Source organism: Lissotriton vulgaris, chromosome 1_1, assembly GCF_964263255.1.
Source record: "Lissotriton vulgaris chromosome 1_1, aLisVul1.2, whole genome shotgun sequence".
Lineage (NCBI taxonomy): Eukaryota > Metazoa > Chordata > Amphibia > Caudata > Salamandridae > Lissotriton > Lissotriton vulgaris.
This window is the reverse complement of record NC_141685.1, coordinates 645,683,094-645,827,272: the sequence shown is the minus strand read 5'-3', so window position 1 is coordinate 645,827,272 and position 144,179 is coordinate 645,683,094. Positions and strand designations below refer to the sequence as shown.

The 144,179-nt window shown below is 43.3% G+C and overlaps 2 pseudogenes; both read left to right on the top strand.

The window, feature by feature from the left end:
• The first annotated feature begins 11,495 nt into the window (after positions 1-11,495).
• LOC147747602 (18S ribosomal RNA) lies at positions 11,496-12,565 on the top strand (annotated as a pseudogene).
• A 3,169-nt stretch (positions 12,566-15,734) lies between these two features.
• On the top strand, positions 15,735-15,878 carry LOC147747601 (5.8S ribosomal RNA; annotated as a pseudogene).
• The last annotated feature ends 128,301 nt before the right edge of the window (positions 15,879-144,179 follow it).

Sequence of the window (144,179 nt, the reverse complement as noted above, 5' to 3'; positions counted from 1 at the left end):
GGTATAGCTACTCCTTCAGACTCTCTGCTTTTAATATGCATTGCTGAGGGAAATGTCCTTATTTTGTGAGAGGCTTCCAACTCTTCATTCTATACTTGAAAGTTCCTTTTTAATATTACTTAAAAACACAATTTTGCTTTATGCTAGTTAATATTTCTAAGGGAGAATAAGCAATGCTGTTAAACACTGGCTAAAGACAAACCCACGATAATGCTTACAAATCAAGCTGTTTGATTCCTTTACATTTCCCCTCTCACATTTATTTTTGTTTTTGTCAAGTGCATATATATATATATAGGAAACTAAAAATATGATTTATCATGACGTTTCTACACCACATGCAAATGAGAGCGCATACATATCATGTCGCCACATTTATGATGTTTGGTTGTCTCTAGCTGATGAAAACAATAAAGCAGTAACAGCATAGCCACCAATAAACACAATGGGGCATATTATCAAGGACAGGCGATACATTATCGCCGCTTTTATCGGCAGGAAACTGGCCTTGATAATATGCTCTATGAATTCCAGTCGAAGCCCATGTTAGATGTGATAATATGCCCCATTATGTTAGTGGACATTTCATCAAATGCAGACATTTTTCAAAAGTCCATGGAGGATTAAAGAATTCAGAAGGTTTTCATGCATGGTAGCATCAATTAATTCCAATGCTCTATATGGTTATAATTTGGTGCACTCTTATAGAGCTCATGCTTGGCGCCACAACACATCCATTAGTTTGAAAAATTCAACTCAAGTCCTTGTTAGTTAAAAAACTATTTTCGCTTTTTATTCGTGTTGCTTCCATTAATATAACAATTCTCAGATATTCTAACGTGTTTCGTAATAGGTTAATCAGGAGACTCTAAATTTTGAATAACACTGCTCAATTTCTTATTACATTGAAATCCTTGTGTTGAGTAGAAAAGACAGTAAGGAAACTTAGAAAAAGTAAAAAGGTACAAAAAACCCAGTGGGAAGCAACAATATAAGCCCATACACCAACACATGTCTTTATTATAGTCAATGGTCCGTTTCATTCGAAATAAGACAGGATTGGGTGTTTTTGTCTCCAATGGGCTAGTAACAAAATTAATTAACATTCTAATCTATCGTGATTAATCAGTACCCTCTTGGGATGATTCCAAGCAACTCATATCAACTGATAGTATCTATACCAAGATTCATTTGATTCTTTAGAGCAATCAATAATGTTCACATTATAATTGCATCCTGCTATGAGGCTCTTATAATGTCTTATATAACATATACTCCACTGTGATACGGTGCAATTCATTTTTAACATTTATCAATGGTTTTATTAACTATTCATAATGCTTCATCAATTTAATAAAAACACTATTGCATCGCTCAATTAACTCATTGTTATTATGCATCAGTTTATTAACCAAAGGGATGAGATTTAATCCCCATGAATTTCCAACATTTATTATTCCTGATACCTGGGAGGGACGAGACAGGAACAGTAAATAAGAAAAAAAAGATCAAAGAAACAGTGTTTCGCAAAATTGTATGCATCAACGCTGAATGGATGAGCAGTGTACCTGGCATCCATGGGCACCACATCATGAAAGGGGGAAAATGCTTCCAACTCCATATGTTGAGAGTCCAAAATCACTGCTGCCGGGTGCACCATCAGGCAGGCCCAGTGAGGTGGTGTGATCCTCAGTTGCAGGCTGATGATCCGGCATGTTATGTTATATGCACTTATACCGCGCCAGATACTCCAGGAAGTGTCCCGGCGCAAACCTGAAATGGATCCAAGTCACAGACAGAAAAAAGAACTTGGAACAGAAAAGTTTTCAACTTTTTTTTAAAGATCGGAGGGTTTAATGCCCCTCAAAGCCATGCCTGAGCCGTCAGCCTGGAAAAAGAGCACCCACCATGCCTTTGGCACTTGAATCGTGGAGTCTGCGCCAAAATTTGAGAGGACAAACGCAGCTGTCCTGCTGGAGCATAGAATGCCAACCTATTCTGTAGATAGATGGGACCCAGCCCATAGAGGGCTTTTTGAGCAATGGATAACATTTTTTATTTTTCCGAGCCTTCCTGGGGGACCGCACACAGGCTGTTCATCTTGTTGACTTCTCTGCCTCCCCTTGTAAGGTGCAGTGCGGTGTCCCTCAAGGTTCCTCCCTCTCCCCTCTTTTGTTTAATTTATATATCTTTCCCCTTATTTTTGCACTACAAAAGATGGAGGTCACGGTCTTCAATTATGCCGATGACCTCCAGCTCATCTTTAATCTTTCTCACTCCCCAAGTTCTATCCACAATTTCCAATCTGTGATTATTTTTGTTAGTGATTGGATGAACCGGAATTACCTCAAAGTTAATCTGGATAAAACAGAGCTAGTTCTCACCAGCGGCAGGTGCAGTCCCTGGACCCCCACATTCTGGCCCCCCTCCCTTGGTTCCCCTCCATTACCTTGCTTCTCAGTTAAAACATTAGGGATAACACTGAATCAACACCTCACGCTTCATTCCCAGATTAGCACAGTGGTCTCTTCTTGTTTCTTTACCCTTCGCACTATTCGAAAGATCCCCCGGTTTTTCTCTCTTTCTGCCCTGAAACCTATTTTTATGAATGGTGTTATCGCGTTTGGACTACGGTAACACCTTGTATAATGGCATCCATGCCTATGCCCTCCGGCGCCTCCAATTGGTTCAAAACCAAGCCGCCCGTCTCGTTTACGGCCTTTCCAAGTCTCATCATGCCACCCCACTACTCAAGGCCTTGCACTGGCTTCCCATCAGAGAATGGGCCCTTTTTAAGATGGCCTGCACCACCATTCATGCCCTTGCTGGGACTGCCCCAGCTTTTATTATCTCTAAAATCAAAACCTACTGTCCTGGTATGGAACTGCGCTCCTACTCTCAGTCCATTCTTTTTGTACCGCGGTTCAGGAAGAACAAACTGGGGGGCATGACATTTTCTGTTCTCGCCCCCACCTTCTGGAACTCCCTCCCTCTCACTATTAGGTCGGTTACCTCCTACTCTGAATTCCGTAAGGCACTCAAAACCTTCCTTTTCATGCAAGCCTTCTCGCCCTAGTATCTGAACCTCTATCTCCTGGGTCATGCATCCTTCGGCGCCAAGAAACCGCTTGGTAGTCGTGCGCTTAACAAGTACTTGAAAATTCGAATTCAAATTCCTTACCCGGCAGCCAATGCGGAAATCGCAGATGAGAGTGCACACTGCACCTGCTGGAAAGACCTAGCAGGAGTCGAGCTGCTGAATTTTTTTCCCCTGTAAATTATCCAACAGGTAACCCGGAATGCCAGCGTACAATGAATTAGCATAGTCAAGGCGCAGGAGAATTAAAGCATGAACCACCGTCTACTTCGTGGCCTTGGGCAGAAAAGAAAGAAACTTTCTCAAAGAGTTGAAGATGCCAAAGCAAGAGCCTGCCAACTTCTTGACCTGCGAGGAGAAGAACAAGTTCTCACTAAACCAGAACCCGAGGTTCTTGACAGAATCATCCTTAGAGCTGAGAAGAGGGGAACCTGGGGGCCTTAGCTTCTCTCTGAAGTCATCAGGGAATGCGCCATACAAGAGGATCTCCAATTTCTCCTCACTGCATTTGAGCTGTGCCTGAGCGAGCCACTGAAAGACTGAGGATAGGCAGTGTTGGGCAGGGAGAACAAATTCCTCGTCCCGACTACAGGAAAAAAGCAGTTGGGTGTTGGCAGCATAGGCCATCACCTTAGCCCCTAATGCTTCCGCAAGATTGACCAGCGGAGTAACATAGAGGTTAAAGAGAGGGGGCTAAGGGATGATCCCTGAGGTACACCAGTGGCCACCACTTGCGGAGCGGAAGCACACGGAGGAAGCCAAACCTGCTGAGAATGGCCCTCCAAGAAAAACCTAATCCTGCCCCACACAGATCCCGAGACTCCGATCTCCAGGAGGCGAATCAGCAGCAAGGCATGAGACACAGTATCAAAGGCCTCCGAGGTCCAGCATACCCAGGGCTGCCCTCCCGCCGACCTCAAGGCACTCTCGGATTGCCTCAGAAAACTCCGGTAAAGCACTCGCTGTGCTGTAAGCCGCTTGAAACCCTGTTTGCGCAGGATGGAGCAGACCCGAGGCCTCAACATACTCGGTGAGTTGGTTGGTAACCACCTTTTCACATACCTTGGCTAGACTGGGGAGCAGCAAAATAGGGCGGTAATTACCCTGAGTAAATGGGTCCAGGAATGTTTTTTTGAGGAGGGGGAGAAATTTAGCCTCCTTCCAAGGCGTTGGAACAAGGGCCTCCCGCAAGGACATGTTAATGATCCGATTGATCTCCGGATTGATACAATCTGCGATGGTGGCTGAGAGTCTGGCTGCACAGGGATTTGTCGGAGAACCTGATTTCAGAGCCTTCAAAATTTTAAGAGAGGTAGAAAAATCTACAGGCGAGAAAAAAGAGAACTTATTTGAAGGATCAGCTGAGGACAAGACAGAGATGCCAGGCACAGGTGTTAAAGCGCTGGTGGCAAACGTGGCTTGAATAGCGCAGATTTTGTCCTGAAAGAACCTGGCCAGGGTATTACACTAGTCCTCCGAAACAGGAGCAGAACGCACCAAGGCCAATGGGGACGTAAAGCTTTTCACAATTGAGGAGATTTCTTTAGAGTTTTTATTAGCCTGGTCAATGCACAATGTAAAGTACTGGCTTTTAGCCGCTGCAACAGCGGCGTAATAGCTTTTTTGTTTGACTCTCAGTATATGCTTCGCCAGAGAGCAGTAACCGCTGGAACGCCAGGCCCTCTCCAGAACTTTACACTCCGATTTCAGTGTTTTCAGCTCCGGTAGGAAACAAGGTTTGGATGGAGATTCCCTGGCTCGTTTAGGTAGCGAGGTGACGATAGTGAGGACACTGAGTCTGTAATCCAGTTTGTGAATTTGGCCACACTCCCTAGCAGATCTTGCTGACGGGGGTGCCTGGAGGCAGCCAAAGACTCTTAAATTGCAGATGATAGATTTTACTGAACATCGGAGGACGAGTGGAGCGACAGGGCTGAAGTGGCCAAGTGATCTCCCAAGAAAAGCAAAAGAGGAAGTGGGCCGACCAGGAAATCGGGGAAGGTTCATCCACTACCACAGAGAAATTGGAACAGATAAGGTCTAAAATATGACCATCCTGAGGAGTGGTATGGGAAACCCATTGGGAAAGGTGAGTAAGATGGAGGGAATCAAGGGAGTCCGCCGACTCTTTCATATAGTGTTGATCAAGATGTAGATTCACATCACCTAGAACCAAAAAGTGGGAACAACGCAGAGAGCTTTCAGCTATGGTGTCCCCACAGGATTTAATAAAAGCACTAGCTGGGCGATAGATAAGAGATCCAGCCATTGTAAAATGATCCGAGAAGTGAATATTAAAATTCAGAACCTCACACCTGTCCCATAAACTAAACCTTCGCTATGAAATAGCCAATTTTCCATTGATAAGGTAGCTACTCCACCTCCTCTACCAAACCGGCGATCCGCCCTACAAAATTTAAAGCCAGCAGGGGTGGCGAGCGCGACAATGGGGTTGGATCCGGCATCAAGCCAGGACTCTGTAAGGAACAACATAACCAGAGCATTTTCCGCAATCAATTGAAAGACCGCGGAGTGGTGTTACCTCACCAATCTGGCATTAATCAGGGCAGCTTTAACGCGCATCCCACTCGGGGAATTGGACTGAGAGTTAAGCGACAAGAGCTCTCGACTAGGAGCAAAACCACAAACAGCGCTGGGAGAAACCGCTCTAAAAGTTAGAAGGTTGCAGCCATGGGGGGGGCAAGGAGGAGGCCAAAGCAATTTAAGAAACTCGCCAGAAAGCTGGTAGTGAGCACTATCAGCGGGGGTGAATCGTGCAGCATAACTGGCCCTGGCCGCTGACTTGCCACTGACGTGCCAGACAGGCTTGCCTTAGGCATGATATGCTATGATGCCAAGGATGCCAAGGACATACGTGTCCATGCGGAGCACTGGTTCCCCCTAGGAGGCATGGAGCCACTGGTTATGACGGTGAGCTGTGAAGCCCAATAGTATACTTTTATGTTTGGAAGGGCAATTCCCCCATCATACCAACCCTTCACCTATTTATGCATGGCTATACGGGCGGGCTTTCTATCCCAGGGGAACTTACTTCGGTGTCAATCGCTTTAAAATACGCAGGAGGTACCGCAAATGGGGTATTGTGTAGGACATACAGGAAACTAGGGAGTGCCATCATTTTATAGAGGGCAGCTCTCCTCAACAATGTCAGTGGTAGCGAAAGCCAATGTTTAACATCATCCCCTTTGGTTTTGCTTTGTTCGCTCTAAGTTACCAGGGTATGCCCAGACGTGGGTCCCGTGCTCATTTCGCCACTGGATTCAAGCTAGCCTGGCTGATGAAACTGGTCCCAGGATGCTTGTTTTTGGTCCAGGGAAGACATGGCTTGGCAGTTCAGGCTGGACTGTTCCCATGAGGCACAGGCTCAGACTGGTTTGCATATGGCCATATCTGAACTGGGGTGGCGGAGTGAGCTAAAGAATGATGATGGATTAAACCCAGATCAGTTGACTGGGGATGAGTGCTTGCAATGTTCAACACTCCGTCCATCATCCCATTTGGTTTTGCATCATTTTAAAGAGTGCAGCACTCCCCAACAATGTCAGTGATAGCGAACGCCAATGTTTAACATCACGGCCGAATCGATTTAGGGGCTCCATGTGGTTTTTCTCAATAAACTGCGTAGGTTGGGGTGTAATATATAGGCCTATGTATTTAAACAGCTCAGCAGCAATCTTCCTTTGACAGTCCCGTGGGAGCAGCAGAGGGGGGCCACAAAGCACATATAGGAGTGATTTTGCCCAAATAATAGTAAAACTTGAGACTCTGCCATATGCAGCACAAATGTCCAAAAGGCAGTTGATGGAGCGTGCAGGGGATGCCATGTATCATCGCACATAAATAAAACAGAACACAACATTCCCTTCATGTGACTTAGTGTTCAGATTCACATATAGCGAGATACGACCTTACCAGTCCATCGTCCATAGCCCATGGATGACCGCGTCCTGCCTTATCCATGCCGCCAGCAGCTCAAACACTAGTGCGAACAGAAGCAGTTATAAAGGGCAGCAATGCCTTGTCCCTCTTCCCAAGAGGAAGTCGCGGAAATGCGTCCATTTACCATCACCTTCTCCAAGGGCCTTGTGTACAGCAGCTGCACCCATGTACAAAACCTGGGGCCAAAACCCAGTTGTCTACGGACAGCTAAAAAGAAAGGCCATTTGACTAAGGCGAATGCCATGCGTGCATCTAAGGAGAGAAAGACAGCGTCCTCCTCAATGGTAGGAATGCATGCCATGACGCTGCACAATTGCCTCAGGTTGAGAGCTGTGTTGCGGCCCGGCATGAAACCTGATTTGTGCCGGGTGGATCAGCGTTGTAAGGTATAGTTGCAGCCTGACAGCTAGTGTTTTAGCCAGCATTTTGGCTTCCGCATTCATTACCTAAATTGGCTGGTATGATGTACAATCCTGCGGTGGCTTACCAGGCTTGTGTATTGTCACTATCGTCGCTAGACGTTGATCCCTGGGCAATTCTCTTTCCAAGCTGTCTTCATACATGGCAAGAAGGTGTGACACAAGTTTAGTTTCTACTTATTCATAAAATTCAATAGGGATACCTTTAGGTCCCAGGGCCTTTCCAGTGTGAAGTGCACCTATTGCTAATGGCAGTTCATCTGAAGTCAGATCTGCCTCTAGTGCCTGAGTTGCTTTAGGGGTCAGTGTAGGCATCTGAATGTCTTTGAGGAAGGCTCGATTGTTGGCTACTGTGGCTGTGGCTGTAGGCATATACATCATCTCGCAGTGAAGCGCTAATGCATCAGCTATCTGTTGTGGGTCTGTGGCAATATTTCCATCATCTAATCTTAGTTGTGCCACCCATCGGCTAGCCTTTTCTTATCTATCTAACCAAGCTAGGACTTTGCCCGTCTTATCTCCAACTTCATAAATAGTATTCTGTGTCTTAGTGAGTCTAGTCTCTGCCTCCTCCCATGCATAGGCCCTGTATTCCTGTTGGGCCAAGTTTACCTTATGGCCTGTGGCCTCAGTGATTTCCAATGGATGTTCACTTTCTCGCTTACCCCCTGCTCCAGGATCTCTAATTGTTGTTTATGGTCATGTTTATGGCTGGTGATTAATGAAATTGTGTGGCCCCATAATACTGTTTTATATGCCTCCCACAAAGTTGTCGGGATATAACTGACTGTTGGTTTTCAGCACAGTATTGCCCTGTGGCAGTGAGTAGGCCTTTTCCAATCTTGGGTTTTTTAAGGTACCCAGGGTAGATTGGAAAGATGCGCCAGCACCCCAGGATATGAGATGTGTATTTAATTAGAACAGGGGAGTGGTCTGACATACACCTGGGCAAGTGTGATACCTCTAATAATGTCTCCAGACTGTTGCAAGTGTAAAAACATAGTCTATTCTTGAGAGAAACCTAGCTCACCAAACATATACCATACCTAAAGCATTCGTGAATTCTGCTAATTTAAGGTTGATGCCACTTGTGTCCCTGGGGGGGGGGTTTCGATCCATGGTGGCATCAACTGAGGTGTTAAAGTCGCACCTTATGAATAATTCACCTTGTGGGAGTGTCAAAAATATTTTACCCAGGGCCTGGAAAGCCGTCTGAAGCAGTGCCGGTGGGATATACAGAGACTAGCTTGTATGATCATCCCTCCCATTAGCACGATACCGCTGCAAAACGTCCTTGATCATCTGCCCAACACCCAGTAATAATAAGTGGGTAGCGTTTGCTGACCAGGACCGACACCCCTCGAGAGCCAGAAGTGAATTTGGAGTGTGCCACCCTTTTAAAACCCCATCTATTTAAGGCCTTACAAGCCATTCCAACAACACTGGTGATGATGTGTACCTAAAATAAATAAAACAGAACACAACATTCCCTTCATATGACTTAGTGTTCAGATTCACAAGCTGCCCTGGAAGTTCGAATGAGGGCTCATTTGAAGCTTGAATCCCAGTCAAGGTCCCAGTAAGCCGGAAACATTCCCTCAAATGCATGGATTACAGTAAAGTAAAGTAAAGTAAAGTAACTGAGCTTATAAAACGCCTGGTTACACTAGCCAGTGTGTCCCCGCGCCGTACCATTGAGGATCCCATCAAGGCCTGTTCCTGTGAGGTGCCCACTCCTGGGCCCCCCATGGTGAAGCCAGGCATCCTTAGCGATTAGGGCCGGTGTGGAGATTAAGCAAGCTATTGCCCAGAGTTGCAGAGTGGGACACATGATTAGAGTAGGCACTGTGGCGAGAATTATTGGGTTCGCGAACATTGAGCCCAAGACCCTGCCGCGATGGGAATTGAACCCTGGTCCCGAGTCAGATCTCTGCATCAGGGTCTGCCGCTCTAACCAGTGAGTCACACTTCTCCACTGGGTACTGCTCCATCAGGCTCAGGTTGATGACCTCAGGACCTGGTTTCTGACTGATGTCTTGCAAAGTGCCTGAGTTGGGGACCAGCAGTTCTGAGTGTGCCCCCTCTGCTTGTTTTAGATAGGAAGCTCTGACCAGGCTCTGGGTCAGAGCCTCAACATGCCCTTGTGATGATAATGGTTCGGCTGACTTGGAAGTTCAGCTTATTTCACTCTCCAAGCCCAGCATGGGCTTGGTGTGAATCATAAGAAAGAAAGGTATCCTTCCTCTGGATTATTAGAATCAAGATATGAGGGGCCTCATGATCCTCTTGACTTTCTCCCTAGGTGGTGGGAGGGTCTGGGCTGGTAGGATCTTGGGGTGACAGGGGCCTGCGTCTCTGGTAGTCTCCCAGCTCTCTCTGATGGACTTTTCCTCTAAACCATGCTTCCTGAAGAGCAGGCAAGGATGAAAACCCAGCAATGTAATCTGATTGATTGAGTTCAGAAGCTCTGACTGGGCCCTGGGTCAGAGATCCAGCTGTCCCAGAGGTTAAAGCCCCTGGACTCCATTCTTCTGTCTGCTGTGTTGAAAAGTGCCCGGGACAGGGCCCCACAGGCATGGGGAGGTTGCCTTTGCTTGTATGGGTTCAAAAGCACTCACCAGGCCCAGGGTCAGAGTTTTTTTAGTCCCTTGCCTGATATCCAGGTCAGGGTTTGTGAACCCAGGCCTCATAATTCCTCTCCTGCCTAATTTCTAAAAAATAAGATTGGTGCAACCAGATGGCTGTCCCTCGAGTCCAGACACCTGGGAATACACCATGCATTCCTATACGGTATCCAGATATCCTGGCTTTCCTGAAAGTTCCCAAGTGGACTCATTTGACTCTTAAATCTCAGCAAGGGCTCCAGAAGGTCAGATGAGTTTCCTTCAGCACAACCTGTGCCTCTCCTTGTGTGCTAAATCACATAAATGGGGCATAGCCTTGCTCAGGATTAGTAGGTATAGAGCACTTGGGACCCCCTTGTGCCCTCACATAGGTGCTGCCTGGGTATCCAGCTCCTTTCCAATCCAGTCTGGAGTGTTTTTTCACTGAGCCATGTTGCCCAGTAAGCAGACAGAGATATGAAGCTGACATCCCAGTACAGGGCGGCCGGCTTGGGGCAGCTTATCCAGCCATGTACTGTGATTGTGACAGTCGGACTGATCTGGGAGTCCTGATGACATTTAATTTGACTCTCTAAACCCAACCAGTGCTCCATGAGGTCAGATGTGTTTGATCCAATGGGCCCCTTTCACTTGGTGTGCATGAAATTAAGCTAGCTTTTCTCTGGATTATTAGGGACGAAGTATGAGAGACCCTCCCAGTCTTTCTCCCCAGGTGCTGTGAGTCACAGGAACCTAAGTATGTGGCTGCCTTGTCCAATGTCTCTTTCCTCTGAGCCTTGCTTCCCAGAGAGCAGGCAGGAATGCAAAACTGGCATCCTTGTGCAGGGTGGCTGACTCGGGCTCGATTAGCCAGTACTGACTTCGGATGGATGGGGCACAGTTAGGGGTGGACTGCTTGGTCCGCTTCAGCTGTTTTATCAAGCAAAGAGTTTCAGTCTTTTCTAAACTGTCCATCCAGAGGGTCTGCCTTTTGTGAAGTGCATACAGCAAAGTAAAGGTCAAGCAGCTTGGCAGCTTATAACGTGGTCTGACCAGAGTGGATGGGGTCTGGTGATTCTATTCCTAGATGCTGCCTCGTGGTTCAGACTCCATACACCTTCCATTGCCCTTTTCCTGATAGTGCATTTCTGCAGAAGTTTGAAATTACCATCTGTGGGGTGGCCCTTCCTTCCCACTCTGAGACACAGCACCCCTTTGTCTTGCTCAGGTTGCTCCGTGGCCACCTCTCCCTTCTGTTGTCACAAAGCTGGTGAGATCTACCTGTGCCTGGGGGAATTGACCTACCCCCAGCTGCCAGCTAGCTAGCAGGGGCTACAAAAGAAGGCTCCCGAGGGGTGTGAGTCTCGGTCTAGGATGGGCACACGGCTCCCCCTCCCAAACAGGAGTTGTGGCTACATGGTTGATCCTGCCAGTAACATATGCTTGTCTCAAAGATTAAGCCATGCATTCAAGTACAAACTGCTGATAAAATGAAACTGCAAAAGGCTTGTTAAATGAGTTATGGTTCCTTTGATCGCTTGATCTGTTTCCGGAATAACTGTGGTAATTCTAGAGCTAATACATGCTGATGCGTGCTTACCTCCCAGGATGCAAGCATTATCAGACTGGGACCGATCTGGACTCACCTGTCTGCTTTGTTGACTCTAGATAATCTTGGGCTGATCGCACGTCCCCATGACGGTGACAATACATATGAATGCCTGCCATATCAACTTTAAATGGTACTTTCTGTGCCTAACATGGTGACCTTGGGTAATGGCGAATCAGGGTTTGATTCTGGAGAGGGAGCCACAGAAACGGCTACCACATCCAAGTAAGGCAGTGGGCATCAAAATTACCCACTCTTGCTACAGGGAGGTAGTGTTGAAAAATAACAATAAAGAGCTCTTTAATGGCCCTTTAATTCGAATGAGAACACTTTAAATCCTTTAACAAGGATCTATTGGAGGGTAAGTCTGATGCAAACAGCTGCAATAGTTCCAACTCCAATGGTATAAAATAAAGTTGTTTTAATTAAAAAAGCTCATAGTTGGATCTTTGGATTGAGTTAGCGGTTCATTGTGGGACAAGCTTTCGCTTGTCTGACCCCTTCATGTTTTTAACTGACTGTCCAGGAGATATGAAGCATTCTTTTTGATAAAATAAGAGTGTTCAAAGCAGGCCAGCCACCTAACAGGGAATAGGAGCCTGGTTCTATTTAGTTGTTTTTTGTAACTGGGGGAATGGTTAGGAGGGATGAGCAGGGGCATTCATACTGTGCCAAAATTCTTTGACTGGTGCAAGACGAACCACAGCAAAAACATTTGTCAAGAATGTGTTCATTAATCAAGAATGAAAGGCGGAGTTTAGAAGATGATCAGATGCTATTGTAATTCCAACCATAAACGGTGTCCACTAGTGATTCAGCAGGTTTATTCCAGTGCTCTACTGAGTAGCTTTCCAGGACACCAAGGTCTTTGGTTCTGACTGGGTATGGATGCAAAGCTGAAACAGAAAGATGTAAGGGAACCACCAAGTGTGGAGCCTCAAGCTTAATTTGACTCAACATGGGAAACCTCATACAGCTCTGACACAGAAAATATTGACAGATTCTTTAGTTGATGGTGCATAACCGTTCCAATATAAAAAGAAACTTCTCTATGTTAACTTGTAGGTGGCCCCCAAGGGTTGGTGGTCAGCCACACGAGATTGAACAATAACAGGGTGATGTCCTTAGATGTCAGAGGCTGCATGTGTGCTATACTGGATGGGTCAGCATGTGTCTACCCTTTGCCAACTGGTATGGGTATGAGTAATAAAGGGGTGGGCCCTTAGAACTCGAGGACCTGGGTCCATATGACAGTACAAAGAAGAAGGGGTCCGAGTTACAATATGACTAATGTATTAAAACAATTCTGTATCATACCATACAGACATTCACCACAAATACATTTGCCACAAATTTGTACAAATTATTAAAGAAGGAATAATAATCAAGATGAAAATTGCATTTATTTGTGCAATATTGGTATTTGCGTACGTTATTCAACCTGTTGTATATCAAATATTCAGAAGACAATACTTAAATGTAATTATAAAGTCATTACATTCAGAGTGCTCTCAGTGAGAAGGGGAGGGGAAGTGCGATGGTTGTGAAGGACCTGGTAAAGGTGGTGTGACTTTTTAAGGACATCACGTTAAAATCAAAACACGCCTTTACAATCGAAATGAACAAGAGTTTCCAAAGTTACATCACACATAGGTCAAATCAATCTATTCTTTATTGTCCTGTGGGGTGTTCAGATGGCGTAGTCTACATTTCGACCCCCATGTACGCTAGAAGGGCTATTATTGCCTCATGTTGGGGTCTTCATCAGGACAGTGATATGGAGAGCCTACAAGAATAATGCGGAGGCTAGGGTTAAATTGAAATGGTGATCAATCATTGTGGTGATTGAACTGATTAAGAAAAAGAATTACATACATCAATGGACGGTCGTCATCTGTGCCGTCTGAGGGTGGGCCTGGGCGTGCTCCTGTATATCCTGTTAATACATAATAGGTGGGAAATGGGTCTCAAGGGGCTGTGTGACTGTGAGGCCAGAATGGATCTAAAATTAATAATTAATGTAGAGAGTGGAGAACTTACTTGTACTCTGTTCCTTACTGACGAATGGACATCATTGTGTCGATTGTCGTGTCAGGGTTCAGTCCTGGTATTCAAAATCACTCAGCGCGCCGTTCTGGGAAGGTTAACAAATGCCGCCATTAGATATACAGAGGGACTGAGGCTGTTGGAACAGTCCGTCAAAAGTGATCTCTGCGGGAAGATTTTTGCAATACATTCATGTCGGTGGAGTGGGGCGCTTAACGCGTTGTGCTAGAAACGTCCTAGCGTACATGGGGGTCGAAACGTAGACTACGCCATCTGAACACACCATAGGACACAAAGGAATAGATTGATTTTACCTATGTGTGATGTAACTTTGGAACCTCTTGTTCATTTCGATTGTAAAGGCGTGTTTTGATTTTAACGTGATGTCCTTAAAAAGTCACACAACCTTTACCCGGTCCATCACAACCATCGCACTTCCCCTCCCCTTCTCACTGAGAGCACTCTGAATGTAATGATTTTATAATTACATTTAAGTACTGTCTTCTGAATATTTGATATACAACAGGTTGAATAACGTACGCAAATACCAATATTGCACAAATAAATGCAATTTTCATCTTGATTATTATTCCTTCTTTAAAAATTCATACACATTTGTGGCAAATGTATTTGTGGTGAATGTCTGTATGGTATGATACAGAATTGTTTTAATACATTAGTCATTTTGTAACTCGGACCCCTTCTTCTTTGTACTGTCAACAGGTATGGGTAATCTGCTGAACCCCATTAAGTGTTGTGGTTCATAAACCTGCGTTGATTAAGTCTTTGCTCTTTGTACAAACTCCCCATCACTATTACTAATTAGAAGGTTTAGTGAGATCCTTGGACAGGTTTGGCATTTGCTCTGGTGAAGCACTGAGAAGACGATCAAACTTGACTACCTTGAGGTGGTAATAGACATAACAAGGTTTCCATTGGAGAACCTGTGGAAAGCTCATTAACTGTGGAGGAGCCCAAATGACTGACAGTGAAAGCCTGTACCCTCAGACATCTCCCGGATGGAACCGGTAGGACAGGGTGCACCATCCTCTTGTGCATCCTGGCCAGTGGAGGGATCCGTTGTTGCTACGTGATTAGGTGAGTACCATGCACAAGGCAGACTCAACCACATGTGGGAGACTTAGGCTGGTGATGCCCCGGGCCTTCATGGGGGCTTGAGTTGAGAGATAGTCCTATCAAGAGGGAACCCATGCTTACACATCATTCACCTGGGAGGAACTGAACTGCAGTGCCTTCAAGGGCTAGGACCCCCCTGATGGACCTGCATCCTGACCCTCTCAAGCCTGATCCTGGCCTGTCTGGGTTTCAAGTGACTGAGGATGGGCCTGTCTGCAGTAGGAAGGGCAGCTGAGATGAGAAGGAGCCATGGCCAGGTGGGAACCCCGCTCCTCTCTGTTGATTTGATGTGCCCTCATAAAGCCAGTATGAACTACTTCAAGGGGTGGGAGGAGATGCTTCCCCTGGCTGATCCATCTTCCACATCTGTACTGGAAGCCTGGGTGTGGAGAACCTGGCTCTTTTCCCCTAGATACCTCATACCAGGGCAACGGTGACCCCCAGCCCGCTGGCATGGCTTAGGCTGCTGCCTAAGTTGGAGACTTTCTATGTGCAGCGATCGAGCCCTAGCTCCCACCAGCCCTGGTCGGTGGCAGATGGCTGATGTGCAGGTGGGGCAACCTACTGGACTGCTTCCATGTGGACAGCATAGGGTTTAAAGACTTGTGTGGCCCTGTCCAGGAAAGTCAATGGTCGAGCTTCTTGCCTCTGCTGCTGTGGGAGCCTCTTGCTTGCTTGTCTGCTGTGGCAATAGGGTGAGGCTCATGCACAGAGCACTTGGAAACACATTTCTAAATTATGGAGGCTAACTTCTTCAGGGGAAGCATGAGCTGTCTCACTGCCTGGGCAGTGGATGGCTGATGCCGACTAACTGCTGCCTCTCCTGCACCTGCAGGTAGGCGATTATTGTGAAAGTTGCCTGTGACTCTTGATGGTGGATCACTTGGCTCACATGTTGAGGAAGAATGCAGATAGCATTAGGTGAACAAGAGCACATCTATCATCAACACTATGAACGTACCTTGCACCCCTGAGTTACTTTCATGGTTGCACCTGTCTGAGTGTATTGAATGTCAAATGCCCTGTGGTTCTCCCAGCATGCAGTTGGGCAGTAGATGGGTGTTTCTGCTCTCTTCATCCTCCCAATGTCAGACTCCTGATTGCCCTGCAGGTTCCCTACTTGCCATCAGTGCTGGTTTCCATGCCGCCCTCATTGGTTTTTGACTCTGATTTAGGGAAAGATATGCTGTGTTGAGCCCTCTGTGCAAAAGAGGGTGCCCCCCCTCCTTTTGGCACCCATTGAATTGGTCTAGCTTCATCACTCTTCTGCATACTACTACAACCTCTGGTCAGACTTGGTGAGACACTGAATTTAAGCATATTACTAAACAGGGGGAAATAAACTTACAAGGAATCCCTCAGTAAAAGCAAGTGAAGAGGAAAGAGCCATGCACCGAATCCCCAGCCAGCGGAAGGTTAAGGAAATGCGGCGTACAATAGGCCAACTCCAGCGTGTGACTCAGGGGGTTGGTGCTTTTGTTAGCAGCTCACCCTGCAGATGGTGTAAGGCTGGTAGTAGCTTGCGGCATGCCAGGATCAGGTCTTCTTGGTGTCAGGTTGCTTGGGAATGCATCTGAATGTGGGTGGTAAACTTTATCTAAGACTAAATATGGGTGTGAGACTGATAGCCAACAAGTACCAAAAGCAAATGTTGAAAAGGACTTTGAGGAGAGAGTTCAGCAGGGTGTGAAATGGGTGGGTTTAGGGCAGTCTGCCTGGAGGATTCAACACAGTGGGAAAGTTGGTCGCTCGGGAGGGACCTTTGTCCATGTGGACCAGGCCCTTGCAGGGTGCCTATTATATGTGGTGGTGTACCATGATGAGTTCCATGTTGGTTTGGAAGGTTTCTGGGCAGCAGGGGATCTCTTCTCTAGTGGAGAGTGTTACTATTCTTCTGCGTGGGGTCAGGGGAAATTGATGCCTCAGCACCCTCAACTGGCAACTGCTCAGCTCCCGGCGTTACTGTCAACTGGGACATACTGTGCACAGTGTCCCCTGATTGCGTTGCACCACTGCATGCGGGAGCCCATTCTGGAGCCAGGGGTCTGCGAATATGTTGATTACCCAACTGACCTGCCTTTGAACACAGATCAAGAGATAACACAGAGGACCAATCAAAAACCTGTGGTACAATGAAGATGAGGGCCAGAGTGCAACGGAAATGGTGGAAACCTGCCAATGTCCTCATGGCAGGCACACCAATGGTTTGTATTGCCCACTTTGTCAGGGAGGTGGAGCAGGAGCGAGTGTGAATGGACCTAAAAGGTGGTGAAATATTCCTGGGTAGGGCGAAGCCAGAGGAAACTCTGGTGGTGGTCCTTAGCTGTCCTGACATGCAAATCAGTCATCCAACTTGGGTATTGGGGCGAAAGAATGACCAAACCATTTGGTAGCTGATTCCCTCTGAAATTACCCTTAGGATAGCTGAAGCTAGAAACCTCAGTGTCAATCACTGCTGCTGCAGAGAGCCCGATAATGCCCAAGCTTTTGTAAAATATATGCTCTGCCTATTTATACCCCAAGAAGGGCATGGGCATTTTGTATTGTTATGCTGGGCCGCAGGGAGTACTGCAGCCCCCAGCAAAATTTTGAAAAACACAGTAAGGGGCACAAGCATAAAGCCTGCATGTTGTGATTCCCAAAGAGCTAATTATACTGATTCGCTATTTGAGAATCGCTAAATGCTATGCATGTAGGAATCGCCCAAAAATTTGTGATTCCTTAACATTACCTAATAGTGATTCGGTAAATAGAGAATCGCTATTAGGAAATGTGACTCCATTCATTTCTATGGGCCTATAGGCCCATAGAAATGAGTAGTATTGTATTCGCTAATTGAGATTACAAATTGGTAATCACAAATAGCGAATGCAAAGCCAAGACTGCCTGAGGGCCTTATGCCCCCCAGCAGAGCCCCGAGAAAAATGCAAGTGTGCACATGTAAAGCATGCACATGCGCTAAGGGCATGAGTGCACTACATAGCACTTTGAAAAATGCATTTTTGTGCATTTTTCAAAGTATGCACATATTACCATCAACTTGAAGTTGATGATAATTAGCGTTTCTAAATGCACAGTTCACAATTAGGAAAGGCTTTGCGCATCTGAATTAGGGAATCGCAAATTGTGATTCCCTATTTGCATTCACAATACAAAACTGCAAATAAGTAAAGTTGTAAAAAATAAATCCTTCCATATCCCCAATGCGGCTACTAAAGTAGACCTACATAGACAACCCAGTCTTTCCCAAAGTATAACTGGCCACAACATGTCTCTCAATGATACAATGGGCACCATCTTTGAAATAATATTTTCAATCTGTTCTGGAGTCTATGCTGCTCTGATAATTTACCATTGTGTTGTATGGATGTTCCACTTCCACCTTGCCAGTCATGACACCCTAGTGTGCCCTAGAAACAGCTGGCAAAGCTTTCCCAAGATTGCACGATGAACCGTTTGCCAAAATGCCATCATATTTTAAGTAGTTCAAAGTAAATTTGCTTGCAGCAGTGTACTATTTATATGTTTTTATACATTTAGGGGCATATTTACTGTAACTGTGGTGCAGGGCAGCCAAAAAGTTACCTTGCAGCGTTGCCCTGCAATAAGGGAAACAGCAAGAATGCACCATATTTATCCAATATGGTGCTTCGCTGTCCTTCCCCCCTGCACTTGCACCTTTTAGTAGCCTAGCGTCAATTCAGGGACCCTTTCACCATGATGCAAGGGTGTCTGTGTTACAGGCAGGATTATTTTTGTACAGAAAGGACTACCTTCATGCACAAAAAAATGAATGAGGCATTTTCCTTTTTCTATGTGTGCTGCAGAATGCAGTCTGGATTCTGCATTCTAAAGCGCACATAGAAAGAGGAATAAATGAGGAGAAATAAACAAATGTCTCCTGATTACACCACATCTGGGGAGACGTACGATTTTGACAAATTTCCCAGGTATCTAAGTCCTTGTAAATTTATGACTGCATCAAAAACCATGGGAGTTGCATGGGCACACCTACCACAACGCCCATGGAATGCCTCCCTTGCGCAGAATAAGGCAACACAGGGATTTACGCTGTGTTGCATTACTTCATATTTGTGAAGCCATTCAAAGCCACACAAATTGGATTTGCGTGGCTTAATAAATATGATTGAGAGGTTTGTGTTGTGCATATACTACGTTGTGTGATGCAAGCATGATGCAAAGCCCTGATATATATTCCCCTTAATCAGTGAATATGCCTAAGGAGCCTAAATTATGGAAAAGAAGAATCTAAATTTGACAAATAATAAATAGAGGCTTACGTTAAAAGTAGCCGATACCACTGGAACTTTTGGTAATTTCTTTAAAAAGCTCAAAAATTAAACGGTGTATAATTATATAACTTAGGAACCTGAAAAGAAAACAACAATGGAGGCACTGTAAAGGGTGACTTGAAAAAGCAAGCCTGAATGAGGTGGCTAGGAAGTACTTGCCTGCAGCAATTGTGCCAGTATACAGACTAATTTATGCTTGCGCCAGGAAATAAATGACTGCCCTTGAGCATGATATGCACGTTGTTTAAAAAATGAAATTCATTAAGCAGAATGCAACATTGCCTCCTTTTAATTTTGAGCCAGGAACCAGATAATATTTTTAATTCCTACTTGGCATTTACCTCAATGGAGCATTGTTACAGCAGGAAATTGGTGGTGACAGAGGAACGAGGAGAGTTTATTTAAGCTTCTCAAACTTTTTGGCGAAATAGTTTACATATTACAGTATGCAATGTGTTTTATATTTTCGAGCATTTTGAAGTTCTGCAACAGTTTAACTTTCGTTATTTTTTACTGCATATGATGGCAAGATATGCAAGAACAAGGTGCTTCTGATTAAATTGATTTGTGGTCAGCAGGTCACAGTAATAGCAGTCAGGTGCACGGTAGATTTTTTTAAAGGATTTCTTACTGAATAAAGTATGAATAAAAAGTTTGCTACATGGAAATCTTTGCAACAGACATTTTCCACAAAAATAACGTATATCTATGTTTCCACTTTTTTTTACCACTACCAGAACAAAGACGTTAAACAACCAAAGTCAAAATTCCTTGTGTATATCGAGGATTAAAGGAAACATAAGCTTAAAAAACGATAGTATAGATGAAGACCTGTTGTTTTTTTTTCTTTTTTATTAAATATGCATATAATAATTGCTAATAAAATTGTCAACTTTTTAGTGCAAAGATGCAGGTATATGTCTGTTGGATTTTCTCTTGCATTCTCATATGCAATGCACTCGTGATGACCCACTTGTCCAACCCATGTGGTAAAAATGAGTTTTTACTAAATGTCAGTGAGATATACAGCTCGAATGGGCAAAGGACACAATTCATACATTTAGAACGCGGGTACAAAAAAGGCTTCATACCAAGAATTTACCATCCATTTGACTTTCTCGAATGATAAAGGCACTGAGGAACAGATTTGCAAATACATTAAATAACAAGCATTAGGAATGCATTAGGGCTCGGTTTGTTTGAGTTTGAGATAATGGCATTATATATGGTAATGTGCACTGACAGCTGCTGATGATTGTGCCAATTGAAAGAGTGGCTGGTGTACTGTCAGCTGTTGGTGTGTGTGTGTGTGTTTAGTGAAAGTTGCACTGACATTGTTTTTTGTGTGCGTGGGCGTTTAGCGGCACGGATGCATGGTGGATTTTTTTTGGTGAAAGCGTACATTGATGGCTGTTGGTGTTTGTGCATGGTGAAAGCATTCATTGACGGCTGGGGGTGTGGTGTTGTGTGTGTTGTTTTCTGTGTACTGGTGAGTGTGTGGTGGTGAGTCTGTGGGGGTGAGCCTGGGGAGAAAGTGTGGTGGTGAGTGTGTTGTGGTGAATAGTGATGAGTGAGTGGTGTTGAGAGAGTGAGGTGTGTGGTTTGTGTGTGTGCTATGTGTGTGTGGTGTATGTGTGTGTGGTGTGTGTATGTGGTGTATGTGTGTGTAGTATTTTCTGCACACTAACACACTGCCCCTACACATTCACACACTACTCACCCACACACTCCCAATGTCACCCTGCATAGTAACACACTGTTTATACTGCACACTCGTTTTGCACACTCACACAATGTGCACCCTGCACCCTTACACACTGTCTCTGCAGTCACTCTGCACTCACTGTCACTCTACACGCATTCTGCACTCATTCACTCTGAATCTGCACCCTGCACTCTGAATTCTGCACTCACTGCACTCTGTATCTGCACTCTGAATCTGCACTCTGCATTCTCAATCTGCACTCTGCATTCTCAATATGCACTCTGCACTCTCAATCTGCATTCTGCACTCTCAATCTGCACTCTGAATCTGCACTCGGATTCTGCACTCGGAAACTGCATTCTGAATCTGCACTCGGAAACTGCATTCTGAATCTGCACTCTGAATCTGCACTCTGAATCTGCACTCTGAAACTGCACTCTAAATCTGCACTCTGCACTCTGCACTCTGAATCTGCACTCTGCATTCTCAATCTGCACTCTGCACTCTCAATCTGCACTCTGCACACGCACTCTGCACTCTGAATCTGCACTCTGCATTCTCAATCTGCACTCTGCACTCTGAATCTGCACTCTGAATCTGCACTCTGCATTCTCAATCTGCACTCTGCACTCGCAGTCTGCACTCTGAATCTGCACTCTGAATCTGCACTCTGCACTATGAATCTGCACTCTGAATCTGCACTCTGCACTTGCACACTGCATTCTCAATCTGCACTCCGCACTCTGAATCTGCACTCTGAATCTGCACTCTGAATCTGCATTCCGCATTCTCAATCTGCACTCTGCACTCTCAATCTGCACTCTGCACTCGCACTCTGCACTCTGAATCTGCACTCTGCATTCTCAATCTGCACTCTGCACTCTGAATCTTCACTCTGAATCTGCACTCTGAATCTGCACTCTACATTCTCAATCTGCACTCTGCACTCTCAATCTGCACTCTGCACTCACACTCTGCACTCACACTCTGCACTCTGAATCTGCACTCGGAATCTGCACTCTGCACTCTGAATCTGCACTCACAATCTGCACTCACAATCTGTACTCTGCATTCTCAATCTGTACTCTGCATTCTCAATCTGCACTCTGCACTCTCAATCTGCATTTTGCACTCTGAATCTGCACTCTGAATCTGCACTCTGAATCTGCACTCGGATTCTGCACTCGGAAACTGCATTCTGAATCTGCACTCAGAAACTGCATTCTGAATCTGCACTCTGAATCTGCACTCTGAATCTGCACTCTGAAACTGCACTCTAAATCTGCACTCTGCACTCTGAATCTGCACTCTGCATTCTCAATCTGCACTCTGCACTCTGAATCTGCACTCTGAATCTGCACTCTGCATTCTCAATCTGCACTCTGCACTCGTACTCTGCACTATGAATCTGCACTCTGAATCTGCACTCAGCACTCTGAATCTGCACTCGCACTCTGCATCCTCAATCTGCACTTTGCACTCTGAATCTGCACTCTAAACCTGCACTCTGAATCTGCACTCTGAACCTGCACTCTGCATTCTCAATCTGCACTCTGCATTCTCAATCTGCACTCTGCATTCTCAATCTGCACTCTGCATTCTCAATCTGCATTCTGCACTCTGAATCTGCAATCTGCACTCTGCACTCTCAATCTGCACTCTGCACTCGCACTCTGCACTCTGAATCTGCACTCTGCATTCTCAATCTGCACTCTGCACTCTGAATCTTCACTCTGAATCTGCACTCTGAATCTGCACTCTACATTCTCAATCTGCACTCTGCACTCTCAATCTGCACTCTGCACTCACACTCTGCACTCACACTCTGCACTCTGAATCTGCACTCGGAATCTGCACTCTGCACTCTGAATCTGCACTCACAATCTGCACTCACAATCTGCACTCTGCATTCTCAATCTGTACTCTGCATTCTCAATCTGCACTCTGCACTCTCAATCTGCATTTTGCACTCTGAATCTGCACTCTGAATCTGCACTCTGAATCTGCACTCGGATTCTGCACTCGGAAACTGCATTCTGAATCTGCACTCAGAAACTGCATTCTGAATCTGCACTCTGAATCTGCACTCTGAATCTGCACTCTGAAACTGCACTCTAAATCTGCACTCTGCACTCTGAATCTGCACTCTGCATTCTCAATCTGCACTCTGCACTCTGAATCTGCACTCTGAATCTGCACTCTGCATTCTCAATCTGCACTCTGCACTCGTACTCTGCACTATGAATCTGCACTCTGAATCTGCACTCAGCACTCTGAATCTGCACTCGCACTCTGCATCCTCAATCTGCACTTTGCACTCTGAATCTGCACTCTAAACCTGCACTCTGAATCTGCACTCTGAACCTGCACTCTGCATTCTCAATCTGCACTCTGCATTCTCAATCTGCACTCTGCATTCTCAATCTGCACTCCGCATTCTCAATCTGCATTCTGCACTCTGAATCTGCATTCTGCACTCTGAATCTGCACTCTGATTCTGCACTCTGAATCTTCACTCTGATTCTGCACTCTGATTCTGCACTCTGATTCTGCACTCTGAATCTGCACTCTACATTCTCAAACTGCACTCTGCATTCTCAATCTGCAGTCTGCATTCTGAATCTGCACTCTGCATTCTCAATCTGCACTCTGCACTCTCAATCTGCACTCTGCACTCGCACTCTGAATCTCCACTCTGAATCTGCACTCTGAATCTGCACTCTGATTCTGCACTCTGAATCTGCACTCTGATTCTGCACTCTGAATCTGCACTCTGCACTCTTAATCTGCACTCTGCACTCTGAATGTGCACTCTGATTCTGCACTCTCAATCTGCACTCTGCACTCTGAATCTGCACTCTGCATTCTCAATCTGCACTCTGCTTTCTCAATCTGCACTCTGCATTCTCAATCTGCACTCTCAATCTGCACTCTGCACTCGCACTCTGCACTCTGAATCTGCACTCTGCACCCTCAATCTGCTCTCTGCTTTCTCAATATGCACTCTGCACTTGCACTCTGCACTCGCACTCTGCACTCACACTCTGCACTCTCAATCTGCACTCTGCATTGTCAATCTGCAGTCTGCACTCTGAATCTGCACTCTGAATCTGCACTCTGCATTCTCAATCTGCACTCTGCACTCTCAATCTGGACTCTGCACTCGCACTCTGAATCTGGACTCTGAATCTGCACTCTGCACTCTGCACTCTGAATCTGCACTCACAATCTGCACTCTGCATTATCAATCTGTACTCTGCATTCTCAATCTGCACTCTGCACTCTGAATCTGCACTCTGAATCTGCACTCTGAATCTGCACTCTGAATCTGCTCTGTTGCTGCTGCTGCCTTGGCAGAGTACCTGCTGTGAGTGTGTAAGGGAAGCTTGCACCACTGCTGCTTGTGATCTCCTTGTCGTGAGTGTGATAAGCTTGCACTGCTGCTGCCAGTGATCTCCTTCTTGTGAGTGTGAGAAGCTTGCACCGCTGCTGCCTGTGATGTCCTTCTTGCAAATGTGAGAAGCTTGCACCGCTGCTGCCTGTGATGTCCTTCTTGTGAGTGTGAGAAGCTTGCACCGCTGTTGCCTGTGAGTATGAGTAGATTGCATTGCGCATCTCTTTGCTGTGCCTGTTCTTAGTAAGGGACTCTGGCTCTGTTGCTGCTGCTGCCTTGGCACAGTACCTGCTGTGAGTGTGTAAGGGAAGCTTGCACCACTGCTGCTTGTGATCTCCTTCTTGTGAGTGTGATAAGCTTGCACCACTGATGCCTGTGATGTCCTTCTTGCGAGTGTGAGAAGCTTGCACGGCTGCTGCCTGTGATGTCCTTCTTGCGAGTGTGAGAAGCTTGCACCAATGCTGCCTGTGATGTCCTTCTTGCGAGTGTGAGAAGCTTGCACTGCTGCTGCCTGTGATGTCCTTCTTGTGAGTGTGAGAAGCTTGCACCACTGTTGCCTGTGATGTCCTTCTTGCCAGTGTGAGAAGCTTGCACCACTGCTGCCTGTGATGTCCTTCTTGCCAGTGTGAGAAGCTTGCACCACTGCTGCCTGTTATGTCCATCTTGTGAGTGTGAGAAGCTTGCACCGCTGCTCCCTGTGATGTCTTTCTTGTGAGTGATGTCCTTCTTGTGAGTGTGAGAAGCTTGCACCGCTGCTCCCTGTGATGTCTTTCTTGTGAGTGATGTCATTCTTGTGAGTGTGAGAAGCTTGCGCCGCTGCTGCCTGTGATGTCCTCCTTGTGAGTGTGATAAGCTTGCACCGCTGCTGCCTGTGATGTCCTTCTTGCGAGTGTAAAAAGCTTGCACCACTGCTGCCTGTGATGTCCTTCTTGTGAGTGTGAGAAGCTTGCACCACTGCTCCCTGTGATGTCCTTCTTGTGAGTGATCTCCTTCTTGTGAGTGTTGGAAGCTTGCACCGCTGCTGCCTATGATGTCCTTCTTGTGAGTGTGAGAAGCTTGCACCGCTGCTGCCTGTGAGCATGAGAAGATTGCATTGCGCATCTCTGTGCTGTGCCTGTTCTTTGTAGGGGACTCTTGCTCTGTTGCTGCTGCTGCCTTGGCACAGTACCTGCTGTGAGTGTGTAAGGGAAGCTTGCACCACTGCGGCTTGTGATCTCCTTCTTGTGAGTGTGCAAAGCTTGCACCGCTGCTGCCAGTGATCTCCTTCTTGTGAGTGTGAGAAGCTTGCACCGCTGCTGCCTGTGATGTCCTTCTTGTGAGTGTGAGAAGCTTGCACCGCTGCTCCCTGTGATGTCCTTCTTGTGAGTGATGTCCTTCTTGTGGGTGTGAGAAGCTTGCACCGCTGCTGCCTGTGATGTCCTTCTTGTGAGTGTGAGAAGCTTGCACCGCTGCTCCCTGTGATGTCCTTCTTGTGAGTGATGTCCTTCTTGTGAGTGTGAGAAGCTTGCACCGCTGCTCCCTGTGATGTCCTTCTTGTGAGTGATGTCCTTCTTGTGAGTGTGAGAAGCTTGCACCGCTGCTCCCTGTGATGTCCTTCTTGCGAGTGTGAGAAGCTTGCACCACTGCTGCCTGTGATGTCCTTCTTGTGAGTGTGAGAAGCTTGCACCGCTGCTCCCTGTGATGTCCTTCTTGTGAGTGATGACCTTCTTGTGAGTGTGAGACGCTTGCACCGCTGCTGCCAGTGATCTCCTTCTTGTGAGTGTGAGACGCTTGCACTGCTGCTGCCTGTGATGTCCTTCTTGTGAGTGTGAGAAGCTTGCACCGCTGCTGCCTGTGAGTATGAGAAGATTGCATTGCGTATCTCTATGCTGTGCCTGTTCTTTGTAAGGGACTCTTGCTCTGTTGCTGCTGAGAAAAGCTTTCACCGCTGCTTCCGCTTCTCACACTCACAAGAAGGACATCACAGGCAGCAGCGGTGCAAGCTTCTCACACATAGCCTCTTGCTCTGTTGCTGCTGCTGCCTTGGCACAGTACCTGCTGTGAGTGTTTGAGGAAAGCTTGCACCACTGCTGCTTGTGATCTCCTTCTCCCTCATACTCACAAAAAGGACATCACAAGCAGCAGTGGTGCAAGCTTCCCTCACACACTCACAACAGGTACTGTGCCAAGGCAGCAGCAGCAACAGAGCATATCTATGTATATCAAAACCATGCTTTTAATATGAATTCCAGCGGTGGGGGCTGAAAGAATCAGCAGGCTTGCTTGAATCTCGTCCTGCATATAGCGCTACGCGCTGGAAGCCTGCAATTGAATTTTAAAAGCCCCGTTTTTTCTTTTGCTTTGATTTAAATTTGCGCTCGTTACACCTTGTTTTTAAAACTAAGAATAAATTGTTTAGATACTATCAGCTGCCCTACCTGTGCCCTTAGACCCGGATCGCACTGCTGCACTGTAAAATAGTACTGCATTCACCGCCATTCGGGCGGCCCGGTCCCCGCGCTTTGTTTTCCTGGGACGCCATCTTGGGTGGGTCACAAGCGCTCCTCAGCCATTCGCTGAAGCCGACACTTGGACTGGCTAGAGCCCTACATAATCAGCAGGGTATGGCGTGCAGGGTGTACGTGCAGCGTGGACGCCGTAGTGACGCCGGAGTCACGCCAGAGTCCAGCCCGTCTGCGCCCGTCCGCGCTTAGGACGCGCTGGATGGCTGGACCCTGGACTCCGACGAAACCTTTTCACCTCTCCATAGCTACTCTTACCAGCAAATGCTATGCCTGAAACCTTGAAGATTAGGATGTTCGCATTCCTACGAGCCTGACGAACTTCTCCTCCCCTTACGATGTGGCTGTCATCCCACGCGTTGGCTTTCCAATTCCGTCCCTTACCACCTTTCCTCTGGCCACCCCGCCGTCATCAGTTCTAGGACAGTGGGAGTAGAAGGCATCTTCATTAATGCCCGCTCCCTTGTCAAAAACAAGATAATGTTTAAGGAGATGGTATTGGATAGAATGCCTGCCCTAGTGTTTGTCACTGAAACATGGGCCAAAGACTCATCTGGTCCTGATCTAATCGATGCGGTCCCTGAAGGGTACTGCCTGGTTAGACTTGACAGACAGGGTCGAGTGGGAGGGGGTATAGCGATCCTTCATAAAGACCACCTGCAATGCCACACTGTTCCTATACCCGACTTCCCGGATTGCTTTCAAGCTCTTTATTTCACCATAAAGGAAGCGCAATGTCCCTTCTTTAATGGAATTCTAGTATATCGACCTCCTGGCCCGAGGACCGATTTTACGCAAAACTTCCTCCAGTCCCTGGAACCTTACTTCGGTCGAGAAAATTTCTCCATCCTGGGCGATTTTAATTATCATTTAGAATGGCATGATTTATCCGATACATCATGTCTCACTGAGGCTCTGGCGTCTTGTGGACTCACGCAGCGAGTTAGCGGGGCCACTCATCGTGCAGGCCATACATTAGATGGCATTTTCTCTAATGACCTTCGTTTGACCACCAAGGATCCGGTGTATCTATCTTGGTCTGATCACCTTGCGGTTCCATTTTTCTTGGAATACCATATGGTGGATGTTTGCAAAAAAGGGAATCACGTAATGGAAACTGCTAGAAATTTTAGGAATATCAGCAGTGATTCCTTCGCGCCCTGGGCTGCAAGCCTTTCCATTACAGGCTTGGACAGCGTACAGACCGCAGTTGGCCATTTCGAACAGGTTACTACCGAGGCCCTGAATGAATTGGCCCCAGTACAGACCCGCCGCCGAGCCAGAAAGAGACCACCTGCCCCATGGTTCTCTGATTCCCTTAGACTCCTCAGGCAAGAAGTGAGGAGGAAGGAGAGGCTCTGGCATTCTACCTGGGACCTTAAGAACAAGGAAGCCCATAAACTCCTTGTCAGGAAATACAAAGCTGAGATTGTACAGGCCAAACAAGACTACTATGTAGCCCTGACAACCTCGCCGAAGGAGCTCTTTAAAATCGTTGACTCTTTAGTCAACCTGCAAGCCCCTGATCCTGTTATTCCATCGCAAGACCTATGTGATAAGATTGCCTCCTTTTTCCACACCAAAATACAGGATATCCACTTGGCTCTTGAGGAACAAAGAGCTTGTATCAGCGTGCCCACTGCTCGGGTTGAGATGAATATGACCACTATAGACATCTCCCCATCGTGCACCCTGGACTTCTTTCCCCCGCTGGCCTTGCAAGATCTGGAGATCTTGCTCAATAAGACCAAGTCTGGTTCTCCCCTGGATACCTGCCCCTGAAAATCATCAAGCAGTGTAGGGAGACCCTCCTACCACCGCTGCTAGAAATAATGAATCTAGCCATCAGAGACGGTATCTTCCCTCTGGAGTGGAAGAAGGCAGTAGTGAAACCTTTGTTAAAGAAGGCCTCCCTCGACCCGGAGGTCCTAAAAAACTTCCGTCCTATCTCGCTGCTTCCTGCTCCAGCGAAGATGCTTGAGGCACATCTTAACAAGCATCTCGCTGTCTTTGTGGAAAGCTCAGGCTGCTTGGACTCCTCCCAGCATGGATTCAGGAGAGAACACAGCACCGAGTCAGCCCTCACCATCGTGCTCGATAAGATCCGCACGACAGTGGATGGGGGCCAGACCACCCTCCTGGTCCTGCTAGATCTAACTGCGGCTTTCGATACCCTCTCCCCCTCAGTACTTACATCGCGCCTGAGGGATGTGGGGGTGAAGGACGCAGCCATAGATCTATTGACTTCCTTCCTTGATGGGAGGGAACAAAGAGTCAAGCTGGGGGAGTTCCTATCTCCATCCCGACCAGTGCTATGTGGGGTCCCTCAAGGGTCGGCGCTTAGCCCGACCCTATTCAACATCTATGTGACCCCACTGGCCAGACTTATAAGAACTTTCGGGATGGAGGTAGTCTATTATGCAGATGACACCCAAATACTCGTCTCTCTCTCCCATTCAGATCTGCAAACCGCCTCCAGGTTTAGATCTTGCATGGAGGCGGTTGGTCATTGGATGATTCAGAACTCTCTTAAACTGAATGGGGAGAAGACTGAGGTGATGGTGTTTGGAGGGAAAGAAAACATCTGGTCAGCCAATTGGTGGCCTGACTCGCTAGGAATGTGCCCTTCCCCCACAACATCTGCTAAGAATCTTGGGGTGATGATAGACCCTGCCCTTGACATGAGCAGTCAGGTGAGTAGAACCATCTCCACCTGCTGGGGCTTAATTCACACCCTGCGAAGGATTAGGAAATACCTCTCCTTGCAGTCCAGAAAGCAAATAGCTGTCGCACTCATTGGTTCACGCTTGGACTACTGTAATGCGCTGTATGCGGGGCTAAACAGGAGCCTCCTGCAGCGCTTACAGGTAGTTCAAAATGCCACAGCCAGATTTGTTCTGGATATTCCCAGACGTTCCTCGGCCACGGCGGCCAGGAAAACGTTGTATTGGCTACCTGTAGAATATCGAATACGGTTCAAAGTCTTATGCATGACATACAGAGCCATCGCAAAAATAGCGACACGGGAGTTGGTTCCATCATCTCCCACTACACTCCTGGAAGGAACTTGCGTTCCTCCGGGAAATCGCTTCTGACAGTCCCGAAGAGCTAAGTGGGGTGGCAGGGCCTTCTCCACCCTAGCCCCCAAATGGTGGAATGATCTTCCTCTGGACCTTAGAGCCCTACCTTCCCTACAGAAATTCCGCAGTGCTCTCAAAACTCGCCTCTTTCGGCAAGCCTATATGTAAGGATGTTTGCTTCAATTTCTGACCGTATTGTTAGGCGCCTTGATACCTGCGGGTTAGTGTTTTGCGCGTTATAAATTTTTATTAATCAATCAATCAATCAATCAGGCTGGGAGAGGCGATGTCAGAGGCTTCTGTGAGCTCCCAGCCTGTCGTTTCCAGTGGTGGGGGCTGCAGTGAGGAGTAGGCGGGGAGAGCCGATGACACAGGCCTCTGCGAGCCGGCATCTGACGAAACGCCAACACTTAAACATGAAAGAATGCAGACGAACGCGCGCCCGCAAAACTCACTGCTGAATGGTGAACGCGCCCCGGCCATCTGGATTCACTTACCGAGGCACCCTACCAGCTCCTAATTGATATTTATGGACTTCCGCGCTCGTAACCGCACACAAAATGCAGGAAATGCCCAACTTGAAATATATATGGCCTATTGCGTTAAGGGTATTACAAACACGGCACCGCGAGGACCAATCACCATGCAGATTGTAAAATAAAGCACTGAAAATGCTCGCGCACTGAGGAATTTTTCCTGCACGATCCAGGATCCCCTTAACAATACGGCTCGCAGCTCCTCCCCACTTCTGACGAAGTGGTGACATTGCCGAGCCCTAAAAAACGAAACTCTTATGCTTACACCTACGTTCGGAAGAAGAATTTGTGAATAGTTTTAAAATTATATGATTCATGAACGTTTCTACGATTACATCTTGAAAGCTTCTATGTTCGCAGCTTTCCATTATTTACTCCTGAAAAATATGTATACATAGTCATTTATATTCATTCAAACCACTTCCCCTTCATAATTTTACTTGGTGCCATTCTGCTTACCCAATTTTTTTTTAGTTGGTTCAAATGCGCAATTCCACTTTTTTTCTATCTCCATATTATATTAATTTTCCCCATGGAGACACGTACAATTTTATTGGTGTTGTCTGCTCATTATAACCATGGGAAACAATATATTCCTACCCGCAGCCCCACAGGCCTGGGGCATTTAACTAGTTGGCATGATCGGACTGGGACAGAAAATAGATCCGGCATTAAACTAAAAGTGATACCTATTAGTGAATTGAATAGATAAAAAGTTGCCCATGTTTCCAAATTGGGGCAGTTTTGAACTTGTAAAGACAGGATGTATAAGAGTTTTGTAAGGTATAGTAGACTGCATGGAGTTGGGCTTGCTGCATGCAAAATTTGTTTTAGTTTCAGAGATATCACCTGTAAAAACCGTCCCATCAGATCACTAAACTGACCCACAAACAGCCAAAATCGAGCCCACACACTGTTCTTTCATGGGAATAGGTTGTGGAAAAGTTTGTGACTATATACAGACATAGGTCCAGATTAAGTTTGGCAGCCCGATATCCCATCCTATTTATTACAACTGCATTAAATCTTATTGCAATTGTAATAAGGTGAATGGAATACCCGTCACATTCCAAGAAAATCTAAAAAAGGTCTACAGTCACTTGTGTGTGTTTTTAAACGTAATGGCATTCTCAGTATGGAAGTGCTATAGTTTGTATTTGTAACAATATTTGCTACTACTTATTACAACATACATGGATATGGCTTTATACTCTTAGGATCCCAGTTACAAGTATGCCAGATTTAGGTGTGGGAATTGGTAGATGAGAAATCATTTCTCACAATTGCATTGGTGAACTAGAGTGAAAATGAACGTGTGAACCTTTTTACTAGCTAAATACAGGTATGGGGCAGGCCCATTATGACTGGAAAAATTAGCCGTTTTCCTTTCTTGTTTACCACATGCTTTAATCAGGTGATCAGTGGGAGGAGGGTCAATGTGGATCTAAGGTACCAGGCAGGCGGCAAAGAGGTCAATTGAATCTGGAGCAAGGGAGGAGAGAGAGCTCTTAATTCCCCAATGCCTTAGGAATGTTGGCAGGTGGCTAGTGGCCTCCTCTTTTGCCTGCAGCTCTTGCCTGATTCTCCTGTGATTTTAACAGCCAGATATTCTGGGAGTGGGAACACAGACTCAATTGTAATCAAGTTGAGAGGTGTCTCCCTATGAAACATAAGACAGTGTGATTCACAATCTGGGCCCAGTTATGCATTTGCCCTGCCCTGTGAGACGATCTGCATGTTTTATATCGCCATATGAACTAAGTCTGGTAGTTGTCACTGAATGAATCTTTGGAGTTTGGTATCTGTGTCTTCATGTTTCAATTTCAGAAAAAGTTCCACGCTGCTAGTTGTCAAGTCATGGTAGTTACTCTTCTGGATAGACACTAATTTGTCCAGAAATTACTCTTCCATCATTTTTGTATGTTTAAACACTGGTCTGAGCATTAATATCCATCTACAAGTATTTAGACATTCAGACCATTTCTTAGCAGTTATAGGTGTTGAAATAGTTTATGAAGAAAGTAAACGAAAAGCGGTTGCAGACAAACGTCCAATAATTATATGGGGCAGTTTCATATATCGTATTCACCAATATCAGCGACCAGTCAGGAGCTGGCAGAAGCTGCGCTATTGACAGTATATCCACAGTGTTGGTAGACATTGCTTGTAGAAAAACACTCATAGGAAAAGCAGAATCACAGAACTTGCTGCTCAAGGGACAGTGCAGTATTTTAATAAATCATCACCTGACTAGGCAGAGAAATTATTGTAAAAGTGTAAGGAGTGATGGAGAGCATGAGCAGGCAGCTGCAAACAACAACCACCATTTTGGTATTCTAAGCAATTTTGTATATTTTCATTCCTTAGATAGTCATAATTGAAGCATGAGCTGGAGGGGCAAGAGTATAGGGTTAATGAGCATGAAATGTGATTATACAAAAGATTACTCATATCTACATTTAATCTATGACTGTAATGTAGCGTTAGAACAGATTGAACTAGGAGACAGGAATGTATGAGATCCAAAATAGCAGTTGCTGTATAAGTTCCATCACCCACCTGCTACATGTTATCTCTACATGACATGGGATATGTCTTCAACCTCTTCTTTCAATAGTGTGTTGCGTGCTTATCTAGGTTCCTGATCGATACTGTGACCTTATGCCCCTATTCGGCTATAAAGCCCTTTATTCCCTATATTGGCATAACCGTTCAAGTGCGATTTTCTGTAAAGTCATCTCTGGCCTCACACGAACAGAGCCACATTCCAGCATGACTCTCTGCTACTTCCTTTGCGACCAATTAGTGCAATGACAGAGCAGCAGTCACTATCTGATATTCCTAGATAACACTCCGAGTTCTTCAACAAGATAAAAACTTAGCAAACCTGGAAATCCCCGCTTGCTATGTTTTGATTAGTAATGGAACTCTAATGAGCAACTGATAACTGTCACTTCCTAGTGACATCTTTAATTGACGTCTTATGTCCAGCAAACTTGTGTCAAACCCGGCACCGGTCAGGTATAAATATTACCAACGTTGCCTTAAGCAATGAGCGAACCTGTTGCTGATGCCAGCTGCCTGCATGACCCCGTGTTGGTAACAACTAGCACTCTGTCGCTGCAGCCTGCTATCCTGTGGTGGTGAAGCTACTGATTACCATTATCGCCGCTACAGCGCGAACTGTGGTTCAGTACGCTTGAGGAGCCGTGCAGCCGTCCTCTGCGAAGACATCCAGCCCAGCTGCCCGCGGACGCTGTCACCCCTCCTTCCTCGACGCGCTGAGAGAAGCCGCTGCATTTCTCGTGCAGAGAAATCCAGTCCCGGCGCTTCCGGTTTACCCTCGCAGGTGACTGGGATATCGAGAGAGACCCCTGAAGGAGATACCAATCCTCCATCATTCTATTCAGAGGTATGGTGTTGACTAAACCCTTAGACGAGAATTCTTGAAACCAACCTTGGCAAAACCAACTTAACTTAAGCTACTTACTTACTCCCCTTCTCACGTGTTAGGCTTAGGTCAGGCACACTGGGGTAGGCTTAGTTAGAAGCACCAGTTGAGTATGTTAGCCTAATGTATATATGACTGTATATATGTTTTATTACTTCTAAACCATTGTATGGCTAAGAAACCATATCAATGCTTTTACAGTTCTATTTCGCAATACTTATCTTACTGTACGTACTTTTTATAATAACAGTTATTGCAATTGTGGCAATACATTTCTCTTGTACGAGAAGAAAGACTGTTCAATAAATGTTAACCCTTTATTGATAAACGCCCGTCTCTCTATTCTCTACATATTGTGAAAGTAAACTGCACTAGACTGACTGAGTGAAATCTATGTCTATTGTTTCACACGACCCTAGAGATCGACTCTTGATCTGAGGAGCAAAGTTGTCATGTTGCACGGTTGTTGGAAAACTGAATCCCTTCTTGTCTGTGCCAAGGAAGCTGATCACTTCCTATGCAGAGAAGAAAGTTTCCAGTGACCTCTGAGCTAGTTGGTAACACAACCCAATTAAGTTTAGCATAGTCAGTGGAGGCCTGGAATATAGCCAGTTCCACGTCGATACTACTGTTTATGTTATTCCAATGCGCAGGGCCTAGTGGGAAACTAGGAACTACACTACATGGCGCCCAACGTTTGGTAAGGCGATAAACTAACGTAAGACTTGTAGAGTAACTCAGTCGTGCATATTTCACACCCCTTTCTCCCGTAAATACTCCAATAGACGTCTGGAGTGGGTGAAAGGTTAAAATCCGCCCGACCTTAGTAGGAAGAGATTCCTATGTAAAGCTCTGGTTTATTCAACGTTGAAGGATACAGTGTTCCAAAATATTGTGCACCTAATCTTTGTCTCCTTGGAGACCTACTCTGCAAAAACTGCATTCATACAATGTCAGTAGAAAACAACGGCACCTCTGGGGCCGCAGTAGATGCGACTCAGCAAGGTCCCGAATACACAGACCCGGATGCTATTATCATCCCGGTCCAGTTAAGAAGATCTATAACTTTAAAACTTATAGATAACGGACTGCCACCTCAAGGTGGTACAGTAATTTTCGTGATAGAGGCTCACGAGTATCGGCAGACAGAGGTATTCTATTCATGGATAAACTTTCCAGCGGTAAACGCTATAACACAAGAGTTTCACTATTACAAAATAGAGGAACCTCCGGATGAGTACGCCCCTTTCGAGGAGGTTGAAATTCCACTTAAATTTCAAGAGCACCTGCTCTGGTTTAATGGCGCCCTAAAACATAATGATAACATAACCAGGCTCGGTCCACTAGGTAGACCAGGAGCCACGTGGCCGGTTCTAGCCAGCTACACACCACATCCTGACATTATAAGAATGTCTAGAGAAGAGCTGCTAGCACAGCTAAACACATTAATAAAAATACATAGGCAATTAGTCCATAATGTAATACGGACTGCAACAGTCCAGCCAGCTGTTAATTCACACCAGCTGACCCCTCATCAGGGGAATACAAATAAAATTACACCACAGAACATACAGTCATGTCTTGGTAAAACACCCGTAAAACGGGAACAAATTCCTTTCTGGTTAGCCCAGAAAATCACTCAAATAGAGGCAGTATTTCCTGATACTACCCCTATTGAGAAACACAGAATCTTGACCATTTGCCTTCCTATGGGAATCGCACCACACGTGGAGGACTGTGACACTTGGGGTACAGTCTTTGCTTCCATTTACACAAAAACACACGGTGTTCCGTCTATGGCGGTAATACCAGACGTGCTAAAACAGATTCAAAATGAATTCGGTCCAGAGCCCGCTTTAAATCTAGGTATGAAATTACTGAAAGACTTCAAGCAGGTCACGGCTATATTATTAGCCAACGTAAAGGGAGAAGCAGCATCTGTGGCGATCCGCCAGAAGTTGAAGGAAACAGATATAAAAGATCCTGTTGAACTTGCAAAAATCATAGAGAAATGCTATGAAGAATTAGGTAGAGACAGCTTGGGTGGAAAACCAGTTAAGCCCCAACTGCTCGAAAATCCTGAAAAATTATTTATTAAAAATAATTTAAACACTCCTAAAAAGAGCTGGGATGGAAATAAACAATCCACTCCCAAGGAAAAAGTTTTCCAGTCCAGAGGAAGGTCTCCTCGACGGAGGGAAAGAACTCCGACTCGAGAACGCCAGTCTCCCCAACGGGAGCCCTCTGAGAAAAGATATAACCTTAGAAATAGGGATAATATAAAAAAACCTGATAGATATCAACGTATTGATACACGTCCCTCTCGATCTCTTCCACAGAATTCGGAAAGAAGAGGACGGTCAGACCCAGGAGAGCACACCAAGTCCAAAGACAAGGAACCTGCTCAAAATAAGAAATCTCAATTTCAGAAAAAGAAGGTAGCCAGTATTAGAGTAATCAACCATGCCGAGAATACTGAGGACACAGTTGAAAAACGGGGAGTGGGCATTGACAATGTTGGACAGTGCAGCAGAAATCAGTATAGCGCGCAAGATCTTGATGAGTCATCTGGAGACAGTGGACACGAATGAGTACATTCAGGTTGAAACTGCCGACACCAGACTTAGCGAGCCCCATAAAATATACGAAATAACATTGCGTATGGAGGGTGATAAGACTAGGAAAATTAAGGGTCTATTTTGGGATAAGCTCTCGAAAGGCTATGATATTCTGTTAGCTGAAAAAGATTGGCCCCCGGAGTTTGTCAGGGAGTGCCCTCGTGGCGAAGAAGTGATTATGCCTGCCTTCTCGAATCACATACCGATTCACAAAAAATATACATATGCGCGGAAATGGGCAGTAGCCCAGGCACCTGCATTATATAAAAATCATGTAGGATGGGATGAGGATTCACCGCCTCACAAAATCCAACTAAAAAATGAACCAACTGCCCAACGGCAGTATCCCATAAAGCAAGAAGCTAAAAAACAGGTCAGGGAGATCTTAGATCAACTTGAATACCAGGGGGTGATTGAAACATGCACCTCTCAAATGAACAATCCTTTGTTTCCTGTCTCCAAGCCAGACAATTCATATCGTCTAGTTTTGGACTACAGACATCTTAACACATGTTGCAAAACCTTTGCAGTACAAAACTCGCATAGTGCAGCCCTAATGAATAACATAGTTAGGAAAAAATATAAAACGACATTAGACATATCTAATGGTTTCTTTTGTCAAAACATTGCACCAGAAAGCAGATACTTGACCGCTTTCTCTGCATTTGGGTCGCAGAAAAAATTCTGTCGACTCCCACAGGGGTTCAAGAACAGCCCAGGACTATTCTCAGCTAGGGTAACAGAGTTACTACAAATCTATGATGATGAAGCATTATCTTACGTAGATGATATTTATCTCACAGACGACGACTTGGATACTCACTTGAAAAGAGTGAACACCATTATACTTGGGTTCGCAGTAGAGGGTTACAAATTCAACTTTAAAAAGTCCCGAATTGCCCATCTGACAGTACTATTTTTAGGGTACGAATTATCAAGTGAAGGGAAAAGCCTAGCGGACAACTTCTTAGAGAAGTGCGCTGTACTCCAAGCTCCAAAAACGCTGCAAAATTTACAATCAATACTAGGTTTTCTGAATTTCGGAAGAACTTACATTATAAATTACGCAGAGAGGGTTAAACCTCTCTACGAACTAATAAAACCTGATTTAAAACAAATCAATTGGACTCAAAAACACACAGAAATTTTGAGATCACTGCAAACAGACATGTTAGCAAAAACAAAATTAGATACACGTGACAACACACGTGATCTTGTAATCCGAGTCATCCCAGGAAGATGCGGATTCACGTACCTAAGCTCTAATGAGGGAGAAAAGGTACCAATTTCAATTAAATCTCACTTGTACACACAAGCAGAAAAAACATTCAGTCACACAGAAAGAACTGTGAACGCAGTGCAAATCGCATTAGCAAATGAAAGAGAACTAGCACACGGCAAACGGATTAATATCCTTATAGCGGAATCCGCCTTCGAGGCGCTATTCAGCCCAGTAAACCGGCCTACAGTGTCACTAGATCCGAAATGGATACGGTACATAGATTCTCTTGGAGCGGAAGACGTGAAATACTATTTCGCCCCGCAATACAAAGAACTGAATGATTTGGAATATGAAGAAGAATATCCTCTGCCAATCGAAACACTGCCTCTCCCACAATACGCCTGTATAATCTATACAGATAGCTTTGTACAGCATTTTAATGTAGAGAGCAAATCCTACAATGCAGCATGTGCGATTATTAAAGGTCGTTGGCTGTGCGGTAAATTCAGACCGAAAGTAACAAAAACTGAATCAGTAAAGTACTGTTCGGTTCAAAGAACTGAAATCAGATCTTTAAAGATGGCGCTCGAAAATGCAGAACGTGAATTCCCGACACTTATAGTGTGCGATTCTCATTTTTGCGTCAACTCTTACAACAATAAGCTGCAGACTTGGATCGAAAACGACTACAAAGATGACACAGGTGCCACAATAAAGCATAAATTGCTTTGGGAACAAGTAGCTCTTTTACACAAAGAACTACAAAAGACTCACGTGATTCACGCACAGAGTCTTCAACGTGATGGCGTTCACGTTGCAGGGAATTCATTGGCTAATACAGCCAAAGCGGAAGCAACTAAACCGGCTTCCGTAGCCACAAAAAAGCGTACAGATAAGTACATAGACGGGGAAACCATGCTGGCAGTAATAACGACCGTAAAAGGCGACTGTGCAGCACTACCCGTAAACTATCCACTCAATTATGCATACATAATCGATGCAAACTCCGTTCCTTTTGCTCGAATCCCTGGAGTGGGGGACAGAGTAATTCCAAACAGGAGCAGGAGGGGCTTCCTCCTACTGGAAGCACACATGGGGTTGGGTCTGAAACACCAAACAATAAAAGCCTCTCTGAAAGAATTGCAATCAGAGTACTGGTGGCCAGGAATGAGTATAGATATTCAATGTTTTGCTCAAAATTGTGAAGACTGCAACAGAGATCGCAGTAATGAACAGGCCAGTGTAGTTTCAGGATCCCTTCTAGACAGCATAAGGCGGTCTATCTGCGCAATCAAAGAAGAGAAGCGCGTCCCAGTGTACAACGTTTAAGACGAAATACACTTAAATAATGAGGCCTCCAGCGCTCGGCTGACGCTAGAACAGTTATAAAAGATTAGCGAGTCCATATCGGCACATACGCAATTACCACGTTCCATTCTGACCAGGGTCCTGCTTTCAGCTCTCGAGCTTATAGGGAGGCCATGGCCAGCATGGGAATTGGGTTGCGGTATTCTTGTCCGTCGCAATAGTGTGGTAGAAAGAAAAAACCGGGACATAAAGCAATCTATAACAGCGAAGGTATTAGGTTCAGGCGCTAGGTGGGTCAAACATTTAATAAGTGTCCAGACTAGTCTTAACAACATGCCAAGAAATTCTCTAAAAGGTTTCAGCCCATACGAACTATTGTTCGGAATTAGAATGAACGTTCAGGACCTCGATAGTCAGATGTCAGTGGTACAAGAAGAAAAAACGCAGTTTGAAGTAAAAGACCGTTTGGCTGTTTTACAGGAACTGAATGAAACAAGAAAATCATTAAGCAACATAAAGTTAAAGCAACAGCCAAGTACCACTGACGAGGCACCACCCGCAACAGCCCCAGCAAGGCCTGTCTGGATTCCAAAGATTGGGGATCTAGTCAGAGAAAAGATCGCGGTTAAGAAGGAATTTGGGCCTTCTTACAGAAAAGCAGTACCTGTCTTAGCAGTCACCGGAACAAGATCAGTTGTGCTACCGCCCCTTGCTGGTAAAAAGGAGAACAGAATCGTGTCCATCGATCTGGTAAAACCACAAGCATGTGGCCTATAATCAACAGTAGGCCCAGTGGACTCCCAAGAAACAACAGAATACCCAAACTTGCAACAATCCAAGAGGTTCAAACTGAAAGACTCATCACATTCGATCAGCCTGCAGTGCACAATGAAGGACTATGCAATAATGCCATGGAACTCGTGCCTCTTGAAACACAGATTGAAACAGTTCGTCAGGAAACAACACCAGTCTACAATGATGTGGCATCAGAAAGTGCTACCGAGAGAAAGATTGAAAGAACAATCCCATCAATTGACAGAACTGCCTCTGGTTATTTCATCAACTTCGACAACTTCTCTGAAGATTTTAACGACCCCGAAGTGATGCCAGAAACAAAAAAGTATTCTAAAGAAAATTCAACAGGACTCCTTCAACAAATCAAAGAATTATATCTGGATTCACCGTTGATTGAGCATTGGATTATCTCAGGGGTATTCATACTCCTACTATGCCTAATTTTAGTTTTAATTTTAGGGAAGTTCATTACAATTGAATGGACACAGCAAGTCAGAACATCAACCTAGTCCTGAAACCATACAGATCATCCCACGTGAAGAAAAGAGAACTGTCAACAGTAAATGTCACAGCAATTCCAATACCTGGTGGGGTAGTATGGGAGAAAACAGACTATGAGATCTATGGTCCAGTCGAAATCCTGAAGTATCCTCATCATCTAAAGGTTTCCTTAAGTGACTTTGTGACACCAAGTACATTCTCTGATGATTGGGACTTTAACAGTATTAATGACATGATGTCTGATTTAGTAATGTCAGCTAGATTCACAGATCATGATTATTTACAAGGTTCATCTAGTTATGAGCAGTTATTCTGTTACACCCACTATGGGGATCATTACTTGCATAAATCTGCACAGCCTAGAAATGTTTTTATGTATAATCAATGGGAACATTGGTCTACACCACCTAAAAGCAGTTCTAAAGCATTTTTTGAGAAATTCAAATATTGTTCAGGGTTTAACACCAGTAATGCAGAAACGTTTTATTATAAACTATTAGATAAAACAGGAATGAAAACAATGCTGACAAATTCAAAATTGATATATTCAGAAGCATTTTATGATAAAATGATGACATTTGGTTTTGATTATTGGAAAAATAATATTGAAACGAAAACAATTTGGGGTACAAAAGATTGGCAGGTGCAAGGCATAGAAGCACTGTTTAGAACCTGCATGATACCAGAACAAATGTTATTTTTAAATGACACGGTACACCAAACATCTTGTCTTGGCCTAGCTAAGATCAAAGAAATGAAAACACCGTCTATACCAAAGCCAATACCTGAAAATACAACAGCTGATATTGAGTTAGACGTGTCACACATTTTACATTTCAACAGAACACATCCTGATTGGAATAAGTGGTTAATCTGGCCTACAGACACAAATAACTGTCAAGATAGGTTCCTGAATAAAACACATGGTTTAAAAATGACCAGATTAGACCCTAGATACTCCCAGAGACAACATCCAGGGATTATAACCACATACAGTGTAGGGAAACTCTGCCTAGAATGGCTAACTACATCCACACTGGCTGAAATTAAGCAACACTTGTCTTTATTAAAAGATGGTGCTGATTTGCGCGATTTCATTCTTGGACCACGCAAACAGCGTCAAAAGCGTTTCATAGCGACCAGTATCTATGCTGCTTACAACGAGGCTTGGAAAGTAAAGCAAATTGAAACTGCTGAAAAAATACGAGAAATTGATCGTATTAATTTGGAGAAATCACTTTCTGTGGTAGACAATGGGTTAATGACTCTGTCTTCCAGAATATATTCTTTGGACAATATTGTATCCTCTGCCTTTGATGTGATAGACAGAGATTTGCTAATGTTACAACATGGCCAGTCTCAATTACGCTCTATTATAGAACTAGGCTGGACGCTGCAAAATCTTCGTTCAGGCTATGTGCCTTGGCGTTTGATAAACACAACGTCATTATTTTCCATTTTTAACCTTACTGATAAACAGATCAGTTTGGCACAGAAAGGAGCAGACTATACAATCTTGAGCATCGAGAAACTCGAGAGATTACCATTGACAATGTCAGAGAGCCCTGTCATTGAATGGATAATACACGGAATTATCACAATTCCGATAACAACTTTCCGATTTCATAAATGCCTTGAGTACATACCTGCTGGCCAGTATGAACAATTGGGTAAGGGATATATTAAATCCGAATGGAAATTACCATACACTCATTCTTGCTATAGTGACAGCGACAAAAATGTATTTCTTAGTGGTGACAACTGTAAACACTCACTAAGCGGTATACTTTTGTGTCAGGGTATTAATTTACACGGAGCATGTGATGGAAATTCAAACAACCTCTCATGCCACCAGCTAGTCACACCTGCAACTCAGATAGAGCCCTTCTTTATGCAACTTTCGAACGGGAGTTACATTCTTAGAACGGATCAGAGGTGCTGTGGCCTCGCGCCCGGACTAAGTTATCTAGTACAAGTAACGTCCATGGTCAAATGCTGTATGCAAGCATTGTTCCCGAGCGGGCCTCCAGACATAGTGACTCCCCTCTGGCCTCGTCTGAATCTCTATTCTATACGAATTGATACATTAAGCAAAATGAAATCTGTGCTTTTACAGACAACAGTGCCTATAACGTCATCTAAAGAGACGTATGATCTTCTAGTCGCAAGGACGGCTACTGAGGTTCATGACCTTTTATCAACAAATTGCCCCGTGCATTTCGTAGAAATGTTTAGCCAACTCCTTAACATGTCTAGTGCAACAAGCATCCCAGGCATATTTAAGACAGTCTTTACGGGACTGCTAACACCCTTCCAGGCAATTTTGGGAATCTTTCCTAATTTTGTGCACTCCATCTTTGGTGGTATTCCACTATTTTTGGGACTCATCGCAGGGATTCTATTTTTGACCATCCTGCTACGTTATGGCAAGCCTCGGCTCAGACATAGCTCCCATGGGAATGGAAGAGACAATCCTAGCAATGTGCTACAGGGACAGGATAACTAACGTCCTCGGATTGGCCAGGCTGAGAGATCTAAACATGACCTGGTTCCTTTCATTCAGACCGATATGGCAAAATTGCATTTTACCTGTGCTACGGTGTATGCTTTGCGGCGAGGAATGCGTGTTGGACATCTGTCTTTCACTTCCATCAGCAGTACCAATGGACGTCGATACTTTGCTAAGTCCAATAACGGCTCACGCATTGTGTTGTCCCCAGCGGCTACCAATCCTGATGACGGCATTCGTGGAGACTCCTGTACTACAGCCAAGTGGTAACAGTGGAGCGAGTGACAAAAGCAACATCATCCAGGTACAACGTTCTGTGACCATTGCTGGTCCTGCCTTCGATGACAGCAATCATTCTCACACCTGCCAAGTTACAGCGCTATCTAATTTGGTTGAACTATCACCTGATTTTGTAGACCAATTCTTTGCGAGCCTGTCTGATACGATGTTCTCACCCATAGAGAAACAATAACTTTTGAAAAGCTTTCCGACACACAGCGTTCCCATGAACTCTGAATTCGGCCTTCAGTTTTGATCAACAAAAAACTGCCAGGAGCTTTGGAAATCTATTTTCTTTGAATTGGACAATTTTTTTAATATTGACCCCTTTTTTGGCACGAACAATTCTTTGCTTAACGTAAAAACTATTCTTAGAGAACAGAAGCTTCACACTTCTATTTCTAAACACATCTAGAGACATAACAACATAACACCAGCCTCTAGCACACATGTTATTACAATGCATTTTTATGTGATGATTTATCTCGCATTTCTTCTGTCAGAGATACTTCATGTGTAATTCTTTTTGCATAATCGTTCATTGATTTTATATGCAATAACCTTTTGAATGATTACTATGCTCTAAAAAACGTACAGTACCTAAATTCCATGTATTGCAAGTACGCCTATTTCGAATGCATTTATGTATTTTGGGGTGGGCAATGTTACACATACATCTAATTGCTTAGTTTTAGTAATTTTGATGGACATGTATACGTGGAGTGGGTGTTGCGTGCTTATCTAGGTTCCTGATCGATAATGTGACCTTATGCCCCTATTCGGCTATAAAGCCCTTTATTCCCTATATTGGCATAACCGTTCAAGTGCGATTTTCTGTAAAGTCATCTCTGGCCTCACACGAACAGAGCCACATTCCAGCATGACTCTCTGCTACTTCCTTTGCGACCAATTAGTGCAATGACAGAGCAGCAGTCACTATCTGATATTCCTAGATAACACTCCGAGTTCTTCAACAAGATAAAAACTAAGCAAACCTCGAAATCCCCGCTTGCTATGTTTTGATTAGTAATGGAACTCTAATGAGCAACTGATAACTGTCACTTCCTAGTGACATCTTTAATTGACGTCTTATGTCCAGCAAACTTGCGTCAAACCCGGCACCTGTCAGGTATAAATATTACCAACGTTGCCTTAAGCAATGAGCGAACCTGTTGCTGATGCCAGCTGCCTGCATGACCCCGTGTTGGTAACAACTAGCACTCTGTCGCTGCAGCCTGCTATCCTGTGGTGGTGAAGCTACTGATTACCATTATCGCCGCTACAGCGCGAACTGTGGTTCAGTACGCTTGAGGAGCCGTGCAGCCGTCCTCTGCGAAGACATCCAGCCCAGCTGCCCGCGGACGCTGTCACCCCTCCTTCCTCGACGCGCTGAGAGAAGCCGCTGCATTTCTCGTGCAGAGAAATCCAGTCCCGCCGCTTCCGGTTTACCCTCGCAGGTGACTGGGATATCGAGAGAGACCCCTGAAGGAGATACCAATCCTCCATCATTCTATTCAGAGGTATGGTGTTGACTAAACCCTTAGACGAGAATTCTTGAAACCAACCTTGGCAAAACCAACTTAACTTAAGCTACTTACTTACTCCCCTTCTCACGTGTTAGGCTTAGGTCAGGCACACTGGGGTAGGCTTAGTTAGAAGCACCAGTTGAGTATGTTAGCCTAATGTATATATGACTGTATATATGTTTTATTACTTCTAAACCATTGTATGGCTAAGAAACCATATCAATGCTTTTACAGTTCTATTTCGCAATACTTATCTTACTGTACGTACTTTTTATAATAACAGTTATTGCAATTGTGGCAATACATTTCTCTTGTACGAGAAGAAAGACTGTTCAATAAATGTTAACCCTTTATTGATAAACGCCCGTCTCTCTATTCTCTACATATTGTGAAAGTAAACTGCACTAGACTGACTGAGTGAAATCTATGTCTATTGTTTCACACGACCCTAGAGATCGACTCTTGATCTGAGGAGCAAAGTTGTCATGTTGCACGGTTGTTGGAAAACTGAATCCCTTCTTGTCTGTGCCAAGGAAGCTGATCACTTCCTATGCAGAGAAGAAAGTTTCCAGTGACCTCTGAGCTAGTTGGTAACACAACCCAATTAAGTTTAGCATAGTCAGTGGAGGCCTGGAATATAGCCAGTTCCACGTCGATACTACTGTTTATGTTATTCCAATGCGCAGGGCCTAGTGGGAAACTAGGAACTACACTACAAGTGACTTGGTCGTTATTCCTCCAGGACCATTTTGTGCTGCTTTTCAGTCCATTTAGTTGCAGAGGCAGTGTGTTTTCAGGTCCATCCACAGCATTTCTTGATCTTGTCAAGTTTCTACTCACGTTTCCGCAGGAACGCAATGCAAAGACGAGAGGTCACAACCTTCCCATGTCACGTATCGTACTCAACTGAGTCAAAGTAACAACAGTAAACCAGGGTAAGAAGAGAAAATAGGGAAGGAAGAAAGTGTCCCACGACGTTCCCCACTCTAGGACAGGACCAGACAGCCAGGAGAATTCTCTGTCAAACAAAGACAGAAAGTCTAAGTATGTAAAGAATATGTTGAATCTCAAAAGGTAATGAAGGAAAATATATGTGACTCTAAGGTACCTGAATAGTTCCCTTCTTCTACTTAATATTGACAGTTTGTTCGGGTGGGGTGTAATTCTTTGTCTGCAGAATGTAAAAGGAAGGGCCTAAATAAGGAGTGCAATAAAACCCATCTTTGAACTAATAGTAATGACCCACAATGACAGGACTCCTTACTCAAAAAGTAATACCCTAATATCTATCTAAACTAGTGTATATGTAAATGAGATATAGAGCTTTACTAACTTCTACCTTAACGTCAGGTTGAACTAACAGGAATTCCTTTTAACAGGAAAAACCAAATATCCATGGACAAGGGTTCCAATCAGATAAGTATTAAAGTTTACATAACATTATTTGCATGTTCAGCGCAAACAGAGCTATTAACTTAAAGTAGTGAGTAAGAAAACAAGTTACTTACCTGTAACTACAGTTATCCAGTATCGGTATCTTTCATAGATTCACATGCCTGAATCATTCCCCGTCGTCGAGGCAGGAGTCCCACGGTAAATAAAATAGCAGTGCCTAAGGTAAATAACAGTAGCAGGCCATAAGGAAAAAGGCCTGAGGCCCGAATCCTAGTAGCCTATCTACATCATTATGCTAAAAGAACCAAACTTTTGGTACAACTAATCAGCTACCAGCACCCTCTAGAACCTTCTCTGCAGAGCCAGTTCTCCTCAGATTTTCGTCAGCACAAGTGGGAAATAAGTATCCCTAAATAGAGAACTGACTCTCCGGGGAGGAGGGTGGGTGCATGTGAATCTATGAAAGATACCAATACTGGATAACTGTAGTTACAGGTAAGTAACTTGTTTTCTTATCCAGTATTGGGGTATCTTTCATAGATTCACATGCCTGAATTAGAGTAGCAAGTAGTATGCCAATAATAAAGGCGGTTGCGGATGGTGGGAGACTTGTACTGATAAACTCCCAGTTGCATCACTTAATAATTAACAAATGCATTAAAATACGTTTTTCCACATTCATAACATGATAGAAATATTCGTAAAGAAAACATGCCCATTTATGTACAGTCATTAATATCGAAACCTGTACACCTTATATGAAAATAAATACCTATTGTAAATATATATATATATATATATATATATATATATATATATATATATATATATATATATATATATATATGAATATTAAGAAAATGGTACCTGAACTGTTCTCAAAGAAAAAGGTGGCGGAGGACAGCCTGCCTCACCTCCGCATCCTCCTGACCTGTTGATTGAAGGCAGTAATGCCTCGTGAAAGTGTGGACATTCTTCAATGTCGCAGCACGGCAGATATTCCCTAGAGTTACTCCAGCAAATAATGCTGTAGATGCTGCCACAGATCTTGTGCAATGAGCTTTAACCTTTCTCAGATATGGTCTGTTAGCTTTGTTGTGACAGAAATGGATCATAGAAGCTATCCATCTGGCAATTGTGGCTTTTGTGACAGCTGCTCCCAGTGTGGCTTGACCGTAAGCCACCAATAGTTTCTGAAGGATTTTGTTCTATGCAAATAGAATTTTAAACATCTTTTGATTTCCAGAGAATGTAAACTTCTTTCTGCTGGTGTAGACGGGTTTGGAAAGGAAATTTGTAACTTTACTGGCTCATTGAGAAGAAATTGGGACGGTACTTTCGGTATGAATGTAGGGTTAGTTCTGAGAGTGACATAATCCTTAGAGAAATGCAGAAATGGGTCCTTTATAGTGAAGGCTTGAATTTCACTTACTCTCCTAGCGGATGTTATAGCCAAAAGCAGAGCAACCTTCCAAATTAGAAACTTGAGGTTGGTTTTGTCAATGGGTTCGAACGGGTGTTTCATCAACTGTGTGAGGATCGTGTTAAGTTCCCACTCTGGTGGAGGAGGTCTCACCAGAGGGAAAGATCTGAAAAGACCTCTCATGAACTGTTTGATTAGAGATGATGAACATAGTGATGGAATCTTAGTGACTTTCCTGAATCTGGAGAGAGCTGCTAGATGCACTTTAACTGATGAGAAAGTGAGTCCAGACCTAGCCAGATGCAGTAGATATGGAAGAATCTGTTCTGCGGGAGATTCTATCAGATGCACCTTGTTAGTTTCACAATATTAAAAGAACAAATTTCCTTTTCCAAAGTTTTTTTCGAGGATGGAAAAATCCTAGCAAGTTGCTAAACTGTATAGCGACCTACCCTTCAGTGTGAAGAAAGTCTTTGCGCAGGTTACCAAATTTACAAGACTCTTTGTAACAATTATTCAACAGGGGCACATTATCACGCATGAGCTTAAAATTTAAATTATTTATTAAAGGTCTTGTTAAAATATCAGTACAGTACTGGAATCATATTATGCGTCATTTAAAAACAATTAATCACAATTATAAAAACATATTTAGTGAAAAAACATTCAAATTAAAATTTTATTGCTAAAAAACCCCAAATTCTGTTTTCTTTCGTCACACTACAGTTAATAGTAAATAAAAAAATTGTCGATGTGGCGTTTCGGTGATCTATACAATCTTGCACCTTCTTCAGGACATTGTTCATTACAAGCACATCTAAAAGATATACAATGACAATCAGTTTAATCAATGAACCAGTTTATGTTTATGCTCCTAACACTGATGTTTCTATGCTTATACATTATTTATTCATTTCATATATAAATCTCTATCTATTACCCTAATATTTGGTAACCCCACAAGAAATTCTCACAGCTCCTATATTTCTGCGACAGTTCTAAAAAGAACCTTTATTAATGTTAATGTTAAAAATGACCTATCGGGCATTTAAAAAAAAAAATTCCACATACCTATTGGGTCTCCGCAGGCCCCCCCATAGTCTGTGCAATTAAAAACTCGGCAGATCTCAAATAAATCAAGCAGTATATAGGGAGAAAGAGAAATACTTAACTCTACCCTATTTCTTTGTTAATGTTACAGCTTGACCTTGTTTCTAATTTGTCTTACCTAGGGAATATTTCCTTCCTGGCAAGTTATTTAGATGTCCAAGTGCGTTATCTTCCTGTCTTTGGTTGCTACAGAAAAAATATAGGATACCAATGGGTGTGGTTTTACTTTGCTTCTCTTTCCTCCCCCATTTTCTCCATGCATTCCCTGATGTGTACCATTTTAGTGAGTTACCTTAAGAGAAGGTCTTGAAAACTTCTTCTCTGTTATTTATGAAGAAGCGGTCTACTTTCCTAATAGGGGAAAAGGTTGTCTTATTATCACATTTTCTCCCTGTTTGTGTTATTCAGTTCCTTTTTTTAATTCCCTCTTATTCTTACCGCTGATTGTTTTTTCAAGGGTGTAGGGAGGACGTCTTTCTATTACCCCTTGTGAATCTACAACAGATTAGGGACATAAGGGTCACTACATTATTATGTGTTCTTATCCTGCTCTATATAACCAAATGAGGGTGTTCTTATGTGGTAAAATCGATTACCAATACATAATTTATAATCAATAATCAATAAGAATAACTCAGAGAAATAAGAGGCAAAATCCGGGATATTGAGGTTAACTCAAAAGGGTTTTATTCCTGTAAAAGGAATTGGGTTATTGGCTCGAGCCAAGGTGGCATAACCATTCCATCACCACGCAGGTTCAGGAAGGGACAGACAGACAACATATTGTTTACAGAAGTACATATATATAGTCAATGCATTACAATGTATAAGCATGTAGTAGGCGTAACAACTGGAAAAGAAGAGATAAAACATGGAAACGTCATGGAAAAAGGCATTACAATAGGCGTGTACTAGAAACGTCACCTATCATGAGGTCATAAGTAGGTGGATCCATAAGAGAATCCTGCAATGTCAGCAGAAATATATGGCAGAGATGCGCGCGCAGCAGCTTGACGTGAGTCTGACGTATAACTGGAGGTCGAAGGGGACTTGACATTTAGCAATACAGGGGTAGACATAAGTCGTGTAAGTGTAGACATAAGTCTAGGATGTCAGATCAACCTAATCCCAAATCATATCTGATATCATATGTTTAAGGAACTGTAATATCTGGAAGGGAAAAGGTCTCTCGGGCGGAGACTACACTATACTGGTTGTAAGTGCGTGTACATGTGTCTACGTGTCGGTCTGCTAGGTGAGGGGGCATGAGCCTACCATGGCAACGGAGTCTATGAATTACTTGCACGGAGACAGAAGGACCGGGCCCTCTGCTCCTGCAGCTGGGAGGATGTTTACTTGAGCTACGAGACAGGAATGTGTTTTCGAGGAGTGGAGCAGATAATTCGAAGGTTGAATGCAGTCTTGGCAGGCAGAGGCTAGGCTATGCGCCGGAGCCGCGCAAGGAGTAAGGTGGGGGTCACTGGTACAGAGGTAGCCTGGGCTGAGGCCCTCGGAGTCAGGAAACAGGAAAGAACTCGGAAAAGGCTCAATGGCATAATCTGGGCCTACTTCGCCAGAGCTGAAAAACGTGTAAAGTGTACCACAAAAAGACGGTGGCACGGTATATATAGGAACCGAATATTCAATCCGTTCATGGCGGATCTGATAGAGGACATGTTAAAGATGGACGCAAATGTATTTGCGTCTTCGTAGCTGGCACAGGAGGGAAATTACATGCACTGTAAGCTAGTACATGGAGACGGTGGGGTACTCGCTGGGGAACACTACTCGATCAAAAATTATATTTCCTCATTCCCTCCTTGTTCCCCACGGACCCTTCATGATACATCGATTCTCATTAATTGATCAACTTGTTCACTTAACATCATTTGCTCTTCTTTTACGCGCTTCGAATGGGAACTTGGATGCGGGACACATGAAGTGGCACACATGCCGCAAATCGCCGGACCACATTGGAGACACAGGCAACAACTGAATACTACGAGAAAGCCAATACCTAGGAGGGATAGGATCTTCCACCCCCAGGCTGACAACGTTGTCCAGAACCAACCGGACCAAGTCCAGGTGCCTGGAGTCTGATGAATTAAACTTGCAATTTTATGGAGACGTGTAATAGCTTTATACACGGTTGGCGCGTTATTAGGAATGAAAATACAGCAGCTTGACCCGATGACCTTACAAGCTCCACCCCTATCTGCCAAGATGACGTCAATAACAAGACGATTTTGAAGAACAACAACCCGCATAGCGGACTGTTCCTCCGTTAAGTTACCTAGAGCTGAAGTGGTCTCAAGTACCACTGCTTCGAGGGTTCTGGTTAATCTACGAATTAGTTTACTATTTGAAACAGTACCTAAGTAGGGGAAGAAACCTTTATTGAAATCTGTATATTGTTCCCATGTAGTTTCAGTATAATCGACAAGCGGGAGATCTCTCTGGTATCTGTGTTTAACCAGATTGGTGTTCCTATGGTAGTCAGGAGGGGCTAGGAAAACAGGTGGCAGAAGGAATGCAATGTAACAGGTACCATCCCAATCTAGAGGCAAACGGACATATGCAGTATGACCACAAACAAAATAGGAATGACGTATGGCCCTAAACGTGGATCTACCATGATCAGTGAAATCGACTACAGTGGTACATTTGCTATGACCTAAGTGTACGGAACCATTCTTGCGAACACAGAGTTCACCAGTAACGGGCATTACTTCCATAGCAGGTAGAACAGGAGCAGCTTCGGATTCAACAGACAAAATCATAAATGTAACTGTGTAATTACCTAATCCATATACTTCCTTTTCTAGATCAGTTCCAGTATCTACGGGGAGTCCCTCCTTGTCAGGGTAGCACACCTTAAGCAGGACTAAGTTCAGGTTTCCCCAAACCCAGTTACCTTCGTAAATAGCAGCAGTAGAAACTAGGGAATTGAGCATTTTAAACCATGCACCACACGTGCCATTGTGAGTGAACGGGTATGGGAAAAGGGGCAAAACACCCTTGTTTTCTTGGTAAGGAGGGAGACGACCACATACCCAACAATTAGTAGCATTGGTAGTCTGATGGGAGTGATGTAACATACTAATAAAAGTGTTATTGCGCAGCGCAAGTCTGTAAGACAATTCGTGAGGCGGTAATTCACTAAAAGAATGTTCAGCAGTAGCATTATAGGCAGATTGTGCACGCTTGAATATAGGATAGTATATGTGTAGCAGAACACTAGCAGTAATAACAAGCAAACTTAAAAAAAACATAACAAGTAGTGTCACTATACAGCGACTACGAAGTGATTTGCAATATGCATTTTTCTTATGTTGTCTTTGTCTATCTCTCTCTCTATCTCGATCTAGGGGATACATGTCAGAAACTAATTTAACCGATTCACCTAGGGGAGGACTTAAACAATTAAACTGTCTGACTTGCTAGATCGCAATTTTAGTCTGTAATTTTCTGAAGCAGTTTTCTCAACCAAAGGGAGTTTCGTGTCAGTTTGTGGAGGAGGGCAGGGCTTAGAGTCCAAGTCCGAAGGAAGTCCGAAGTATTTCTTAATATGGCTGGAATGCAGCCATCCTTTCCTGCCCTCTATTTTCACAGCTGTCCTCGTCGTGAGCAGAACCAACTTCGGGGATTGCCAGCGGGGCTCCAGTGGACTCTTCCGATCAAAATTCCTGACGAAAACGTAGTTACCAGGAACCACCTCATGGGGCTTCGTCTCGGTGTTGTCGGGAAAGGCTGCAGCTACCTGTGAACGACAAGATTGTAGTGCAGACATCAAGGAGGCAAGGTAATCTGTCAGCATAAGACAATCAACATCAGTTATTTTACGTGGAATAGGCGTCCCCCACATATTCGGTGGCCTACCAAAGACCACTTCGTACGGGGATAGCCCAGAACGGGAATGGACCACCATCCTCATATAGAAGAGGGCGACCGGCAAGGCAACTATCCAATCTATACCTTTGTCTCTACAAATCTTGGAAAGTCGGATTTTCAATGTCTGATTATGACGCTCCACGAGACCTGCTGCCTCGGGATGCCGAACACAATGGAACTTCCACTGGTAACCTAACAGAAGTGTAATGTTTTCCACAAGTGCGGATGAGAACGGCTGGCCATTATCTGAGTACACGATACGGGGCAAACCATACCGTGGGAAGTATTCACGAACCAGTTGCTTGGCAGTGGTCGGAGCAGTATAATCGGGAACAGGGTATGCCTCTATCCATCGGGAAAGAGCGCACACGACTACGAGGACATACTTAAATCCTCGACATCGTTCCATCTGGATATAATCCATCTGGAGGACTTCAAAAGGGTGGTCGGGAGGCTGGAATCCACCTTGCTCTACGGGGATGCTTTTACCTGGATTGAACTGACCACAAATCATGCAAGTACGCACTTTCTGTTTGGCTGCTGCCCGTAAGTTTTTATTGGACCATATGTGTTGAATACTGTCTAGCATTGCCTTCTCTCCTAGGTGTGCTGGGCTATGTATTGTGTTAATAATGACTTGTACCATAGAATCGGGGAGAAACCATGTAGATTTTCCCTCCGTCATCCATCCCTGATCTGTTTGGACCCCTCCTAGTTTAATCCATTCCTTAATTTCCTCTGGTGTTGCATGTGACTGTATGTCGATCACATCATGTGCGGGATCCCTAACTGTCATAGAATGTGATGGTACCACTATCTGTGTCTGGTCAGTTACATGAGTTCGGTTCTGAGCGGTTTGCTTTGCAGTTCGATCTGCCAGGTCGTTACCCTGGGAAATGGTGTCAGTAACCTTGGTATGTGCCTTACATTTCATGATAGAAATTGCAGTGGGTAGATGTATCGCGTCTAATAAAGCTTGAATGAGGGGACCGTGTTGAATGTTGGCACCGTGAGAAGTCAAGTAACCTCTCTCCCGCCAAAGGACTCCAAAGTCGTGAACGACTCCGAATGCATAACGTGAATCAGTATATATGTTGACTCTCTTATTTTTGGCTTGAATACATGCTTGTGTCAGAGCAATGAGCTCTGCTGCTTGAGCTGACAAAATGTCAATACAACTGGTTTCAATGACTTCCGTGTCTGTCGTGACAGCGTAGGCTGCCACTAATTCACCTGTCCTTGTTCTCATACATGATCCATCCACATACAGTGTCAGGTCTGGATCCGGTAACGGAACATCTGTCAAGTCTTGTCTGGGCTTTGTTGTGATAGTGATAACTTCAATGCAATCATGTGCCAATGGATCTACTCCACTTACTGGCAATAACGTGGCAGGATTCAATGTGCTGCAGCGTCTGATTTCAATATGAGGTTGAAACAATGTCAGTTCGTAACCTGTCAATCTTGCTATAGTCAGGTGTTGGGTCTGAGTGCGATTTAAAAGAACCTCTACAGAATGTGGAACCTGTACTGTCAATGGGTGTCCTAACACAATAGAATCACTCTGTCTGATTGCTAAAGCTGTTGCTGCAACTGATTTCAAACATGCTGGAAGGGCTTGGGCTACTGGATCTAATGTGCTAGAAAAATAAGCACACGGCTTGTGTGAACCTGCTTGTTCTTGAGTGAGGACTGACAAGGCAGTACCCTCACGTTCTGTGACAAAAAGTGTAAAAGGCTTACTGTAACATGGTGTTGCTAAAACAGGTGCTTGACATAAGGCTTTCTTCAAGTCTTCAAAAGCTTGTATATGTTCCTGAGTCCAAGGGAGGACAGGCGAAGTCGCTGCCTCCTGTGTCGTTAACTGAATGAGTGGCTTTGCTAGAAATGCATATTGGGGAATCCATTGTCTGCAGTATGAAGTGAGGCCTATGAAAGCCCGCACTTCCTTTTGTGTTCTGGGTGGTGCCATGTTTACGATTAACTGAATGCGATCGGGTGTGAGCTGTCTCCCCACTTTGGACAGCAAGTGACCCAGGTACACAACTTGCTGAACACAGAATTGTAGCTTCGAAGGAGACACCTTGTGTCCTTTGTCGGCCAGGAAGTTCAAAACAGTCAGAGAAGCAGTTTCACATTCGGGTTCGCTTCGAGCGGTGATCAGCAGATCATCGACATACTGAAGCAGAGCAGTGTGTACCGGCATGTGGATGCTATCGAGTTGTTTTTTCAGTGCTTGACTATAGATGCTGGGGCTTTCTGTGAACCCTTGAGGTGCACGTGCAAATTTGAAAGATCGTCCATTTAAACTGAATCCGAACAAATATTGGCTTTCCGGGTCAATAGGAACACTGAAGAAGGCGTTCTTGAGGTCAATTACTGTGAAGAACGTCGCTTCTGAGTCAATAGCAGTTAGTAATGAAGAGATATCTGGGACCACAGGGTATTGTGGTACAATGCATTTATTCAATTCCCGTAAATCAATAACTAATCGATACACAGGTGGAGCATTTGGGTCAGTACGTTTAAGAACAGGGATGATAGGAGAATTACACACATTGGAGTCGGTTTCCACAACCACTCCTTGTGCAATCAGCTCATCAATGATTCTCAGTAAAGCCACTACAGCATCTGGGGGTAACTTGTATTGTCGGATTCGTGGTAATACCACTCCTGCCTTGAGTGTGACTCGATACGGGGTAATGTGCATGCAACCTACATCAGTGGGGCCCTGCGCCCACAAGTGCGCAGGGACGTTCTGTAGCCGGGGATCCATATCTCTCAATACATAATGGCCTTTGAAATCTCGCAAGAATAATCGTACCCCCTCAGGAGAACAACAAATAATCGCTCCTAGAGCTTTCAGTGTTTTAATGCCTAACAGGTTTTCTGGACATGATTTCGTAAGCAATAAATCTGTAGTCCGTGTCAGAGGACCTACTGCAAGAGGGAGGGGTTGCGATACTTCGTTAATAATGGGTTTTCCTGAAAATCCGAGGGACACGTTCTGGGAGCCTGAGAGGGGTGCCCCTGGTACTTCGTTGTGGCTTATTGTGGTTCTGCTTGCCCCTGTATCAATGAGGAACTTTCTGTCTTTCCCTAATACTTGACTATGTACATAGGGACCATTCTGATCTACAGGAACTTCAATAAGAGGCAAGCGGAATTCCCTCTCTAGGCTGTTTCATGTGTATCGCTGGTAATCGGGGTAATCGTTCTGTGCATACTGATACATTTGCTGTGTCGTGTTTTGTGTTGCGGTAATGGGCTGCTGCTGGGGTATCGCTACAGTCTGTGTGGAGGCTGGCATGGGTGCAATATGTTGTATATTCTGCGGTACTTGTTGTGTAGTCTTGTCTTGTCTAGGAGGACGTGGCCTCTCTTTAGTCTTACCCGTGGCGATATTGTGTTTCAAAACTGCACAATCGTTTATATAATGACCTGGCTGTTTACAATAATTACATACACCCTTTACAGGAACTGTTGGATTCCCGGGATGGGTCGTACCCTTTTTCTGCCCGTCCGCAGGAACCGACTGAGCAACTAACATTTTCATTTTTGTATCTTTCATACGTCTTTGTTCATGTTCTTGTTCTTCTCTAAGTCTATTCTGGTGGTACTGTAACATTTGTAACATTTGTGCAGGAGTGTTAGCTTGCCAAGTGCTTTCTACTTTTAATACTCTATTCTTAACTTGGGGTAAGGAATTCTCGACTAGTTTTGTTACAAAAAGATGTGGATATGACTCGCTACTTGCTTTCAAACCGCTATTAATACCAAAACATTTCTCAAATCGTGTATAAAAATCACTAGTATCTTCATCGGGTTTCTGTTTACATGCTGAAATTGCACCCCAATCCTCCTTCTTCGTACTCAATAAGCGTGGCAACACTTGTACTAATAAACCTGGTAACGCTTTAACTTTATCTCCAAGCCCTAGGCCTGGAACTCGGGTATCTTCTTCATTTTGTAATGCAGCCCAATCAATCTTTGCATTTCCCACCTCCCACTCTTTTTCTTTGAGTTTCTCGTATATGCCTGGAGGTAGTAGTACTTTCAATATTTTCATAAGGTCAGGATAAGTATAATCGCCCATTAATAACATGTCTTTTATTTCACGGTGAAAACCTGCAGGGTCTTTATCATGACTGGGTACTAGTTTCTTCATCTCTAATAGTTCAATTTTAGTTATAGGTGTATACACAAACACGCGTCTAAGCGTGTTGTCTGCGTTCTGTACGGGATGCACTTCTCGCAACGGATTCTGTCTATCCATGTAATACATGGTCCTTCGTTCCATAACGGGTGCTGAGTTGATCTGTGGACATAAGAACGCACTATACTTGTGACGGTGTTCTAGAATTACTTTAATCAGGTCAGTACTTAGACCTTTCCATCTGTTCGTGACCAGTTCAATTAGTATATCAGGCAAAGGGCCTGGGTCAGAATGCTGGCTTTTATACAACAAGAGCAGATGTTGTATCATGTACATACCAGCTAAACGCTGTTCACTCGGTGTCAAGTTCAAGAACGTATGTGCTAGCGCATCATCACCATATTTCTCAGAGCTGTCAGCCCATTGCACGGCTGACCTGGCTAATTCTTGTTCATCCATGGAATCGAGTACATGGTACCCCATGCGCTCTTGAAGTACTCTGTCAGTAGCTTGGAATAAGTGTTCGGGTGTTCTAGGATTACACATGGCTTCCTGATATATTCTTTTACTTTCCGGGCGCACTGGGCGCATAGAATTATTAAATGGTCTTCCCTTACCTACGTAAGCCACCATTTCTCTTACTGGCAATTGAGTCTGTTCTGGTGTCTCGGCTTCCTCCTCCGCCTCTTCCTCTGTGGATTCCTGTTTGTCTGAATCTATTTCCGGTACGGGCTGCCTTTTCTCATGCATCTTAACTATTGACTTTCTGATTCTTCGGTACATATTATCTATACAGGCATCTTTGTCATGTTGTCCATCCGCTATATGCTGACCCCATTTGTGGAGTGCTTTTACATCCTCCGGGTTCATACCCGGCCTATCCACTTCTCTAATAAAGCAGTTTATAAGAAACCGCAATAACTTGCCTTTAGTATCCACTTTCTGATAGGCCATGGCCTCTTTAATACTTTCAGGCCCTACCCCTGTCTGAACAAACGTATATATTCGATCTAAGTGGTCTGTCATTCCAGGTAACGTCATCAGGAAGTTCGTGACTCGCCGTAAACGTACTGATGCGAGTAACATTCTCTCGTCACTCTTTTTACCAGGTACTGGATCATATCTACAGTCTATAAGGCGATCTCCATAAATTGTAATGTCTGTTCTAGGTGTACGCTGCTGCGCTATTTCTCTAAAGCTCAGACGTTGGGCTTGTGGCGGAGTCTGGAAACCTGTCCCTCCGGACGCGCCTCCTGAGGCACCGGCTCCGAAAGGATTAGTCGAGTTCGTGTCAAGGGAAGTAGGAGGAGGTGGAAGAGGGGGGGTAGCCTGTCGGGGAGGAAGAGCATAATTATCCTGACCGCCCTGACCGTCAGGTGCAGGCACTGGTGGCGGTGGCAATGCGGTATTAACATATGTGGGAGCCACATCGTCTAAATAGGAAGAAAGGAAAATGTCCTTTGCTGTCCTTTGGTGTGTTTTGGTCGGGAGCAATGGGGGTGGTAGGTCCTTCGGTACTTCTGGGGAGGCCTTAGGCAGGCCTTTTGACAAGATAGGGTACATGCCATTCATAAGTGTATTACGCTGCCTGTCTACTTGTTCTAATTTTACTCTGATACCTTCCTCAACTAACACGTTTTCTTGGGCCTTGTCAGGCTCCTCCTTACTCTTTTCTTCTAGTCTGTGAGCTTTTTCTGTGCGCCTATGCGACTCTTTACGCCATAACTCGATGGCATCTTTCTGTGACTGTCTGGCTTTCTTTTTCCATAATGCTTCTTCTACTCTCATGATGCAATCTGCATCCCATGTCCCTGCAGCGGGCCATCTCTGATTCTCCGTCAAGTCTTTAGTGTAGTCTACCCATAAGTCGAGAAATAAAACAGCATCTAGGCCGTGTTTATGGTACATAAAGTACCCTGGAGTGTCCCTAGGTGGAATGGGAACAGCCTCTTCTAGAACCCCTTTACGGGTTTTTATTTGTCTTAGTTTGGAAAACAACGGCATTCTGAAATCTGGCTACTTGGTTCTTACTTCAGATATGAACATGGACACATAAGACACGTTTAAGCACAATAATGAAGATCGAACATTCACTCATACCACGACATTTGAATGACACATCAAAACATTTCAAAGACAACCCACATTAATTACAATGACAAACCTACCAACCTAGTGCAACAGAATGTACCGCTAAACGGCACAGATACACCTTTTACGGGTGCAAACTAGATATACTGCTATACAGTATAGATACACTGCTGAACAGTGCAGAACAGGCTCGTGTACCCGAACCCGTCTTGACCGGCACAAACTAATGCGCACGTCAGGATGCGTCCCTAGCAACGGTACTCACCAGGAAGCACGGAAACAGAAGGCCTCGGAAACCCTGGACTGGACTGGGCTCGGACTGGATTCGGACTCGACGCAGATACTTCGGAATCTGGTGGGCCTCGGTATACCACGGATCTTGCTCTCTCAGCTAGGCTCAGGTCGGGATCCTCCGCACTCCTCACCGCCTCGTCTGGGTGTCGATCGCAGCCTCAGTCACCTCCGTTGGCCTGAGGGAGATACAGGAAATCCTGCGGGTACGCGTAATTGTCCGTCCGGCTGTGGAAGGGGGCTAGGCCTGCAACGCACCTCCGGCGCGTGGGGTGGGGGAGGGGTCCCCATTCGGGCGCCAAAACTGTGGTAAAATCGATTACCAATACATAATTTATAATCAATAATCAATAAGAATAACTCAGAGAAATAAGAGGCAAAATCCGGGATATTGAGGTTAACTCAAAAGGGTTTTATTCCTGTAAAAGGAATTGGGTTATTGGCTCGAGCCAAGGTGGCATAACCATTCCATCACCACGCAGGTTCAGGAAGGGACAGACAGACAACATATTGTTTACAGAAGTACATATATATAGTCAATGCATTACAATGTATAAGCATGTATTAGGCGTAACAACTGGAAAAGAAGAGATAAAACATGGAAACGTCATGGAAAAAGGCATTACAATAGGCGTGTACTAGAAACGTCACCTATCATGAGGTCATAAGTAGGTGGATCCATAAGAGAATCCTGCAATGTCAGCAGAAATATATGGCAGAGATGCGCGCGCAGCAGCTTGACGTGAGTCTGACGTATAACTGGAGGTCGAAGGGGACTTGACATTTAGCAATACAGGGGTAGACATAAGTCGTGTAAGTGTAGACATAAGTCTAGGATGTCAGATCAACCTAATCCCAAATCATATCTGATATCATATGTTTAAGGAACTGTAATATCTGGAAGGGAAAAGGTCTCTCGGGCGGAGACTACACTATACTGGTTGTAAGTGCGTGTACATGTGTCTACGTGTCGGTCTGCTAGGTGAGGGGGCATGAGCCTACCATGGCAACGGAGTCTATGAATTACTTGCACGGAGACAGAAGGACCGGGCCCTCTGCTCCTGCAGCTGGGAGGATGTTTACTTGAGCTACGAGACAGGAATGTGTTTTCGAGGAGTGGAGCAGATAATTCGAAGGTTGAATGCAGTCTTGGCAGGCAGAGGCTAGGCTATGCGCCGGAGCCGCGCAAGGAGTAAGGTGGGGGTCACTGGTACAGAGGTAGCCTGGGCTGAGGCCCTCGGAGTCAGGAAACAGGAAAGAACTCGGAAAAGGCTCAATGGCATAATCTGGGCCTACTTCGCCAGAGCTGAAAAACGTGTAAAGTGTACCACAAAAAGACGGTGGCACGGTATATATAGGAACCGAATATTCAATCCGTTCATGGCGGATCTGATAGAGGACATGTTAAAGATGGACGCAAATGTATTTGCGTCTTCGTAGCTGGCACAGGAGGGAAATTACATGCACTGTAAGCTAGTACATGGAGACGGTGGGGTACTCGCTGGGGAACACTACTCGATCAAAAATTATATTTCCTCACTTACCTTGGCTATATCCCAAAAGATTGTATTTGTCCTTATTGGTCCTTCTCTCTGGGTTCCTCTTTTTTATGCTTTGGCAGAACCACTGGTTTGGAATTTTTAAATTGTTCCAAACTGTAGGAGAGTAAATGCAGTCTATTAGTGTTTGGGTCCCAGAGTTAAAGTTTCCCTCCCTGGTAGCCTCCTGCCCAGAGTACTTACTTGTAAAATGGGTGATTCCAGCTCGACGTCCTCCCCTCTCAGCTTCCTTTCTGCAAGTGAGTGTAGAGAGGATGTCGCTGTCTTTTTATAGCAAGCCTAAATGGTAATTAAGCCCCCACCTGGCTGTCATTAGATTGAATGGTGAGAAAGACTCAATCTTTTGCGGTAAATGGGGCTGCCATCTTTTAATGGGTTCATACTAGATTCAGTCTAATCCTTATTATGTCCACCTTCTTCCTTACTTTATTGCAATTTATTCTTTATGGTTTTAGTTTCTTATTTTTAAGTTATACTACCAAAACTAATCAGCCTTGATGTAAACTGGCTGTTACAGGTCTCAACTTTATTATTACTACGATCGCACTTTGTTTCATAGGCGCCATTTTTGCGGTATGCATCCCCTTGTTAGTTTCACACCAACAGCAAAATCTCTTCCATTTAAGACGATAAGTCTTAATTGTGCTTTGAGTTCTTGATTTGGTTAAAATGTCGGGACAGTCCTGAGGGAAATCAAGGTCCTTGAATTCTAGGAAGTCAGGAGCCATGCGTGTAAATTAAGAGATTGAGAGTCTGGGTGAAGCATCTGTCCCTTGTTCCTTGACAGCAGTTTGGGTGTTGTAAGGAAATGGATCGGTTGGTCCTGGGATAGCAAGAGAAGTTCCTGGAACCAGTATTGTTGTGGCCACTTGGGAGGAATTAGGATGAGACGGTAGCCCTCCCACTTCATCTTGAGTAACACTTTTGGTATCAAAGGGATTGGGGGAAATGTGTTGGCACAGATCCCAGACCATCGCGTGGACAGGGCATTCCCTCTGGACCCCTGTTGAGGATATCTGCTGGGGTAATATTGGCATTTTTTGTTCTGCTTTGTTGCAAACAAATCCAATATCGGTTTGCCCCAGGCTTGAAACACTCTGTTCAGCTGGAGTTGGTCTAATTCCCACTCGTGGCAGTCTGATAAGGATCTGCTGAGCGTGTCCACCAGGGTATTGTGGAGGTCTCTGACATGTTCCGCCTTGAGGGTTAGGTTGCTGATCCTGTCCCTCCTTGTTTGTTCATGTAAAACATGCTGATGTTATTGTTGGGTCGAACAAGTACCGATGATCCTGTAATCCTTGGAAGGAAAGCTTGCAACAATAGGAAGATTGCTCACAAATCCAGGCTGTTGATGTGTCGTTGTCTGTACTTCTAAGACCACTTGCCTTGTATTTGCAAATCCTGGAGATGACCTCCCCATCCCTCCATGGATGCATCTGTTGTCAGAATAAAGTCTGGGGGATCTTGCATGAATGTGAGACCATGGGCCAGATTGGTCAACTGTGACAACCAGTGGAGAGCGTCCACCATGTGTGGTGTGACCTTTATGATGTAGTTGAAGCAACCTGTCGCTTGCTGCCATTAAAGATGCAGTTCCCCCTGTAACGGTCTCATTCTGAGACGTACCAAAGGAATGAGATTTATGGCTGAAGCGCACATTCCCAGGAGTGAAGCGAACAGAAAGTGACTTTCTTTTTGAGACCCGAGTGCTAGCTTTTGGAGGCTAAGTTGTCTTTCTTGAAATAAGAATGCCTTGCATTGGACTGTGTCCAGACATGCCCCAAGAAAAGACAGGATTTGCTTCGGACGTAACTGGGATTTTCTTTTGTTCACAGTTAACCCCAGGGAGGCAAAGAGATTGCAACATGTTGAAATTGCAGTCTTTACAATGTGCTGCGAAGGACCTTTGATTAACCAATCATCCAAGTACGGGAAGACCTGGATTCCCCAAAACACAACGTTGCCGCTACCAGGGCCAGGCACTTTGTGAAGATCCTTGGAGCCGATTTTAGTCCAAACGGGAGCACTTTGAACTGATAATGGGTGCCAGCCACAGTGAAGCGGAGATACTTGCGATGTTTTGGATGGATTGGGATGTGGAAGTAAGCGTCTTCCATGTCTAAACAAGCTATAAAATCTCCCTCGTTCAGGCATCTGACAATCTCTGACAAGTGACCATGCAAAAACCTTGTTTTTCAAGGAATTTGTTGAGATTGCGAAGGTCCAGGATTGGTCGCCATTCCCCTGATTTCTTTAGATTAGGAAAAAACGGGAATAGAAACCTGTCCGTTTTTGATGTACTGGGACCTTTTTATAGGTTTCTTGAGGAGTATTGTATAAGCTTCTTTGAACAATAAGTGAAGACGGGGGGAGGAGGTTCCCTGGATGGAGTGGTTGGTGGCTTGTTGACAAGTTCTAGGGTGTGTCCATTTCTCACCAGGTCTAGCACCCATTGGTCGGAGGTAATTTCTTGCCACTGTTCCAGATGAGATGACATTTTCACGTACACGGGGAGAGAAGGAAATGTGATTGGCACCCTGCTGAACTCACTGTTTTCTGTTAGAGTCTCGTTCTTGATTGTTGGAGCGTTTTCGGCCTCCTTGGCGAGAGAAACCAGCCGTATTGGATTGGCGGTATGATGAGTGGTCATTTTGTCGAAATTGAGGCTGATATTGTCTGTTTTGTTGTGTATTGTAACCTCCTCTAGAGGAATAGCCACGTCCCATAGCGTCTCTCAATGTCCCACCCTTGTACTGCAGGGAACCTAAAGATCTTGCCCTAATAGTGTCAGTCTTGATTGCTTGGAGGGCTTTGTCAATATGTTTGCCAAAGAAAGATTCTCCGGCGTAGGCAATATCTAATATTTTTGTTTGGTCTGGTCAGAAGGTGGTAGCTTTTAACCAACCCTGGCGCCTGAGAACTGCAGCCCCAGCTAATTGTCTGAAATTGTCTAGAGCTCAATTGATCATCTCTGCTGCTGCGCGCTCTCCCTCCAGGAGAATTTTCCGAGCTTCCTGTCGTTTCTCCTCTGGAATGAGGTCAATCAAACCAGCCATATTCGACCACATTTGGCGATCATAACACCCTATGATCGCTAGTGAGTTTGCTGCCCTGATGGAAGCAGCAGCTATGGTTGAAAACTTTTTACATATGAGATCAAGGCGACAGACCTCTTTTTCCGGCGGTGGAGTGATGGGCGTTGCTGGATTTCTGGACCTTTTTTTGGGAGGCCTGTGAAATGACAGAATCTGGCCTAGTGTGTCCGATGAGGCAGGATGGGCTGTTGGCTGGAGCCCGATATATTTTATCTACCTGTGGAAGCACAGCAGGCACAGATGCAGGGTTCTTCATAATCTTGATGCCCTCACTCCATATATAGTCTATGATAGGAATGGCTCTGGTAATTTTCCTAGTCTTCGTTTTGAAATCATGTAGGAAACATTCAGTTTGTTCCACAGTTACTGGAAGTTAAAACCTAGCAGCAGCGCTCTGCATATGGTTATGAAATCCACCTATATCTTTTGGTGGAGAGTCTGATGGTTGTGGAGTTGGTGGAGAAGGCATAGGGATAATATAAGAATCCCATTGGTCCACATGGGGATTTTCTGGCAGCTTACTGTCTTCCACTTCCTCATCTAAAGAAGTGTCTGGAGTTTGAAGAGGCTGAGGTGTCGGGTGCTCCTGAGGAGGCTCTGTAACTGGAGACATTGGCGTCGGAACCTAAGGGGGAGGAACAGGATCTGGAACCACCACAGACTGAGGTGGTGTAATGACCTGCTGCGGGGGAAAGCACTGCCTATAATAAGCTAACATGGCTTGCAAATCCTGAATAAGGTTAGGAGGCAGATGGCTAGGAACGGCAAGCCGAGATTGCCTCTGGTATTCCGTGTAATGAGGAACCACAATGTCTTCTTGGTAGTAGTGCTCATGGTAGTTATCCTCATCTTCTTCTTCATCCTGACATTTAATATTAGGTTCAGAAGGATGACGAGCTGCCCCAAAAGCTCCTTCATCATCATCGTCGTCATAGTCATAATAATCCTCCTCTTGGACATATGTCTCTAGGAGGTGAGATGGAGTCAAAGGAGAGACATATGAACAGTCATGTATTTGGTACGATTTAAGCTGAAATCTTTGATGAAATAGGTGTTGAAAAAGTTGCTGCCGCTAAAACCTTAGCTGGAGTAGGTTCCATCACTGTAACTGGTGCAGTCGTCGACGGGATCATTGTAAATTGAGCTAATGTCGATGGACTCTTTATTTTAATCCTCGGCGGCGGGATCATCGTCGACGGGCTTGATGTCGACGGGGTAATGGGCGACGGGCTTGACGTCGATGGAACCATCGTTGACGGACTCAATGCCGACGGACTCGACATCAACGGGCTTAGTTTTTTTGCCGATGGGACAGTTGTAGACGGCGTAGTAGGAACCTGTGGCTTTGTCAACGAAACTTTCATCAACGGTGAAGGCTTCGACAGCGGTACTTTCGTCGATGAGTGTTTTGATGACTTTGTCGACGAGGCCTTCGTCAATGAGTCATCGACGGCGGTCTTCTTAGACACAATAGAAATCCTAGTCGACAGAATAGGTGCAGTGATAGAAGTAGTCAAAATAGTTGCCGTCGACGAAGGAGCTGAAGACGTGACAGAAATCGTTGACGATAAAGGAAAAGCTGAGGGAATAGAACAGCTGTTACTCACAGTTTTAGAAGATTCCCTTTTAGAGTCCTTCAGAGCTGTAGCCAGAGGAGACCTCTGAGAAGGTCCAGAAGGAGAGTGGGAGGATTTAAGATGTTTTTTCCCCTCACTTGACGAACTGTCCTGAGATCTTGCTCTCTTGCTGGAAGTTAAGGCTCTATCATCATCTTCAGCTGAAGAAAATTTAAGCTACAACAGAACTCTTGCCTCCCTATCCCTTAGAGTTTTTGAAGGGAAGGTTCGGCAGATCTTACAATATTTTGCCTCATGTTTAGGGTAGAAGCAGTAAATGCAGGCCTTATGTTGATCATCAACATAGACTCTCTTTTTGTCGCACGTTCTACAAGGTTTGAACAAGGCCTTCTTGTTAGACATCTTGAAGGATAAACTGAGTTGGCACTCAGGGAGACTCCCTTCCGCACGACGTGCAGTGAAAATCTGAGGAAAACTGGCTCTGCACAGAAGGTTCTAGAGGGTGCTGGTAGCTGAGTGGTTGTACCAAAAGTTTGGTTCTTTTAGCATAATGATGCAGATAGGCTACTAGGATTTGGGCCTCAGGCCTTTTTCCTTAGGGCATAGTATGTTATATATGTTATATATTGATTTGTAACGCTCACTGTTAGTCAAGACTGTCCTGGCGCGGAGGAGAGACCTAGTGTCAGCTGAGAACAGTGGAGCTAGAATGCTTGCTGAAATAGATGAGTTTTGAGAAGTTTTTTGAAACTAGTCAGGTTCGGCGTGTGCCTCAGAGCGTCCGGTAAGTTGTTCCACAAGGAGGCAGCTCTAACCGCCAGAGATTGGCCACCTAGACGAAACCTCTTGAACCTAGGAATCACCATATGTTTGAGGGTCGCCGATCGCAACTGACGTGTTGGCTGGTAGAATGCAAATCTGTCCCTTAAGTAGGATGGGCAAGGGCCATGTAAAGCTTTGTGGAACAGTCCCAGGGCCTTGATGCGCACTCTTTGGGCGACAGGGAGCCAGTGGAGCTCGCAGAGCTGCTTGCGCACGCTTAGCTTCCTGGGGATATCAAAGAGGAGCCTCACTGTCGTGTTCTGGACCACTTGCAATTTGCGAATCAAAAAGTCTGGGGCACCGATATAAAGGGCATTAGAGTAGTCCAGGTGTGAGAGTATAAGTGCCCGGGCTACTGCTTCTTTTGCAACTTGGGGGAGGAGAGGGAAAAACTTCCTGAGGGTGGTTAGGGTGCCAAAACATGTACCCGCCAGCCTCGTGATTTGTAAGTATGGGCGAAATTTGTGAATTTGCGTTCCGCGTATACGCGCGAATTGAATTCGCATTCTGCAAAATCTGCGAATTCCTGCAAATTTGCGGATTTTTGTTTTTTACGTGTTTGCGGTTTTTTTGTGTATTCGCGTGGTTTTTTGCGCGTTCGCTGAGCTTTTTGCATGCTCGCGGGCCGTTTGCATGGCGAAGTTACCCATGCGGTTGTGTATGGCCAAAGCACCCTCTGGTTCACCACTGCCACACTCTGGTTCACCCCTGCCACCCTCTGGTTCACCACTGCCACCCTCTGGTTCACCCCTGCCACCCTCTGGTTCACCCCTGCCACCCTCTGGTTCACCACTGCCACCCTCTGGTTCAGCACTGCCACTCTCTGGTTCACCCCTGCCACCTTCTGGTTCAGCACTGTCACCCTCTGGTTCACCACTGCCACCCTCTGGTTCACGACTGCCACCCTCTGGTTCATCACAGCACCTCTGGTTCACCACTTCCACCCTCTGGTTAACCACTGTCACCTTCTGGTTCAGCACTGCCACCCTCTGGTTCACCACTGCCACCCTCTGGTTCACCCCTGCCACCCTCTGGTTCACCACTGCCACCCTCTGGTTCATCACAGCACCCTCTGGGTCACCCCTACCACCCTCTGGTACAGCACTGTCACCCTCTGGTTCACCACTGCCACCCTCTGGTTCACCACTGCCACCCTCTGGTTCATCACAGCACCTCTGGTTCACCCCTGTCACCCTCTGGTACAGCACTGTCACCCTCTGGTTCACCACTGCCACCCTCTGGCTCACGACTGCCACCCTCTGGTTCACAACTGCCACCCTCTGGTTCATCACAGCACCTCTGGTTCACCACTGCCACCCTCTGGTTAACCACTGTCACCCTCTGATTCAGCACTGCCACTCTCTGGTTCACCACTGCAACTCTCTGGTTCACCACTGCCACCCTCTGGTTCACCCAAGCCACCCTCTGGTTCACCACTGCCACCCTCTGTTTCACCCTTGCCACCATCTGGTTCATCACTGCCACCCTCTGGTTCACCACTGCCACCCTCTGGGTCATCACAGCACCCTTTGGTTCACCCCTGCCACCCTCTGGTACAGCACTGCCACCCTCTGGTACAGCACTGTCACCCTCTAGTTCACCACTGCCACCCTCTGGCTCACGACTGCAAATGGTTCACCAGTGAGCTCAAAGATCTTAAACTTGACCTTAGGCGGTCGGAACGTCACTGGAGATGAAACTATTGCCCCACTCTCTGCGCTAAGTACAAACTGCTCCTTAACAACTACAAAAGAGCGATCCTCGCGGCCAAAACAAAATATTTCACCAAGCGAGTTGCTCTCTCGGCCAATAAAACTCAAGAAATCTTCTCCCTGGTTCATAACCTAGCCACCTCTGAGCGCACTAGCACTAACCTTGTTCCATCCCAGACCCTCTGTTTCTCCCTCAATGATTACTTCATAGATAAGATCACTAACATAAAAGCCAATATCCCTACGGTGTCCCATTCTGGTCTTTCCTGCTCCCCTCCTTTGCCCTCTTCTTTCCTGGATCACTTTCCACCCATGTCTATGGACCAATTCCTGAAACTACTTATTAAAGTTAAGTCTGGTTCCCCGGCGGACTGTGCTCCTGCACGAATCCTCAAAACTCTATTCACCAGCTGCCCCGCCCCTCCTCTTGCCCTTCTCAACGCTTCTTTGGCTCTGGGTTCTGTTCCCTCATCTTTTAAATCTGCTATAGTTTTTCCCATTCTTAAAAAAACTGGCCTGGACCCTTCTCTCCCTTCCAACTTCAGGCCCATCTCTCTTCTTCCCTATTTGGGTAAGATCCTTGAAAGTCATGTTACATATTGCCTGTCCACCTATATCGAGGAGAACCACCTCCTAGCCTCCCATCAGGTGGGATTTCGTCCAGGCCACTCCACAGAGACAGTGGTTATCGCGGTCCTGGGCGAACTCAAGGGGAAAGCTGACATCAACCTCCCCCAAGCCTTGGTCCTCCTCGATTTGTCCGCTGCGTTTGACACGGTGGACCACTCCATCCTCCTCGACCGTGTCAGCGCAGCGGGCATCCGGGGTGCTGCACTCTCCTGGCTAGCGTCCTTTCTTCAGGGCAGGTCCCAAGTGGTTCATCTCTCAGGTTTCTCTGCTCCCTCTCGCTCGGTCACCTGTGGGGTCTCCCAAGGTTCCTCCCTGTCTCCTCTCCTTTTCAATCTTTACGTCTACCCCCTCATCATTTCTCTTCTCGAGCTGGGGGTCTCTGTGTACAATTATCCGGATGACCTCCAGCTCGTCTTTGATCTTTCCTCCCCCTCTGTTTCTCTCCCAAAGCTCTGTTCCACCCTAGTTTTTATATCTGATTGGATGAGCATCAACCATTTGAAGCTCAATCCAGACAAGACGGAGCTTATCCTCATGGGTGGTTCCTCTAACCCTTGGTCCACGGTTCACTGGCCCCCTTCCTTTGGTCCCCCCCTTCACCGGCTTCCTCAGTCCGAACCCTGGGCATCAAGGTCAGTCACGACCTGTCTATGCATGCCCAAATCAGCTCTGTTGTATCCTCCTGCTTTTTGTCCCTCCGCCTCATCCGGAAGATCTCCCGGTATTTTTCTACGGACGCTCTCAAAACCATAGTCATGGCTCTCATCACCTCCCGCCTTGACTATGAGAATGGCTTGTACATGGGCATACCCGCTTGTGAAACCCGCCGTCTCCAGGCCATTCGAAATCAGGCAGCCCACCTCATTCTTCGTCTCCCTAAATCTGCACACATTACCCCTGCACTTAAGTCCCTTCATTGGCTTCCTGTGCACCTTACATCCTTCTTCAAACAGGCCTGCTTGGCTTTTCGGGCTCATACTCACTCAGCCCCTCTCTTTATTGGAACTCTTATCACTCCTCACGTCCCCAACTGCACTCTCCGTTCCTCCTCTCTCTCCCTCCTGCACATCCCCTGTTCCCGTAAATCCAGAACAGGGGGCACCCGATTTTCGGTTTTGGCCCCCGGTTCTGGAATAGTCTTCCTCTTTCTATTCACTCTATTCCCATTTTCTCTCACTTTCGAAAAGCTCTTAAAACTTTCCTGTTCTCCCAGGCATTTCCTGGTTAGCCTCCCCGGTCTCCCTCTGTGAGTCTGGTCAAGACCCCAGTGCCAGGAAGCCGCTTGGCCGCAGCACGCTTTATCAAGTTCTTTTTCCATTCCATTCCATTCCATTCCATACCTCTGGTTAACCACTGCCTCCCTCTGGTTAACCACTGTCACCCTCTGGTTCAGCACTGCCACCCTCTGGTTCACCACTGCGACTCTCGGGTTCACCACTGCAACCCTCTGGTTCACCCATGCCACCCTCTGGTTCCCCACTGCTACACTCTGGTTCATCCCTGCCACCATCTGGTTCATCACTGCCACCCTCTGGTTCAACCCTGCCACTCTCTGGTTCAGCACTACTACCCTCTGGTTCAGCACTGTCACCCTCTGGTTCACCCCTGCCTCCCTCTGGTTCATCACTGCCACCCTCTGGTTCACCACTCCCACCCTCTACCGAGACCTTTTGTGACGCAGCTGCAGCACAAAAGATGCGCCATGGTGCTGGGTATTAACAACGTGACGCATCTGAGAGATGCGTCACGTTGTAAAGCCCTGCGCCATCAGGAGGCGTTCCGGCGCAGGGGAGGGCGTTCCGGCGCAGGAACGCCTCCTAAAAGTGGCTGAGTGAAATCTACAAGAATTCACTCAGTCACTTTTCGGCCAATGCTGCGTCAAAACCCTGCGCCTGCTTGAAGCAGGCGCAAGGCTTGATGCAGCATTGGGGAGATAGGGCCCCCCAGAGCATTGCTGGAGCTGCATAGCAAGCTCGACGCAGCTCCAGCGATGCGCTGCTTTTACGGCACAGATGCGTGATGCCGTATGTAGTGGGCTATGCCGGTATTTATTTAACTTAAGAGTCAAGAAACAGGAGGTGCAATAGGGATTTCCAGGGATAGTCCGAGTTCTTCTCCGATGTTGGGGTCCGATTCTGTTCTTGGGGTCTTCTGGCCGGGTCCGACGTAGGGGAGGCACCTCGGAGGGCAATAAGAGACAACAAGGTACCGTTAGTCCGGAGGGAACTCTGTGAGTTTTTTTTCACCGACACCGGAGCAGTGAGGATAGGAAAAAGAGGTCTGTGTGGAAAGGAAGGCGCCGGGAAAAGGGACGAAGGACGGGTATATAGCAAGAGTGACAAATGCGTATGTGAAGGGAGGGCTTCGACACAGTGAGGGTGCTTTACAAATATAATACAGTGCAAGAACTAGTGTGCTAATACTGTGTGGTTCGTGCCTAAGAGAGGGAGGGAACTTTACACTGTACTTACAACGAGCACCTAGCGCATTCTCAGGGGTTTTATTAGTACTCACACGGTCCACCGTTGCGGCCGCTCTTCAGCCACCTCCTCAGGGAGTCCACCAATCTTCCGACCACACGTCTTCTTCGGTATTCGCCTCGTCTTCGTCTTCTCCTCCAGTCCAAGTGTCCTGCCACGATGCTCCAACGGCGTTCTGGGCTTCACGTCCGCTTTTCACTGGTTCTGTCGTGCCAACGGGGTGGGACTTCCGGGGTCGGATGAAGTGCTTCCTGTCGGTGGCTTCCTCTGATTGGATCCTGCAATACAGAGATGGGCGGGAGTCTCCTCGTCATGGTTGCTTTTCCGATACGGTGTTTGTGTACAGGAGAATGACCGAAGGGGCTTGCAGTTATATCCGATAGCGGTAGGTTTCTGGGAGGGCTCAGTCCGGGCGGGGAAGATAGCGGGGCCGCATCACATACAAAGATTGTCTTACTCAGATATTGGCTAACCACTAGGCATGCACAATCACCTGGCTATCTTACATAAAATCCTGGCTAATATTGGTTGCATCCTGTTAAACCTGGCACCATTGGCATGGGTCGCCCTTCCATTTTTGCTGTTGCCTCGTGTGTTTTTGCTGGTGTTAGATGCTTTGGGCACTGTGCCACTGCTGTCCAGTGACACAGTGCGAGTGCTCCCTCTGTAAATTGATGTATTGAATAATGGTTCCATGATTGGATGTTTGGTTTACTTGTCATACCCTAGTACAGTGCACCGAGTGTGCCCAGGGCGTGTACATCCAAATGCTGCTAGTGGGCTTGCAGCACTAATTGTGCCACCCACCGAAGTGGCCTTGTAAAACGTGTCTAAGGTCAGCCATTGCAGAGCCTGCGTGCACTCTGGTACTGTCATGCTGACTGGGCAAGTGTACCCACTTGCCAGTCCCTAAACCTTCCGTTGTCTTCATATCAGTCACCCCTGTGATAGGCCAAAGGGCAGAGTGCATTGTAAGTATAAGGTAGGACAAGCCCTGATATGTGTGGCATGTCCTAATAGTGAATTACAGACATTTACGTTTTTCACTATTGCAAGGCTACCTGTTCTCCGTAGACCAGAATGGGCTGTTAGATTATTTCTTGTTTATAATTCTAACAGACTCAGAGAACATGGTAGAAATTCGAGTTAAGTATGCCTGGACTCAGAATAATAAAATACATTATTTAGTGAAGTTTATTTTAATATTCTGTGTTTGCAAATACCACTTTTAGAAAGTAGGTTTTTGCTTGCCTAACCATTTCAGCCTGCCTCTGCAAAGTTGTGTTTTCCCTCGTCTGGTTTTGTGAGTGACAAGGCTGGGACAGCCCGGTGGTGAATAGAGAGATCTGGATGTAGATGGGAGAGAGGAGTTTCACCTGGGACCTGAATAGGGCTGGCCTTCCCTCTACGATGCCGGCTTCACCCCATGTGGTGCATCTGATGTCTCTCCCCTGCATACTGAAAGAAGAGAAGGAAGACTGTCAACAAAGTGCTCCAGGACTGTACTTGCCTTCCAAAATGCTGGCTTCACCTCCTGTGGGGCGTCATATGGGCCTGCCCTGCGTTGTGAAAGGAAAGGAGAAGTCTGGTAAACAGAGAGCTTCAGAACTGGTTTTGATGGGGCACAGGCCCCTCTCCCCTCAGAGAACAAAGGATTTTGGGGTATAAGTATTGGGACCCTGATCCCAAGAAATTAGATCTATTCTGGTCTTACAAGATGAAACCTCTGCTGAGGAGAGGAACCTGAAGAAACTGAGGCAAGAGTATTCCAAAGTTGAAGTTCTGCTTGGGGGATTGGCCTGCAGAGGTTGCCTAACTGCCAAAGAGAGGAGAAAGTACTTTATGGACTTTACTTTCAACTTGTGCAAAGATCTCCAAGGGCTTAGAAGAGAGCTTACCCCCTAACCGAAGTCCCAGGACCAGTGGACTTCACCAGCCTTAGTGAATTGCTGCTGGAAATGCTGTTTCAGTGGCTACAAAGGGCAGGGAGCAGTGACTGACTCTCGCGACCGGCCAGGTGTCCTATAGGCATTGCATCAAGGAACGTCCGCCTCTAACACTGCAAGCTCTGAGCTCACCGACGTCATCCTGATGCCATCACCGAGCCATTTCCTGCACCGGTACTGGTGGACACCGCGAAGTGTAACGCCTCGCTACACCGACTCGTACTGGTCTGACCGTCGCGGTCACTGCTGCTGACTACGAGTCCTGTGAATGCACCGGAGTTGGGAACCGCCTCACACGCTTTATGACACTATGCCCAACTCGCACTGCTGTCCGGACTGATGGACGCCAGCTCCCGAACTCCGGCTCTGTTGCCGCACCGCGAGCTGAAAGCACAGCATCGAAGCACTATCTCCCCCCGCAACGCACGCCTTGGATCCACGACTCTGTCAACGGGACGCTGCCTGCAAAGCATCGAGGGACAACGCGTCCTGCAACGCTTTCTTTCTGCACCGGGACGAACACCTCAAGCAAAAGGTATTGTGACTGAGTCTGTCGACATTTGAATGGGCCCGTACTGACGTGGTCCGCTGGATTTGCTAGACTCCGTGAGGCATATTACCAAGCAATAGCGATAATTATCGCTATTGCTTGGTTAGCGTGAAAAATTATCGCCGAGCTGTGGCGATTTTTATCGCAGATAAACCTTGGTATTACCACGGTTTATCGCAAATGCGATAAATATCGTCCGCAATGCATGAATATCGCTGAAAAGTCTGCGATATTCATGAATTAGCGAGCTAATTCTCTTAGCTATGTTATCCACCTCCCATTGGATAACATGGCTAGGAACTGCTCAGGGCAGGTGTTAGCTTTTGGAGATATTCACACTTAGCGCGAATATCTCCAAAAGTTGTTAATAGGAGATAGCGATGTTAGCGCCTGTTTCCAGTCGCTAACATCCTGGCACACCCACTTTGCATGTCATTAGTGATAAATATCACTGACATGCAAAGTGGGGCCCAAGATGGTCGCTATCTCCTACTAGCTGTCGCTAACTAGTGTTAGCGACAGCTAGGTAATTGGGAGATAATTTTATCTCCGCTTTCTTGGCTATGAAAGCCAAAAAAGCGGAGATAAACCCCCTTGATAATATGCCCCTGTGTTATTTCAACCACGCTGTAGCCAGACCGGGCTACCGACTCACACAGAACCTTGAACTAAGCCTTTTAACTAGAACTCTTGACATCTAATAGAACTGTGGAATATTTTTGTTGTTTATTGGTCTAATGGTAACGCTATATAAAATATACTTATTTTTGATATACAACCTAGTGTGGTGTCTATTTGTAGTGTTGTCACTGGGTTACTTTATGTGGTCAAAAATGCTTAACTTTCAACGCCTCTGAGATAAAGCCTTGCTGCTAGTGCCAAGCTACCAAGGGGGTGAGCAGGGGTTATTTTAGGAGTTTAATCCCCTTCTCCTGACAAGAGGAGAGTGTCCCTATTTGTCACAAGTACCTATCTGTGCAAACTAGAGACCCCCAATTCTAACATTGGTGGTCAGCGGAAGGGCTCAAGTGACTCAAGTACAGTGATTAGTGAACACTACGTAGTGAGTGCAGACCATAACGCAAGCAGGTACTTCTGATACTTGTTTTTGCCAGGGATCTCCATTTTTTAAAAGTAATACCTGATTCAACCATCATGGAAGAGGCAGCATCCGTTGCGTCTGTTGACTGTGATTGGGAGGAAGAGAAAATAGAAAGCTACACCAACAAGCAGCTCAGGAGCTTCTGCAAAAAGTTTAAAATTCCCCTAACCGGAATCACCAGGAAGGAGCAGTACCAAACGGCGCTGAGGGCCTGGATGGTGGCAAGGAATGTCCCTGGAGACTTAGTGGATTGTGAGGATGCAGAGCAGCAGCTTGGTGGACCACTGGGTCTTGAGAAGAGGGATGAGTCGTCCCCAATGGGTAGCAGTATTTCTGCACGAGGTCTGTCCCCAGAAGAGTTGGCAGACAGGAAAGAAAACAGGACGCATGAAATGGAGATGGCCAAGCTCAAATTGAATTGGCAACTAGAGCTAGAAAGCAAAAAATGGCTCTAGAAGAAAAGAGATTGCAGTTGGAGCATGACAACGTTTTGAGGGAGTTGGATCTGAAAGCCAGGAGCCTAGAGAGTACTCCCTCTGGTGGCAGCACACCTTCAGCACCTGTGAAAGGTAGAGTGTACATCCCCAAAGATGCGGTAAAGGAGTTTTAAAAAAATGATGATATTGGGCAGTGGTTCAGAGCCTATGAGGTAGCCATGTCTTCCCACCCGGTCCCTGAGAGAGATAGGGGAGTGGGGTTGTGGGGAAGGTTCCTTAGTGAGGGGCGGGACACACTGTTTGACTTGCCTTCTGAAGTCCATAAGTCCTATAGCCACATGAAAGATGCACTCATGACTAGGTATGGTTTGACCCCTGACCTCTATAGGCAGAGGTTCAGGAATTGCAAGAAGATAGAAAATAATACCTGGGAAGAATATGTCACTTTCTTTCACAGAGAGTTGGATGGTTGGGTGAAGGGCAGCAAAGTTAATGATTTTCAAGGTCTCTTGGATTTGATTGCATGGGAGCACTTGTCTGATAATTGTTTTCCAGAGCAGCGCCAGCACCTGCTTGATAGTAAGTTGACTAACCCTAGGAAGCTTGTGAGGCGGACCGCTGGGTCATTACCAGGGTCCACAAGGGTCACGTGGGAGACTCAGCCAAATGTGGGCAGGGTCCCCAGCAGAAGAGTGAGGGGGACAGGGGTAAGCAGAGTGAGTTCCGCAGAGGGCCACAAAGTAATTCCCAAGGGAACCAAGGGAAAGGTTCCCAGCCTCCCCCAGAGAGAAAGCAAGTTGTCCCGACAGGTAATCCTGTTCCACAGGGACCCTTGAGATGTTACAAATGTGGGGACCTGGGTCACAAGGCGGGTGATCCCAGATGCCGCCTTGGAAAAGCAGCACCCACTGGTGCTCCGCCCCAGCAGATGGCAAGTCTAGCTTTTGGGGAAGAGATGGAAGTCCAAGGTGGGTGGGGTCCTGCAGAGATGACCCTTGTCTCTTTAGGGGACTGTGAGGTGGTCCAAGAGAACCAACTGCCCAGGAACACTAAGAAATATGGGCAGTGGGTGACCATCAATGGCCAAAAGGTGGAGGCTCTTAGAGACACAGGAGCCAGTGTGACAGCTGTCAGGTATCACCTGGTGTCTCAAGAGCAGGTTGTCCCTCATGCATTTTGCCGAGTTGTTAACGCCGACAACACAGAGAGTCATTGTCCTACGGCTCAGGTTCCCTTTGAGCGGGGGGTCTCTGGTACTCTTCAGGTAGCTGTAAGGCCCGCAATGCCTGTTGACTGTTGTTGGGGAACGATTTGGAGAGCTCACCTTGGGAGTAGGTGGAAAAGAGTACTCACCTGAGAATGGTGAGTCTGCTTGACTGGGCGTGCATGACCAACCGGTCAATGGCAGCCAGTAGGGGTGCTCCAGAGGACCTGGACCCTGAGAGGGAGGCCCAGGAACCTGCCTTAGAGAGAAGAGGCAGGGGGTGCGGGAAACTGGCCCCCGAAGCCCAAGAGGAGGTAGACCCTGAGGGGAATGCCCTGGAGCCTACCGGGGAACAGATAGCTGAACTGGGGGCCCTGCAGGGACGAATTCTGCTGGGAGCAGAGACAATGCCCTTCTCTTGAGGGCTTGCAGCAACAGGCTGCAAGGTAGGCAGCAGGTAATCAGTCTGGGTCACATTGGATCTACTGGGAGAATGGTCTACTGTGTAGGGACTCTATAACAAATAAAGACCCAGTCCAAACGCGTGCTATTATAACAGTGACAACAAGGGGGGTGTATATACTGGAAACCTACTCCCCACTACACTCTCATACACTTTATAAGGAGGTACTGCACTGTAGCTACGCTTAACTTAAAACACCTGTTCTCCCGGGCAACACCTCAGAACATCCCCTCACGATGAGCCAACAACAGGTTGGTCACATACGTCCACTCCACAAATAGACGTTCCTCATAGACGTGAAAAAATATGTGCGAGAAGCAAATGACCCCTCACGGAAACACCACCATCGGGGTAACTGGTATGAAATTTCCAGACAGGCCCCTGTCTCATCATCGGTGGTCACTTGCTTCTCAAAGAAAAGTGAGAGGAAAGAAAAAGAGTGTCCAAAACAAACAACATATAAAGTGACAAATGGTGAAGAGCAGAAAATTCTGCCGGTGACAAACAAACACAAATCACAGAGTGCTTAAACACACACACTAAACACCAGTCCCTTAACCAATTTTATTCATAGGGCGGTGATAGTGTGCTCTTTAATGCTAAAAAGGCTGGTAGCTAATAATGCATACCATCACCTACTGCCAGTGCCGACATGTTTCACTGCTATATTACCTTTAGCAGTTTCATCAGGGCTGCACTCAATTGCTGCCACTTCACTCTTATGGACACTAGTTCTAAAAAATGCTGCCAAGGGAGAACAGGTAAAAGGCATGTTTAAAATCACGTAAACCCAGGGGTGGCAAGAAACACAATATAATCATAATATAATGTAGTGTGTGGGGATTACCAAGAGTCAGCCACGCTACTCATACCGGCTGCTCAGGTCTCTACAAGGTCGTGGGTACTGCTAACCTGGAAGTATCCCTCGATCCTTGGGCTATTTTGCAATCTGCCAAGAGAAAACACGCTCGGTGTCAATGGACTGGTAAGTTCTACTAAGCTGGGCGCTGCACTCCTATCTGACCTGGTGCACACTCCAAATGCAACTTAAAATGCTGTTGCCATTGTCACCCATACCCAGCAGCACAGCGTCTCCAAACCATGAAAAAAGCGCATGTATCATGGCAAACACACAGCCTTTCAAAATATTCAGTACTAGATTAGCACCTAAACACATTCTGCTCATGAGCCCCACTGGACTTCTAGTATTGTGCTCCCAAATTATTCTGCCGGGGATTGCCACATTGCTATCTCGGTATTGCCCATAACAATAACACACTCCACCGAGTATCCTCTCATAGCTTCCTGAGAATTGCCCAACACATTCAAACACAGTATGCATTCAACATGCAGGTTACTAGTACTTCCCTGCCAAGTCCTCCATTCACGCGGCTGCTCCTCACCATCAACCGACTAGGAAGGCACCTTTCCTCAGCCATGCCGGTTGATACTGCCGGCAGCATACAAACGCGCGGTGAGCGAGGGCACGCCCCTCAGCGCATCACGTGAGCGCGATCGAAAAAGTGGCGGCCATCTTAGCCTAGTCACATTCTTGGTATAAACCAAGGCATTACCCACATAATGTTCTGTAGCAACCCCACCAGGTGCCGCATTGTCAAGCTTGGGGAATAAGTTAACCTAAGCGTTGTGAACTATTTAGATGGATCATTTGGGCAAATGGAGCCCCGGAAAACAGGAGGGTAAAGATCTTATTCAGATGTTATTTCTGAAAGGAGGACCTGGGGAAAGCCATACAAAAACCCAGTTCACGGCCCAGATTTTAATAGTACATACAATACTATAAAACATTTAAAAAGGCAACTGAACTTCCAATTCCAACAAGGCATGGTATATGTAATGCATTTCCTGTTGTTCTACATCAAATCAAGAAATCAGGGCCCACACATGTACCCTGTGCTAAAGCATAACAATTACATCTCATCAAAATTGGGACTGTAGAGGAGCACCTCTAGTACCTGGGCACAAAGGTTAGAAATACCCACTCATGCTTCTAAGGTGCAATAGTCAAGTGGTGATCTTCTCAAACAAGGGTTCCCCGCAGAATAGTGAAGGTATCCTTTTAGCGAAGGAAGCACGCTGGATTTACAGCGAGAAAACAGACAGGATTGGGCTCAATTAAATTATAGAGTGGAACAGGATAAAACTATGAGGGACACTCTGTACTGACATAGGACATTTTCCTCTGCACCACCTTGACTAGTAGGAGAAAAGGAGAGGTCAGCATTCTCCACACCAGATTGGCATTTCCAGTTCTGTGTTATGCCCTTTGGGATGAAGAATGCTCCTGCTACCTTTCAGAGGTTGGTCAAACAGGTGTTGGTTGGACTGGATGAGTTCAGTGCTGCCTACCTGGATGGTATCGCAGTGTTCAGTGTCACTTGGGAGGAACGTCTGCGCCACATCTGGAAAGTGCTGTTGGCGCTGCGGAAGGCAGGCTTCATGATCAAGGCAAGTAAGTGCCAAATCGGGCAGGGTTCTGTGGTGTACTTGGGACACCAAGTTGAGAGCGGCCAGGTGGCGCACCTACAACCCAAGATTGTAACCAATCTGGCTTGGGAACCCCCCAAAACCCAGACAGTGGTGAGTGCCTTTTTAGGACTCGCAGGGTACTACAGGAGGTTTGTCAAGGGGTATGGCAACATTGTTACACACTTGCCAGAGCTGACTTCCAGGAAGCAGCCCAAGAAAGTTATTTGGACTGACACCTGTCAGAAAGCTTTTGAGACCGTGAAAGCTGCCATGTGCACGACGCCCGTGCTCCTGGCACCCAGCTTCTCCAAAGAGTTCATCGTTCAAACAGATGCTTCAGAGCATGGTGTGGGGGCTGTTTTGTCACAGATAAATGAAGAGGGCCTAGATCAACCTGTAGCCTTCATCAGTAGGAGGTTACTTCCACAGGAACAGAGGTGGAGTGCTACTGAGCGTGAGACATTTGCTGCGGTCTGGGCACTGAAGAAGCTGAGACCACACCTGTTTGGGACTCACTTCCGGGTTCAAACAGAACACAGGCCCCTCAGATGGTTGATGCAGATGAGGGGTGAGAATCAAAAGCTGTTGAGGTGGTCCATTTCCCTTCAGGATATGGACTTTACGGTGGAACACCGCCCTGGTACAAAACACGTCAACGTTGATGGTCTGTCCAGATTTTTCCGACTTAGTGATGAGAACTCTCAGGAGGTAGGGTAGTACTCCCCACATTTCAGCTGGAGGGGGCACGTGTTAGACCTGGCACTATTGGCGTGGGTCTCCCTTCCATTTTTGCATCATGTGTTTTTGCTGGTGTTAGATGCTTTGGGCACTGTGCCACTGCTGTCCAGTGACACAGTGAGAGTGCTCCCTAATGTAAATTTATAGTAGTTCCATGACTGGATCTTTGGTTTACTTGTCAGACCCTAGGACAGTACGCCGAGTGTGCCCAGGGCGTGTAAATCCAAATGCTGCTAGTGGGCTTGCTGCACTGATTATGCCACCCACCGAAGCAGCCTTGTAAAATGTGTCTAAGATCTGCCATTGCAGAGCCTGCATGCAGTTTGGTACTGTCATGCTGACTGGGCAAGTGCACCCACTTGCCAGTCCCTAAACCTTCCCTTGCCGTCATGTCAGTCACCCCTATGGTAGGCCCAAAGACAGGGTGCATTGTAAGTATGAGGTAGGACAAGCCCTGATGTGTGTTGCATGTCCTAATAGTGAATTACAGCCACTTTCGTTTTTCACTATTGCTAGGCTACCTGTTCTCCGTAGGCCAGAATGGGGTGTTAGATTATTACGTGTTTATAATCCTAACAGACTCAGAGAACATTGTAGAAATTCGTGTTTAGTATGCCTGGACTCAGAATAATAAAAATGTTAGTGAAGTTTATTTTAATATTCTGTGTTTGCAAATACCACTTTTTTTAGAAGTAGGTTTTGCTTGCCTAACCATTTCAGCCTGCCTCTGCAAGGTTGTGTATTCCTTTGCCGTAGTTTTGTGAGTGACAGGGCTGGGGGATTCCAAGAGACAGGCTGGGGCAGCCCGGTGGTGAATACAGAGATCTGCATGTAGATGGGAGGGAGGAGTTGCACCTGGGACCTAAATAGGGCTGAACCTTCCCTCTACAATGCCAGCTCCACCCCCTGTGGTGCGTCTGATGTCTCTGCCCTGCACAATGAAAGAAGAGAAGGAGTCCTGTAAACAAAGTGCTCCAGGATTGTACTTGCCTTCCACAATGCTGGCTCCACCTCCTGTGGGGCGTCTGATGTGCCTGCCCTGCGCTGTGAACGGAAAGGAGAAGTCTGGTAAAGAGAGTGCTTTAGAACTGGTTTTGATGGGGCACAGGCCCCTCACCCTTCAGAGAACAAAGAATTTTGAGGGATAAGTATTGGGACTCTGATCCCAAGAAATTAGATCACTTCTGGACTTACAAGACAAAAGCCCAAGGGATATAGGTAAGTAAGATACCGCTATTGTTCCATGAATAGGTAAAATATGCAGTGGACAAAATCCCTATCCTAAATAAAATAAAGAAAGCTCTTGTGGATTAGAAATGAGCAAAGTCCATGAATTCTTCAAAGTGCAGGTTCACTTAAAAGACAATTACGGGTCTGTCTGTGATACTGCCCAAGGATATAGCAGATGTTCTAGCATATAAGACAGTGTTCCAATCAAAAGAAAGTGCAGCTTCTCAGGAATATTCTGGAACTGTAGTGGGATGTGTTAGAATTAGGGGTCTCTAGTTGGCAAAGGTAGGTACTTGTGACAAATAGGGACCTTCTCCTCTAGTCAGGATAAGAGGATTACACTCCTAAAATAACCCCTGCTTACCCCCTTGGTGGCTTGGCACGAGCAGCAAGGCTTTATCTCAGAGGCGTTGTAAGTTAAGCATTTGTGACCACACACAGTAACCCAGTGACAACACTACAAGTGGACACCACACAAGGTTGTATATCAAAAATAAGTATATTTTATATAGAGTTACCACAAGACCAATAAACGACAAAAATAATCCACAGTACTGTTAGATGTTAAGAGTTCTGGTTAAAAGGCTTAGTTGAAGGTTCTGTGCGAATCGGTAGCCCGGTCTGGCTACAGCGTGGTTGAAATAACACAGAGTCAAGCAAATCCAGCAGGCTGCGTCGGTACGGGCCCACTCAAATGTCGACAACTCAGTCACAGTACCTTTTAATTGAGGCGACTGGCCCTCAACCACCAACCGTAAGCTGCTACCTGAAAGGGGCCTTGCTAGGGGCCCCAAAACTCGCTTTCTAAAAGACTCTGCATGTCGGAAAGCGCAGCATGGAATACGGACGGCGTAAAATGCAATCCATATGGATTACGTGCCAGTGACGACTGGCCAACGGGCTCCTTGAGGCTGTCGGAAACCAGCCAGAATGACCTGCCGGTTTCACTTCTGACATCCTAAATTGTAATTAGGCGGTCAGAGGTGAAACTGACGATCTCGGTTAGAAAGCCTCCGACCGAGATCGTAATCAGCCCCCTTAGTATCACAACTTATTCAAATTTAAAAGCATGTGACAAGACAAAGACCGCCCACTGATAAATCTAAACCTAGATGACTTAGAGAATGATTGTCCTTCCATTGCGGTTGTATGTGATTTCATAGAAAAACAATTTAATGAGGTACCATTACAGAGGAAACATTTCATCTAAGTGGTTTAATGGAAAATTTCAGGATGAATGGCATTTATCATTTCATAGAAAGCAAATAATAGATTTTGTTGTTACAAATTGGCATCTGCGTACTTATGTTTTAAGGTGTAAATGAAATGGTTGGCATGACTTTCTGTCAGAAAACTTTTGTCAAAGGCATTTACTTCAATCTTTCATGTCAAGGGGCGTTATTTTGGATTTATGTATTTTACATTGTCAAGCAATTACTTTAAATGCTTTTACTGCGCTGATCACATACCACTTATAAACACCATCCATCTCTGCCTCCTAACAATGCCTACCCACGAATAAACTACACTCATCTCTCATCATTAAACTCCACCCATTTATGAACCTTAAAGACCTTTCTACTTCTAAGTCTACCCATCGATTAACCTAAAACCCCCTCACTACTGCTACACTCTACTCATTGCTGAATTCCTAAAACACCCTTTCTACACCTACAGCCTTTCCATTCCTAAATCCTTAAAATCCCATATCACCCCTAAACTTCACTATTCCCCGACCCAAAAAAAGCCCTTTATGCATATACACGCCACCTATCCCTGAACCCTTAAAACCCAACACCACCCTAAACTACACCCATCCCTGACCACTAAAAACCCTTCACAGCTCCAAAACTCTGCCCATCACTGAACCTTAAAAACACCCATCAGCCCTAAACTCCACCCTCCATAAAACCTAAAACACCTCAACACCCCTTTATGCCACCCATCAGTAAAATCTAAAAACCCTTACCCATCCATAAACTCCGCTCGTCTATGAAGTCTAAAAACCCCTCACCAGTCTTAACTCTACCTATATCTGATCCCTAAGTATCCCTCACCAACCCTAAACAGTACCCATCCCTAAAATCCAAAAAGCCTGAAAAATCCCTCATCTGCCCAAACACCACCCATTCCTGAACCTAAAAACCCTCACTACCTCTAATCTTCACCTAAGAGAGTGATTTTGGTTGTTTCCTTCAAACTATCATTCCTGTAAAATGTTTCTTTTAACTTCTTATTTATTTGTATTTCCTCAAATTTGCCTTTCCTTAAAGTTGTTTTTCCATGATTTAGTTGCCTTCAATGTAATTTCTCTGTTATTATTTTTATAATAATTCACACATATTTCCTTGCTCCAGAACAGGCACCCTACTCTCCCATCCTCTTTGTCCCCTAGCAACGTGCTGTATTAGATGGGGTAGTGATTTCAAAGTAGTATTGACAAGAGAAGTTGTGGACAGATAACCATAAACAACATTACAGGTGCAGTTTCAGAAGCCCATGCAAGTGCTCTGGTGATTGTTTGACCCTTTTCTCCGGGCTAGACCACCAGGGCTCAGCAGTATATCTCTCAGTATCACCTTAATGATGTCTGTAATGGTACAATTGCACAATTTGCTACATATCTGCCTCTGTCCTCAGTCAATTTGCCAGTTTTGAAACAAGAGAAGATAACATTTCATGTCACATTTTATTAACTCCAGATTACATTTTGAATTTTAGACATTTCTATTACCTTTCTGGTCATCACCACTTCCGCGAAAAGCCACGTATCCTTCCTTTCTTTGCGACTCTACTTTAACGTCCTTAGTCCCTCCTGAAAAAAAAAAAACATTGGAGGGCTGATTTCCAGCTGTATGTTGCCCCGCCAAGTTGCGCTCACTGCAAGTGGGCACACTTCACATTTGCAAGTGGGCAAACTTGAAGAAAATCACATTTTCTTGAAGACTTTGTGACACAGGTCAAAACAAAAGTGGCATAGCAAGGATGTCTTGGGATCGAATACAAGGATCAGAAATTGGTTGTTCTACCCAGTTTTTGTTAGGAAAAGAAAGTCATTATATAAGTTATAAGGACCCCTCTAGCCATATTGCCTCGTAGTGCATAATTTGAAAAAGAGTGAATGCTGGTGCCCAAGTCTTTGCTCGGAAACTTATGACCAGTGAACTAAATGTCAACACCACATGCCAAGGCTGCATAGTCTTGAATCCACCTCATGTCTCCACAGGTTCCTCCTCACGCTTTTTCCTTCTGTCTCTTCCTCCATTTTTCTGCTCTGCTTTGTTTCCCATCTCTTTCTCTCTGTGAATATCTGATGTATAAGAATAAATGCTGGTCCTCCAAATTGTGGGTTGGTGGTCAATACTGGCACCCACTGGTTCAAATTAAGCACTGGAGTGCCAATGGGCCAGCAGCACCATTGGCAGCTATGCCCCTAAGGAGCAGGCCAATAGCTTTCCCATACAATGTACTATTGTAATGTCTTAAGTAATGGTGTTTATATGTATTTGCATGTATGTACTGTTGCCCTTTAACTGTGCATAGAATCTGGAAGGTTGACTACACTGTGCTGGGCTTTGCATAGCTTCAGATGACAGTTTCCAAGTTTGTGTTGGATGGGGTCTCTATTACTGGTATCTTAATAAATTGGATTCTACCACATCATCTGTGTACTGGAAGTGCTTTATGTGGATCCTACAACTATACATTAATTTCTGTACGTATTATAATCCACGTGCCTAGACAGGACCCTAGTATGTCTTGCAAGCAATTCCCTCGAAAATATACATTAAGAACATTTATGGTTAACACTGTGATCTATGTTTCGGTTCATTAGTTTATAAAAATAAAAAAAAAACACTCGTGCGGTCTATATTGCTGAAAAAAATGTTACACATTCGTAAATGTCCAAAAACTGTATGTACCCTGTTGAAAGAAAGCTTCTCATTTTGTGTATTCGAGTTTAATAACGAGAAATACGCTCTGCTATTATCTTCTCACTGTTGTAGTTTGCCGTGATCAAATTATAATTTACAAAAGACAATTAAAAACAACTGCGTCCCAGCATGGATTTTCTGGCATTTGCGGCATGTTTTGTGTCTTTTGCTGCACTGTTACATTAGTATAGTGATGCATTGCACATTGAAAAACAGCATGAGCAGGCTCTGAACAGGCCATCGACTGAGTGATTTAAACCTCTGCCTACTTTTATGTTGGACACAAAAAATTGCCTCATTGATGTGAAAGTCTGCACAATATTGTCTCAGCATGACAAACCCAGGCTTCTTGAATATTAGCAGGAGGTTTTATGTTAATATACAAATCAGATGACATGGGCGGAGATGGTTTCCTGGAATTATCCCGGTTATTGTTTTATGCTCATAATATAGTTGATTTGGGACTACAGGAAAAGTTCGCATTGTATATGTGATAAGCTGTTTTTTCACTTTTGGAAAGAGTGAAGACAATTGATGGTTGCAAGACTAATTGCAACAGAGAAAATGTTCAGCCTAATGGAACACATCAAACTGCTGATATATTTCTAACTTTTCCAAGTATAAATATTTTTACGTGACTCAAAACGTAAGTAGATTTAAAAAAACTGAGTTCCTACTTTCTCAAAATGTATTTTCCCTGTGTCTCTTTTCCCGCAGACAATTAACGGTGAATTATTTTGCATGTCTCTCTAGGGTGGTGCTTTTTGTGAATGCAGCCAGGGATTTTGTGAAATATCTTCTGCATTAAAACGAGCGAAGGACGTGGCGTTGTTTCACAGGCAGTATTTCTTTTTACATGACACTTGACTGCAGAAGTTCCTCCTATCATAAGTTCCATAAACTCAAGTGACCTTTTCACATATAGTAGGATTAGGCGATCCTGTTTGGATATGATTTCAAAGAGAGGTCACCACTGGAGAAGGCACACCCCACGACGTCTGAGACACAATTTAGAAAGTAGATAAGAGGCTTCAAGCCTTAACTCGGAAGTAACCATGCCAAATATGCTGTTTCATGTTTGTCCTTTATGATGGATTCAGTGAGGCATTTCAAATCCGTGACACAGTTGGCAAACATTTTATAACTTGTGAGTTTCTTGAGATAGTTTAAGTTTTTGCTTTGTATTGGGATGAAACTCGTTCTTTTCAAAAAGGTAAAACAGAACAGTTTCCAAATATAAATATGTTAATACCATCGTTCTTTATAGTGCTGACCTGATTTGAGACGGAGAGCAGAATTACTTTTATAAATGCACAATTATAATGCAAGCCATAAAACCATGCTAAGGCTAGACTGGTCATAACAGAGCAGGACAAACATTGACTTGCAATTGGCTGATTTCTGTCTGCATCGGCATAGTAGGAAAATTAATGATGGAATGCGCCACAAAATAATACCAGTGGCTGCGTTTATTCAAGCATTCCACCCAATATGTTTTTGCTTTCAATATGGGAATGGGTTTGATATTGGTGAAGCTTCATTGCATTGGGGTTCAGTGGTGTGAGGAACTTTTGCACCTCATTGATCCGTGTAGTATATTATCCAGTCTAGGACAAGGGGGCTAATTTTTTTAAGCTTGGATTAGTTCCCACGGTTCCCTTTTCAGACTGAGAGCGATCTTGTTAGCACGCCAGTGACACATTAATTATATGTAGCTAGACGTGATAAGAAATGCGCACATTTTTATTCTTATTGCTATTTCGAAAGTAAAATAAGAGATGGATGAGTAGTTTGCAATTTTGAATTTCATTACCTCAACTAATTAAATTGATGTTATTTTTATTCTATTTATATTTCAGTTTTAAGGATGTTATATGATGGCTGTCATGCACGATTCTACCATAATCAACACTTCTAAAAAATGTAATTGTATTTCCAAATATGCAGGGCCTTGATATTCTAGGTGTTGTCACAAACAAGTGTATTTTACTTTGTACACTGACTGATCTATGATCTCATCTTCATTTTGTGATGCTACTGATGTGCTGTTTGCAGCTCAAAATGCCCAATTGTATTGAATCACATAAATACCTGTCTCATTAATATTCATGAGGCTGGGTGACTTTTCTGACTTCCTGTGAATTGCTGTGAATAAGGTAGTGGCAGTGAAGTGATGGAATCCCCCTGCAGAATGTGATGAGGGCTCCTGGACTCTCCGATATCTCACAGATATTTATCGGCATTGAAATGGGGCCCCCATGCATGACTGGGGTGCTTACCGCCGAGGACCGAGGAAGATCCGAATATACCCCGAGACCCCACATGTCCAGCTATTAGATGGATGCAGTGTAAAGAATGGGGTCAAATTCATCAAGCTGAGAAAAGCATTATCACCATTTCCGGTCCAGGAACTGGCAGCAGATCACTAGCCATATAAAGGAATGTTTCCTGCGTCTATGCAAATAACGAGACACCGCAACTACTGAGACCACATCTTACCAATTCATTTTGTACTACTGAGGGCATCATCAGCCATTTAAAGTTTTTAATTGACTCCCTGGAGAACAAATAATCGTCTCTGAACAGGTGGAAGTAATCGAACCCTGTTTCACAATGAAAAGTGGTGTTTTTAACAAGTATTCAATCTGAAAATCTATCAACTGAGCAAGCAAGGAATCCATATTGGCCTAGCCTTTCTTGTCCCCTGATATCTTTGACCCACAAGAGAAAAAAAGGTCCTGAGGAAGGTGGTTATCCACCGAAACGCGCGTCGACCAATCATGTGCGGGGGTCTTAAGTCTTTCTGAGACCCTAAAACCTGACAACCTGTGAACTTGTCAGTCCATACGTAGTTTTTCTTCCCTTTTTTGCCCTTTTTGGTAGTGTAATTGTGGTATGCATGTGTGTTTGTTTGCGAATTGAGTTGTGTCTTTGAATATCAGGTGGCCTTCTTAAAAATCAATCAATTTCTTTAGTGTATAAATAATTCTTTCTTGTATTTTTGGTGTGTTATCAATAATGTGTGTTTTAAAAACCAAAAAAATTTTTTTAGTCTGTAAAATGTATTTATGATGAATTATGTAATTTGTATATGAGAAATTGAAATGAAAAAAACTTAAGCAAATGAAAATAAAAACTATGACAAAATAAACATGTTTATATAAGTCTGTCACCTTTCTCAAAATTATCTGATGTATACTGCCTACAGATATATATGACCATTGAAGGAACAACTTTCTAGAACAAATTTCTCTCTTCCCCTCTGTTCCTTGGTCGCAAATTATTCTTTTGAGGGGGTCCCATTCCTCATGCTGTGGGGTGCAAGGTCCTACATTACACCCATGATGGAGGACTGATTGGGCTACAACATCATACCCTGCATTCACATTCACCAAATGGAAAGCTTTTTAAAAAAAAAATGTAGCCGGTTTCATATAGTAGGACAAAGGTCATTTTCAAAAACAAATGTTGGTGATCCTTCACAATATGAACAGCTGGTCCTGTGGACAATTTTAAAGCAATTCTAAGCTTTGCTAGACCTGGGGCCAATTCTGCCATTTGACCTTGATAAGTCATAAGTATAGCAGAGTAATGCGGTCAATAATGTGTGCAGGATTTTATAGTCAATAATTAGAATAAACTGCATTTGTCATATGTCTCAGCATAAAGTATGTGAAAACATCTACTGATGTGTCAACTTGATTTGACTGTTCTTGTTCTAGCACTATACATTTTGAATCCTTGTATAAATGTCCCACCGTCATCTGTCTACTCTAGTAAACTATTGTATGACAGGGTCTACATCCCATATTGGGCTGCAACTGCCTCCATTTCTGTACCCAGTCTTGGTACTCTGGGGGACATCAATGCCTGTTCCATACATTCTGTCAATTATTCTAACTCGAAAATCAAGCAAAGCAGTTGGAGGTAAGACTGCAACAAAGGTGTGGTTAAGTGGGCCAGGCTTTATGAAAATACAGCTCCACATCTCCAACTGCAAATCCTCTGATTGTATATGGGGGCATTAATTTTTCCCAGGTGATTTGTGTTTGGCTACTTTCCCAGATCACATTGATAAATACTGATAGGAGATTTGAGAAGAAAGATTTATTAAGAGGTTCAGGATATTGACAAATAATCTGTAATTATCTCTGATTACGGCTTTGCAGTCTTTAACTCCTAGGTATTTAACAATGTCTGAACATCACCATACCAGCTTTGGAGATCAGCTTGAGTGGTCACAGAAAAAGGAACCTATCTTATTTTTTATAAGTCATTGAAAATGCCGAAGTATCCACTGAAGTGAAAAATTTCAATTATTGGGAGATATGTTTGAAATTGGAGACTTAATGAAAAGGATGATATAATTCAAAACTGAGATATGAGGAGTTAGATTATCCTTACCAAATGGTAATTCTCTGTTGGTGATGCTCCTGTGACCAGCAGGACAGTATCCCCATAGGAATCACAAATAGCTGCAGGTAGAGGGACACCCAATCTACGTGCTCTGTGCATGCAAAAAAAGCAGGACAGTTGTCCATTAAGCCAGCCTCTGGGAAAGGTGTAAACCAGTACAATCAGGTTCAACATATAGGTACCCAAGCCAAGTTTGTGAAGTGCAGTCATTAGAAAAGGACATTCTAGGGAGTCATAAGCTTTCTCGGAAGCTAAGAAAATTAATACTTTTGAGTTTCTCATTCGACGGATTAAGTACTGTGATCAATGTGCCTAAATTATTTATAGTGTCTTTGTTTTGGAAAACCCTTAATGATGTCAGCACACACCCCTTTATCATTAGGCTCCAAGCTATGAGCTTGTTGTATGAATCACAGAACATGCTTTCCCCGCCTGTTTTAGGTACACAGATATAATCATTTTTTGATGGGTGGGGATTGCCCTTTAGTGCTTCATTGTACGGTTCAAAAAGACTCAAGGCTAGTAGGTGGCCACAGGCCTTAGAGAATTCTGATATTGCTGTGCCTATTCCATGCACCTTACCTCAAGTCAGATAAGTTCTAGGGGCTTTTATCTGAAATAATTAAATAGCTCACTCTATAATTGTATATGTGCACCTTTTTTTATTTTTAATATTTTATTTATTTATTGGATTTGTTGGGCACTCAGCTACCCAAAAAGGATTTCCCGGTGACAGGGAGCAAAAAATCGTGGGGCTCTGCGGAAGTGAATGTAATAAACATGTTGTGTTTGACTGTCTTCCACTCCCAAAAGTTCATGAATTAATTGACATTTAAGGGAAGGCAACATTTTCTCCCTCATTAATTTACTTTCAGATCACCAATAAATTCCTCTAGCAGAAGTGTCTCAGTATTTGACCACATATGTTACAACTTTTGATGCCTTTAAATTTGTGTGTCTTCTTTTTTGCCCTTGCAATTGCTGTCAGTGTGTTTCAGAGATTTAAGGATATCATTCTGGGAGGTGTATCAGGTGCACAAGCTTTCCAGAATGACATATTGATTTCCACTGAAAACATTGAGAGACACAACTTTACCCTAGAGAGGGCCTTAGAAAATTTCAGGGATGTGGGGCTATTCTGAGAATCGACAAATGCAGTATTTTGGTGCAGGGGCTAGATTACGTGGGTAATCACATTACAACTGATGGGATTAAACCTGAGCCTTCACTGGTGCAGGGCATTTAAGATGAGGTTGCTGTTTTATCAAGGGGTATGCTTTTTTGTGCAGCCATTATGTGTTTTACGTCAAAAAGTTGCAAAATTCAACTGTGATAAGGTGGCTTATGATGCAATCTCTGGAATTAAATCAATAATTACACCTGCTCCTGCCTCTTTTGACTCAGAGAAAAAGTGTTTTCTTGCATTAGATGCCAGTCAAGTCAGTGTGGGTGCAGTTCTTTCACAATCGGTGCATGGATAGGCTTAGACAGTAGCATTTGCTTACCGCTGTGTGAAGCAGTCAGAGACTAACTACAGCATCATTGAGCGTGAACCTCCTGCCTGCTGTTGGTTTGTGGAGAAGTTTAAGACTTTTTTGTGAGGCTCAAAACTTGAGATTTATACTGACCAAAAGCTTTTGATTTACATGCTAGATGGCAGTGGCACGAGTCTCTGTAATTTCCAATAAACTTGAAGTTCTCCAGCATTCTGTTGCCATTGTGCTGCTTCCACAATCAGAAAACTTGTACAGTGCTCAATGTGGGGAAAAATAGGTGCCGTTGTCCAAAACTCTACTTAGAAGACAGCACGGAATACAAAGGCTTGTCATTTTAAAACACCTAAGACATCTATAATCCACTTCCAAACATTCCCTGCCCCTTTATCTCACTCCTGCATGATCCTGCTTTCCCCCATTGTGACTGTTTTGCTCTTTTTCGCTTCCTTCATCTTTCCAATTTATGTAATTCTCCCCTCTTGCTCGAGGTAAATAAATGATGCAGTGAAAGTGCCAGTCCTCAAAATAAATGCTAGTGCTTCCCAATGCTTGTTGGGTCAGACAATGACGTTGGACTAAGGTGTGAGCAGGCGATAAAAGAGAACCCAGGGGTATTTATTGTCTTGTTTTGCTTTGTTAGTGTTTTCAGGAGTGTACTTAATTTGCAACGCTGCATCCTGAAGATGGTCTTGTGGACCTGTGTGGTCCTTTAAAGACTGAAACGTCGACGACATTGCACCCTTCTTGTCTATAATTCCCAGACTTCGGGTGTTGGCAAAATTGATGGAGCATCTTGAACTGAGAAATGTATATGGACTGTTGTTAACACTGACCATATCAGTAATTTGACAATAGGGCGTTGCACTACTGCCAAATCCATATTAAATAGGTGTACTCAATGGGACTGAGCTAGTAGTGGCAGTGTTGCTACATGTAAAGTTTGTCATGTACATTGAATGTTATGTTGTCTATGAATGTTGTAACAATATTTGACCAAAAGACAATTTGAATTACAATACAACAATATTTGTAATATATCCCTGGCTGGTTTATTAATTTGTTCACACGTGTGGCTGAACTAAAAGTTAAATAGTGATATAAATAATTCCTCAGGGTACATTTGCATATCGTGTTGGTGCTTTCCACCAGCAACCACTAACTCAAATTAAGCAGTTCTGGTATTCACTGTAAATTTATCAAGCAGAGAGAGACTTAGACACTGTCTATTGTATCCCCTCAACCTTAGAGCCATCAATTACACAAACATTGCCACAAAATGCAATAGAGACATATATTTGTCTGATACAACTACCGAGGAGAGATAAATCTTAACAAATACTCAGTATGTGATGCAAACACATACTGCACTGCATGCTCAAAACTCTCACAGGGGTCATGGTGTGATGCAGGCATCTCATCATGATAGTATGCCCCAGATGTTGGCACTCTGTCCTCTTATATTACTTGCACGTTCAGCCACACAGGGTAGCAAAATGCTCCAATAACAGACTCTCACAATAAAAATCAGCAATCCCTAGAGACATAGCGCAGTTGCTATGGTGTGGATGACAGTCATTACATCGGGTCACAATCTATATCTGAGGGTGTAACTGAGTGCTCAGATAGTGATTTGTGTGTATCAATTAAGCAATAAGTCGGACCTGCTATAAAGCTCACTCATGGTCCACAACATCAAAATCAAAACACATGTTTAACCAGTCACCTATGTGTAATAATTCTAATAGGCTTTTCTACCTTCATCATGACAGTCAATCCCAGTCTAGCCCACAAAATAATCTGCGTTGTGTAATTATGTGTGTATTATTTTCTTTTCGCATCTGCTGTGACTACCATCTCTGCTCCTTGTTCCCTAGGCACAGTAGATTCTGTACATGAGTCGGTGTTGTCTGTACTAACCAGTCCTATTTTGGGGTTTCTGAGATGCTTATTCAAGTTTACAAATGCACAACACTATAAAAAAATTCTCATTAGCTTAGAAAAATGTTATTTTGAAAATAAATGTGATGGCTCGTCTGATCAATTCAATGTACTGGAGCACTTGACTTGTAGCATCTATTCGATGTACCACAGAATGTGTGAAAAAAATGTGGATGTATTTGATTTGCGTATCTACCTCAAAAGCATCACCGCAATTCATATTAAGGTGAATATATCCAATCTAGAACACAGACTTGATTTATTTAGATTCATGATTTTATTTAAAATGTTATACTGACTTGTATGTACTATTGTTTACTTTTGTATAGTGGCGTTATATAACTTTTAACTCAATTTAATATAGATATGTTCATTAATTTGAGATGTTTATATAATTAATGTAGCCGTTCTATTTCTTTATACATATTTTACAATTTTAATGTGTATTTGAAATTGAATATGTAAGTAATAATTTTGTAGCAAGTTGTTTGATTTGCATTTGAATTGTGTGGGAAGATATTTGAATTATATATTACAATTTTTAATTTCTATTCATTTTTATGCAAATCACTTTTTTTAATAGGTGGCAATTATGCGAAGTGATTAGTTGATTCATTGTTATTTACAAGTTTTATGTGTATTTTGTGATCTTGAATGTGTGTTTTTCATAGCTAAATTGCTACTTACATTTTAGTTGCTTAGTGTTGGGTTTGTAAGGGAATAGGGTGGAATGTTATTTGCATGATGTATCTATTAAGCAATAAGTCGGACCTGCTAGAAAGCTCACTATATGTATATATATATATTGCCACACCATCTTCCAGAGGAAAGAAATCAGCCGCACACCAACAACGAAGCTTGCATCTTTTATTGAACAGAACAAGCGGCAGTCCTTACATGTTTTGTTCTGGCTAAGAACCATATATATATATATATATATATATATATATATATATATATATATATATATATATATATATATATATATATATATATATATATATATATATATATATATATATATATATATATATATATATATATATATATATATATATATATATATTCCGAAGCACACTGGGTTCTGCTGGGACCTCCTCCCGTGGTCAGGTGGCGCGAAAGTTCGGCAAACCCTCAGCCGAAAGTTTCAATAACAATTTCAAAGTTCTGCAGTAAAGCAAATGTCGCGCACTCAAGGATTTCAGTTGTGAAGTTTTTAATCACCGGATATCGTTACGCGTTTCGACACACCAAGGTGTCTTGATCACACGATAACCATTTTCCCATATTCGACATGTTAAATACAGAATGTGAAAACAATTCATAAACATAGAAAAGGTCATCAACCCTCCATACATGCAGGTCAATACATTGTCGGCCATATTGGAGTGGAGTCACTCGTAAGAAAAAGTATCTAGAAACCCTTGTAAGGGGTCAAGCATTCTGTAAATCAACCAGGATTTTAAGTGATTTAACAAAAATTCATATTGCATAACGGGTTAAAGTAAAATGATTAGGAAATTTTACTAATCAACATTTCAACCATGTATATTTGAAAACAACGTGACAATACGTAAAGTGTCAGAATTGTCCTGGCCGTACTGAGAACTTCATAGTCAGAAAACCTATGCTAGCGGTCTAGTGCCCACTTGATACTGATAGGTGTAGCATTTGATTAAACTACACGAACCCCGTGCAGTGCCTGAGCTTCAGAACTAGACAATATAAAAATATATAAAAATTATATAATTGTATATACTGGCGGTCTAGTCCCCCCCTGATACTGATTCATGTAGCAAAAATAGAACTACACGAACCCCAAGCAATACCAGATGTCTAGTGCAAAAAGATAAAAAAAAGGGGGGGAGGGATGCCTAGGACTTAATGCATGACCATTCTTGTAGGGAAGGGACAAGTAATAAATATGTTTCACAAAAAGGAGGAAAAAGTGCCCATAGTGAAAGTCTTATCTTTAAACAGAGTGAGGTGATTTCTTCCATTCAAGCTGGAGATGAGTGGGGCCGTGGTGAGGTGGTCAGACAGAGTGCAGTTCCCCATTCTAATCTCCTGAAAGAAACATAACAGTACAAGATTAAAATGATTTAAAACATATACATAGTATACATGTTACGAAAAAATTGTGATAACCATGCAAGATTCACAGACAACAACTCTACATGATGGAGGAGTAGACTGACTACAGAAGATCTCCAGATTAAGCGTATCAACACAGCAACACACCTTATTCATTAGGGAGATGAGTTGCTAATTCCTCATCCATGTTGTGTCCTCCTGGGGACCTGGTCTCGAGCTCCATGATCCAACGTGACTCTCTCTTTCTAAGAGCCAGTTCCCTGTTGCCACCCCTTCTGCCTATATTCACTTGTTCTACAGCATAGTATCTTAACAAGGAATTGTTGGATTTATGAACATCTTGGAAGTGTCTAGCTATGGGGTATTTAGCATCCTTATTAGTAATGGCTCTAAGATGTTCTTGGACGCGTTTTTTGGCCATACATGTGGTGCTACCCACATATTTGATGTTACAGGGACATTCCAGGATGTACACGACAAAGTTGGTGTTGCATGTTAGAAATTGCTTAATCTTTCTACGTACTTGGGTACCTGGGACTTCTATTTCCTTGACCATGACACTAGCCACACATGCCCGGCAGTGTCCACAGGGATAGAAACCTTTAAGCCCTTGGATATGTTGTTTCTTGGTCTCAGTGATGTCTCCCTTAACCAGAATATCCCTGAGATTCCTGCCTCTTCTATATGTTATTTGTGGTCTCTCAGTGATTTGTGGGCCTATGATGTTGTCTGCTTGTAATATTTTCCAGTTCTCGTTAATGATTTTTTTAACTTTGCTGGACTGTTCATGAAAGGTGGTGATAAGTCTAGTATCAGAGGTGGCAGGCTCATTTTTGGCTTTAGGTATCAAGGTACTGGATCTTTCGATTTCATTCACTTTTTTGACAGCTTTGTTAAGTACCCATTCAGGATAACCCCGTTCTCTGAATCTAATCAGCATGGTTTCTTGTTCTTCAATGAAACCTTCTTGACTGCTACAATTTCTCCTAGCTCTTAAGAGCTCACCATAGGGTATGCTCCATTTCAATGGGTCAGGGTGAGCGCTAAGGGCGTGAAGTAGGCTGTTCCCTGATGTGTCTTTCCTATGGAGTTTAGAAGTAAGCTGACCAGTTGTGACTTATATGGTGGTATCAAGGAATTCGACACTTTTATTGCTAATATTAAAAGTGAGAGATATGTTGTAGCTGTTTGAGTTCAATTTGTCAATGAATTCTACAGCTTCCTCTTCAGTGCCCTGCCAGATGATGAACAGGTCATCAATGTACCTTATCCAGGTTTGAACTTTGGTAAAGTATGCCTCGAGATCTTTTTCTTCTCTTATCTCCTCCTCCCACTTACCTAGGAAAAGATTGGCAAAATTGGGGGAAAATGCTGATCCCATGGCCGCACCTCTAGTTTGTTTATAGATGGACCCATCAAACAGAAAAATATTGTTTTTCAAACATAGTTTCATCATGTTAACAAGCATGCATGTGTGATCTCTGTAGCCAATTTCTCTTTGTTTAAGGAAATGGTAACAAGCCTCCATGCCCTGAACATGGTCAATTATGGTGTAAAGGGCATTTACATCCATCGTGATGAGCAATGCCCCCTCCACCCAAGCAATTGAAAAAAATGGCACTCACTGAGACCAGATAGAATAGCACCAGAAATTGTGTTTGAAGAAGGTCCATCTGAAGTAACTGTAGGTGACACGGACACCCTCCAAGATATATATTTCTTGGCGGAGTTGTCCAGTGATAGCCAACCGAATAGCTCTATAATGGGAGTGAGGGAGACAAGAACTGACAGGGCGGCTTGTACTTCTTTTAAACCTAAATCTATATTCTGTCCTATACTACCGCATGATGCAATCGATACTTTCCATGAAGTAGTTACCAGGGAACTCATCAAATTGAAACATAAACAAACTAAAGTAGGAGTGAAACATTTTAATCTACCTAAAGAACAGATGGATTTCATTTTTTCACTATCTGATGACAAAGATATCATTCTGAGGCCTTCAGACAAAGGAGGCAATATTGTCTTGTGGGGTAGGGACCTTTACATTACCGAAGCTCTTAAACAACTAGAAAGGAGCGTATTCTACTGCAAGTCTAACTCTGATGAATATAATTCCAGCATCACTGAAACATGGGAAAGTTTAATGGAATGGAGAAATGAGGGAGTCCTTTCTTGGCAGGAATTCTGTTTTCTCAAAAAGGACTACCCTAAGATGCCTATATTTTACCTTCTCCCGAAGGTTCACGATGGATGTAAATGCCCTTTACACCATAATTGACCATGTTCAGGGCATGGAGGCTTGTTACCATTTCCTTAAACAAAGAGAAATTGGCTACAGAGATCACACATGCATGCTTGTTAACATGATGAAACTATGTTTGAAAAACAATATTTTTCTGTTTGATGGGTCCATCTATAAACAAACTAGAGGTGCGGCCATGGGATCAGAATTTTCCCCCAATTTTGCCAATCTTTTCCTAGGTAAGTGGGAGGAGGAGATAAGAGAAGAAAAAGATCTCGAGGCATACTTTACCAAAGTTCAAACCTGGATAAGGTACATTGATGACCTGTTCATCATCTGGCAGGGCACTGAAGAGGAAGCTGTAGAATTCATTGACAAATTGAACTCAAACAGCTACAACATATCTCTCACTTTTAATATTAGCAATAAAAGTGTCGAATTCCTTGATACCACCATAGAAGTCACAACTGGTCAGCTTACTTCTAAACTCCATAGGAAAGACACATCAGGGAACAGCCTACTTCACGCCCTTAGCGCTTACCCTGACCCATTGAAATGGAGCATACCCTATGGTGAGCTCTTAAGAGCTAGGAGAAATTGTAGCAGTCAAGAAGGTTTCATTGAAGAACAAGAAACCATGCTGATTAGATTCAGAGAACGGGGTTATCCTGAATGGGTACTTAACAAAGCTGTCAAAAAAGTGAATGAAATCGAAAGATCCAGTACCTTGATACCTAAAGCCAAAAATGAGCCTGCCACCTCTGATACTAGACTTATCACCACCTTTCATGAACAGTCCAGCAAAGTTAAAAAAATCATTAACGAGAACTGGAAAATATTACAAGCAGACAACATCATAGGCCCACAAATCACTGAGAGACCACAAATAACATATAGAAGAGACAGGAATCTCAGGGATATTCTGGTTAAGGGAGACATCACTGAGACCAAGAAACAACATATCCAAGGGCTTAAAGGTTTCTATCCCTGTGGACACTGCCGGGCATGTGCGGCTAGTGTCATGGTCAAGGAAATAGAAGTCCCAGGTACCCAAGTACGTAGAAAGATTAAGCAATTTCTAACATGCAACACCAACTTTGTCGTGTACATCCTGGAATGTCCCTGTAACATCAAATATGTGGGTAGCACCACATGTATGGCCAAAAAACGCGTCCAAGAACATCTTAGAGCCATTACTAATAAGGATGCTAAATACCCCATAGCTAGACACTTCCAAGATGTTCATAAATCCAACAATTCCTTGTTAAGATACTATGCTGTAGAACAAGTGAATATAGGCAGAAGGGGTGGCAACAGGGAACTGGCTCTTAGAAAGAGAGAGTCACGTTGGATCATGGAGCTCGAGACCAGGTCCCCAGGAGGACACAACATGGATGAGGAATTAGCAACTCATCTCCATAATGAATAAGGTGTGTTGCTGTGTTGATACGCTTAATCTGGAGATCTTCTGTAGTCAGTCTACTCCTCCATCATGTAGAGTTGTTGTCTGTGAATCTTGCATGGTTATCACAATTTTTTCGTAACATGTATACTATGTATATGTTTTAAATCATTTTAATCTTGTACTGTTATGTTTCTTTCAGGAGATTAGAATGGGGAACTGCACTCTGTCTGACCACCTCACCACGGCCCCACTCATCTCCAGCTTGAATGGAAGAAATCACCTCACTCTGTTTAAAGATAAGACTTTCACTATGGGCACTTTTTCCTCCTTTTTGTGAAACATATTTATTACTTGTCCCTTCCCTACAAGAATGGTCATGCATTAAGTCCTAGGCATCCCTCCCCCCCTTTTTTTTTAATCTTTTTGCACTAGACATCTGGTATTGCTTGGGGTTCGTGTAGTTCTATTTTTGCTACATGAATCAGTATCAGGGGGGCACTAGACCGCCAGTATATACAATTATATAATTTTTATATATTTTTATATTGTCTAGTTCTGAAGCTCAGGCACTGCACGGGGTTCGTGTAGTTTAATCAAATGCTACACCTATCAGTATCAAGTGGGCACTAGACCGCTAGCATAGGTTTTCTGACTATGAAGTTCTCAGTACGGCCAGGACAATTCTGACACTTTACGTATTGTCACGTTGTTTTCAAATATACATGGTTGAAATGTTGATTAGTAAAATTTCCTAATCATTTTACTTTAACCCGTTATGCAATATGAATTTTTGTTAAATCACTTAAAATCCTGGTTGATTTACAGAATGCTTGACCCCTTACAAGGGTTTCTAGATACTTTTTCTTACGAGTGACTCCACTCCAATATGGCCGACAATGTATTGACCTGCATGTATGGAGGGTTGATGACCTTTTCTATGTTTATGAATTGTTTTCACATTCTGTATTTAACATGTCGAATATGGGAAAATGGTTATCGTGTGATCAAGACACCTTGGTGTGTCGAAACGCGTAACAATATTCGGTGATTAAAAACTTCACAACTGAAATCCTTGAGTGCGCGACATTTGCTTTACTGCAGAACTTTGGAATTGTTATATATATATATATATATATTACCTACTGGCGGTCGCCAGTAGGTATATATAGTTAGGATTTTTTCTCTATGGAACTTTTGAAAATTCTATGTCTAATAACTTTGTAACTTTGGCGTTTGTGGACAGAATCGGCAGAAATTATCAGGAAAATGGCACATTTTGGTTCTGATCAGCCCCTGAAAATTTGGGAAGGGTTTGTCAAGGGGGGGCCGAGAAAAAAGGGGGGTCCGAATACGCGTTTTCCCATTTATTTTTCCATAGGGCATTTGGCCTCACTTTTAGCTCGAACGGCTGAATGGATTTACACGAAACTTGGCAAAATTGTAGGGACTGTTAGCCTGATGTGCCTTTGCTGGGTCTCAATATATGTGCTCCAGTGGATTTTGAGAAATTAACGTTTTAAAAAACAGATATATCTGTGACAGCGTCCCGGATAGCGCTCCAGTGCGCGTACTTTTCGCGTAACGGAGCTTTGCGAAGCGAAGCTGATTGGCTCTCCGGTGTCTGTCAACATTCTAAACAGTCCGTAGCGGCCGCCATCTTGTCTCTCGGTAGGATCGAGAGACAAGAGGAGTCCAAAGTGAAGGGGCAAATGACCATAAGGGGGCATAGTAGATCCTCCCTGACCCCCTAGGTTTGATGTGGAGGCTTTAAAAGGGCCCCGCCGGGCAAAAAAAAATAAAAATCGTTTTTTTCCTGGGGTGCGCCCGGTACGCGTACCGGAAAGCGGTCTGGGGAGCGTACTATAAGGAAAGAAGAATGATTGACTTTTAACTTATTGTATGTTTATTGATTGTTCGTTTTGTTGTTTTTTTTAGTTTTTTTTATTTACGTAGCAACATGTAGGTACCAATGCAGAGTCTACAAATCAATAAACGCCGTCTCCTTTGTAGATATCTTGCATGTTGTTATAGAAGTTATTGTGGTATATGGAATTCATACCATAGTCTGTCTGGAAAGCCGAAACAACATAGAGGCAGGAGATGATAAAGAGATGTTAAATACACACTGGAGATTATATAGTGGAAGAAAGGAAGTAACTATGAGCAAAGTTAGTATGTAACACAAAAAAGTTGCACAGTATATTTAAAGTCTAACTTCACGTTATAATCAATTTGCTACTAGTTTACAATATACATATAAAAATGAATAATGTGTCAAACAATTTTTGAATTATGAAATAACAATTTATTATTCTGATTGTTTCTCAAAATTTAAAAGAATTTCTAAAAAATCATTATCATTTTTTTTTCATTTTCCAGTAGAAAATCTACTGCTTCCACACATTGCAGAAGTTCATTGTTCAGTGAATCGTCATAGAATTCATGGTCAATTTCTGTCTCGTTTTTTGTTCCTGCTTCGATTTTCAAGTTATTTTCTTGTTGTCCTTCCATTTTGTATTCTGAAAAATGAATTTTTAAAAAATATATCAGTACAGATAGGGCACTGTTGAGTTTCAGTACAGACAGGCAGTTTGGTTATTTAAACAGTGATTTTTTCGTTGGGCAGTGTATGGTATCAAATTGGAAGTAGAAATATGAAGAAAATTATCAAATAAACTCTTAGTCAATTCTGAATTATACTAGACAAGTCTAACTCCATCCATAACTAAAACAGAGAAGTCTATTTTATTCTGTAAGTATTACAGAGTGATAGAATATAACTTTCAGAAAATGTTTTTCTAATTAGCTTACAGTACAGAACATACTTCAGTTTTTAAAATAATATCTTACCTTTTAAATACAACTTGAAGTTATTAGTTGAATTTTAGTGGATATGCACTTCAAGAAGTAGTAGTCAAAATGGCTGTGTTTTTCTCTCTTTGTTTATATATATTCAGGTACATAACCAATCAAATGTCATGATATAATAGTAGAAATTGAAAGTAATATTTTAATTGGTGGTCAATTCCAACACTTCCGATATGTTTTATGAAGTAATTTACCTCAGGGATTTTAGAGAGTTCTACATGCTAAATGGCTAAATGGTATTCCAACGAAATTTGTGAAAATGGTAGGGATTGGTATGTAGTATGAGCTAATGTTTAATTGGTGAAAGTGTCTCCAGTGGTTTTTCTGTAAATTACTTTCCCACCTTTTTTGAGCGAGTGCTTGTCAGTGCGTGTCCCGGTACGCGAACTTGCAGCGTTACGGGAGTCCTCCATTTTATGTTTCGGTAGAATTGAGATACAAGATGGAGGGTAAATAATGTTCAGAATGGGTAGAAGGGGGTACTTTAGACGTATCCTGACCCCCAAGCTTTCTGAGGGTGGCTGAGGAGGCTCATATATGTCGAGAAAAAAATGAATTTTTCGCGTGGTTAGCTGCCGGTACGCGAACTGGGTAGCAAACCGGGAAGCGAACATAAGTGAAAATTAGTGAAAAAAGGTACATTCGAAATTTCAAAAGAGTAAATAAAGTTAAGGTAGCTCTGAAAAGAGCTTTTGGGTTCTGTGTTAGTTCTAGATACTTATAAATAGGAACCAATACACATTCTTAAATTTAGTATGAAAACTCTGTTCCCCTCATCTGAGAAATGCACGCCATCTCCTCTGTAGATATCTTGCATATAGTAATGCAAGTTATTGTTGTAGATGCAGCCCATTCCATGGTCTCTCATGTAAGCTGAAACAGACTTATTTACATGCTTCCTCGATTTTTCAATTTGTGGACAAAATTGATTGGACCACCTCCATTTTTGTCTTTGGCATATATTGGAATATAAGGCAGTTTGAGGAAAAAGTGTCATCAATTGCTCAAAGGTGTCTTTTAGGAGCATTTCCAGACCTACCTCAGTCAAATTGCCCAAATTGTGTCCTCCACAGTGCACTATTATGAGGTCAGGGTTTGGCAAATGTAAAAAGGTTTTCACCAATGGTATCAATTGTTGATATTTCAATCCTCTTCGGCCAATCCATTTGATTTCCACATTTTGTAAATTGAGGTTGTGTAAATTTCTGTTATCAGCATACCTGTGAGCCCAGTGGATGTAGCTATGTCCAAGAATCCAGACTGAAAACATGGCTAGAGGAGTTTTTGCTGCAGTCAGATGAAGTGTGGGAATGAAATGGCAGTTGAAATAGTGAAGTTTGTAATGAAAAAAAACTGTGGAGTTTAAGTGCAAATGATTCATTAGCAGTGATTGGTGTATTTCCATTGCTGAAAACAGAAAGTTAGGGTGCATGGATGTGTTCTTCGAAAGATGTAATTTGAATGGTTATTTAAAAATGTTGTTATGAAACATTGCAGTGGATTAGCAGGTGTACTGAGAGTTCAGAGTTCATTTGAAACATTGTTGTGTGAACTTGTAAACATGAGAGGTCTGGCAGGCGGTAGATGCTATGGAAAAAAGGTAGAAAGGGCAGAGGGGGGAAGGGTGTTGATTTGAAAATAGTGAGGGAAGAGTTTTGATTGGCTGACATGAGAGATATGTGTGATGAATATCAGCGTTTCAGTGCCTTTGTTGGTTCCAGCCTCTGGAGTGCATACCTTTAATTCTGCTAAAGAATAATTGGTGTGTTTCTGAGACTGTTTTGAATTTCAAAAAGAATTTGTAAAGGTGAGTTATCGTTTCTATATTTTAGATAAAGACTTGTATGCTTTTTTGCGTAAATAAGAAAGTCAGCTGTGTATTTAAAAAGATGTTTTGCGTCAAGTGTTTGCATTATGCTTTCAAAGGCGAGTTTGCATTCTTTTACCAATTGTAATTGTAGATAATGTAAAGTATTAGTACTGACAAGGTGTGTATGTACATAGGAGCTGTGCTGTGTTTTCAAATTATGATCAGAAAATCGTTTTTAAGGAAAAGGCATGCTTTAAAAAATTATGAGAAATTATTTACTTGTGATGTGACTCCTGCAATGCGTCGGTTTTGCGGAACAGATATATGATGCATTTGTGTTGTTATTGTTACGTGTATATGTAAAAAATGATGCATAAGTGTTGCACGGGCATTGTAAATACTCTCCTATGTGTGCTTAGCAATTTCAAGTCACTTCCCCCGGGTTCAAGGGCCTTGTAAATACGTCCCCATGTGTGTCTGGTCATTTGAAGTCACTTTCCCCGTGGTGCAAGGCCCTTGTAAATACGCCCCCATGTGTGCCTGAAAAATTTTCATTTTGATTGTTTGAGTTAAGTAGTTCTGGTGTCAACTGCTATGCTAATGCAGTTGTTAATGTTCTCTTTTCCCTAGAGACTGTCAAAGAGCAGATTGTGATCAATTCGGAACAAAGTTTATGCTGTTTGTTGAATTCTGTGTTAGAGAAATGTAGTGCTGATAGAACGAGAGTAGAAAGTGTGTCTGAAATTCGTTTTCTGTTAGACGAATGTTCAGGTCAAACAGAATTCTCTGAAAATATTCAGCAGGATTGTCAGGAGTTTTTTTTTATTTTTTTTTTTTAATTTATTAATTTTTTTCCCCCATTTACACCCATGGTGGTGGGAGACAGATTAAAGCAAACAAAGATAAATCATACATAATTGTACATAAGAAGAAATTATACAGTAATTATTAAAGAACATTATTATTTACGTCGCCAACCATTTTTCAAAAGGTGCCCAATTCTTGGAAGCAGTTAAACGTCTTTTCTTTCCTCTAAAAGCCTGTACAGAAGTCTCTAGTTTAAACCATGCCAGCATCCTGGTCTTCCAGTGACAAAAAGTGGGGGGTTCAGGATTTATCCAAAGTGATGTAACACAGAGTCTGATCATAGCCATAGCGATAAACAAAAATGCTTGGAGATGTCTCGTTTTTCCAAGAGCTGTAGAATATTCATAACCAGTAATTACCATTTCCGCTGAAATTTTAACAGAGGTTTGAGTTATCAGAGTAAGAAAAGTTTCAATTTGATTGATGAACAAAGATAGCTCCGGACATTTATAAAACATATGAATAGAATCTGCAGAATGAAATTTACATCTTGCGCAAAACGCCCCTTTACCCCCACTAACAACCCCCCATCTAACAAGCTTTGCGGGCGTGTAATAAAGATTATACATAGCCATATAGCTTTGCGTACGCAGAGTACCTGAGACCAAAACAGACCTGGCTAAAACCAATGGGAGTTTTAAATCAATAGAAGGTACTCCAAATTTCACCGCCCACTTGTTATTTTGGTCATCTAAATCATCAGGAAGTTGCAATAGGAGAGTCTGATATAGACTACCAATTTTTTCTTTCTTTCTTATAGATTCAACAATTGTAATTTTTTCAAACATTGTTAAGTTTTGAGAAAATATTTTATCAAGAAAACTTCTCAGTTGCAGGTATTTGAAAAAATGATTGGACTGCATATGAAATTTCTCTTTCAAAAAAGCAAAAGAAGCCAATTGCCCATGATCAGCTAAATCACCTATCTCCTTCACACCAAGAGAAATCCAAGTAGTTACCACCCCCTCTTGAAATATCACTGGCAGTAATCCACAAGCATTTAATGGGGTATAATAATTAATCTTGGGAATATGAAAATGACGACGGACTTTTTGCCATACCGAAAATAGAGCCCACAGTACTTTAAATTTGGTTTTTTTAAAATAGCTCGGTTCAAGAATACGAGTTAATACGCCTTTTGTAGTATCTCCCAATGATATTGAATATATTGATGGAGATATATGTACCGGAAGCTCAGGAATATGCCCTAATAGAGGAAAAGCAAAATGTTGGATCATAGCTGCCCAATAATAATATAATAGGTTCGGAACGGTCCAGCCCCCACGATCCTGCGGGAGACATGTCCACTTGGCCGCCCTCCTTGGTTTGCGATATGACCATAGAAATCGTTGACATATTCTTTCTGCTTTTATCAAAATTGGACTAGGGATTAACAATGGAAGGGATCTAAAAAGATATAAAAATTTAGGGAGAACAATCATTTTAAGGATATTGCATCGGCCAAACAACGAAAGATGTAAATGATCCAGCCGTTCTAGTTTATTATGAAGGGAATCAATAATGGGAGAATAATTCAAATCTGGAATCTTTTCCACGTCAGAAGAGATTTGGATACCTAGATATGTTGCCTCTGTAATTATAGAAAGATGAGAATTTGGCATAGCGGTAGATTGTAAGATTTGGGTTTTTTCAATATTTAACTTATAGCCCGAAATTAAGCCAAATTGAACTGCTAGAGCCTCCAATGCTGGAAATGATCGGGCGACATTGTCAGTTAATATTACAATGTCATCGGCATATGCCAGTGCCTTATATTCGATTCCATGAACAGTGATGGGAGTAATAGCCTGTGAGTTTTCTATCATACATAAAAAAGGGTCAATAAATAAGGCAAAAAGGAGAGGAGAACAGGGGCAGCCTTGCCTAGTGCCCCTGCTAATAGGAAAATAATGTGATTCAGTGCCTGAGATACGAATTTTAGCAGTCGGGGATATATACATAGCTTGCAGAGCCTGGGTAAACACTGGTGTGAAGCCCTTCCAGCGTAAAACAGCCCATAGATACCCCCAGGAGACCCTGTCGAACGCCTTTTCGGCGTCCAACAGGATCACACCAAGGGGAGAGTTTGTAACCTTTGCCCAATCTAGAAGAGCTACAACACGCCTGATGTGGTCAGTCGTATCCCTACCGGGAATAAACCCGTGCTGGCGAATAGAAACCAGAGGGAGAATTATTTGGTTTAAACGGAAAGCAAGTATCCTTGAATAAATTTTGCTATCGGTATTGATTAGCGCAATCGGGCGATATGATGCTGGATTTAATTTGTCCTTTCCTTTTTTTTTGAAAAGAACAATAGTCGATTTCCGCCAGGAATCAGGAACCAACCCAGTCTGAGCAAGGCGAAAAACTTCTAGCAATTGTTGCTTGAATGTATGTGAGAAAGTTTTATAAAATTCTAGATGAATAAGATCGGGCCCAGCAGCTTTACCATTAGAGAGGGATTTCATAGCATTTACCACTTCCTCCCAGCTGATAGGCTCGGCTAGAATTCGATTCTGATCATCTGTAACCTTCTGGGTGTCAATAGATTGAAAAAATTGAAAGAGACTGGTTTGTTGTTGGAGAATTATGTTCATATCCTCTGTGTATAGGGTTGAGTAAAAATCCACAAAGGCATTCATCACACCATTAGTTGTGTCTTGTACTATTCCAAACTGATCTTTGACCTTAATAATCTGGCTAGCTACAGCCCTTTGTTGTAGGCGTTTTGCTAACACCTTGCCAGAATTTTCACCAAGCTCATACATTGAGGATCGAAATTGAAAGTATTTGGTTGCTATATCTTTATAGAAAGGCTCCAGTAAGTTTGATTTTGCTACAGCAACTGATTTCAAGCTAGCTGCTAGATCTTCCCCCATACGGATATTTAGACTTAGATCCAGTTCAGCTTGATGAAGAGCTGCCAATCTAGTTTTAACTGCTTGTTGCTCTGTTTTCCAACGGTATGAGGCAAATCTCTTTGTTTCACCACGCAATGCAGCTTTAAATGTATCCCAGACAGTACCGACTGAGGCAGTATTACTATTAATTTCGAAAAACTCTGAAATCCAAAGAGTGAGTTGATCCTGATAAGTTTTATCTAATAGGAGTTTCCTATCAAAAGTCCATGGTCTTATTTGATTGACAGGGCGATCCCAGGGACAGCTGAAAATAATAGGATTATGGTCAGATATAGTCCTTGGGCTAATTTCAATACTGACAGACCCTGCAGTTTGAAGAGAAATAAAGACAAAATCAATGCGAACCAGTTTTTTATGAGGTATTGAATAAAAAGTATAGCCCTCTTGATTTGGATGATGATAATGCCAGAGATCAGTCAGACCGTGTTCAATTAAGAGAATCCGGAGTGCCTTATAAACTTGGGGTTTGCGTCCACCGTAAACATTATGTTTTGTTATATCTAGGTGACTGGGAATATTAATATTAAAGTCACCACAGAAGAACATTGGATGGGGCCAAGTAGCTAGCTCTATATTTAAATTCCTCAACACCTGCGGGTCGTCCAGATTGGAGGCATATACCGAACAAACAGAAAACAACCGGCCTCTAACCAAGAGTTCCGCTGTTACCCATCTACCAAAATTATCTTGCTTTACCCGTTTAACATGCCCAACTCCAGTTTTTAAGATAATAGCCACACCCCGAATTGTAGAGGTTTGTCGGGTATAAGCCACAAGATCATAACCCAGAAATTTGAGATAAGCCCGATTGCCCCAAGGGATATGGGTTTCCTGCAAGCAAATTAACTCCACCGACATCACCTGCAACATCTTATGAAAAATCCTACGTTTTTTAGGATCGTTTAATCCACAAATATTCCAAGTTGCACATGTCAATCTAGGAGCAGCCATAAGATTGGATTAAGGACAAAAAACAAAAATAGCTCGGAGAAACTATTAGACATTTTATAAAACAGATATTTGCAATCCAGCTGATTTTTAATGAGAAATGAAAAGGTTGGCATCAAGTTCAATATGTTGAATACATTTGAGAAACAGAAACATCTGTCCCATGCCTCAGGTCTGTTCAGCTCCGTCCGCCACCACCACCACCACCACCACACCACCCCACAACCCACCCCAAACAACCCAGCCACCCCAGCAAAGCCCACCCACCCACCCAGAGACCCCCCATACCCCTCACCCCCCATAGCGGGCATCAGGACTGTAGTCCTTACGATGGTTGAGCAAGCGTATCACTCCGCTCCGCTGAACCAAAAGCTTCCCCCCTTTCTAAAACAAGGACAGGGATCAGCATTTTATATATACCTCTCTGGTCATCAGAAAAAGAAAAAGAAACAAAAGAAGATATGAGGTTTAGATGATTACTACCCTGCATTTATCAAACAGACAGTATAATGCCATGCCTCAATATAACTATATTGAATCCAAAAATTCCCTAGCAGGTATCTCAGAGAAAAAGAACTTTGTCTGTCCCTTGAAAATAACCTTTAATTTTGCCGGAAAAAGCAGGAATGCCTGGGCTCCCTTAGCCTGAAATAGAGAGATCTGTTGTCGAAGATGCCAGCGGCGAGTAACCGTCTCTGAGCAGAAGTCTGGACGAACAAAGAACTGAGAGCCCTTAGCAGATCTCTTCTTGTTGGGTCTGGCAAGATCAAAGATACGTTCACGGGCAAGGAAATTGTTGAAGCATACCAGGATAGCACGGGGATAGGGATTATTGACAGTAGCAGAGGCAGTAGCAGAGGCAGAAGATTTTTTTTTGTTAAATGGGAAACGATGCGCCCTCTGTATTTCGAGGTTCCAATTCCACTCGACGACCTCTGGAAATGCTTCGGAGAAAAGCTCCACTATGAACTGGCGAACATCATCACCTTCCTTATTTTCCTCTATACCCAAGACCCGGAGGTTATTCCTTCTCGCCAGATTTTCAAGATCAGAAAGCTTCCATAAAATGTCCTTACGTTGTTCTTTAACCTCTATGACAAGATCTTTCTGAGTGGCTACGGCATCTTCGAGGACTGAAATTCGCTCTTCAGCTTCGGTGATCCTGGTGGTAGTCTCAGTACAGGTTTTAATGACTCGACGAAGAGAATTTAGCATTTTGCGGCATGCCCCCTGCGTGCGCATGTTTTCTTGCTTGGTTGCTTCTCTATGCATCATTATAGTTTGATAAATTGTGACCAATGAAATCTCTTCGGGGATAGCTGAGACGACCTCACTTGTGTCTCCACCCAGATCTTGATCTTGATCCTGCGTTTTTAATTGAGAGTGTTGCCCATAATCCTTCTGCAAAATTTGCTGAGGGGACAGAGCCTTAGCGCCGGGAGCTTTACGTACTGTAGCAATATTGAAGTCACCTGAGGCCTCACGCCAATCAGCAGAGTCGCTGTCGTAGTCTGACCATTGGAGCTCTGGGTGATCAGCGCCATCCTCCTCAGATAAAGAAGGCTCAGAAACAGAAAAAAAGTTCTCGGTGGATTCACTAAGCACAGACCCCCTAGTATCATGACATTTTTCCATTGGCAACTCCAAAGAAGCAGTTGAAAGGCTATTAGAAGATTGGACTTCATTACCCAGCATGCACTGGAAGGGAGGAGATTTAGCAAGAGAAATGTCTGGAGCTGAGCCTGGAGTCACGACTACCTCTTTCAGCAAGCTGTTGTTAAGATTTGTATCATGAGACTCAAGAGGGTCGATATGGGGTGGGGAGCCTCCAACATTGGACAGTATGATATTGGGTACTGCTACAGGTACACTTGCAGTAAAAATCATCACCCCCTTCCCAGCCGTATCATCAGTTGCCTTCAACTCCTTCCCCTTAGCTCCTAACCTGTCAAACATTGCAGGCACCGTTTGTTCCTTAGCGGGGATGAGAGGAGCGAGAGGAGTGAGAGCAGCTGCCTCTGATGTTGCAAGGGAGGACTTGTCTGAGCCTCCAGGACGGGGTTTCTGAGCGCCGGGTGTAACGCCCTTGGAGTCCGGCTCCTGCTGACCGCGGGTCGAGCCGCGCTTTTTGAAAGCGGCGGCCGCTGCTTTAGTAAGTGGTTTGGGCGGCATTCTGTCTTTCGAAAGCCGGCAGCGTGAGGCAATAATCAGAGGCGCAGCTGCCGAGCACCAGAAACGGCAATACCACAACAAACGCCGCTCCGGATCCAAGCAAGCAGCCGGGAGAACAGAGAGCTTCCAGCTAGCAGCCAAGCAGACGGTAAATGTCAGAAAGCAGTCTAGCGCCTTCTGTGCTGGATGCCGGTAGGAGTTTTCCAAAGCAGTTTAGTGAGACCAGGCAAAGCAATCGTTCAGGGGTCCGCTATGGTCCAGGAGAGCAGAACGCCTCCTCACTCGGCCGAGGTCACGGCCGCCATCTTGCCCTCACGATTGTCAGGAGTTTTTAATGTATATGCTTGATGTATTGCAAGATGAGGGTGTAGATGTAGATTATCTATTTGGCCTTTCTTATCTATGGCAGCATGACTGCGAGAACTGTAGGCTATCAAGTACTACTAGTGTAGACTCAGAAAGATTTATATATTTAACTTTGCCTGACAGTAAATCAGTATCCTTCAATAAGCTAGTAAAGGCAGCCGATCAAAATATGGAGTGCAGCCAATGTAAGTCTGGAATGCTGTCCACGTTAATTTTACGAAGTTATGGCCAGTATGTCATTTTAATGTTTCAACGATGTAGGCCTGATGGAACTAAATTGACAACTTTAATTAATAATTTTGTGGCTTCGCAGTTGTCAATATCAGGAAGGACTTTTATAGCTACTGCAATTATATATCATAACGGTCCTTCAACTAATTCAGGACATTATACAGCTTATTTAAAATCTGGAAACGGTTGGTCATTCTGCAATGATTCTGTTTTAACTTTTAAAAAAAGATTGCCTTTCCACCTTCAAAATTCTTACCTGGTGTTCTTACAACCAAAATTTTAGGAAAGGAAGCTTGGGATTTGTTTAGAGGAATTTCCAGAGGTTCTAATGGCTCCTACTCTATATGGCCTTGTGGATAATTGTAGTACAGAGCGAAAACTGTTTGTTTTTATAAGCTAAGTCAAGCAGCAGATCAAAATAAGGAGTAGAGGAAATGTAAGTCTGCAATGCTGTCCATATTTTTTATAGAAACTTATGGGTGAAATGTCATTTTACAATTTGAACTACATAAACAGGATGAAAAAAAGTTGTTAAGTCTAATTAAAATTTTTTGGGCTTCACAGTCATCGATTTCAGGAAGAACATTTGCAACTGCAGCTATTATATAATTTGGTGGTCCTTTGACAACATCTGTATATTACAGAGCTTATTTGAAATATAAAAAAGGCTAGTCTTTCAGCAAACATTACTAATTGAGTACGAAGCAATGTTGCCTTTTGACTTGATTTTTGAAGTCAGAATTTAGGGTAGGTAATTGGACTATAATGATTCTAGGTGTTGCTGTAACTTAGTGTGCTGTTTTAAATTGCTTTGTATGTCTCAGTTTTCTTAAAACAATGGAGTTAATCTTTCAGAAAGTGGCGGGCAGAAAATAGTAACAGCACAACAGAGTATAAGCTGTTCATAGGACATCCTTTGACGTCATAGAAAGTAAGTTACTTTGGAGGAGTTCTTATTTCTGCTTAGTTATATTATTTGGGTTTTTTAAACACAATCATTTTGATTGTGTTTTTTTTTCCCCGCTGTTATATGATGAATACCTTCAACTCACTGTTTTCAGTGAAATTTGATATTTTCTGATAACAGCAAAAATAAACCATTAAATATGTTTAATTAATTTTCTACTTTGAATTGTGATTTATAATATGTATTCATTTTGTCTCATGCTCACTCTTTTTTTACTACCTTGTATTAATTTAAATTTTTTTGTTCTTTCTTACACAGATTAAAAGTATAAAAATGATAATTCAGTACGTTAATGACAATTATAAGGTAAGTGTTTAGTACTCTTTACGTTACATGTCTATCAGATTTAACTTTTATTAGTTCCACTGGTTCATTTCTTTAACCCTTAGTTTCCTGCCTTTGCTACTTCCTTCATTTCTTTTTCTATTACTTATTTATACTACTCTTTTCACGTCTTTTATCAGTCCCTCTTTCAACAGTAACTGTGTGTTACTCCCTCTATTTGTCTTTCTTTTCACATTACTCTCTGTTTATTTACTCGTCTTTTTAAAAAAAAAAAAATTTTTATTTCGCTCCCGGTTCGCGTACCGGAACGCTAACCGGGAAGCGAATCAAAAGAAATAGAGGATGCTAGAGTGCTAAACATTCTAGCAATTTTTTTTAAAAGGGAAGGTAGTTCTGAAAACTTTTTATTATTTTTGATGTTTTATATTTTTTTGTGTTTTTTTAGAGGAAGGGGAAACAAAAATGATTCACTTCAAAGGGCTCAACAGGAGCAACAAAAAAAAAATTACTTTCTTGGACGTTTTGGACATTGATGATGTTCATATGCTCTATTTATTAGAGTAATACTCCTCTCTCCACATGAAATTAATTTGCCACAAGCTACACATGTCAATTTCATCTGCCCAAAGTTCTTTTGGAGATTTGGGACCGTTTCCCTTGCCTCTGATTCAGTTATTGCTAGTTCATTGGTGGATGTATTGGCCGGTCGGGGGTTAGCCACCAAATCTCTAAGTTGTGCAGCACTATAATTAAGAGGGTGCCACCTCTCCATGTGTTGATGCATGGTATAATTACCATAACTATATTTTTTTTCGGTCCCTCTGGAGAGTTTATCGTGGCAGATGAGGCAGGTAACGTACCTGGCATTTACTTTCTTTTCATGTGGAGGAAAAGAAAAAAATTGCCAGATAACATTTACTTTAACATGGGACGTCCTTGGCATTTCTTTCAAAAAAACCCTTGTCCCTTGCTCCTGTTCCTCGTCTTCCTCTTCTTCCTCCTCTTGTTGGAAGATGACCTGGCCAGTTGGTCCTCTCTTCTTTGGTGGTGGTGGAGGTGGTGGGGATCCACCAGCTGCAGCTACTAAAAATGCCATGACTAAGCAAGCAAAAACAGGTCTTTCTCTCATAAAAATGAAAGTCAGAGTGAGGAAAAAAGGTGGACTTTCATCATTTGGGAAATAAAATGTTCTAAACCAATGAAAAGTGTTTCTTTTAAGTCATATGATCAGGCGTTCCATCATTAGGAAACTAAAAGTAAAATGAACCAATGAAAAGTTTTATGAACTAGTCACATGACCTGTTATGCTTACGTTACGCCTTCCGCACCGCGCCTCGGATCGTTTCCGGGGCTTTGCGTTTCGCGCCTTGGTTCGCGTTCCAGAACGCTTCCGGGTGCGCTAACGCAGCACATCATAAGGCGCATTACGCAGTAACGCGATACGTTGCGATTACACAACGCGTCACGATGTGGCTTTCTAACGCGGTACTTGCACTTACGGAACGTTTACCGGTTCGCGGACCGGCAGCGAAACAAGAAAATACAATTTAAACTATAATATAAATTGAATTAAAAACATATAATACAAAAATATATAAAATATATTTGTGAATTAGAATAAGAATATATTTTACAGCTATAGATATTAGCTTTTAAAAAACAAATGAAATTCACTGAAAAAACCATAGGTTATAGACCATATATAGTTAGGGATTAACATTTACAAAACCTTGAAAATTCACTGAAAAAACCATTGGTTATAGACCATATATAGTTAGGGATTAGCATTTACAAAACCTTAATTTACTCGCACAAAACCATAGAAATTCGCATATATAGTTAGTTGCACTAACTATATATCGCGCACCCGCAATCCACTGCTGATGATGTCACATATTACATCATTCATGACATGGTCAGTGACATCACTGATGACATCACTGATGACATCTCAAATGACATCACTGATGACATCACTGATGACAACACCCAGTGACTGTATGTTTCTGTAAAGTTAAAATATGTCTTACATATTGAAGAATGAGTGGATGTATAAGTGTCTGGATGAAGGATTTAGTAGGTGCATGACTGACTGTGTGAGAGAATGATTAAATGTGTCTCACTGAGTGCATGGGTTAGTGACTAAACTGTCTTAATTTGTGCATCATTATATATGTTGTTCTGTAAACTGCTGCATGTTTAAATCAGTAGCTATATGAGTAACTATATGGGTTATTGAATGGTTGCCCAAGTATTTGTATGGGAGACTGAGTATGTGTGTGGGTGGCTGGGAGGTGTATGACTCTGTGCATAGATGTGTGAGCAGTTGATTCACTAGATGTATGGGTTCAAAAGTGTATGTGGAAACAGCTGTATGGACAGTTGACTGTGTGCATGAGTGTATTGGTGAGTGAATGAATATCTCAGTGCTACATGTCAAAGTAAGTACATATGTAAAACACAGTCCATGTGAGAGTTGACATATATAAATAACTGTGCATAAGAGCCAGTGAATGCGTGAGTGGCTGTATGGATCATTGTGAACTTGTATCAGGGATTGTATAAGAGAGTAAATATGTGTTAGTATATGTTTGAATAAGTAAGGTCTGTATAACTGTATAGTTGAGGAAATGGAGGTGTGATTGAATTTTTGCATGACTGACTAGGTGTGTGAGTAACTCCATGGATAAGTGACAGTCTGTGAGTGTCTGTTTATACTGATTGTATCTAAGGTTATATTAGAGTCTGAAGATGTTCATTGTATTATCACATAAATGATATCATCAGTGATGTGATCAGTAATGTCAAATGAGATGTCATCAGTGATGTCATCAGTGATATCATTTGAGATGTCATCAGTGATGTGATCAGTAATGTCAAATGAGATGTCATCAGTGATGTCATTTGAGATGTCATCAGTGATGTCATCAGTGATGTCACTGACCATGTCATGAATGATGTATTATGTGACATCATCAGCAGTGGATTGCGGGTGCGCGATATATAGTTAGTGCAACTAACTATATATGCGAATTTCTATGGTTTTGTGTGAGTAAATTAAGGTTTTGTAAATGCTAATCCCTAACTATATATGGTCTATAAGCAATGGTTTTTTTCAGTGAATTTTCAAGGTTTTGTAAATGCTAATCCCTAACTATATATGGTCCATAACCTATGTTTTTTTCACTGAATATATATATATATATATATATATATATATATATATATATATATATATATATATATATATATATTTTACCTACTGGTCGCCAGTAGGTAGTTATAGTTAGGATTTTTTTCAATGTTAAATCTCAAAATTCTATTTGGAATAACTTTGACTTCAGTTGACGAATCTGCCTGAAAATTTCCTCAAAATGGCCTCGCGCCGCCCCGGTCTTTCCCTGAAAGTTTGGGGGGGATTCGTCAAGCGGGGGCCGAGATAAAAGGGGGGTCCCAAAACGCATTTTCTCCATGTTAATTTCCATAGGGCGGTCGATTTCACTTTTAGCCCGAACGGCTGAATGGATTTTCACCAAATTTGGCAAAATTGTAGGGACTGGTAGCCCGATGTGCCTTTGCTATGTCTCGAGATATGTGCTCCTGTAGATTTTGAGTAATTTAGGTTCAAAAAAATATATATATCTATAGGCGCGCCCCGGTACGCGCCCCGGGGAGCGCTCCGGGCGCGCCACGTGAGGTGCGCACGGAAAGCTGATTGGTTCTAAAGAGGTGGCTAAAACAAAGGGGGAAATGACCATAAGGCGTCAGGGATAGACCCCCTCTGACCCCCTAGGTTTGATGTGGGGGCAATAAAAGGGACCAGCGGGGCATTTAAAATATATTTTTTTTTTCGTTTTGCGCGGGGGGAGCGCTCGGTGCGCTCCCCGGTGCGCGTACCGGGGAGCGCACTATGAGGAAAAAAGTATGACAGAGTTTTTAAAAAAGAAAGCCTTTTTTTTAGAAATTGGAGGTAGTTCTAAAAAGAACTTTTTTTTTCTTCTTTTTGTTGTTTTATTTTTTTTTGTGTTTTTTGAACATTTTGTACTTTTTTTTGTCTTTTCAAAAGTTTTATTTTTTTTTTGTATTTTTTTAGGGGGAGAAACAAAAAAAAGGGAATTGAAACTGGCTCAACTGGAGCAAAAAAACAAAAAACCCCAAAAATTTGTTCTTTTTGGGGCACTTGTGATTGTCACCTGCAAGGACGATTAGCTTTATGCTCTGTTCACCATAGGCGATAAGCTTGCCACATGCAGTACAAGTGATTTTAAAATCAGAAAATCTTGGCTGAATACAAGGCATCATCTCTGATGTTTCTGGTCCTGATGAAGAGGGTTCGTTTCTTTGGGAGGTGGTCCTTGAAGAATGGGGAAGGTTACTGGCCAGTTCCCTGAGCTCTGCACGAGAATAGTTGTTAGGGTGCTTTCTGGTCATATGACGAATCATGGTATAGTTACCAAATGAATATTTTTTGTTTGGGTTGTCCCTTGAAAGTTCTTCATTGCAGATTAGGCAAGTTACCTTGGCCGCATTCACTTTTTTCTTGCCCTCTGGGATTGAAAAAAACTCCCATACAATGTGTGGCTTGGGCTTGTATGGGGTATTTTCTTCAGGAAGCCATCTTCTCCTCCCCTCCTCCTCTTCCTCTTCCTCCTCCTCCTCTTCTTGACCACCAATATAATCTGGAGCTGGTCCTGTTGGTGGTGGTGGTGGTGGTGGTGGGGCAGATGCACCAGCTGCTGCTGCTACTGAAGCCATTATTAAGATCAAAAAGGTACAGAGATGTACAAACAGGTCTTCCTCAGTCAAAGGACAAAGTCAGAATAAGGGAAAAAGGTGGGGTCTTTCATCATTTGGAAAAAAAACTGTCCCGAACCAATGAGAAGTGTTATTTTCTGGTCACAAGACCAGGGGCTTCATCATTATGAAACCAAAACTATTATGAACCAATGAAAAGTGTTATTTTCAGGTCACATGAGCGCTTACGCTACGCGCCCCGGGGCGCGCCCCGGGTCGCGTAGCGTAAGCGCGTCGGATGTTTACGTTGCGTGATCGTATTCGCTCGAGTACTTCCGGGTGCGCTTACGCCGTGCGTATCACGCGGACGCGCCTACGCGATACGTCACGATCATGTTTTCGTTCGCGATATTGGCGCTCACGGGACGCTCCCGGGAGCGCGCCCCGGGGCGCTTTATAGAAGTACGCTCTCCGGGGCGCTCCCTGGGGCGCGCTCCGGGAGCGCTCCAAAAAAAAAAAATGGGATAATTGTAGGGACAGGTAGCCCTATTCTGAAGTGGTTTTTAAAAAAATTAACTTTTGAAAAATATGTATTGTGCTACATTGGGCTTAATATATGTTAGAGCCAAAATGTAGCCCAAATGTAGCCCAATGCAGCCCAATGTAGCCCAAAGATGGCCACCAGAGACAAAAAAAATATATCCCAAATATCAGCCAGATGTAGCCAAACTGTAGCCCAATGACAGAATGTACCAGAGTGTTCTAAACAACTAGAGCGCTAACAGTCTTACTTATAAAGTGAGACTTATAGTTAGGAATTAGTATTAAAAAAACCTATAAAATTCACTGAAATAACCATAGGTTTCACACCAGTTAAATTTAGGAATTAGCATTTACAAAACCTTTGAAATTCACTGAAAAAACCATAGGTTTCACACCAGTTATAGTTAGGAATTAGCATTTAAAAAACCTATTAAATTCACTAAAAAAACCATAGGTTTCACATCAGTTATAGTTAGCTGGAAATTTTACTGTCATAAAACCATTGAAATTCCACGTTATAGTTAGTTGGACTCACTATAACTTGCGCGTGTAATGCACTGCTGATGACGTCACATATTACATCACTCATGACATGGTCAGTGACATCACTCATGACATCACTGATGACATCATCCTTGTGACAGAGTGACAGACCTCCTTTCACTGTAATGTAACCCATGAAAAACATATTGAAAAATATAAATTAAAACATTTTAAAAAATGGAGATACCCATACCAGTTACAACAACCAATTCAATAATTCCACCATCTATATACACATTTACACATTCATCAACAGTTCCATAGAGTCACTCATACATATACTCACTCATCATATGTAGTGATACACCTATTCATCCTGTTACACACCGACAGTCATCAAAAAGTTACTCACACATATACTCACATATGCAAATAAACAAATAAACATCCATTTATTTGCATATACAAGTATACACACACTACAACCTTACTTCTAAGGAAACTTACACATACTTACTCTCTTAAACAATCACTTATAGAAACACATACTTATTTAAACAGGAACTCTTACAATCTCTCAGTCTCTCATATACTCACTTATATACATCAATACTCACATATACTAGATAAAAACATATCTTGTTACTGATAAAGACAATATTGAGACAGTCATTCACTCACTAACACACACATATACACACTCATCCACCCATACAGTCCTGCACATATGCTGTCTTCTAAACACATACAAACAGTGAGTCAGTCACCAACCCATGCAGCCACTTATACACAAAGTGAAACCCTGATACATATATTACAATATTTAAAAGTTACTTGCTAATATATATATTCACTAAAATACACTTAATAAGGCAGTTAACCAATCAATTCTTTTTAAAAAAAACATCCATTTACACACTTATTTAACCATTTATTCTTCCATCGTCCTTTACAAATACATATATAAAACATATTTATTTTCATAAAGACACACATTCACTGGATGGTGTCATCAGTTATGTCATGAGTGATGTCACTGACCATGTCATGAGTGATGTAATATGTGACGTCATCAGCAGTGCATTACACGCGCAAGTGTTAGTGAGTCCAACTAACTATAACGTGGAATTTCAATGGTTTTATGACAGTAACATTTCCAGCTAACTATAACTGATGTGAAACCTATGGTTTTTTTAGTGAATATATATATATATATTCACTGAAAAAAACATAGGTTTCACACCAGTTATAGTTAGCTGGAAATTTTACTGACATAAAGCCATTGAAATTCCAAAATTATAGTTAGTTGGACTCACTATAACAAGCGCGCCTGCAATGCACTGCTGATGACGTCACATATTACATCACTCATGACATCGTCAGTGACATCACTCATGACATCACTAATGACACCAGCCAGTGAATTTGTGTCTTTCTGAAAAATTAATATGTTTTATATATGTGTTTGCAAAGGTTGATGGACGAATAAATGGTTAAATAAGTGTGTAAATGGATGTTTTTAAAAAAAAATTATTGGTTAACTGCCTTATTAAGTGTATTTTATTAAATACATATATTAGCGAGTAACTTTTAAATATTGAAATATATGTATCAGTGTTTCACTTTGTGTATAAGTAGCTGCATGGGTTGGTGACTGACTCACTGTTTGTATGTGTTTTGAAGACAGTATATGTGCAGGACTGTATGGGTGGATGAGTGTGTATATGTGTGTGTTAGTGAGTGAATGACTGTCTCACTATTGTCTTTATTAGTAACAACATATATTTTAATCTAGTGTATGTGAGTTTTGATGTATATAAGTGAGTATATGTGAGAGTAAGAGATTGTAAGAGTTCCTGTTTAAATAAGTATGTGTTTCTATAAGTGATTGCTTAAGAGAGTAAGTATGTGTAAGTTTCCTTAGAAGTAAGGAGGTAGTGTGTGTATAGTTGTATATGCAAATAAATGGATGTTCAATAGTTTATTTGCATGTGTGAGTATGTGTGTGAGTAACTTTTGGATGACTGTCGGTGTATAACAGGATGTATAGATGTATCACTACATATGATGAGTGAGTATATGTATGAGTGACTATATAGAACTGTTGGTAAATGAGTGGATGTGTATATAGACGGAGGAATTACTGAATTGGTTGTTGTAACTGGTATGGGTATCTCCATTTTTTTGAAAATGTTAGTTTCTATTTTTGAATATGTGTTTCAAGGGTTACATTACACTAAAAGTAGGTCTGTCACTCTGTCACAAGGATGGTGTCATAAGTGATGTCATGAGTGATGTCACTGACGATGTCATGAGTGATGTAATATGTGACGTCATCAGCAGTGCATTGCAGGCGCGCTTGTTATAGTGAGTCCAACTAACTATAATGTTGGAATTTCAATGGTTTTATGTCAGTAAAATTTCCAGCTAACTATAACTGGTGTGAAACCTATGGTTTTTTCAGTGAATTTAATAGGTTTTTTAAATACTAATTCCTAACTATAACTGGTGTGAAACCTATGTTTTTTTAGTGAATTTCATAGGTTTTTTAAAATGCTAATTCCTAACTATATATAGGGCCTTAAACCTATGAAATGTAATATTTTTTATAATGAATCCTATATTGTATATTTATATAATACTATTTTTTTTTTTTTTGCCCTGGAGTGCTCCTGGTGCGCGCCCCGGTGAGTGCACTGGAAAGCGCAGTTTTTGGGTGCACCGGTGAGCGTCCTGTTAGCGCTATTGCCGCGAATGAAAACATCATTGTGACGTATCGGGTAACCGCGTCTGCGTGATATGCACGCCGTAAGCACACCAGGAACCACTCGAGCGAATACGATCGCACAACGCAAGCATCCGACGCGCTTACGCGACGCGCCCGGGGGCGCGTAGCGTAAGCGCGTCGGGTCATGTGACCTGAAAAAAACACTTTTTATTGGTGCAGAACAGTTTTGGTTTCCAAATGATGAAAGCCCGGGTCATGTGACCTGAAAATAACACTTTTCATTGGTTCAGGACAGTTTTTTTTTCCAAATGATGAAAACCCCCACCCTTTTTCCTTATTCTGACTTTGTCCTTTGACTGAGGAAGACCTGTTTAGAGATCTGTGACTAATATTTTGTACTTTAAAACGGCTACAGTAGCAGCAGCAGCTGGAGCATCTGCACCACTACCACCACCACCACCACCAAGAGGACCACCACAACACCACAGTGGTGGAGATGAAGAAGAGGAGGAGGAGGAGGAGGAGGAGGGGAGTAGGACATTCCTACCAGAAGACAATACCCCATATAGGCCAAAGTAGCACATTGTATGGGAGTGTTTTTCCATCCCAGAGGGCAAGAAGAAAGTGAATGCGCCAAAGGGGACTTGCCAAATCTGTGGCATTGAACTTTCAAGGGGGAAACCTAATAATAAATACTCATTTGGCAATAACACCATGATTCGGCACATGCAGCGCAGGCATCCCAACAATGCTGCGGCAGAGGAGAGAGAACTGGCCAGCAACCCTCCCCAATCTTCACCCTGCACCTCCAAACTAAAGCAACCCACTCCATCGGGACCAGAGACAAGGGAGATGGTCCCAAACATACAACCACAGTTTGGGGAATACAATATCTCTTGTATATTTTGTGGTAAGACCATCACCTATGGTGAGCAAAGCATAAAGCTCATCAACCGTGCTGGTGACAACCACAATTGCCCCAAAAAACAATAATTTTTTCCAGATTATTTTTTGCTCCAGTTGAGCCGTTTACAATTCCCTGTATTTTGTTTCTCCCCATAAAAATAACAAAAAAATATAAAATAGTTCATAAAACCAAAAAAAAGTACAAAATGTTCAAAAAAACATTAAAAAAATATAATATAAAACAACAAAAAAAAGAATAAAAACAGTTCTTTTTAGAACTACCTCCAATTTGTAAAAAAAGGCTACATTTTTTAAAAACTCTGTCATTCTTTTTTTCCCCATGGTACGCTCCCCGGTCCGCTCCCCGGTGCGCATACCGGGCGCTCCCCTCGCGCAAACCGAAAAAAATATATATATTTTGTCCCGTGGGGCCCTTTTATAGCCCCCACATCAAACCTAGGGGTTCAGGGGGGTCTACTCTGCCTTCTTATGGTCATTTCCCCCTTTGTTTTTGCCACCTCTTGTGTCCCGATCCTACCAAGACACAAGATAGCGGCCGCTCCGGACTGTTTAGAATGTTGAAAGACACTCGAGAGCCAATCAGCTTTCCAGCTCGCTGGTTAGCGCCCCGGTGCGCGCACCGGGGCACGCTTATAGATATATGTATTTTTTTTAACCTAAATTACTCAAAACCCACTGGAGCACATATCTTGAGACATAGCAAAGGCACATTGTGTTACCAGTTCCTACAATTGTGCCAAGTTTCGTGGAAATCCATTCAGCCGTTCGGGCTAAAAGTGAGGTCGACCGCCCTATGGGAATTAACATGGGGAAAACACGTTTGGGGACCCCCTTTTTTCTCGGCCCCCACTTGACAAATCCCCCCCAAACTTTGAGGTAAGGACCGAAGTGCCGCAAGGCAAATTTGAGCAAATTTTCAGGCAGATTCCTCAACCGGCGCCAAAGTTATTCACAATAGAATGTTGCGATTTCCCTATTGAAAAAAATCTATAACTACCTACTGGCGTCAGGAATGCCTAATTAAAATCATCAAATAAATAAACTCCTTTACTGCTGAGGTAGCGGCTCGTTTCCCTTCTTTAAGGAGAAAAAGTTTGGTTTTCATATATATATATATATATATATATATATATATATATATATATATATATATATATATATATATATATATATATATATATATATATATATATATATATATATATATATATATATATATGTATATATATATATATATATATATGTATATATATATATATATTACCTACTGGCGGTCGCCAGTAGGTAGTTATAGTTAGGATAATTTTCAATGTTAAATCTCAACATTCTATTTTGAATAACTTTGGCGCCGGTTGACGAATCTGCCTGAAATTTTCAGGAAAATGGTCTCATGGCGGTCCGGTCCTTCCCTGAAAGTTTGGGGGGGATTCGTCAAGCGGGGGCCGAGATAAAAGGGGGGTCCCAAAACGCGTTTTCCCCATGTTAATTTCCATAGGGCGGTCGATTTCACTTTTAGCCCGAACGGCTGAATGGATTTCCACCAAACTTGGCAAAATTGTAGGGACTGGTAGCCCGATGTGCCTTTGCTATGTCTCAAGATATGTGCTCCAGTGGATTTTGAGTAATTTAGGTTCAAAAAAATATATATATCTATAGGCGCTCTCCCGTGCGCGCACCCGAGTGCGCTCCAGGCGCGGCACGCGACTTGCGCGCAGGAAGCTGATTGGCTCTCAGTTGTCTGTAAACATTCTAAACAGTCCGGAGCGGCCGCCATCTTGTGTCTCGGTAAAATCGAGACACAAGGGGTTTGAAAAAAAAAGGGGCAAATGACCATAAGGGGGAAGAGTAGACCCCCTCTGACCCCCTAGGTTTGATGTAGGGACTAAAATAGGGTCCTGCAGGGCATTAAAATTTTTTTTTCGTTTTGCGCGGGGGAAGCGCATGGTACGCGCACCGGCGAAGCACGGGGAAAATCCAGGATTATATTTATGAAGGCCTTGCGCTGTTAGTTTTGCGCTTCCTGTGCGTCAATTTTTGTGACGCACCAGCGGTGTAAAAAAATGCGCATTGTTATGCAATATTTAAAAAGTGACGCATCTATCTAGATGCGTCACTTTTTAAATATAGTGCAACGAGGTACATTTTATTACACTGCTGGTGTTATGCGTCACTTTTCTGTGCGCACTCCTTATGACATTCCAGATGTGTCATATTTAATGTATGACGAATCATGTTGCAGATACAATATGGCGCAGAGTTTTAAAAAGTGACCCATGTACCTAGATGCGTCACTTTTTAAAAATAGCGTCAGGTATAATGCATGCAGAGGGGGTGTTCTCCCGCAAAAAGCTTTGTAATAGCGACGCAGTGAAATCTTTCAGATTTCACTGCGTCAGTTTTAGGATGCTGTTGCGTCAAAATCTTGTGCCTGCTTTACAGCAGGTGTTAGACTGAGGCAAGACCTTTCATATGCTGCTTTCCCCATTTGAAAGGACACATTACTGGAGTTGCGTCACTTTTGTGACGCACTCCAGCAATGCGTTACTTGGAATGTCATAAGGAGTGCGCACAGAAAAGTGACGCATTGCACCAGTAGTGTAAAAAAATGTGCCGCGTTGCGTTATATTTAAAAAGTGAGGTATCTAGGTAGATGGGTCACTTTTTAAAATCAAGCGCCACATTATATCTGCGTGAGGTATAATGCATGCAGAGGGGGTGTTCTCCCACTAAAAGCTTTGTAATAGCGACGCAGTGAAATGTTTGAGATTTCACTGCGTCACTTTTAGGATGCTGTTGCATCCTTTAAATATAGTGCAACGAGGCACATTTTATTACACTGCTGGTGTGATGCGTCACTTTTCTGTCCACAGTCCTTATGACATTCCAGATGTGTCATATTTAATGTATGACGAATCATGTTGCAAGGAGCTACAGATACGTCAGTATTTCTGACATATGTGTAAACATAAAAGTGATGCGAGGCCGGCGCAAAATTTTGACGCAATAGCATCCTAAAAGTGACGCAGGGAAATCTCATAGATTTCAGTACGTTGTTATTACCAAGCTTTTTGCGCGGGATTGCCCCTCTGCATACAATATACCTGATGCAGATACAATATGGCGCAGAGTTTTAAAAAGTGACCCATGTACCTAGATGCGTCACTTTTTAAAAAATAGTGTCAGGTATAATGCATGCAGAGGGGGTGTTCCTTGCAAAAAGCTTGGTAATAATGACGCAGTGCGTCACTTTTAGGATGCAGTTGCGCCAAAATCTTGCGCCTGCTTCACAGCAAACCTTTCACATGGTGCTTTTTCCATGTGAAAGGACACATTACTGGAGTTGCGTCACTTTTGTGACGCACTCCTGCAATGCGTTACTTTTGTGTTTACAGATATGTCAGAAATACTCCAGTTTATTCACTGTGTCATAACTTTCTTTTCTAACACTCACCTTCTTTCATTCCTCCTACTTCACTTCCTTTCACCTCTCATACCTTTCTGTTCTTTCTTACTCATTCTCCTTTCAATTATCAATGCACTATATTTCACTTACTCTTCATTTTTTAAGATTATAGCTCTTTGATGAGAATTGGAGGTAGTTCTGAAAAGAACTTTTGGTTTTCTTCTTTTAACTGAAGAGGAACAAAAACAGGGAATAGAAACTGCTCAACAGGAGCAAAAAGAAAAGAAAAAAATTAGGGGTGGGAAGGGCAGTGATGGTTCTCCAATGCCCGAACCATGAGCAGGACACTTTGCTCCCCATAGGTGAGGAGTTGATTGCAGTATCTGCATTTGACGACCCCATGGTTGAATGCAGGTTGAATGTTTGCTACCTGCCCCTGAGATTGTTCTCTTCCAGAAGAAGTTGCTCCTCCTGTTGATGTAGAGGCCCCATCTCTGGGAACCTCCTGTGCCAGAGCCCTGACACTTTCCCGGGCAAAATTCTGGGGGTGCCTCCTCTCCACATGTCGGATCATCGTAAAGTTCCCAAAAGAGTATTTTTTTTGGGGGTTACCCCGTGACAGGACCTGTTTGCAGATCCTGCACTCTACTTTTGGTGCATTCACCTTCTTCTGGCCTTCTGGAAACTTAAAAAATTTCCAAATGAAATGTTCCTTCACCTTTGGGGTAGGAGGCTCTTCATCAATGAAGTCATCTTCACTGCTGGATGGTCTGGCAGCCATGATGAATCCAGGAATATGGAGCAGCAAAAAAGGCAGGTCTTTCAGTCACAAAAGTGAAAGAAGAAGTGAAGGAAATGGGTGGGGATTTCATTCATTGTAAAAAAAAACTGTTAGCAACCAATGAAAAGTGTTATTTGAGGGTCACATGACCCGACGCGTTTACGCTGCGCGCTCCGGAGCACTTCCGGGTGCGTTTACGCAGCGCGATCGTAGGCGCTTCCGGGGCGCAAACGTGGCGCGATCGTAGGCGCTTTTCCGTGCGTTTATGCGCCGCGCACGTATGCGCTTCCGAGGGCACTTACGTTGCGCGCCGAAGTGACGTCATCAATCTTTTATAGAAATGCATAATCATTTTCCATATTAAAAAAAACTAATTTTATTTGTATGGTACGAAATGTTTTGCATTATTATTAACTTTTCATTCATATTTTTTTTTCACGAACGACAGTTGCGCTCTGGGTGCGCTTTCAGATGAGCTCTCGGAGAAGCTTACAGGAGAGCTTAGCTGAAAGCTTCCCGGAGCGCGCACCCAGAGCGCAAAAGAAAAAAATTATAAGAAAAAATGAATACTTAAAAAAAAACAGCAAATTGTAAAAAAAAAAAAGGTTAGAAACTCGATATACAAAGGAATTAGCATTTAAAAAACCTATGAAATTCACTGAAAAAACCATAGGTTTCACACCAGTTATAGTTAGGAATTAGCATTTAAAAAACCTATGAAATTCACTGAAAAAACCATAGGTTTCACACCAGTTATAGTTAGGAATTAGCATTTAAAAAACCTATTAAATTCACTGAAAAAACCATAGGTTTCACACCAGTTATAGTTAGCTGGAAATTTTACTGATATAAAACCATTGAAATTCCCACGTTATAGTTAGTCGGACTCACTATAACTTGCGCGTGCAATGCACTGCTGATGACATCACATATTACATCACTCATGACATGGTCAGTGACATCACTCATGACATCACTGATGACACCATCCTTGTGACACAGTGACAGACCTCCTTTCAGTGTAATGTAACCCATGAAACACATATTCAAAAATAGAAACTAATATTTTCAAAAAAGTGGATATACCCATACCAGTTACAACAACCAATTCAGTAATATCACCATCTAATACACATCCACTCATGTGTATGTATATGGGTTATTAGATATTTTTATTAGTATCAGTATGAGTGTCTATATGGTTTGGTGGGGGTATTACTTAGCACATAGATGCATGAGTGACTGACTCTTTGTTTGTATGTGTTTTGAAGACAACATATGTACAGGACTGTATGGGTGGATGAGTGTCTATATGTGTTTGTTAGTGAGTGAATGACTGTCTCACTAGTGTCTTTATCAGTAACTACATATGTTTTAATCTAGTATATATGAATATTGATGTATATAAGTGAGTATATGTGAGAGTAAGAGATTGTAAGAGTTCCTGTTTAAATAAGTATGTGTTTCTATAAGTGATTGTTTAAGAGAATAAATATGTGTAATTTTAAATAGAAGTAAGGTGGAAGTGTGTGTATAACTCTATATTCAAATAAATGGATGTCCAATAGTTTATTTGCACGTGTGAATATGTGTGTGAGTAACTTTTGGATGAATGTCGGTGTGTAACAGGATGTATAGGTGTATCACTTCATATGATGAGTGAGTATATGTATGAGTGACTATATAGAACTATTGGTGAATGAGTGGATGTGTATATAGATAGTGGAATTACTGAATTGCTTGTTGTAACTGATATAGGTATCTCCATTTTTTAAAAAATTTCAGTTTCTATTTTTGAATATGTGTCTCAAGGGTTACATTATAGTGAAAGGAGGTCTGTCACTATGTCACAAGGATGGTGTCATGAGTGATGTCACTGACCATGTCATGAGTGATGTAATATGTGATGTCATCAGCAGTGCATTGCACGCGCAAGTTATAGTGAGTCCGACTAACTATAACGTGGGAATTTCAATGGTTTTATATCAGTAAAATTTCCAGCTAACTATAACTGGTGTGAAACCTATGGTTTTTTCAGTGAATTTAATAGGTTTTTTAAATGCTAATTCCTAACTATAACTGGTGTGAAACCTATGGTTTTTTCAGTGAATTTCATAGGTTTTTTAAATGCTAATTCCTAACTATAACTGGTGTGAAACCTATGGTTTTTTCAGTGAATATATATATATATGTGTATATATATACTCCACCAAACGCCCTTGCGCTCAAGCGTGCACTCTCGATGTCCTCATATTGTTCTCCTCGAGGCAACACACATTTTCACAGCCTTCCTTGTTCTTGCAAGCAGTCCATGAGGCGGAGTCCTCGAAACACGTCGGACATGGTGAACACTGTGCTGTGAGAATGTGTGTTGCCTCGAGGAGAACAATATGAGGACATCGAGAGTGCACGCTTGAGCGCAAGGGTGTTTGTTGGAATAGAAATTGCGCGGCTGCCTGAGCCGCGTTTAACAAGCCTGTGCACCATTTCAAAGGTGAAAGTCTGGGAAGGACACTAATTCCTCTCCAAAAAGAACGATGTCCTAAATGCTAAAGAATACACACAGAGCAAGCAGCCTTCCTACTAAAGGTTTTCAAATGCTTTTAATTCAAAGGAATATGGAGCCTACCATAGGTGGAACACTGTACTCACCGGAAACTCACTGCAAGTACCAGCATGCATCTGTGGCAAACCATGCTAGCCACGCCCATTGTGGGAGTTGGTCGTAAATAAATACGATACATAAATCTCCGGTGAGCCTTCCTTGTTCTTGCAAGCAGTCCATGATAAAGAGGTGGAGTCCTAGAAACGCGTCGGACATGGTGAACATTATGCTGTGAGAATGTGTGTTGCCTCGAGGAGAACAATATGAGGACATCGAGAGTGCACGCTTGAGCGCAAGGGCGTTTGGTGGAATAGAAATTGCGCGGCTGCCCGAGCCGCGTTTAACAAGCCTGTGCACCATTTCAAAGGTGAAATTCTGGGAAGGACACTAATTCCTCTCCAAAAAGAACGACGTCCTAAATGCTAAAGAATACACACAGAGCAAGCAGCCTTCCTACTAAAGGTTTTCAAATGCTTTTAATTCACAGGAACATGGAGCCTACCATAGGTGGAACACTGTACTCACCGGAAACTGACTGCAAGTACCAGCATCCATCGGTGGCAAACCATGCTAGCCACGCCCATTGTGGGAGTTGGTCGTAAATAAATGCGATACATAAATCCGGTGAGCCTTCCTTGTTCTTGCAAGCAGTCCCTGATTAAGAGGCGGAGTCCTCGAAACGCGTCGGACATGGTGAACACTATGCTGTGAGAATGTGTGTTGCCTCGAGTAGAACAATATGAGGACATTGAGAGTGCACGCTTGAGCGCAAGGGCGTTTGGTGGAATATATATATATATATATATATATATATATATATAAACGCTCCGCTGCTGTTTCAAGGCAGAAAGGACCAGCACTCCCATTGGTGTTAAATCTTAATTAAGATTTATTCATATAAAAAATAAACAAACAGATGCGTTTCAGCTGTAGCTTTCGTCAGTGTCGGTGGACGTCTCTGAAGCGGAAGTTGATATTTACAAAGTACATCAAAATAGATGAAGGACTATACATGAAAATTCATCTTCACCATATTGGAGTGTGCAAATCAACATAAATACAATTAATTCGTTTTAAATCATTATATACAGTTCATTACTGTTACATTTCATGATTTAAGTACTAAATGTACAAATTAAATAATTTGACTTAATCGAAGGAGACTGTTGTTTTGCTCTACCTCTCATGATATGTTGAAAAAGTTACACATTGTTCAACACTTAGCATAGTGAGTTATGACTCTGAGTTATTTAGCCCTGGATGGGCAGGCACAGATTGCTATTTCAGGATGTTTATCGCACAATTTTGGCCTGTGCCCGACATAGATTTTAACTACATTTTAATTACTTGTTATTTGGATTTCATTACAAATTATGTTGAACTGTTATATACATTGTTTTAATCCTTCAGTTCTTGCGAGGACATTAAATGGTGCTGTTCAAATTAATTCTTTTCACAAATGAGTTATCAGCTCCTCTCCAGCATTTAGCCCATTTGGAAACTTGGTTTGGAGTTCGATAATATATCTCAACTCCAGACGTCATAACCTCTTTTCTCTATATCCACCCCTGATTTCATTGGGGACACAGTCTAGACAGAAAAACTGTAAAAGTGTTCTGTTGCTGTTATGGTGGCTAGCAAAGTGGCAGTCTACAGGATAATTCTCATCCCTATTGGCGATTGCTCTTTGGTGTTCCAGCACTTGCATTTTCACTGCATTGACTGTGCTGCCCACGTAGCGATAGCCGCATGGGCAATATAGACAGTAGACTACATGTGTCGTGGTGCATGTTATGAATTTGGAAATCTTTTTACCTGATCGGCATCCAGGAATCTGATTTGTCAAGGTTGTTTTTGCTGGAACTACATGCTTTGCATTTCCCACATGGGAATGAACGATGAAGGACTGCAAACATGCGCCTGCTGTTGGTTTTTAGAGATGACTCTGTACCAAATGATCTTTTATAGGTCTTGATTTTCTAAAATATATTTTGGGATAATCCGAGGGTTCTTTCCCTACCACATTATCAGATTTTAGTATTTTCCAATTTTTGCACAGTATTGTTCTTATTTTACTGGCTGCTGATGAGTAACTGGTAATCAGGCTCAGATTCCCTGTATCCTCTCCTGATTTACGTGTTTGCGTATCTCTCAGTAGTGTCTGTCTTTCCCTTCCTTCAACTTTTTATATAGACAACTGCAGAGTTTTCTGTGAGTAGCCTCTGGATTTAAAATGTTTGATGCTATTACTAGCTGCCTTCTCATAATCTACAGTTTGGGAGCTGTACCTTTTAATTCGGAGTAATTCCCTATAGGGGATACTCTTTATGAGGGTTGCTGGATGGCTACTACATCCATGTAAAATAGAATTTCCAGCCGTGGTTTTACGGTACAGGGCTGTTTGGATGATATCAGAACTGACAAAAACCTTAAGATCTAAGAAATTCACTTCGCTAGTACTCATCTCACTAGTGAATTTCAGATTTAATTCATTGTTGTTAAGGGTTGATATGTATTGTTCAGCAGATGTTACTGACCCCTCCAGATAATAAAGAGATCATTGATATATCTCTGCCAACAGATCACTTTTTCCACCCACTCACTCTTGTCATCAGCCCAGGCCACCTGCTTCTCCCTCACACACTATGAATCCCATAGTGTCATTCTCCCATCATTGGGGTCTTCCCGTCCCTCCACGGGGCGGGACGTGCTTCAACCTACGAGTGACGCGGGAGCACTTATATTTTTGACAATAGGCTATGTGATGTGATGAGGATAGTGATATGTTTTAGGGAGTGTAGGGACCTATTTACGTGAATGGTAGTGTAAAAAAGGGTAAAAATTCACTGGCTAGTCGAAAAAATTAACTTTAATGGCTTCGCAAGCTGGGAACATTAAAAAGGGGGTTAGTAAGTGGAATTACAAGTGTGGTCTACTTTGTCAACATGACATATTTCATAGGCAGACCCCTCCTGCCTACTCATCAGGACCTCTGTTGATCCCTACAAAAAAACTCAATTCTAAACTAAATGTAAAAGGTAAATGCCTAGGGTCCTAAAACTTAACAGCAAAAATCGGCTGCTAGGTTTAGCCTCGGGGCTTGAGTTGGCCCTTAGTGAGGCATTATCATGAAAAATGACCTATTATGGTCTCTGTGGAAAGAAAAAGAGAAAAAAGGTACATGGTTGTAGAATTACAATATGTAAAGCACAATCATACATGGCTCATTATTGCGTGAGTCACAATGTGGCTTAGTATCCCAAAGTATTCTCAACATTAATTATGTATATGACCTGATGAACTGCCATTCGCTATCGTGGCCAAAGGGTATGAACCCTTGGAAAACTTCAACAAAGCGTGATACACACTTCAAACACAAACACATATGCACAATCCAAAACAAGACCCATCTGGTGGTGGGTTTTTAAACAAGCAAGCATGTGGGCCTCCTTGCAGTACCAGGACAAGTGTCTAGTCAAGAAAAAACGTCTCACTAGCGGCGTGACATAAAAAACATCCACTCATCATACTGATAAATGGGTCATTATCACACATGCCGGTTGATGTATTATTCGTGAATAAAACGGCAAATGATGGCTTAATGCCTCCCAGACATCAACCTATTAAGCTCCCAAATGCGTCATAGTCAAACATGCTGGTTGAAATAATGATCGTGAAAACGAGCGACAGCAAATGATGGCAAATGCCTCCAAATGTGAAGCATGCTACAATTGATACATACATTTGAAACGGGGTGATAGGGCCTCATGAGCCTGCGTCTTAGGGTGATTAGTTGACTGGTTACTATGGAGGAAAGTTTAAAACATAGTCACTCACGCTATTTTTGGGCGGCAGTATCTCACTGTCAGAGACGCACCCCTCCGCTATCACAAGACCACGTTTTTAAAGACCCATGGTCAGGGTCTCACTTACGTGGCCGCATGCCTAATCTGGCTTTATTCCATACCCTTCAGCAGCTTCGTGGATGTGACCGGAGTCCTGCCTCGGCTTGTGTTCTTATACCGGAAGAAAAGCCTAGTCATGATTGCCTTTGAAAAAAGACTAGAGAGCTGACCCAAAATGGCGGCGCCCATCTGGACACTGCTAGCCTGTAGTCTGTTGTCTATCTTTTCTTCTCTTGATCGCGTTTTATGGAAAATTTGCGCAGTACTTTCTAAATTATTCTCATTCATGCCCCAACTTATTAAATTAATTTGGAAGTGATTTTTATTTTATTTTCATTTTTATAAGCTTGCCAGGAGGCTCCCTGAATGTGATAGGCGGGCTCGAACTTTCTTAAAAGTGAAAGGTGTCATATTGAATGTATGATCCATATTCCCAGCGTGGTCAGAGTCTATGCACTGTCTTTATGAGAAATGGGTGCTATTCATGGGTCCTTCCACAAGACATGTTGCAATATGTTCGTCAATATTATGCTGAGTCTCACATTAGCCCATCTTCTTATTGTTTTATTCTGTCTGCTGAAACTATCAAACGGATAGCCTAATAGTTTAAGATCTCAGGGTCTCATTGTTCTCATGTCATCATGATTGCTGTTGCTGTGGCATGCCATGCGATGGGTATATGGCGCAATCGTTAATGTGATGGATGACCGTTCCAAACGTCAGAGTTGGCCACATGGAATATCATCATTAAGGCCGTAGTTGTTAGTGTCCAAGCGGAACACCCACCTTTGTTCTTTCTCCAAGAGCATATGTTCCCTGGATACCTGCTCTATCACTGTCCATGAGATATCATCAGGTTTGTGTACTTTCTCCAAAAAGTGAGCGGTCAGCTTAGTACTAGCTCTTTGGCATCTGATTGTGCTCTTGTCTTCCCCTAACCTAGTCTTGATTGCCCTGCTCATCATTCCCACATATTCGAGGCGGCAGGGGCACGTGATGAGGTCAGTCCTCCTATCGATGACACAATTGGTTTTCCTGGTGGTCTAGCAGCATCTTTGCAGACTTTGGATAGGTGGTAGAAAGTTGGGATCTTGGGATATTTGTTCTGTAAGAATAACAATTTTTCTCTTGATAGTTTTGCTCTCTCAAATCATTTGCTAATGAGATCAGTATAACATGTAATACTCTTTTTGTACTCTTCTTCTGTGATAAGGGCATAGTTGTCTTTATCTTGGAGTTGTCGCAGAGCTTCTTTGCAGTAGTTGTCTCTGGTTTGCAAGACAACGTTACTGCCCTTGTCCGATGGTTTTATTACGATCGATTCATCTTGTTCCAGATTCTGTATAGCTTTCCTCTGGCTCAATGACAGGTTCCATTTCATTTTTCCTTTTGAGTCCTCCTCCCTTTTTCTCAAGGTTTGGAGTTCTTGCATTACAGTGTCCGAAAAAATGCCAATAGAGTCGGTGGGCAGTCGGGGGCAGAATCGAGACAATGGTTTAAAAGGGCATTTCCCCCCTATTTGTGTTGTTCCCATCTCCGCTGCTCTTGTGGCGTTATCTCTTTGTGACACTGGTTGGGTACTATTTTCATCACTCAATTCCTCAGGAATGTGGTACTGAAAATTCTGGACCCGTGTTATAAACATCGTCGTATCATGACGATTTTGGTATCAGCAGACCGGTAATGATTGAGATACTATGCACAAGCATTTCCGTCATATTCGAGTGATGAAATCACCCTGAAATCAGAGTTTCCGTCCTGAACCCTCGGGTTCCATTTTGTGAACGGCAGCCATTTTGTGATTGCCCTCACCTAGGCTAAATGACTAAAGCCAAAATCGAGTCAGACGGACACGTACACCTTCGCTGACTCCTCTGTGGCCTGGGCGAGCTGAGTCCACTGCCTGAAGCCAAACCTGTTCGGCCGGTTCCTTTCCCAGTGGCCGAATGAGATTAGCATTGAAGCCCAACATGTGATAAACCTTTCATCGCACACAAACTATGCCTAATCTCACACACACCTGTCCCTGTTTCTTTCTTTATGACTTGCTTTATGAAGAGGAGGTGCCCGTTTTTATTAGGGGTCCGTCGATATCTGATGAAAATACTGGGCCTTGCCAGATAATTGATTGTGGGATGAACAAACTGAAATATGGGCTTGTCATCATGACTCTGCTTTTTCTTTGTAGGGAAAATATGTGAATGGTCAACTGTAAAATAAGGAATGTTTGCCTAAAGCATAAAATTTTGTATAAAAAGAGAAGGCTGGCTTTGTAAGATTGAGCAGTCTCCTGAGAACATACACAGTGTTGTACTTCTAGGAAACCTGTTACTGGCTGCAGCCAATAAATACGATCTTTGACTTCACCAAGAAGACTCTGTGTTTCTGTAGTCTGAAACAGGAAGGACTCGAAGTCTTCGGGTGTGTCCCTGGCACCACTGGGTTCTTAAAAACCCAGTACTTCAGTTGGCGCCCAATGTGGGGCGATTTCAGCAGTACCGGTCCAAGCCAGAGGTTCGTGAGGAGCTTCGTTTGAAAATTCAAGAGGAAGGCCGCCACTTCATCGACCCCTGTATGTCGACGTGGTCCGAAAGTCTTTGCTGTGACGTTCCCCGCGTCCCGACGGCTACGAAGGACTGCTGCCCTGACTATCGCCCTGTTTTGGACCCATGATGATTGGTAGAGCGAAACGTTAGACGAGTCTTCTGGTGACATCATCGATACCTCAGTTAAGTATGAGTGGAGCGTCTCCCAGTCCTTAGTTTGGTTCTTAGTTTGGGTATCCCCTTGGGATCGCTTTGATTTGGAACTTGCAAGTACCAAAGCCGAGGGACTCGTGTATTCACGAGACTATCGTATTCGATAATCCTTTGAAGTTTGAAGCTAGACTAGAGAGCGAAGATGCCGGGTCTTAGCAGACTTGGAAATATGTTTTGTCTTGGTTGTAATAAGGATTCCCGATTGGAGGACTCGTGTGCGGTTCCTCCGATTGGAACTCCAACCTATGAACTCTATGTGAAAAATGGTGTAGGCCCCATCGCATATAATGAAGTATAGATCCGATACACCAGGAAAGATGGTGTTTTAAAATGGCCCCAATATGGTAGTTTTGACACGGAGATTTTGGATAATTTAGAGGTTAAACTTTTTAAGAAGAAAGCCCGGCCAGCAATGTTTAACTCTTTCCGCATATGGCGCAAAGAAGCCAAACAGAGAGAAATTAAATTAGCGAAGAAAAATAAACGAGAACGAGGTATGTCAATGGTACAAGCTGCTGTTGCATTTAGGGATAATGAGGAAGAGCAAGAAAGCGAACAGATGCTTAGGGTGAAGAAGTTAGCGGTAGATAGATGCTACCCAGTTTTGCTGCGTAAAGAACTGGAAGAAAAGACAGATCTTGAGAAAGATCCTTTAATGTCACATATCTTGAGTTCGCCACCCCCTTATGCACAGAGTGCCACGGCACCACCGCCACCAGCTGTGATTGCACAACCCCCAGTTTTTGTGCCAACTGTGATTCCACCACAGCCAGCTCCTTTTCTGTTGGCTACTATTCCTTTGGCGCAGCCTCCTCAAGGGCCGCCACCTTTGCCTCTTTCTCCGTCTGCTACTTCTACGCCTGTTCTTAATGTTCCCTCCATTCCAACTTTGAATTCTTCTGCTACTATTCCGTCTTCTCTTATTCTTTCACCTTCTCCTTCTGCTAGACAACGAATGACTACTGCAGTTACTGGTTTCTTTTCTCCTTTGTTGGGACAATTGGGTATGTCCCCTGTTACTGAGCGTAGACAGTCACGTAGTTAGTTGCCGAATATGGATGAGCGTACGATTTTGGACCATATGGCGCGTAAATGGATTATGTACGATACGCGGTATGATCTTGAGGGTGTTATGCATGTTTTCCTTCAATGGGAAGCACAGAAGCAACGGTACGTTTTCGATACGATGTGTGCTTTTCTTGTTGAGAAATGGGATGAGGAAGTAGGGCAAGCTCCTGACAAGTTGTATAGCATACGTTCCGAATTTGCGAAGGGAACGATTGTGAGTCTATCTGATGTTGAGAAAGCGGTTGTGACGTTGTTGTCATTTAGGAGTGAGTCTCCTTCTCGACAATTGTTTGGGCCTGATTCTTCAGTCGGGAGAAAGGCACGACAATATCCGATGAGAGAAGTTCCTCCTGTGTGGAAGGAAGAAGTGGTTGCTGGTCCAGGTAATAATCCGCCAGCTGTACCGGCACATTTTCAGCGTGTTTGGGTGCATGTTCCATGGAAACGTGCTGAAGTTTTAGCTATTAAGCAGTCTTTGCCCGATCCACGCAAAAATCCAGCAGGGTACTATAAAGAGTTGACTCAGACTGTGAGTTTGTGTATTATGAATTTGGCGGACATCGACATGTTGTTTGGCAATGTTGTTCCACAACCTATTTGGAGTAAGATTCGTCATACGGATCATGCGGTTGAATTAGGTGATACATGGGTTAATCTTAGAGAAGCCGACAATAGACAAGTAGGCGGTGCTAAGCCTGAGGATTTGATTACTGAGCTTCCTGATAAAATTATTGCGTATATGAAGACCTTAATGCTTCCTGAATTGTGCAATAAGTTGAAGGATTCTGAAAGTGCTTGGTCTGTTTCCACGTCAGCACAAATTTTGGCTATTGCCCAGTACTATGAAAATGGGCGCAAAGATGAGTTAGAGAAAGTGGATAAGAAGACTAAGGAATTGAAAACTAAAGTTCTTCTACAGCAAGCTTATCCACCCCGTATTACTAGTCAGCGCGATTATTAGCAACCTCAGCAGTATTCAAGAAACTCGCAAGGAAACGGGTCTTCTCAACAGCGTTTTCCGTATGGGCCTAATCAGTGTGCGTATTGCAAAGAAGAGGGTCATTTCAAGAATAGTTGTCTGGTTCTGTTACAACGCACGAATGGTACTTCTGGTGTGCGAGGTAGAGGTGCTCAACAAGCGCCTAGAGGTAGAGGTCGCGAACAGAATGTACGTCCTTTGCCTCTGCAGAACTCGATGAATAGTTTTGATCAATAGCAGAGTTCGTCTGGTAGGACAGCACAGTACTATGTGGATGATTACTATGTTGAAGGTGACGAAGCAAATGGTAATGATTGTTAGGACAGCCATGGACAAAGAGAGGGAGTTGTTTCAGTTCCAGTAGATCAGAGTGGACCTTATGTTGAAGTGATTGCATCCGGTGTGTCAGAACCTTTTCTGTTGGATACTGGTGTTACAAAGAGTTCTATTATGCATTCTAAACTCCCTGGCGCACCTTTGTCTGGCATTGATAATGTTTCTGTAGGTTTTTCTGGCGCCCCCGTTTCGAATCCGATTTCTGCTCCATTGTCTCTTTCTGTTGGTCCTCGAAAGTTTGAAGCACCCCTTCTTTTGATTACAGGTTGTAATGAGAATTTGTTGGGATTAGATTTGTTGAAGAGATTGTATGCGGCATTGTATTGTTCTCCATCAGGAGTACATCTTACTTTGGGTAAGAGAGTGATCTCTGCGATGTACTTGTCGAAAGATAGTCTTCCATCTGAATTGTCTCTCTTACCAGATTCATTGTGGGCTACTGGTCCAAATGATGTGGGTCTATTGGACATTCCCCCATATGTTGTGACACTGAAGGTGAATGCTAAGTTACCGCGCATTCCACAATATCGCATCTCGAGTGATGGTGAGCGTGCACTTTTAGCGATTATTCATGATCTGATCGAAAAGGGTGTCATTGAGGAAACGAGAGGTAATGTGTGCAATAGCCCTGTTTTGCCTGTTCTGAAGAGAACTGATCCTTCACAGCCTCCTATATATAGGTTTGTCATCGATCTTCGCGAAGTGAAAAAGATTTTTGTTCCGCAATTTCCTGTTGTGCCTGACATTACAGCCTTGTTGACTCTAATTCCGGCTACTGCCACCTGGTTTTCGGTGATTGACTTGAAGAATGCTTTCTGCAGCATCCCGATTGCCATGGAGAGTAGGGACATTTTTGGATTCTCTTTAGGAGGTTGCAGTTTTCGCTTTAAATGCGCTCCTCAAGGCTATTGTGAGAGTCCATCGATCTATAGCCAAGCTTTGAAGACACAACTTGATCTGTTGGTTTTACCTGATGGTGCGGCCTTTATTCAATACGTTGATGATTTGCTAGTTTGTGGTAATATCGATTACCTATACTTAATTTGCTATCAATAATCAATAAGAATAACTCAGAATAATGAGAGGCAGAATCCGAGATATTGAGGTTAACTCAAAAGGGTTTTATTCCTGTAAAAGGAATTGGGTTATTGGCTCGAGCCAAGGTGGCATAACCATTCCATTCACCACACAGGGTTCAGGAAGGGAAGACAGAACACATATTGTTTACAAAAGTGCATATATATAGTCAATGCATTACAATGTATGAGCATACAGTAGGCGTAATAGTAGGCGTGACTGCTGAAAAAGGAGAGATAAAACATGAAAACGTCACAAAAGAGGCATGGCAATAGGCGTGCATGAAGGTGTACACCGGATACGTCATTTAACATGATGTCACAAGTAGGCGGAACCACTAGAGAATCCTGCAGTGTCAGCATAATTATATGGCAGAGATGCGCGCGCAGCTGTTTGACGTGGATCTGACGTGTAACTGGAGGGCGAAGGGGACTTGACTTTTAGCACTACAAGTGTAGACATAAGTGGAGACATAAGTCTGGGATGTCAGATCAACCTAGTCCCAAATCGTATCTGATATCATATGTTTAAGGAACAGTAGTATCTGGAAGGGAAAAGGTCTCTAGACATAGACTACCCTATTCTGAATATGAATGCGTGTACATGTGTCTACATGTCGGCATGCGGGGTGAGGGGGCATGGGCCTACCATGGCAACGGAGTCTATGAATTACTTGCACGGAGACAGAAGAGCCTGGCCCTCTGCTCCTGTAGCTGGGAGGATGTTTACTTGAGCTACGAGACAGGAATGTGTTTTCGAGGAGTGGAGCAGATAATTCGAAGGTTGAATACAGTCTTGGCAGGCAGAGGTTAGGCTATGCACCGGAGTCGCGCAAGAAGTAAGGTGGGGGCCACTGGCACAGAGGTAGCCTGGGCTGCGGCCCTCGGAGTCAGGAAACAGGAGAGAACTCGAAAAAGGCTTCATGGCAGAATCTGGGCCTACTTTCGCCAGAGCTGAAAAACGTGCAAAGTGTACCACAAAAAGACGGTGGCACGGCATAGATAGGAACTGAATATTCAATCCGTTCATGGCGGATCTGAAAGAGGACAAGTTAAAGATGGACGCAAATGTATTTGCGTCTTCGTAGCTGGCACAGGAGGGAAATTACATGCACTGCAAGCTAGTACATGGAGACGGTGGGGTTCTCGCTGGGGAACACAACTTGACCAAAAATTATATTTCCTCATTCCCTCCTTGTTCCCCACGGACCCTTCATGATACATCGATATTCATCAATTGATCGACTTGTTCACTTAACATTATTTGCTCTTCTTGCTTTATGCGCTTTGAATGGGAACTTGAATGTGGAACACATGAAGTGGCACACAAACCACAAATTGCCGGTCCGCATTGGAGACACAGGCAACAACTGAATACTACGAGAAAACCAATACCTAGGAGGGATAGGATCTTCCACCCCCAGGCTGACAACGTTGTCCAGAACCAACCGGACCAAGTCCAGGTGCCTGGATTCTGATGAATTAAACTTGCGATTTTATGAAGACGTGTAATAGCTTTGTACACCGTTGGCGCGTTATTAGGTATAAAAATACAGCAGCTTGACCCGATGACCTTACAAGCTCCACCCCTATCTGCCAAGATGACGTCAATAACAAGACGATTTTGAAGAACAACAACCCGCATAGCGGACTGCTCCTCCGTTAAGTTACCTAGTGCTGAAGTGGTTTCATTCACTACTGCTTCGAGGGTTCTAGTTAATTTTCGTATCAGTTTACTGTTAAAGACAGCACCTAAGTAGGGGAAGAAACCTTTATTGAAATCTGTATATTTCTCCCAGGCAGTTTCAGTATAATCGACAAGCGGGAGATCTCTCTGGTATCTATGTTTTACTAGATTGGTGTTTCTATGATAATCAGGAGGGGCTAGGAATACGGGTGGCAGAAGGAATGCAATATAACAGGTACCATCCCAGTCTAAAGGCAGACGGACATATGCAGTACGACCGCAAACAAAATAGGAATGACGTAAAGCCCTAAACGTGGATCTACCATGATCAGTAAATTCGACTATAGTGGTGCATTTACTATGACCTACGTGTACAGAACCATTCTTGCGAACACATAGTTCACCAGTGACAGGCAAGACTGCCATAGCAGGCAGGACAGGAGCAGCATCGGATTCAACAGATAAAATCATGAAAGTGACTGTGTAATTACCTAATCCATATACTTCATTTTCTATATCAGTTCCAGTAGCAACGGGGAGTCCCTCCTTGTCAGGGTAGCATACCTTAAGCAAGACTATGTTCAGGTTTCCCCAAACCCAGTTACCTTCATAAATAGCAGCAGTAGATACTAGAGAATTAAGCATTTTGAACCATGCAGCGCATGTACCATTGTGGGTGAACGGGTACGGGAAAAGGGGCAAAACACCCTTGTTGTCTTGGTAAGGAGGGAGTCGACCACATATCCAACAATTAGTAGCATTGGTAGTCTGGTGAGAGTGATGTAACATACTAATGAAAGTGTTGTTGCGCAGCGCAAGTCTATAAGACAATTCATGAGGCGGTAATTCACTAAAAGAATGTTCAGTAGTAGCATTATAAGTAGCATGCTTGAATATAGGGTAGTATATATGCAGAAGAATACCAGCAGTGATAACCAGCAAACATAGGAAAAACATAACAAGTAGTGTCACTATGCAGCGACTACGGAGTGATTTGCAATACGCATTTTTCTTATGTTGTCTTTGTCTATCTCTCTCTCTATCTCGATCTAGGGGATACATGTCAGAAACTAATTTAACCGATTCACCTAGGGGAGGACTTAAACAATTAAACTGTCTGACTTGCTAGATCGTAATTTTTGTCTGTAAAGTTCTGAAGCAGTTTTCTCGACCAAAGGGAGTTTTGTGTCAGTTTGTGAAGGAGGGCAGGGCTTAGTGTCCAAGTCCGAAGGAAGTCCAAAGTATTTCTTTACGTGGCTGGAATGCAGCCACCCCTTCCTGCCCTCGATTTTTACAGCGGTCCTCGTCGTAAGCAGAACCAACTTCGGCGACTGCCAGCGGGGCTCCAGCGGACTCTTCCGGTCGAAATTTCTGACGTACACAAAGTCACCAGGTACCACCTCATGGGGCTTCGTCTCGGTGTTATCGGGAAAGGCTGCAGCTACCTGTGAACGACAAGATTGTAGTGCAGACATCAAGGAGGCAAGGTAATCTGTCAGCATAAGACAATCAACATCAGTTATTTTACGTGGAATGGGCGTCCCCCACATATTCGGTGGCCTACCGAAGACCACTTCATACGGAGATAGCCCAGAACGGGAATGGGCCACCATCCTCATATAGAAGAGGGCGACCGGCAAGGCAACTATCCAGTCTATACCTTTGTCTCTACAGATCTTGGAAAGTCGGATTTTCAATGTTTGATTATGACGCTCCACGAGACCTGCTGCCTCGGGATGCCGGACACAATGGAACTTCCACTTGTAACCTAACAGGAGTGTAATATTTTCTACAAGTGCGGATGAGAACGGCTGACCATTATCTGAGTACACGATACGGGGCAAACCATACCGCGGGAAGTATTCACGGACTAACTGCTTGGCAGTAGTCGGAGCAGTATAATCGGGAACTGGGTATGCCTCTATCCATCGGGAAAGAGCACACACGACTACGAGGACATATTTAAAACCTCGGCAGCGTTCCATCTGGATATAATCCATCTGGAGGACTTCAAAAGGGTGATCGGGAGGCTGAAATCCACCTTGCTCTACGGGGATGCTTTTACCTGGATTGAACTGACCACAGATCATGCAAGTACGCACTTTCTGTTTGGCTGCTGCCCGTAAGTTTTTATTGGACCATATGTGTTGAATACTATCTAGCATAGCTTTCTCTCCAAGGTGTGCGGGACTATGTATTGTATTAATGATGACTTGTACCATAGAATCGGGGAGAAACCATGTAGATTTTCCCTTCGTCATCCATCCCTGGTCTGTTTGGACCCCTCCTAGTTTAGTCCATTCCTTAATTTCATCCGGTGTTGCATGTGACTGTATGTCGATTACATCATGTGCGGGATCCCTAACTGTCATGCAGTGTGCTGGAACCCTTATTTGTGTCTGATCAGTTACATGAGTTCGGTTCTGAGCAGTTTGCTTTGCTGTTCGGTCTGCCAGGTCGTTACCCTGGGAAATGGCATCAGTAACCTTAGTATGTGCCTTACATTTCATGATAGAGATTGCAGTGGGTAGATGTATTGCATCTAACAGAGCTTGAATGAGGGGACCATGTTGGATGTTGGCACCGTGAGAAGTTAAGTAACCTCTCTCTCGCCAGAGGACTCCGAAGTCGTGTACGACTCCGAATGCATAACGTGAATCAGTATATATGTTGACTCTCTTATTCTTAGCTTGAATACATGCTTGTGTCAGAGCAATAAGCTCTGCAGCTTGAGCTGATAAAGTGTCAATACAGTTTGTTTCAATGACTTCTGTGTCTGTCGTGACGGCGTAGGCTGCCACTAATTCACCTGTCTTTGTTCTCATACATGAACCATCCACATAAAGTGTCAGGTCTGGATCTGGTAACGGAACATCTGTTAAGTCTTGTCTAGGCTTTGTTGTGATAGTGATAACTTCAATGCAATCATGTGCTAATGGATCTACTCCATTTAATGGCAATAACGTGGCTGGATTCAATGTACTGCAGCGTCTGATTTCAATGTGTAGCTGAAACAATGTCAATTCATAACCTGTCAATCTTGCGATAGTCAGGTGCTGGGTTTGAGTCCGATTCAAGAGGACTTCTACAGAATGTGGAACCTGTACTGTCAATGGATGTCCTAACACGATAGAATCACTCTGTCTAATTGCTAAAGCTGTTGCTGCAACTGATTTCAAACATGCTGGAAGGGCTTGTGCTACTGGGTCTAGTGTACTGGAAAAATAAGCACAAGGCTTGTGTGAACCTGCTTGTTCCTGAGTGAGGACTGACAAAGCAGTACCTTCACGTTCTGTGACAAAAAGTGTAAAAGGCTTACTGTAACATGGTGTTGCTAAAACAGGTGCTTGACATAAGGCTTTCTTTAAGTCTTCAAAAGCTTGTGTATGTTCCTGAGTCCAAGGGAGGACAGACGTAGTCGCTGCCCCCTGTGTCGTTAACTGAATGAGTGGCTTGGCTAGAAATGCATATTGGGGAATCCATTGTCTACAGTATGAGGTGAGGCCTATAAAGGCCCGTACCTCCTTTAGTGTTCTGGGCGGTGACATGTTTACAATTAACTGAATGCGATCAGGTGTGAGCTGTCTCCCCACTTTGGACAGCAAGTGACCCAGGTACACAACTTGCTGAACACAGAATTGCAGCTTCGAAGGAGACACCTTGTGCCCCTTGTCGGCCAGGAAATTCAGAACAATCAGGGATGCATTTTCGCATTCGGGTTCGCTTCGAGCGGTGATCAGCAGATCATCGACATATTGAAGCAGAGCAGTGTGAACTGGCATATGGATGCTGTCGAGTTGTTTTTTCAGTGCTTGACTATAGATACTGGGGCTTTCTGTGAATCCTTGAGGTGCACGGGCAAATTTAAAAGATCGGCCATTTAAACTGAATCCGAACAAAAATTGGCTTTCCGGGTCTATAGGAACACTGAAGAAAGCATTCTTGAGATCTATTACAGTAAAGAACGCTGCTTCGGAATCAATAGCTGTCAATAATGAAGAGATATCTGGGACCACAGGGTACTGTGGTACAATGCATTTGTTCAATTCGCGCAGATCAATAACCAATCGATAAACAGGGGGAGCATTTGGGTCAGTACGTTTAAGAACAGGAATGATAGGAGAATTACACACATTAGAGTCCGTTTCCACGACCACTCCTTGTGCGATGAGCTCGTCAATGATTCTCAGTAAAGCCACT